This window comes from Notechis scutatus, chromosome 1 (genome assembly GCF_049901735.1).
Source record: "Notechis scutatus isolate UNSWTSFEM ecotype Mainland chromosome 1, rNotScu1.2, whole genome shotgun sequence".
Classification (NCBI taxonomy): domain Eukaryota; kingdom Metazoa; phylum Chordata; class Lepidosauria; order Squamata; family Elapidae; genus Notechis; species Notechis scutatus.
In genome coordinates, this window is record NC_142009.1 from 111,753,420 (window position 1) to 111,897,598 (window position 144,179).

At 37.7% G+C, this 144,179-nt stretch overlaps 2 protein-coding genes across 2 annotated transcripts; both read right to left on the minus strand.

Annotated features, from left to right (window-relative positions):
- Positions 1 to 11,054: 11,054 nt before the first annotated feature.
- On the minus strand, positions 11,055 to 32,542 carry FHL5 (four and a half LIM domains 5). The gene is made up of 6 exons (XM_087943160.1): positions 32,327 to 32,542; positions 22,197 to 22,375; positions 17,526 to 17,700; positions 14,835 to 15,004; positions 12,551 to 12,737; positions 11,055 to 11,536 (listed from the first exon to the last, which is right to left on the minus strand). Exons 2-6 carry the CDS (start codon positions 22,353 to 22,355, stop codon positions 11,385 to 11,387), a joined length of 843 nt encoding a protein of 280 aa, XP_087799286.1. The 5' UTR covers positions 22,356 to 22,375; positions 32,327 to 32,542; the 3' UTR covers positions 11,055 to 11,384.
- A 5,190-nt stretch (positions 32,543 to 37,732) lies between these two features.
- Positions 37,733 to 67,112, minus strand: UFL1 (UFM1 specific ligase 1). The gene is made up of 19 exons (XM_026666585.2): positions 67,003 to 67,112; positions 64,587 to 64,732; positions 62,721 to 62,749; positions 61,909 to 62,006; positions 60,716 to 60,830; positions 58,575 to 58,705; positions 56,847 to 56,905; positions 53,058 to 53,204; positions 51,841 to 52,016; positions 50,043 to 50,222; positions 48,816 to 48,936; positions 47,186 to 47,308; positions 46,017 to 46,137; positions 44,453 to 44,616; positions 43,456 to 43,586; positions 42,342 to 42,422; positions 41,399 to 41,484; positions 39,878 to 40,058; positions 37,733 to 37,981 (listed from the first exon to the last, which is right to left on the minus strand). The coding sequence occupies exons 1-19, from the start codon at positions 67,077 to 67,079 to the stop codon at positions 37,763 to 37,765; spliced, it is 2,385 nt and encodes a 794-aa protein (XP_026522370.2). The 5' UTR covers positions 67,080 to 67,112; the 3' UTR covers positions 37,733 to 37,762.
- Positions 67,113 to 144,179: the final 77,067 nt, after the last annotated feature.

Below are 144,179 nucleotides of genomic sequence, written 5' to 3' on the forward strand. Positions count from 1 at the left end.
CCTGAAATAGCACAGTTCAGACCAGATCCGTAATCACTTCTATTAGATGCTAGAGCCGCTCTGCTTATTTTTCTTACAGGAAATTTTTTTCACTTGCCCTGCACAAACTGAAAACTCCAGGGCAAAAAGAGTAAAGATATCAACCCCTTTCATGCATATTTCAGCATTTTTCACAGCCCAAGTTCAAGAGCTAAATTTATCCATTGTGCTATCGCTCTGAATTCATTGGCTTATAATCCACACATTAACAACTGCAAAGGTGAGACATTTTCTCAAAACCTGGCAACCAGTATGTGTTTTTAAGTTTTTTAAATTCTTTGACTAACATCCAGTCAGCAAAATCTGAAGGTGAGGAAAAACTTTTTGTACAGCGTTTCTTCCCAAGATCCCCTTACGCCAATGAGTTTAGATTATTGTTCCCAAATTGCCAATATGATTTTGATGGTAGGATTGTCATATTCCATTTAGAGAAAATGCAGCGAGAATGAGGTGTAGATTTAATAGGGTTGTTACCAACTGTACAAAATGAATTCAATTCTTACGTCACCTTTCTAAACTGTAGTCAGTTCACAAGGCAGATTGTATTAGTAAAAATCACATTATCAAAGAGAAACCATATCAGACCACCACATGGAAAAGCAAGCTTCCATATAATGTTATCTGTCTAGCAAGTCAAAAGCCTGCAGCAATGTTCAAGTCAATGAGAAAGGAGTCCACTTTGGCTTCAGAGGACAAGATGTTCCTTAAATGTCTATGGAGAGCCTCAATCATCCAGGTCACATCAAAGGACAATCACCCATCTCCTGTCTACAGCACAGTCCTTTCAGCAGTCCCAAGAAGGTTCCACACCCATTTGCCTCTGATTCAGGTGACCCGGAAGGTACAGATTAATCCCCAAGTGGCCTCAACAACCTTCAGGAAGCTAATGACAGACCTTCAGAGTGCTAATGACCAGTTGCCTGCAAAGAATATAAATCCTTCTATTCCCCATTATTCAGTCAGAACTGAAGAAGCTTCTTGGCTGAGAAGCAAAATGTTTCAAGAAAAAAAACACCAAGGAAGTCCAATTGCCTTTGAAGAACACCTTTGGGACAAGATGGGCCATAATGTTGGTTCAGCCATTAAAAAAGTCCTCCCTTTCATTTCAATCATTTTTTCTATTATAGGCAAGAAAAGAAAATAGTGATTTCTCATGTCTTTTTATTTATAACATATTGAGAAAATCACTTGTTTATTGTGGAGGAGATGTTAATGAAAAGGAAACAAAGGCTTAATAACAAAGGACTAACGATACAAGTCATTCTTAAATATGCACTGACCTGATTAAAAAAAAACTTGTGATTTTAAAAGTTAAGGGAGAGAATATAGAGCCTAACTACAAAAAAAAATGGTTCATGAGATTGTAATCTCTGCACTATTTTTTCCTCTCTTATTTATCTGTTGTTTTTTCCTCCTGTCTTAGATTAATGTATATGCACTGCTCAATTTAGATCTCCAATCATAAAGGTTTTCTCCCTCTGTGGGTATTGGGTCAAAGAGGCAACCTTTGCAAACAGACATTATGAATGTGCCAGAAAACCTAATATAGTCCTTCCATTTCAAGGTTGTGTTTGGATGGAGGGAAAGAAGGAAGGAAGGAAGGATGGATGGATGTTTGATTCTTCCTGTCAGATTGCCACAAGGAAACTCAATGGGGAATCCAACAGGAAATCAAAAATTGCCCCTGCTCCCATTGCTTTTTTGCTCACCTGTGATCATCCTATCTTCTGAGTGTAGCTGAGTACCTTTAGTACCTTTAGACTAGATACAGATTGGCACTGGAGGACTGGAATAATTGTTGCTATATGAAAAACTGGGTCCCCATGTTTCTGTAAATCACAATGTGGTTTGTCTGATTTGGTGTTAGCAGATTAGGTGAAGCCAGCCAATGAGATTTATAAACTATGCATTACAATTTTGTGTAGTCACAGACAATTGTGGTGTGTTCAGTGAGCCATGGCTAAATAATAGAGGTCTATGAATCCAAATCGATTCTCTATAGATAGTATCCTGATCGTTAACATTTCCCCGATAAACATATGTATTTGTTGCTTAGTAATTCTGTGTATTTAGCATAATGTGGAGTTTTGTCCTGATATTAGTATTTTTGCTTAAGCTTCTCAATTGGATGCTTTCAGATGTGTGGACTCCAATCCCCAAATTTCTCTCCAACATTGGCATTGCTCAGAATTGTGTTTGTTCAGCTGCATTGCCTAGATGCAAGTCTTGGGCTGTGACAGCACAAGGAAAAATACTAAACCTCCCCCATCCAATCAAGAATTCTTTGAGAGCAGGCACAGTTGGGCTGCTAATTTGCCTTTGACAGAATAAGAAAGAAGTGATATTTAGAAAATGTCTGTGAGGAGGAGTAAGTCTTCTTGAGTCATCGAATTCTCTTAACAATCTCAATTACTTGTAATTGTCTCAGGAGCCATCTTCCAATTTTAATACCCCCATCTGTTAAACTGGGACAAAGCTGCAGTCTCCTTCAGAAGGACATTTGGAGGATGGAGGTGATAGGATCATCAACAGTGAGGCACAAGGCAGAGGACATTATAACAAAGAAATAGTAGAGGAGAGAAAGGAGATTCACAGTGGTACTGAGTGTGATGCAGAAAGGATACTAAACAACAGTCTCTTCTCACTAAGCCTCTATCCAAATCACCCCAATTAGTGGCTGAGAATTAAGCAACAAGTGAACAAATATGTTGACAAATGATATAAATCATTTAGATAAGATACAGTACAATTCTAAAAGAATAAAAGACCAGCTACTTATTACTTATTAGTCTTCTCCAAAGTAGTATCCAAATACCTTGGGACTGCAAGTCAGAAAATTGAGACACGTGTCCCCCAATTTTGGGAGGTGAAATCCCAACACCTTAAGAATACTGTAGGTTGGAAAAGCTGAAGAATGGTGTACAGGTGACCACCAAATTATACTAAAGCTTTCTCCCTGCATTTTGTTTGTGTGTCTCCTACATTTATAAAAGGCAAACCATACCCATAAAACAGGGGTGTCAAACTCAAGGCCCATGGACTGAATCTGGCCCTTGGGATGCTTAGATCTGGCCCACAGGCCCACCCTGGAAATGGCAAAGGACAGAGCCCGGAAGGGCCACGTGCAGCCTCACTGGGCTCCGTTTGTGCAGGCAGAGGGCTGCAGGAGGCCGTCATGGCTGAAAATGGAGCCTTGGTGAGTGACATGGAGCTGGCCATGCCCCCCAGACCCCCGAGGTCAAACACAACCCTGATACGGCCCACAATGAAATCGGGTTTGACATCCTGCTGTAAAAGGTATAGATATAAAAATTGTTTTTGACTTACAACAGTTCATGTAGTGATTGTTCAAAGTACAACAGCCCTGAAAAAAGTTACTTATGATCATTTTTCACACTTATGACAGCAATCCCCATGGTTATGTGATCAAAATTCAGACACTTGACAACTGACTTAGATTTATGACAGTTGCTATGTTCTGGAGGACATGTGCTCACCTTTTGGAAAAAAAAGTCAACAGGGAAGCCAGATTCACTGTACACCCTTGTTAGTAACTTAATAACTGCAGTGATTCACTTTACAACGGTGTCAAGAAAGGTCATAAAATGGGGCAAATTTTGTTTAACAAATGTTTAAATTGTGGTTGTAAGCCGGGGACTACCTGGAAAAGTTTGCTCATACAGGATGGTAACAGGAGTGGAAGTCCAATGTATGATGAGACATTGGAAAGCTGTTACACAGGGTTCAAAATTCATCATTCATGATACTGTCCATTTAGTGTGGGAGGAAGAGGTTGGGTTTGTGTTGGTTTGGTTTTTCTTTTAAAGCTTTTTTTTTAATTCAAAATTTATGGTCCTCTTGTTCAAAAAACTTTTCAGGATTGACCAATTTGGTTATTTCTTGTTCTTTTACTGTTACATTTTCACCTTCTTTGGCGCCACTTTTGAAAGAATCCTTGTTTCCTTTCCTTTTCCTTATCGATGTTGCTTTCCTTTGATATAAGCCATACCGTCCTTATGCTCAGCACTTCATTCGGTTAATCAGTTGTGATAGTTAATGAAAGACTGCAGTCAATTTAAAAGGTGAAAATTAAGCTGCTGTTTAATTTATTTAGTGCGCTGCTCTCCTGCTTTTCCTCCATAGTGCTCAAGGCATTGTACATATTCTCCTCGATCATTAATCTTGTTTTTACAACAACTGATTGGCCCAAGATCACCCTACAAGCTTCTTGGTTAAAGACAGCACAGTGATCTTTATTTGAAAAATTGTATACTTTCTATTGCTTTCATGCCTACATATCAGATCAGATCTACATTAGCCCTAAATCAAATAATTTTTAAGGCATTATTATGGAAACAGGCTCAGGCAAAACTTACCATTCAAAGTTGCTTCATAAAACAACAGAGCTCTTCACTTCTAGCAGTGAATAGGTCATTCTCTTTCCAGGAGAGTCAGAAAAAGCCAGAGAAGAAAAGTAGAATATTTTATTAAACCAAGTAAATAAACTGGTTTTTAACAAATGTGGGGCAGAGAGCTGAGGAAACTTGAAGGGAAAGACAATTAGCAGTTGTGAGGGGTTGGTTGACAAATAAGAGAATAAAAAGAGAAGGGAGAAAAAAGGAAGAGAATATACTCCTTGTGCACATAGGTATGTTTTCTGCAAAAACAAACACTGGTAGATCTTATGAAAAAACAAAGTTTATTCTGTACATGACCATGAAGTTCTGTACTTTTCAAGAGAACCAACATTTTTTATAACATCTGTTTAGATAATTAGTTTTCAACACTGATAAATTGTCTCTCAGTAAGTGAGAGATAGACCATCCCTCTCCTCCACTTTCTGCAAGCCTTAGATAATGCATTATCAGAAGAGCCGATAGGGTAAAAAATAACTTGTTTGGTTGCAGTGGCAATAAAGAAATACACTTTAACTCTTCATTTTGCCCTGCCAATATCTGCCTTTTTGCAATGGCAGCTAGTGTGCCCCGCCTCCTTTTCTTATTGCTGTCATCTATATACCCAAATTGTCAAATACTCCCAAGGAGTAATTTGAAAGGCAAATCTTATGGCATTTCATAGTTTTATTTTCAGAAAGCAGGTTTCCTAAAACCAATTTTTAAAATCTTTGATAAGTTAGTTAAAGCTTTAATTCTCAACTGTCTGTTGCGTAATGCCATCTATTGTGTTTGACACAATGCCATTTTCATAGGTAATTAAGCCGAAAACTGAGTTTTGTGCTCCAAAGAATTGTATTACTGTCCAAAAAGTTTTGAATTTTATTTCAATCAATGAATCAGTTAGCCAATTAGTTAGCTACATCGCAAGAGCCATTTATTTATATATTCCCATCACTACATGCACAATAATCTGTTTATTTTTATTGTTATTATACTCCTTTTTTGTATCTGAGGATTATCATATCAACAGAAATAATCCTGTAATTCTTAATGATAATATAAAAAGAAATATATTGAATTTTAAAAGAAAAGTGCTGACATATTTTCTGTTTGCAGGATTTTGTAACAAAATCCAAAAGGTTTCCCTTGTTCTTTCATATCCAATTCTAGGGGGTGGTGCTCATGGCTGTTTGTTAGCTGAGGGAGCCGGTGTTATCCAAAGATATTTCCATGGCCATATGGCCAGCATGATTACATGCCAAGACAGACAAACCACTGTTACCTTCCCACTGAAGGGGTACCCATTTATCTACTTGCATTTGGTTGCTTTTGAACTGCTAGGTGGGCAAGAGCCAGGCAAGTAATGGGAGCTCACCCCATTGCATAGCACTCAGGTCTGGAACCTGGGTTGTTAGCTTTCCAACTAAAAGGCTTAGCATTTTAAAACTCTGAGTCATCATACTTCCCCCCTCCAAAAAAAAAACCCCAAACACTTTAAATTTCTTTAACTGCTGTATGAAATATTCAAATATCAAATAGTGTGTGATCACTTCCTAAGTATTTGATAGTACGTATACATGTATTATACTAAAATGATGGCAGAACTGGAAATAAATTATATCTCTTCTTTTTCTTGATCCATAGTTTCTTGACCCAGGACCAAGGACAGCTCCAAACAAAATAGGGTACTTTGCAGTACAATCATACATCTATTAAAAAGTCAGTTCATTTTTTTTTAAAAAAAAAAATGCTTTGAAATCCACTACATTGCTTGATTTTCCAGTCATAAAAATTTTTTCACTAAATTTTATTGTTTTTTGGTCACTTCTGACTCTCATGACCCAGTGCAGGTATTTTGCTACAATATCTGACAATCAGTTTGGTGTAGTGGTTAACATGTTGACCTGGAAACCAGGATATTGTGGAACTCTTTCCCCCTTTCTATTTGAACTGAAAATGACCATCATCCTTGGCTAGCATGGCCAATGTCATCAGCTTAGAGAATAATGCTGATTCTTTTTTCATAGATGGCCACAAGTAGAAACAGACTGCTGATCTAACTGATCTTGGGTTTTGATACAACCACAGTCATTTTGTTTCCATTGTTAATTGGTAATTCCACTTCATTGAGATAATTTGTAGAGCATATAGAATGCATCATATGTAACTCTTGACTTCAGAAAATGTTCTGCACAGAGACTGCAGATGCATAGCTTAACCAAGAGCTGATTCTTTCTAAGCAATTGGGAGCCTTGTATTTTTTGGAATTCTTATAATCTAAGAAAAAGGAATATTGTCTCTGTATACATGCTCACTGTAGCTCTTTGGTGATGTAGATGGAGACTGAGTGAGACTCCTCAAATCAACCAATGTCAACATACTTACCATGTCACTATCTCCTGGAATTGAAGTTGGTAGTAACATTGTAGGAAGAACTGATGAGATTTGGGCAGCAGCTCCACTTTGATTAGCTGCAGCCATTGTTGGAACAGTGAGCAAATCAGTTACTAATTCAAGAGTTTTGTGTATCAGTTTCCATGGTACCTGACCATGGAGCATAAACAATATATGAATCGTGAGAGATGCTCTTCAATGCATGTGATAAATGGCTTAATGTCAAGCCACACTGATTGGAATTGTTTAATAATGTCATTGGGCCTGGCCCAAAGTTGGCAACAAGCAATATTAGTATAGATGGAACCAACAGTGCCAATTGATTTCTTCCAAGAAGTCTATTTTCTCGTCACTTCTTTTTCCTACCTTTTCTATTTCCTTTTTTATTTATTTATGTAAAACAGAAGAGTTCAATTTTATGCTTATTAGTGGTCCTGAAAGCAGCATCTCTGCTCAATTTGCATACAGAAATCCATTTGTTTGGGATGGTTTTTATTACTGCTGCAGAGTATTAGCCATACAAGAGAATACTCTTCTTAGTGTTCCTCATTCAAAGTAACTTTTACAAAAATTGACAGCTATTATATGTTCTTATTTGCAATTCCTCCTAAAATAAGGAATGCAATCCACACTAAAATAAGTTGGGTATTTGTGTGGGGGGTGTGTGTTTGCAACCTTGAGAGAAGACTATGATGGGGCATTCCTTCTCATAAAAGGAACCAGAAATGGCAGAAAAAATAGAGGCCAGAAGAAGAGATAAGTAGCAACTTTCCCTTCTGTGCATAGGAAGCATTAATTCAACAGGGTTCACTAACGTTCAGTTAGTAATACAAGTCATTGTGAACATCAGTAATGATGTTCTCATTAAAACTACATAGGAATGAAATAAAAAAGGTGGAACCAAAAGGGATAAAACAGCCCGGTTTGTGAAATAACTCAGAAGAGATTTTGGCTGCTTGGTATCTCCTAATAATTATGGAAGGAGAGAGAGAGAGAAAAGCAGATTTTTTCAGTTTTGTCTCTAATTTTATCCTTAATTTCTTTGATATTTTTCTTCCTTTTAGTAAACCAGTACATTGTTTCCAATGATTTTCTGCATAAAGGAATCACTTGGCCATTGCATATTGGGTGATTTTATTTTATTTTAATTTTTCCTAGTTGTTGAGCAGATTGTATGGTATAGAAATGCCTCTGGCCACACAACTGGAGAAAAGATAAAATCAGCTAAATAAAGTGTCTGTAGTGTTTTCTTGAAAGACACGTTTAAATCCCAGCAATTATGGGTTTATGTATAATCTATTGTTATATGCAAAATAAGCAGTAAAGAATGAAAAGGCATTATTAAAAACATTTGGGATTCCTTTAAAGAGAAATCACTTTGAATAGATTTTCCCCAAATTAGTTTAAGATACTTTTTAATTTTATTGCTCAAGAAATCAACCCTATTCGATACACAATTACATTTATACCAGAAAGAACTAAATCTCAGAGAGAGGAAGAACTCCTACTGAATCCACAGATTAAATAGATAGGAAGCATCTGGCAGAAAACACATTTTTGTCTCAGTACTTGGAGACAAATCTGCAGACATCAGAGACTAGCGGAGTAAAATCCACAGGGACTCCTATAGCGTTACTTAAACTTGAATTTAGTTCAAAATTTGCTTTGGAAAGATAAGCATATGCTTTTAGAAGCTGATAATTCTGATGTAGAACCATTTTTATGATGATACCTATATATTTTATTATCTAGAAAGGTTTATCTAGAAAATGTGAGGTTTTTTTCAACTTAGGTTTTAAGGCAAGTTTCCATAAATACTATATTTGAATTAAACACTACATTTTTTTCAGTGTTCTTCCATGGGCCTTTTCTTTAAAAGAAATGTTAGCTAAAAAGGATACAAAGCAACCAATTAGATTGGTTCTGATTTTTGCTTTATGATCTCGCATTATAAGCCATCTGGCAAGTCCTGATATATCCAGTTCTTATAAATGATGGCACACATGTGCTTCGATCCGTGATTTTTATTTTTAGCTTTCACAACCTAGTTCTATTTTTTGCTAACTGAAGGGTTGTTAAGGGGAAATTGTGGGGGGACAGAAGAGCAAGCAGCTGGAGAAGGTAAGCAGGAGTTGTACAAAGTGGGGGGAGGGGCAGGTGATACATACAGGTGTAAAAAGGTGTGATACTATTTTGAGTATCACACCACATGAAATACAGCACTCAAACTATTATTTCTTTGTTCCCTTCCCTTTGGAAAACAACCATCAGCTCTGAAGCAAGCAGTGCTTTGCCTTCTCTCCAATAAACCAAACTTGATTGCAGGAAATACGACTTCAGCAACAGAGTGGTCAATGTCTGGAATACTTTACCTGAATCTGTGGTTTCTTCCCCAAACCCCAAAAACTTTAACCTTAGACTTTCTACTATTGACCTCACCCCTTTCCTAAGAGGTCTGTAGGGGGCGTGCATAAGTGCACCAACATGCCTACCGTCCTTGTCCTATTGTTTCTTTTATTTTTCTTATACGTATCCATGTATTCATAACTATATTTTTACTTATACCTATTATCTTGTAAGCAATTGACAAACCAAATAAATAAAAAATAAAAATAAAGATGGTGGGCTTATAGCTGTAGAAGACTTGGAAGAAGCCGACTATCAGAATCATTTTAAATTGGGTTTCAGGTTGAGAGATAGTACTGTGATAGCATTAATCACACTGATTGATGATCTTTAAGGGGTTTGAAGTGGAAGAAGTGCATTCATTCTGGCCCTTTTGATCTTTCGGTGTCTTTCTGGTTTTTCTGATCATGGTATCTGGGACAGTATGGAAGGAGCTTTAGTGATTCTCCTCTCTTCTTCAACTCTGGCTTCAGTCACTGGTGTGAGTAAGGTCCAACTCTAGATACTCTGCAAAGCAGGATGACTCAGAGCTCAACTTTTTCCCTATTCCTATTTAACATATATATAAAACTGTTGGGTGATCTATCCATAAGCACATGTTTAAATATCATCAGTATATGATACCCAGCTATATATCTCTATAATGAAGTGATACCATCAAAATATTTCCCTGTTTCTGAAAGCTGTAAGAATCTGGATTCTAAACTGGAACAAGACTGAATGGCTGTAGTTTTAGAAACTCCCCTGGATCTGATGGTTCTTCATTTTTAGTTCTGGATGACAGTACTTTTGCTTAGACAGAACATATTGCAATTTGGAGTACTTGGAACTCCTGCTTGAGAAAGCAGGAAGTAACTGTGGCCAGGAAGGTCTCTGCCTCAATCCATGTTGTACACCGATTGTGCCCATTCCTGGAATTCAGAGGTTCTGCTCCTGGTTGTTCATCCTGATTGAACTATTGTAATGATACTCTTTCTCTGCTTCTAAGGGGCCCAAGCTACTTATAAAACAACAGTTAAAGTAAAGACAACCAGGAATAATTTGTTTTGGATTTCAATTATGTGAACCAACTCTAGAATTTAAGATCTTGACATGCACATACAGCAGGCAAACTATCACAGCAGAATTTACACATTCAGGGATGATATTCATTGCTTTTCTTCATGTAAGTGTTTTTTCTCCCTCTTTTATCAAGCTAATTGATGTCTGCTAAATGCAATTGCCTTTCCATAGCCATCTAAGCTAAAGCCAATCGAACCATGTTATGTATATGCTTCCATATAGGCTACTTCTGCACTGCACATTTTTTTCCAGGACAAATGGCCTCGTTGGCTGTTAAATGAGATGATACAGCTGCGTATCCAACCAAATTAATTGACTTAAGGTGATTGCTCTTCAGTCATACATTTCCTAATTTTCTCTTTCAGATCCCCTAAAAATTGCTGTTTGGTGACAACTTTGGAAGAGAAGAGAGTTGGGGAGGTCACCTTTGAGGAACAACATATAGTCTAAAAACCTCTGATTTTGTTCCTCAGGGTAATAGCAGTTTTAGTTCTGTGCATATATTGGGGATCGAAGTGTGTTGGGCGGAGGAATAAAGATTTGAATGACTACATGACAGGCTGAATTTCTAATATTTTTATGGTTAGTTATGGGATGTAATCTTAGAATGATACCTTTGGTGGCAGCAGAATATAATTGATCCTCTCTTTTCAGTTTTTCTAAATTAAGCAAGCTGACCAACATAAACCATTGAATCTTACCTGCCTGCCAGGATATTCTTTTATAGGTATGTGTTACACAACAAAAAAACATTGTACTGTTGGAGAGTTTTAAGTTTGTTTTTTTTCCTGCAACACAGCTCTTGCATAAACTTATTTCACTGAGAATTTTAACAAGATCGTGTACAGACGCAGATTCCTAACAGCAGAGTGCACTCTACTACAAGAAAACACAGTGACGACAAACATTTTTCTGGCTCTTGTTATGTTCAGAATAATTTCTTTCAAACAAGAGTCCTGTTATGGAAAGTAGCTATATTGGATGCAGAGAGTCGTAAATTATGATTCTTGTTAGATTGCTTTCTGACTAGTGAGCAAATATGTGCATGGCTAAAATAATGCAGGGGAAGGGACAAGCATCCTTGAGTCATATAGAAGACCCACAATTGCAGCAGAGGACTTGATCTTGCTGGGTGAGGAAGTTCTTTCCCACCAGGGAGCAGGCACATCGGCTGCACTTGAAGCAGTCGCTGTGCCATTGGTGCTCTTCAAACGAGATGAACTTGCCTCCTCCAAGAGCTAAAAGGAGAAAGCAACAAGATGAGATGTTGGGATTGCATCAGAGGTGGTATTCAGCAGGTTCTGACCAGTTCTGGAGAACCGGTAGCAGAAATTTTGAGCAGTTCAGAAAAATGGCAAAAACGACCTCTGACTGGAGATATTACAGTATCCTTCCCCTGCCACGCCCACCAAGCCACACCCATAGAACTGGTAGTAAAAAAATTTGAGTCCCATCACTGGATTGCATGCGGCTTTCGGCAGATTTTGCTTACACTCTGATAAGCAGAGTTCTTTCTTCTGAAAAATCTGAGTTTAAAATGTAAGAGGAGCAATTTATAGCTAAGACAAATAGTCTAGGGTTTTATTTGTTTTTGTTTTGCTGTTTTGGTCTTCTGGCTTGCAAACATATGATCTAACCCTGAATTACTATGTTCTCAAGCACCTGGTTATTTCATTTTTTTTTCTCTTGAGGGGCACAGATTCTGAAAAAAGGAATGATTTTTAGGCATTTTGCCACAAACGCCCCACATTCACAGGCAAAAGCTCACTTGCTATCTCAGCAATGCCTCCCATGTACTGACATGATAAATGGCTGAAACTGGTTAAATGAAGCACAGCTAACCACAGCCACTCCCTCCCTCCTCCAATTAAAAACAGCGACATTTTTCTTCTTTCCCCTTTCTTTCTTTTCTGCTCTTCCTTCAGTGAGTAATTCAGTCAAATGTGCTCATCCCTTTCCACTCCAAATTCCAGCCTTTCGCCAATTAAACCTACAAAGTTGTGGTGTCAGATACAATGAAAAGATTAAAATTCTGTTTTCTAGTGCCACCACATGTTTCAGATCACTTTCTATCCAATATCGTAATGGTGGGAAATTGTCCACGATGGAAACTTGTGACACTGCTATTTGATCGTATATGCTTTCATGATGTAAGGAATGCAAATGCCAGCTATGCCTAGAACAAATGTATTTGTCCCAGGACTGTCAAAATTGAAGTTGCTTATGTAAGTAAGAAGATTGTGAACAGTCACCAGTAATGGGTTCGGTGCAGGCCACACACTTCTTTGCAAAATGTCCACTGAAGCACTCCAGGCAGAAAGGATGTTCATCTTTGGACATGAATCGGTGTTCTGCAAGTTGCTTCTTACATCCAGTACATAGAAAACATTCCTTATGCCATGGCTGGTCATGGTAAGTCACCCCACCATTGGTGACCACCTAGTACAAGAGAAAATATCATTCGTGTAAAATGATGGATTGACATATGGCTGTACCATATTAAAAAATAATTACTGCCCCTTAATTAAAGTTTTTCAAAAAGAGGTAATGAGAGTATTGAGGAAAGCACTACAGGCAGTCCTTGTACAATGACCGCCTTGTTTGGAATCCATTTGTAGTTACAAACAGAATGAAAATGTAACCTTGCAACATTTCTTGCATGTATGATTTCGCAGGTTTGTAAAGCAAAGAAAAGCTGAAGTAAGCTCATAAGGACAATTGTGGTTTCACTTAGCAACTGCTCTGCTTAATAACTAAGTTGCCAGTTGTTCACAACTGCTAATTGGGGTTGCTAAATAAGGACTATCTGTATCACAGTGTCTGAAGAACTAAGCATTTTTAAAATTAATATCTTCCTTTTCCTTCTCTTTAGGGCAGTGCTGAGGAAGCAACGATGCTCCCCAGGTGTTGATAAATTATACTGTAGCAGCTTCAACCAGTAATAGGCCATTGTGAGAGATGCTAGCACTATTATCACTTTATTATTACTTTTATTGTCAGAGTACAACATGTGTACAATGAGATTGCCTGAGCCTCCCTTCATTCACCCCCCAAGACAACTCACAGTGAGGACAGAGTCCCAATCTTATTACACTATGTGACCTTGTTGCACAATGTGCCGGCCCCACAAGTCTATCATACTATGTTGACATGAAGTTATTTTCTGTTCAGAAGTCTGACAGCCCATGGGTAGCAGCAGTTCAACAAGATCATGGGAGTCTCAGGTTCCCCTTTACTGCTTTAGTGAGATGGATACTTTATCATGAGGAATATCCTATGACTTTTATAGTGCTGTTAGTAGATTTGGATGCTGAAGCCCCTGCTATTTTAGCTCATATCTAATTATTTGAAAACATTTGGAACACATCTCAAGAGGCATGAGAACCCAACATACAAATCAAAATAATAGTAAGAATTTGGAACTTCTGCATAAAGCAACAATCTCTTTTAGTTACGTAGTTGCTGATAATGTAACCCACACCTGTGTTTTCTTATTAAAAGGACTTAGGAGGAAGTCTTGATAGACAAAGCAATGATGGGAGGATCAGCTCATTAGCTATGGCTATTTTTTACAAGAATGGGCCAACTCGTTGTGGGACAACTTGCTACAGCCAATCTGCTGCAGAACAACTTGCCATGGCCAACTGGCTGCAGGACAACTTGGGGGCAGGAGGGCTTTCTATATTCCCAGGCATTTCAGTTCATATCATGTCAAGACTTGGAATGATTGCATTATTTGTCAAGTTCAAATGGTGGTTTTCATTCATTTTATTTGATTTTATTGTGTGAGGTTGTATTCAGATTATCTCTTTGGGTTTCTTTCATTGTAAATCACTTATGGAAGAACATTTGTTAAACAAACATAAATATATTTTAAAAATGTGTGTGTGTGTGTGTGTGTGTGTGTGTGTGTATATATATATATATATATATATATATATATATATATATATATATATATATATATATATATATATGTATATGTATATATATATATATATATATATGTATGTATGTATGTATGTATGTATATGTATATGGTATTCAGCTTTGTTCAGGTATTTTCCCACGTCATTGCAGTTGTGCTTTTAAAGTTGTGCAAGCGTTTCGGCAGAATCTCATCTGCCATCATCAGGCTTCTGTATTGGGAATACAGAAGCCTGATGATGGCAGATGAGATTCTGCCAAACGCTATGCGACAACTTTAAAAGCACAACTATAATGACGGGAAAATACCTGAACAAAGCTGAAGCCATTCATGTAAGTATCCGCGAAAACTTAAGTGTAGTGTGTGTGTGTGTGTATATATATATATATATATATATATATATATATATATATATATATATATATATATATATATATATACACACATACATACATACATACATACAACTACAATGACGTGGGAAAATACCCGAACAAAGCTGAATACCATACATGTAAGTACCTGCGAAAACTTAAGAAAATATACATATATATGTGTGTGTGTGTGTGTGTGTGTGTGTGTGTTCTTATTTTCATTTCCCACACTACCTTTTTGCAGGAGTAGCAATACTCTGCAAATTGCTTCTCATAACAGGGTACACAGTAATTGTCATCATCCTTGGTAATCAAAGGTTTCATTCCTAGTGGTTGCTGGCAGTACCGGCAAACAAAGCAAGCTTCGTGCCAACAATTGCCTTTAAATTCCATTTTACGAGAACCTGCAAATTAAATTGTAATCCCAGTTACTTTCCTGGCAAACAGCTCTTACTTTTTTTCAAAATGCACTGAAACAAAGATACAGTACAGGTAGTCCTCAACTTATGACCACAATAGTTCCCAGCCTGGTATTTTAACTACACCACTCGAGTTTCCAAAGCACCACTATGGTGGTACTTTTTTTCAATTATAATTGTGTGGACACGTGGTCTAATTAATGCTGAGATTTATATGCTGCCAATTTAGATAGAATCATGGCAGCTAACAACACATCCATAGTAAAACAAAAATACAGTAATGACAATTGAAATGTCCCTGGTAGCAATTAAAACTTCCAAATTAATGATAATTTGAAAAGTCCATATGATTAGCCCTATTAACACTGTGTGCTAGGGCCATGCACCAGTGAATAATGTCATAATAACAGAATAGATAGTATTTTAAATATATATTTTATCATCAGATAATTGGAACTTTTTTTTGCAGTATCATTGCCTCAAGGAATTGAAAACTCATTGTTTGAAATTGCTATGTGAGGAAAGCAGAGGAAGACAATTAGAGAAAGATAATTAGAATAGTTTTCTTATACATGGAATAATTTGAATATAAGCATAGTGAAATCAATGTGTTCCTAACCAGTGAATGAATTAAGTACCTTTTTAGCATTGCAAATTGAGTCAGTACAGATTGACTTCATTTTAACTTCAGTACTGTATTACCTGTTTACTATTACCTGTGGCAATACACATTTCCATGAGTTCTTCTTCATTTTAATTATTTAATGAGAGGAAGAACTGTTGCAGATATGCTAGGAACTGAGAACAGCCTCTATGTTTTATATATCAGTATTCCTAATCTAAATCAACATAAGAAAAGTTAATAATGTGCTTATCACTGACCTGACGGATGGCTGGAACTAGTTAATTGAAGCATGAAGGAGATAAAGCAAAATAATCAAATTCAGCCAAAGAATTTGGCTAGAATAGATTTAGAGTGTTGCTACAGAAGATGAATTTGCAGATGTGCTAGATGGAATTGTGAGCCTACGCAAGCATCTCAATGAGAAAAGTGCAACTACGAAATACAATTATAAATATCAAAAAGCAGGATTTCATCAAGCTGAAGGTCCATTTGCCTCTCCTCTCTTAGTAATCAGAAGTTTCCACTCAAAACTATTCTTGACCAGCAAGTTTTTGATAAGGGTTGTTATAAGAGGGTTGTTTTTTTTTTTTTTTTTACAATTACTGGGTTCTTATCTCTGATTCTTTGGGAATCTATTGCTAAAAATAGAGTCAAAGTGAGCAAAATTGCCTTTTCTTTATGGACAGAAAGAATGGATTGTAACCAGGGGTGGGATTCAAATTTTTTAACAACTGGTTCTGTGGGCATGGCTTAAGTGGTGGGCGTGGCTTGGTGGTCATGTTATTGGCTGGTGTAGTCAACTCAATATCACTCACATCGAGGCACCCATCTCCTCGCCTGGCCTCTCATGACTGTGGGGATGCTGCAACAGTCATAAGTGTGAAAAATGGTCATAAGTCACTTTTTCCAGTGCCATTGTAACTTTAAATGGTCACTCCACACAAGCAAAGTACCAGCAAAGGAGGGGGAAAAAACTCTGGAGAAGTTCCTGAGACAGGAAGTCTAGTCCTGCCAAGAATTTAATAAGGGTTAACGGAGAGTCAGTTTCTGTAAGCAACAGCAGAATGTTTCCTTCCTGCCTTCCTTACAGGATTAGGCCAGTAATTTCTTCTAACAACCGGTTCTCCGAACTGCTTAGAATGTTAACAGCCGGTTCTAGCGAATAGGTGCGAACTGGTAGAATCCCACCCCTGATTGTAACCATTTGGATTAAACACACACACACACACACACACACACACATTTCAGCAAGTAGCGTTTAGTCTTCCAGAGTTCTTTTTATAAGGAAAGGACATCCCATTGACATCAATGGGACAACTCAACTCTCAAATGTGGTTAGTGTGTGAATGTATGTACAGTATATATGCACAGTACATGTGTATATACATACATATATACATACAGGCTTAAGAATGTGAGAGGGCATTGCAAGAAAGAAACAGTGATACCAGTGGAAAAGAAGACTGGGGAGTATTTACGTGCATGAAGAATAATTTTAATTACAGTTCTATAGGAAGAAAAGGTACTACAAAATTTGATGGTTCTGATGTAGTGGAGACTGTATCAACAGTGTCACATTTTACAGAGGCACCAGCAGTCATTTCCCATTATAGTTACCAGTCCCAAATGCTTGAAAGATGAAGAATTATTAATAGGTCATGGGATGGAAAAGAAATAGCTGATTTTTAGAGCAGCATATGGTCTGTGCAGGGCACGTACAATGAAGCATTCGCCTGAAAAGGTCCTTGGAAGAAACCTTCCCCCATCAGATTTTTTCCCCCTTACCAATTTCCATGAATCAATGCCTCCAGGTCATCCCCACCCTTTTCATTTATTTATCCCCATTAAGGAATGCCCATCTCCAGCTTCCTGTTATCTTACCAGGCATAATAGTCCTCTTGCAGTGAAAGCACTTAGATGAATATTCATTAGAATAACAAGTTGTACACAGCAGGCGCTCATCTTTAGCTGCAAAGGGCTTCTCAACCAGGGAGTGATGACATTGGGCACACTTGAAGCACGTTTCATGCCAGTGGCAGCCTTTATAAGCAAGATCCTTGGAGAGAGTGAATTCATGTTAGCAAAAAAAGAAAAAAGCATTGGCTACCCAGTTCCCAACTGAAACTATGACCTATTGGACTTCACACCAATTGTTCAACAAGGACCTGAAAGAAGATAAATTCCTTGCCCTTCAGTCCTCTTCCCTTTTTCCTCCTCCTTGTGATATTCTCAAGAAGATTACACTTTTACCACGGTCTGGAAAGGAATCAGCAGTTTACTGTACAGGTAGTCCTTGACTTACAACCACAACGGAGCCCAAAGTTTCATTTGTTAAGTGAGCTTTGCCCCATTTTCCTTCCTTGCCACAGGTGTTAAGTGAATCACTGCAATTGATAAGTCAGCAACCCGGTTGTTAAGTGGATCTGGCTTCCCTATTGACTTTGCTTGTCAGAAGGTCACAAAAGGGGATCACATGATCTTGGGACACAGCAATGGTCATAAATATGAAGCGGTTGCCAAGCCTCTGAATTTTGACCACATAGTCATGGGGATGCTGCAAAGATCGTAACTGTGAAAAATGGTCATAAGTCATTTTTTTTTCATTGCTGTTGTAACTTTGAATGGTGAACTGTTGTAAGTTGAGGATGACCTGTATATCTTGAGGTTTGTTATGATTTTATGTTTTAAATTAGTACTTTCCAGTGGTGGGATTCAATTTTTTTTTTACTACCAGTTCTGTGGGCATGGCTTGGCGGGCATGACTTGATGGGCATGGCAGGGGAAGTATACTGTAAAATCCCCATTCCCTCCCCACTCCTGGGGGAAGGTTACTACAAAATCCCATTCCCTCCCCACCCCACTAATCTGCTTTCCAGCTCCATTCTCCTGTGCAGGGCAACAAAAGAAGACCCAGCCTATCAGCTGGGACTCAAGAGGCAGAGAATAATAGATGGGGGGTGGGGCCAGTTAGAGGTGGTATTTGCCGGTTCTCTGAACTCAGTGGTGAGATTCAATTTTTTTTTTTTTACTACCGGTGCTGTGGGCGTGGCAGGGGAAGGATACTGTAAAATCTCCAGTCAGAGGTGGTATTTGTTGGTTCTCCAAACTACTCAAAATTTCTGCTATTGATTCTCCAGAACTGGTCAGAACCTGCTGAATACCACCTCTGGTACTTTCCCTGCAAAGGAGTCATGAAGAACATATGCCTCTGCAGCACAGCTAGAGCAGAACTAAAATATGTACAGTCAGCTGTTAGGCAGAGTGAGGCTTCTGTCTTGAGCAGAAGATGGTTGGTGGCTAAGAGAGGAAGGAAATGGGAGAACAGCCATGATGCAACCATTTAATCTAACCTTCTGCCCTCATTCTGATTCTTTTGTTGTTACACTGCTGGAATAGAGCTGGTCTGGTCAATTTTAATGCAGGAGCGTGATAAGACGGTTGTCCTTGCTTCAGAAAGTAAAGTGACCAAGTTCATTTGTTTTTTGAGGGAGTGCTAATCTGGAAAACACACACAGTTCTACCCTATAGATTCCAGTGGAATCTGCAAAATAATAGATATTATCATCTTCAACATCATTTGACAAATGTTTATGGAGACTCACAAGTCATCTAATCGTTGTCCCAAAAGTGCTTTTTGAAGAAGCAACTGGACTTTCTGGTTTTTCTTTGAAGACGTTCTTTGAAAATCGAAATGTCTTCAAAGAAAAACCAGAAAGTCCACTTGCCCCTTGAAAAAGCACTTTTGAGATCATCTGACAAAATTTGTATGAGGAACATTATTTTTTTAAAAAAAGAAATAGAGAAGATCAGGGTAGTTATCCAGGGTAGTTCTGATCCAATTTGGCCACTAAGGATTCACAGTAAATTAAGCAATTGCTTTTAGAAACTGGATCAAAATAGAATATAATTTGTGTTTCAGCTACTTTGCTCCTAATGGGCATGGAGTTTGAAAGGTTTCTTCTCCAAAACGTTCTGGAAATTCTAGGGGTTGAATGTCTGTCCTGCAAAATATCACCTAGATCTCTCTTCCTCGCTGTCTGATTTCACTCGATGGTTTTGCAATTGTGATTCATTATGATTTATTCAATTTAGATACCACCTTTTTACTTAGAGGGCTATCAAGGCAGCTGTTCATGGCTAGTGGCTGTCACCTATGTGCATAGGGGAGACAAAAGGTAAATGTATGTGTATGTGTGTACACATGTGCATTTATGTTTGGAGAGACTCAGTGAAGTTATTGAAGATGCCTCCCTTCCTTGGTGATTGCTAATAATTAACTATAGGAAGCACAAAGAAGGAAAGAAGGGAGGGAGGGAGAGAGGGAGGAAGAAAGGAAGGAATGAATTGTTGAAGAATACTTTGAGATGAAATTAAAAAAACCCTTCAAATATATGATTAGTGTATTTAGGCTTGCCCTATTCCTGGAACTGCAAAGTATAAGAGATATATCCAAAAATTAAATTATCATTTAGCAAATATGGTTTTTTTTTTTTACCAAAGACATTAATCTTTCTCCCTTTCTCTTGCTTTCTCTTGCTTAGATATCATGCTCACGCTGATGATGTTATAAACATAAAAATGATGAATGTCATTTTATTTTCTAGTGAAACTCCCTTTAAATCTCTGCAGTTAAATGGAAACCATTGGCAATACAGAGGAAAAGAAGTCATTTTTCACTAGCTATTTGTCAATGGAATTTATTTTAAAGGTTTGGTTGATCTTATCAATTGAATGAAACCACGCATAGAAAAGAAAATCAATGTCATTATCACTATGGAATAAATTGTGAGAATAAAACAAATACTTTTTTTTTTTTTAAAGGGATACTAAGGGAGCTAAAATGTTGCACTGAAGTTAATACAACTATTTAATATCTTTCTAAAGCTTCTGCAGTTAGATGATGGATGAAACCAATCCTATCTGATCTATAGGGAATCTACAAACCATTAAAATTCTCAGTATCTCTCTAGAAGCTTAATCACATACTTGCCTTTGAGTCTTTATGAAATCTATAGATCTTAATCTATGTTTGTGTATACAGTGGAAGTAATCTTTGCTTTTCTTTTAATTGAATTGTATAGTATTGTGTCAATGGATTATATATACTGAATATAAAAACATCTTTATCAGGTCACAATGAGGCCCTATCTCTGTGCCAGCAATATTAGATATAAATCTTTATTTTAAATTTTTATAATGGACACTGCTAGACTATCAGCAGCAGATGGTCTTCCGGACAGGGGTATGGACTCCATTTTTCATTATTCTCACTATGGGCCCCACTGGTTGGGGTTCACAAGAAGAGTTCACAAGAGTTCAATCATACCAGACAAGTGGTACAATACCTAGGGAATAAAAAGGTGAAATTTGCAGCTATCCAAATTCAACTTCATTTTGAGTAAGCAGACTTGTGCAGTCAGGGAACATTTTATGAATATCAAGAAAGTGCTGATATTCTGTACTCTGCCATAAAGATCCTGTCTATTCAAAATGTAGTGTTTTTTGTGATGTAGCCAATCAGAAGACACATTCCCCCAGAGATAACTGGTGAAATTGTTATCTGCAGGCTCCTGTCCCCTTCCAGGATTGTCCCTATCACTTCTGCTTAGCTTTCTGTTGCTTTGTTGACAGATTGAATGCTCCCAAAGAAAACATCCCATCCATATTTATTGTTTAGTTGTATTAACATCTACGTGTTATTCTGTGGTCCAGAGATACATTTGGAAGTAAAGCCGATATTAGAAGCATGACTCCCTAATAATTACCAGGTTGCTAGGAATTTTTGCTAACAAAACAAAAGTGGATGGTAAATTTACCAAGTGCTAAGGTAGATATCCAAGGTCACACTAATAGCAGATTGTCAACTTGTAGGTAATTTCATTTAGTACATCCACATCAGAGAGTACCAGTGGTGGGATTCAATTTTCTTACTACTGGTTCTGTGGGCGTGGCTTGGTGGGTGTGGCAGGGGAAGGATACTGTAAAATCCCCATTCCCTCCCCACCCTACTAATCTGCTTTCCAGATCCTTTCTCCTGTGCAGGGCAGCAAAAGAAGACCCAGCCAATCAGCTGGGACTCGGGAGGCAGACTATAGATGGGGGTGGGGCCAGTCAGAAGTGGTATTTGCTGGCTCTCCGAACTACTCAAAATTTCCACTACTGGTTCTCCAGAACTGGTCAGAACCTGCTGAATACCACGTCTGGATAGTACAGAAAAAATGATTGCATGCTACAATGCTAAATATTCACTATCCAAATTAAATCAAATATTTCTAAAGTTTTAAATAAGTGATAACACCCTTTTGCTTCCTACTGACTTAAAACATGCTGAAAACAAACCCATGAAGCTGGAAGATTCCACTGAGGAAATCTCAGCCAGATCAGTTTCTATAGCTGCATTAACATAAGAGTAGCATTAGGAAGAATATCCTAATTATTATAGAAGAAAAGATTCACATCACAAATAATAATTACATAGCTGAGCCTCTGGGTAATTTTTTTCCCCATTTTCCTGTTGGAGTATAGATGGTCATGAAACCAACTAGTGCTTACCTTGGAGTCACATTCAATGGCTTTATGACATTTTTCACAAAAGTTAGCAAAAAGGCTGTCATAGCATTTCACACAGAAAACATTTTCTTCTTTCATGATGTATCGTTTGCCACAAAGTGAATCCTTGCAGTGAAAGCAGTTTGACTGACCAGTGGCCATTTTAAAGCCTTTTGAGGCTGCTGCAGATGGAAAGACAAGGCACATGTTGATGAAATAATATGGCTGCAAGATCAAGATTCCCAATTTTGGAAGTTCTGCCCAGTCACAATGATTCAAAACAACAAACAAACAAACAAACCCCAAGTTCTAATACAGAGGAAGGGAACAATTTTAAATCTTCATTATTCTCATTGATGATTTTGACAGATTTAGTCTGTCTTTTTCAATCCCCCCTCCCCCCCGCTATCCTTTAAAATATAAAAATTAAACAACTTGTCAGTTTTTTAACATTAAGCAGAGGATTCTTTATGGGTGCTAAATGATCTTCAATAGGACCAACCAAGATCAATAGAAAACTGATTGGCAGATTGGTATTCGGAGAAGTAGCATGAGGCATCAGCCGCCCCCCGCTTTTTTGATATTTTTCAGAAATGCGTTTCTAGAAAGATACATTATCAGTCCACTGCAAATCTTCCTTAACCCAACACTCCCACACGTACATATTTTTGGCCTGTTCAAATTGAGAAAAACAAATTTTAGATAAACATTCAAACTTTATGACACAACAGAATCTTCAGAGGTTTGCAGGCAAGCTATTTTAGCCTCATTATTTGCCCATTGGACCAAAAGAACTTTGCTAAAATTAGGGCACGGTTCTTGAGAATGAAGAAGTAAACAGGATCCAAAAGAATTCCCAGTGAAGCTGATCACAAGCACATCTGCTGGATTCATTGAATTCTCTCTATTGTAATATCACTGTGCAATTCCCACCCATAGCATAGGGTCTATTATAGGCTTGAAGAAGAACTAACTAGAAAACAAAACAAGAAACTCCTTTCATATCTTTAGCATAGGTATGTAAACTGATTCAAAGGGATGTGCTCTGGAATAGGTCTTCGAAGAAAACCAAATGAAAACCTTTGTTCCTTCTTTGTAGTCTTCTACTGATACTTCTTTATTTCTATATTTTTCTCCATGCATTAAATCATGGGTCACATTCTAGTGCTGGTTAGATATTGTCTGAACTCACTTTTTTTGAAGTGCTACTTTATTTCAGTTTTAATAATTTTACTGAGCAATAAAACTGTGACAGTATATAACTCTTCTCATTTTGTGGGCTTCCACTTCTTTTGCAATGGCCTATTGCCGTGGTGGCTAACCTTTTTGGGCTCCCGTGCCGAAAATTGTGCTCGCTTGCCAGCACCCAGAAGGCAATGTGCATGCCCCCCATGCCCCCCTGTGCATGTGCTGTCCAATCTCATCTTAAAAACCTCCAGTTTTGGAGCACCCACCACTTCTGCAAGCAAGCCATTCCACTGGTCAATTGTTCTAACTGATACTTTTTGGGATGGGGGTACATCTGGCATGATGTTTACCATCTGCTTGAGAGAGAAAAAAATCTGCTTTAAATTTGATTCTCCCTGCCTGAAGTTCTGTGCTGAACTAGACTGGGAACAGGATTCAAACAACAGATATTATTGTCTAAATATATAAGTACATCCATGAGAGTTATTACTAATGCAGATTTCTCTGGTAAAAATGAACTGGTGATGGAGAGCTGAGTTTTTAATTCTATTCCTGGAGGATTTGTGGTATGACAGCGTGGGGGAGTAGAAGAGTATGACAAGGATGGAATGCTATCTCGGGCCCAAAATAGCAATAGCTTTATTTGGCATAAGCAGTGGAAAATTTCTTACCCAGTGCATTCAAAATCATTGCATTTAAGTGCTTTGCTGCATCTCCAATTGTGTCACAACTCTCCACTCTTCAAAATGACAGAGAACACAATCCATTAAAACAAGCCACAGAGTAAACATTTGTGAAAGCCTCATACTTTCACAAATATTGTCTGCTTGTTTGAGATCAAATAAGTGAGAAGAGCACCACAAATCCCAAGAACAAAGATAACTGTTGCAGTAGAAACCTTTCCAACACTGAAATCCAATTTGTGGGGGTGATCAGCAACTCTGGTGGAACAATTAAAGCAGGAATATTGAACTCCTATGTGAAATTTGTTTATAATGAACAAACATAAATAGGCATTGCTACCTACATTATGCTTTGCAAAGAAGTAGTATAGCCTACAGAGAGAGAGTTATTTAAAGAGTACTGATTTCAACAGCTTTATTTCCAGAAATGTACTGTATGCATAGATTACAGTGGCTTGTTTTATAAATATTTAAAAGAGAACATTGGGTAGAAAATGGATCATTTACCATCTATTTTTTAATTCATCTACTGGCTATCAGAACTGTTAAAATATTCTAAATGAAAAAAAAAGTTTGCTCCAACACATCACTCTGGTTATGAATTAAGAGTGCATAGCTCGAATCATTTAGCACAGATTTCTTGCCAGTTAATCATTTAAACAGTATCAACTTTATCCTCTACACATTTAAAGCATGCAGAGAGAATGACAGGATAATAAACCACGCAGAAATACCCAGATTCAATGAGCAGGGTTCACATATCACTCTTAATGTATTGGTTTTGGCTTAGAATATTAGGTGAAGCCACCCCCTGTGCAGTGGTGGGTTTCAAAAAAAATTCCCACTGGTTTGGTGTGAGCGTGTGCTTTGCACATGCACAGCATTTGTAACTCACCTTCTGCTGCAAACTCTGTGTATAAAACAGCAGATGAGGAGCAATCCGCTGTGCTGCGTGAAACAGCTGAGCTTGAAAACCAGGAAATATAGGTAAGAATAGAGCCGGGGCAGGTGGGTGGGCCCAGCAGCTGATCATTGGAGCGAACAGGTTCGCTCATAGATGATCTTTGGAGCTACTGGTTTGGCCAAACTGGGCTGAACCGGTAGAAAACCACCACTGCCCCTGTAGTTGGTAAGTCATGATTTATGCCTGAGCATAATGTATGAACCCAACAAATGAGGTCCTAGTGAACATGGAACTATATTAACAATATAGACCTAAAAAAATTAGGGATCCTAGCTAGACAAAGGAGGATCATAGTTCGTACTCAACCTGTGAGCCAAAAGTTCCATCCTTCCATCTGCTGTATGAGACTTAGAAGCATTGATTCATCATAACTGATAAGGATTACAGTTAGATAACCATGTGATGTAGTTTGAACACTTAAAAGCTATACAGATGCTAACTATGAAGCATTTTCTATTTTATATTAATTGATAGTGCCAGGTGTTCCATTGAAGGTGACTAAATCAGAGTTCTTTTTCCAAATGTAATATTGGTTTTGCAGAAAATAACCTTTCTTTTTGTTGCATCTTTATCAGATCCACGGTTAATAGGAGTGATGGCTCAGTGGTTAAAGACATTGAGTTTGTCAGTTGGAAAGCTGACAGGTTGGGTTTGAGACCTGACTACCACATGATGGGATGTGCTCCTATTGTTGCCCCAGCTCCTGCCCACCTAGAAGTTCGAAAGCATGCAAATGCAAGTAGATAAATAGGTACCACTTTGGTGGGAAGGCAGCAGCATTCCTTGCACCTTGGCATATAGTCATGCTGGCTACATGACTAAGGAAATGTCTTGGACAAAGCTGGCTCCTTCTGCTAAGAAATGGAAATGAACACCGCTCTCTAATGACTGGACAGGGGAAACCTTTGTCTTTACCTTTATCCACTAGGGATCATGAGCTGAATGACAACTACTATCTGTTAGATGTGCATATTCTGTTTGGTTAGCTTTGTTATAACTAACATAATCCCTTAAACATACACTGGGTTTTTTTCAGACATGGATATGAATATATTCCTCGTTTGAACTTTATTATATCATTTTCCCAGTCCTAAAATTTTGTCAATCTCCTTCCTGAAATTGGAAAAGGCAAGTTGGCATTGGGGTGCCAACAGTTCTTTAATGTATATAAAGATATCGGCATCCATTGAAAAGAGGCCTCTTTGAAATGTTTTGATCTAGACTCTGTATTAAAAGCAGCAAATGCCAGGTAAAACAAGGCAGAAATGACAAAAAAATGAAGAGGTGGGTGACTTAATCCAGGTTTGTTCATGGGTGCAAAACAACCCATCTGAGTGATTTAACTCCTGTTTCTTCTGTCGTCTGAAGATAAATATGAGAATGCACTACTTTGTTGAAGAGAAATTTTTTCTGCTGCATTGATTCTAACTTTTAGAAGAACATGCTGACTTTAATTTTACTAGAAGTTAAATTTTGTGTTCGAATACATCAGATAAAAAGACAGAGAACTGCTGCTGCCGACATTGCTGGACTAAAAGATTAAGCCCTATTTTCTTTGGGTCTTCAGTGTGCAGATTTATTAACTGGGTGACTGCATTCATGTAGAACCAGTGTTCACATATTAAACCTACATCAGAGTACAGTTTATCCTTGACTTACAACCATTCATTTAGTGACCAAAGTTACAATGGTAAGTGGAAAAAAAGTGACTTATGATTGGTTCTTGTATTTGCGACTGTTACAGCGCCCCCACAATCATGTGATAAAAATTTTGGCGCTTGGCAACCAGCATGTAGTTACAATGGTTGCAACCTTCCCAAGCAAAGTCAATGGGAAAATCTGGATTTGCTTAATGGCTTCATGATTCACTTAACAACTGTGAAAAAAGGTTGTAAAGTTGGACACGACTCACTTAATAATTGCTTTGCTTAGCAATACAAATTCTTGTCTCAACTGTGGTTGTAAGTTGAGGGCTACTTTTCACACTTTTTTGTTTCTGCTGTAAAAAGTTACATTTTAACATTATGTTTACTATGAAATAGTATAAAATATAAATGTGCCCACAGATATCATCTTGATGCCTGCCATACTTCCTGCCACAACTGATTTGAAATTAAATTAAAGGACAGATACAAAATATAGAATCAAAGATCAATTTTACTCAAACCATTCTGGCCTCCACACAGAATTACTTGGACTATATAAATGGCTGATGACCTCATGTAGAATACGCCCATTTCTCAGACAGACAGAAAGGTGGCAGGAACAGCATCCCATAGAGCCAGAAAGAAGTTTGTATTCTGATCAATGAAGGTACATTTAAAATATGTAATTAAGTGATGTTTTTTCCCGTCACAGAAAAACTTTGAGAAACATCTATATCAATACTGATCAAAACCCTTTTCAGTCACACTGTTATGCTGCCAATAATTTCTTTTGCTTCTATAGATTAGACCAGGAGTCTGCAACATGTGGCTCTGGAGCCACATGTGGCTCTTTCGGCCCCTTGCTGCGGCTCCCTGTTGGCTGATCCCACCAATGGCTGGCCCCTCCCCGCCCCTCCTTGTCTGGCCTGAGAAGGTAAGGGTGATGACGGGAGATGGGGACTCGCTCCATATTCCAGAGCAGGAGGTGACTGGGTGGGAGTGAGTGATGTTGTGTTGGCCACGCCCACCCAGTCACACCGGTTGTTAAATTATTGGCTTCCGGTGTTTTCTTTTCTGTGGAAAATGGATGTTTAAGATTGCAGACCCCTGGATTAGACCATCATAAAGTGACTTGCATGGAAATAGAATGAAATGAAATAACAGACAATATGATGTGATGGGGAAAAACCCCCAATGCCTGATACAGAACTATAAACCACAATAATTGAGATCTCAAAAACAGTTTTTTATGATATTTTAACAACAAAACTGGATCTCTGTGCTCCTAGCCACTCAGACCAGAATGAGCCCAGAGTAAGGAGAAGATTATAAAGATTATAAAGGAGAAAAAAAGTTATCTCTTATGAATAATCGATTACATTCATATAGGGCAAGAAAAACTCCTAACTTTATGTCAACAGAGAAATTATCAACCAAATTCAGACTTTGAAGCTAGTGCTGCATTCTTGCTTTCACTCCACTCTACATTCCTTTAATATTGCTTTAAAATGATTTACATACTACCCCAGGGGTGTCAAACTCACAGCTCGCAGGCCAGATGAGTCATGCACTGGCTATGCCCACTTGTTTTAGTGAAGGAGGAAAAAAATCATGATATGTCAGGTGATGACGTGACACCGCAATTTTGACACCATTGTATTACCCTGTGCCTGGCATTTTTACATAGATTCTAGCTTCTGCTCCCTTCTCCAGTATCTTATGAAATTAAACTACAATATTAAAGAGTACTTTTTAAATCATCCTTGGTTTTTAGCTTGTTGTGTTTTCTATTGCTAGCACAGAAATATGATTTTAAAGAGAAAAATCCATTCATAACTAAGAAAACGATGTTATCTGCCTTTGCAGATATTTTTTCAGCTTTCACACACCACAACGACAACAGACTTTGAGACAAATTATTTCTATCCATATTGAGAAAAATATTTTAAATGTCAAGGGTTTGTAATATCAATAAAAAAAAATTAGAACAAACATCACATGAGAACAAGTGACATGTCAGAATTTTTTTCCTCATAGTAATATATTAACATCTAGGTTTAGGTTTCCTAATTTTATCCCTTCTTTTTTGCGGAGGGTAGACGGGTAAAAACACCAATCCACCTGACTCTTAGTTCTGAGAAAATTCCATTTAGGCACGAAGTTTGTTGATTCAATACTTTTAAAATATTTATGGTAACCTTTGTTTGATCTTGAATCCTTTTAAAATTCTTTAAGTGATGTCAGATTACCCAGGAATTTATTTTAAAATAGTACCACATTAATCTGTTTCAGCTAACATGACAGAATCCTGGATATAAGCTTGGTTTTACATTTGTATGCAAAAATGTGCTTCATTAGAACACCAGATTTGTTCCACAAGACCAAATCAAGCAAATATAACATGATCCATACCTAAAATGGAAGACTTAGGTTCTTCCAATTTTTGTATTTTATTTTTATTGTAAATATTTGATTTCTAGTTTTACTGATCACAAGTTACTGCCTTTGGCTATCCTATTTATTTTCATTTTTCTTTTTACATAAGAAAAAAAAAACTATAAGGAGTGATGGGAATATGCAGTAGACTGAAAAGTCCTGAATTTGAAGCAGAGGGATTACATCCTAAAAGGCACATCCTGATAGCTCTCTGGAGGACTTTCAAGTTTGACAGAAGTAAAAAATAAATTTAAAAAGTTTTTTCAAAATGATGGGAATATGGGGGAAGGACTTATAAAGTTACTTCCTTTCTTTTTCCCCAAAGAATTTCAGGAGCACTAAGTACAGTGGTGGGATTCAATTTTTTTTACTACCGTTTCTGTGGGCGTGGCTTGGTGGGGGTGGCAGGGGAAGGATACCGTAAAATCTCCAGTATTTGCCAGTTGTCCAAACTACTCAAAATTTCCGCTACCGGTTCTCCAGAACTGGTCAGAACCTGCCAAATCCCACCTCTGACTAAGTATGCTACTCATGATTGAACTACTTCTTGGGAATCCCTTCTACAAAATGGTCCTTCTGTGCAGAAGTTGAATATCAAGGAGGGATTAGGAGCAGGAAATACAGGTAGTCCTCAACGTACAACCACAATTGATCCCCAAATTTCTGTTGCTAAGTGAGACATTTGTTAAGTGAGTTTTCCCCATTTTACAACCTTTCTTGTCACAATGGTGAAATCACTGCAGTTGTTAAGTTAGACACACAATGAACCTAGGTTCCCTATTGATATTACTTGTCACAGTTCGCAAAATGGGGACCACGTAACCCTGACACACTGCAACCGTCATAAATATCAGTCAATTGTCAAGAGCCTGAATTTTGATCGCGTGACCTTGGGGATGCCAATAGCCATAAGTGTAAAAAACAGTCCTAATGTCAGGGCTCTAACAAATCCACCCTCATTCAAAACAAAAGTCTCTAGCTGCATCTCAGGGAAAAGTAAATTGGTTTATTAGAATTTGCCATGTTGGTGTGTGGCTGGGTGCAGCCAATACTAAATCACACCATACATTTCCCCCTTTACCCTAGTCTTTCCCCCACCCCCTGGATGTGACTTCTCCAATGGGACACTTCCATCTCCAAGAGTCATCCATCATGCTCTCCAATAACCTTCTTATGCTCCGACAACTTTGGGCTGCCAAGGTGATTATCTAGGCATTTCAAGAATGCCTTGTTTCCCCCCACTCCCTTTTTCTGGCAGTTAAAAAGACCAAAGGAATATCTTTTTAGTTGACACCTAAGTGGCTTTTTCAGTGCCATTGTGACTTCAAACGGTCACTAGATGAATTGTTGTAAGTCAAAGACTACTTGTACTGCTGATTCTACCATTTGTAATGAAGTAGCCACTTACATTTCCAAACTCCAGTGCTTACTTGAACTTCAGTGCTTATTTGAACTCAAAAAAGAGCCCTGTTGTGATTCTAATTAGAAAAAATGAAGGTGGTAGTTTTAGCACAACAATGCAGTGCCACAAATGTACGGTATGGATGCAACCAGTATAATTACAGAATAGAAAACAGAAGGCATCTGCTGATGTCCAGGTAATTATTTTTTGTCCTAGCTGGTTCTTTTCGAGTCATTTTTAAATTTTAAATATTAACCTGTCTCTAATGTATGCAGTTTCTGAAGGTTGAAACATGGATTCTTTTTATTTTTGAAAAAGTTTGAAACTATTACATACGACTGACATAATTATTGACCATAACATAATTTGTAAAAATGATTTAAGTAATCTGATCCAAAGGCCAATGAAAATAATTATCTTTCGGAAGCTAAGGAGGTTTGCATGCTGTGAAATTCTACATACTATTTCAAGCTTAGGCAGTAGATGCATAGATGTTACTATGTCAAGAAGAGGAGCTTGCAACAACATGGGAAAAAATATTTTGTTTGACTAATTTGAAATAGATCCCTATTTCTGCTTCCGTTTGCTGCATGATGCAGAAGCAGATTCCTGTATTGGGAATGGACGTGGTTAATTGTTAACAGTTGGAATCAGATGTGAGAAATGCAAGTTGGTATCTTTGTTCCTCCCTAAACAACATACTGAAGAGCAAACCATGAGAACTTCTTGTGGTGCGATTACAGTCCATCAGGAAGTGGTTAGATTGATGGATTTGTTTATTTGGTAAATTTATAGACCCGCCTACTACATAGATGCCACTCTGACTGGATTTCAGGGAGTGGTGGACCTGTTCTGTGGCTCCTTGGAACTTGTGAAATTCCCAGGCACAGAAGATACCTATGGTCCAATTTAAGAGTTCATCTTTGAAGACACTTCATTAAAGTAGTATTTATTTGCTTAATCAGAAACTTTTAGAGGAACGTAGTAATGATCAGCTCTTCTAAGATACCCATATATTTCTTACTGTGAGAACAAGGTGCTTTGTAAAATATACTAATCTGCTTATTCTTTTTTCCTCATAAATAAATAATATCTCTCTCCTATACCTGCCTGAGCATTGCTCACCCTTTTATAGCCCTTATTTTACTTTATCTTTGCATATATGCCGTTTACTCCATCATACTGTAAGAATTATCTTATTTAGCAATGTGTCACACGAGGATGGTAGATTCCTTTTGGTAGCAGTAAATTATTTGTTAAGGATTTATTTATTTATTTAATGTATCAAGGGACTTACACACTTGTTAAAATGTATTTATAACTGCACAGAATATTGTTTTTATTGTAACAGTTGGTCAAAGACCATCATAAAGATATTTATCCCTAAATAAGCACATACATAACAGAATATGCCTTCTAACTGCTGATTAACACAAGATTTAACACACCATCAACATATAATTTGCTGCATTATTCCTTATTCAATTTTCAGATATGGTCTCCTTCCATAGTTTTTCTCAGAACAAATAAAACTTTTGAAGCAACTAACATTAATTAGTCCTTCCAGTGCATAATACGCATACTGCTTTAAAAGTATACTTTTTTGATATATTTTTCCACTATCCACATAATGAATATTAATTGACACATTTTGTCAATAGGATTACAGGAATAAAATGAATTAAAGTTATACATTGTATTTCATAATGACAGCTATGGGAGGAGATGCTTAGTATAGATTTGATTAATATTTTGAAATCATGACAGGCAAAAATAGATTAGAAAAGGAAAAAAAAACTTGTCACAATACTCACCTTTTTTTTTAACAGTTGCTTCTTGTCATCTTTGGACCTGAGAACAAAAAGAAATCTTGAAGAAACAAGCCCCAACTGCCAGCCCTGTTTTTCTTCTTCAAGATTCTTTTGGTTTTGGAAAAAGCAGCCAAGAAAGTCACTGTTTCCTTTAGATCTCAAACAGCTGACTCCCTTCCTATTTGTCATTACACACAGCTTGCAAATTGGAGTGCAAATGCATGTAGGAGGGTCTTAAACAGGCTTCAGAAGCAGGGAGGAGACATTTCAAAGATCTGGGCTTTTGAGAAACCACAACTGTCAAAAAATAAGTTGTCCCGTATTTCCCATGGAAAAGAACGGATCATGTGGAACAGTTGTTTACTAAGTCACAGTTGGCTGGTTCACATATGGTACTGAATTAAGGAAAAACCAAACCAACTGCATGGTGGCTTAGTAAAATGTTATGAAGTCAGTCCCTGACTTATAAGGTGCCACATTCTATGGGCCATCTTCCCATAAATTCCAGCAGTTCTAATAGAAACTGGGTGGCCATTGACTTCTTAGAATACCATGCTCCTTTGGAAGCATTTTGATCAAGGTCACTAAGTGCCATCTCTGTCTGAGTTGGATCCAGCAGCTCAAGTTACAGGTCCGCATTTCAAGCAAGGTGTTTGAAATGTATTGGGAGCACAAACCCATTTCTTTTTGTCTTTTAAAAAGATTGTGAGACTACCAGCAGCCTCCACTGCAAACCATAGTGATATCACAGGGTTGCCCTCTTCACACAAATGCTGCAATTAATTACATAATTGCTTCAGGAAGTCTAATGCAAATACGTCACAGCACTTTTGGTGATAACATCATCGCGCACAAAGTTTTGCTTTCCTTGGGTTGCCCATCCCATACATACATGTCCTGGCTGCCTTCATATTTTGAAGTAGCTACGCATGCACTCACCAGCACAACATTTGGAAGTTTCTAGAGGCAGCTGTGAGACTTTTCCCAGGGGAAAAGGTTCAGCTGCTTTCATGATTTGGTATCAGTCCTCCTGGGTAATCCAGACAGGAAACGCGACTAAATGAGATAAATCATGAAATGGTATATGGACTCTCGTGCTCGAGCAGAGGGTTGGAATAGAAGACTTCCAAGGTCCCTTGCAACTCTGTTATTCCATGATTCTGTGAAATCTACCTAATTGTAAGGCTACATTAACAGAGCAAGTCTGAAGGTACAAATTTCCCGCTGCCACTTTTAACCATTTGACAGTTGGGCAGGTCTTTCCCAAGTTTCGTTCCCTGTTAAAACAATTGTAGGCTCCCCGCTCTCGTCTCAGGCATCTTTTTCTCTTGTCTCCAAGGTTGCAGATTTGGGTTTGGCTACTCTAAAGGGACATCATAGCAGTATTCCAGTATTTGAAAGGCTGCCACAGAGAGGATGGGGGTCAACTTATTTTCCAAAGCACCAGAGGGCAGGACAAGAAACAGCGGAAGGACATTAATCAAGGAGGGAAGGAACCTGGAATTAAGGAGAAACTTCCTAACAGTGAGAACAATTAACCAGTGGAACAGCTTGCAGTCAGAAGCTGTGGGAGGTTTTTAAGAAGAGACTGGACAGTCACTAGGGTCTCCTGCTTGTGCAGGGAGTTGGACTCTAGCTCTATCCTGTTTGAAGTCATGTCATCCACACATTCCATTTCATTTGGAGAGACTTCTTTTGGACTTGTTTGAATACTGTGTGTGCTTCAAGCTCATCCAGGTTTGTCTTCAGTTTATGGGTATAATGGGAATGCTTAAATAGTATTCCTTAACTGGAATTGAACAAACTTTCAGCTTTCAAAGCACAACGACCAGTGTTAGTTCCATTTTAGTTGCAAATTGCTGTCCTCTGCAATCTGTAGAATAAATTACTTGTATACATGGGTAGAAATTATTGTATAAAATTGGAGCTTTCTTCTAGGCTTCTTCTACTCTTCTAAAACAAACAGTAAACTTCCAGAGTTCCCAATGCAAAAAGTTGAGTTTCACCCCAACTGCTTTTCCAATTTATTATATTGATGTCCTTTTTCAACTCACTTTTGCAGTTATTTTCTATATTACAAAATACACAAAAATTACCAGTATTTTTCCTTTATCTTTTGCACCAGACAAATTTGACATACAGATTCATGCAGGGACACAGAGGTATCTAATAAATGCTTATGGTAATCTGCTTTAAAGCCGGTACCAGAAGGTTGCAGTTTTGATACCTCAAGGTATTAAAAAGATAAATATCCCAACGTATTGAAGTTGGTTCTTTTTGCTTACAGAATAGAACAAAAGATCTGCAATCCTCTAGTTAGAATAAATATATGAAAATCTTATTTGATTTAATTAAAACATTTTAAAAATATAATTTTATTCAGAAGCCTTACAAAATGCATTATTGTATATATATTTATAGTTTAAAGTAGATAATTATATAAAGCTATACCCAGTAACAAGTTAAATATGCTGAACAGGCTTGTGTAAAATGAGAGTTGGAGTATTTAAGTAATTACCTTCTGTCATTTATGTTTTTATCATTGGCTTAATGCTATGTTGTTTGGATGCCACACATGCAGCACAGAACTGATTACAACACACCCCACAGATGCTAAAACTCATAGTTATGCTTAGAATTAAACAGAGAGACTACTAGCTAATGTACATGGAAAGCTGGCATGTGGTGATTTACTTGGCAAATTAGAAACTCATCCTTATCTGCAAATGATTGAGCGCTCCATGCAAATTTGGGCTGGAACCTGGGGGGGGATACAGCTGCGTCCCAGTTTTCAAATGATTTTAAATCACAACCCTGTCTTTTTAGTTCTCTGATCCTTTCCAGTATCTAAAGCAAGATCAGAACATGAATAAACTGGTACTATTTTCGTTAAAAGAAGACCCTGAAAATTAATGTTGGAATTTAATGAGAAACTCTGAAATATAAATATAAAGAGTGGGGTGGAGGGAGGGAAGAGATTCTGATCCTTTCACATTTGGACATAACTGGCAGTGGAGGGGGGATGTTTAAAAGAGTTGATTATTATGCATTCTTTTCAATCGGTAGATCAAAATTGATTTGCAATGTTTAATTTGTAAGAACAAATGAAGGAAGCACAGGTATACAGATTAAGGCACGACTGTTCTACAAAGGAAACTTGGAAGCATTGAGGAAAGCAGAATAATGAAGAACAGGGGTGTCAGACTCATGGCATCAGTGTCGTCACATGACATATCAGGACTCCCCCTCCCCTTCGTTAAACCAGGCATGGCAGTGGCCAGTGCGTGACTCGTCCGGCCTGCGGGCTGGGAGTTTGACAGCCCTGCTGAAGAATGAAAGAAAATGGAACTGATGTAAGTTGCAGAAGTCTGATCCAAAGTGAGGAACAGAGAGAGAAAATTGGAAGGACAGGCACAAAATATGTCACAAAGGAGAGGCTACGAGCATGGAGCAACTGGGTACATGATGGAGGTGTGGGAAAACCAGGAGGGTAAGACTTGGATAAGGCAGGGAGAAAAAAAATTCTGTCCAAGAGGAGGAAAGGAAAAAAGGAATCTCATTTTGAGACAGGTAATTCTGTTATGCTTTTATGACTAAACACTCTTTCAAGAAATCCAGTTTGGTAGAAGACAATTCTGCTTCCCTTTGAATCCAGCTGTCACAATCCTATTTCATGCCTTGATTTGAAGCCAGCAGATGCAAATTGCATTACAAATGCAGGCAAGATATGGAGAAACATTAATTACGGCATTATAAAACCTGCTAATATGGTAGTATCCAAAAAGCACTACCACATTACTGCATAAAACTGGGAAAAAAAACACCAGAAATTACATGTGTCAATAAACCAAATGCTTAATATAACATTAAAATCTGATGAAATTATACTGCTAACACAAATGGATAAAATGAAAGAAGATAGCAGCACTTTGTACAAAAATAAGGATAAAATCCTCCAAGAATAGCATTAGGACAAAATAACTCGCTCAACACTTGAGAAATACAGAAACCGATGAAAGTGCAAGTGATAAGCTGTAACTTGTTTTTCCTTCTGAAAGAAAATAAAATCCTATTATTATGGATACTACTGAAGAAGCATCTTGCAATAAGTAGCCATAGATCCTATTTAAGTTCATTTATTATAAAAATACTACATGCTAGCAAAAAACCAAGCTGGAATATACTCGGCGTCCGAGGAATTTTAAATTTTTTGGGTGTGCGCACTTTTCCTCCCCAAAAGATCAAAATAATATATATTTATAATTTATATTTATAATTAATATATATTTAATTTTATTTAATTTATAGTATTTAACTTTTTGAGTAAGAATACCAGACAACTTTGTCTACTTGTTTTTTTCATAGTAATATTGCATTGACTTTGCCACTGTCAGAGCTTATGCATTTTTGTATTTTATGCATATATGTATTTTTCACCAAAAATCCTGTGTGTTGAAAAAGGTTACAGTGATGGCCACTGAAAGACCAGTTTATTTTAAATCACAACTGTGTCATTTTATTTCTCTGATCCTTTCCAGAATCTAAAGCAAGATCAGAGCATGAATAAACTAGTGCTATTTTCATTAAACGAGACACTGAAAGTCAATGTTGGAATGTAATGAGAAAAATCTATCTATGTAGTTGCTGAGGGCTCATTGATTTGATGGCACACAATCAATTAATTTTTTTTGTGGGGACAGGAATCTAAAGATTGCTATTTTCCTCCTTCTCCAGTGGACAGTTCTGGAGGATAACATACTAGATACAAAACAGTCTTGTATGTTATTAAATGTTTCAGAATGGCTCCATGTTCCGGCAAGTCATGATTTTGCAAAAGTACTACATTTCCTAAGTGAAAAAAAAACCCTCTCTTGTACTGAATGTATGAAATTGTAGGTTGTCAAATTACAAAGAATTTCCTAGACAGTGTTGTATATAATCTGAAAGTTGGCATGACTGTTATATAAAGCACTTTAATAATACTATTACTGATATAACTAATATATTTTATATTTAGAGATAATTGCTGCAGGCAGCCAGTCTCCAAAACCGAGTATTAATTCTGTTTATAAACCTGCCTAATAATCACCTGATTCAAGAATTATTAGCTGTATAAAAATTCAGAAATCAACTGCCCGCTGACCAAAATGTAAATTATTTTTGTCAAAAAAAAAAAAAATCTTGTTTATTTAACTGCCCACCTCCTTCGTAGAGGAGCTTTAGTTGTTATTTTCCCTTTCTTCATAATTAATATTCAGTGAATATTTCTTGACTAGATGCACACAGAGCTACTACATTATCACCTTCTGGATTTCATAATACAGTACAGTTTTCCAAGCAAAGCTTTTAAAAGTCAAGGCTGTTTCAAGATCATCAGCAATGTTTTTCTCTAAGAAAATATTCTGACTCTTTGAGAAGCCTGAAGGAAGTTTATTATTTTTAACATTCCTCTGTTACAGAAGATTTTCTGGACCTTAGAATAAGATCTTTGACAGAGCCAGACAGCTCCTGGAGTTCTTTCCAGATTGCTTCTGTGTTTTCTTCTGTGTTCAAGGTGCTCTCAACTGAATCATCATCACCTTGCCCAATCTTCTTGTTTTGACTTATCAGTTGCTTCACTACTAATCCTTGGTACTTGACAAGAAGAGAATGCTGATCCTAGAAAGAAAGAAATTAAAATTCAAAGTGGCGTTTAAGAAGGCTAATTAGATGTCACAAATGAAATAGACAAAATTTAAACTCAAAAATCTAGAGAAACAAGATGGATCAAAGGAAGTGATAAGAGTTCCAATCTTGCCTTAAAGTATGGAAGCCAGCTGGAGGTCTTTGGGCCACTCCCTTTCTCTGAGTCAATCCACTTTAAGGGCTGTTTTTGTGGGGGGAAATGGGAGGTGGGAGAATTATGTATGCTTTCCCGAGATGCACAAAATGAAAGTGGAATAAAAAATCTAACAAATTAAATAATGCTTTCTGAACAGGATGATAACATTGGGATCAAGGCAACAATGTACAGTTCTGTACACTGTGTCATATTTTAGTTCTTTTATGAAGAATATGTCAGATCCAGAAATGTAAAGTAACAGCTGCATCAAAAGTCTAATTTGTTAACCCAGAGTTATTTAAGTTTCATTTCCTTGCAGACTTAAAATATTTTGCTAAAATATGGTAATAGAAATACAACCCATTACAAAACAATTCTATACATCCACATAAAATGAAGGCCCATCAAATTCAATGGATCTTTTCCAATAAATGAGCATAGCAGTGCCCACAAGTGGTACAATTTAAGGGCCAGACAGTATTGAATCCATTATCATATCCCAAACTCCATCATTTTCTACTGGTCAGGTAAGAAATCCTGCATGTTTGTGGGAAAGTTGTTGTTGTTTTATTATGCCAGGCTAACATAGCTTATGGTACAAAACCAGACTCTTTGAAAGGTCCATGAGATTTTTGATCCAGTGGATCCCAAAAAACTAACTTTCTATTTCTCAATCACTGGAACTCTTGTCACAGCAGTCTCCTTCCTAAGACTTCTCTACTTCATTTTAATTCTGCCAGTCCTTCAAAAATAGTGGTTTACCAATGTACTGTAAATCATTAAAAATGGTTTAATGAATGCCAGTATATGTCTTTCTTTTGCCCCCTCAACCCCTATTGCAAATGCAGAATGGACACTTGTGAGAAGGCCCAAGACTATAATAGTAATGTTGATTATCAAGAGGCCAGGTTCAATATGGAGATTCAATTGCAAACTGTAGATGAACTTAAGAGGAGAAGCAACCACAAAAATGTAGTAGAGTTGGAATGCAGAAACGAAGCATCAAAGCTGACGGAATGAAAAGGCACTGGCTCAACTGTACACCTATGTCTGAAAAGACATGAAGCCAGTCAGCTACAAAATAAGTTCAAAAAAAGAAAAAGGCCTTCAATCCTAGGATGTGAGTTTCAGCACTGCTTGTGAAAGGAAACTGACCAGGAAGGAAACAAGAAGTGTTGGAATCCGGACATGGCTTCTTCCAATACCCTAGACCAGGGGTGTCAAAGTCACATCATGGCGGCATCATGTGACGTATCGGGACTTTCCTCCCCTTTGCTAAATGGGCATGGGCGTGGCCAATCACATTATGCATCCGGTTCAAGGCCGGGAGTTTGACAGCCCTGCCCTAGATTCTGGCCAGAGTTGTACAGAGTTGTAGGGGCAGATTGTGAGTATGGTGTGTTTGGGGAGCTCTGCTTTAATAAGCAAACTCTCAATTACTGGAAGAACCATTTAACAGTCATTGGAAACTTTAACGACCGATTTGTGGTTGCATAAAACTCATGAGCCTGCTGAATTACATATGGGGTTTCCAACAAATTAACCCCCATACACCAGGACTGGGCGTAATTCTTTTCTTAACCCCCTGTACTCTTTGATTAGGCAAAACCAGAGTCAAAAACACAACCAGTAGAGTTTGGTGCTGAGTCCCTCTTGTCAGTGAATGAAGTATATTAGGTCTACAAGTGGGACATAGGAATATAAAATAATCTCCTGGTTTTCAGTGAAAATACCTCTGGGATCTTTGTACTTAAGAAAGTAATTATCTGCGGCACGCATCTTCCTGGTGCATGAAGCATGGAATGGGTTGAGAACTGAAACAGCAAGACTGATGTCAGATGGAGAATAAGAGCTGGATCTTCTGTGACTTTCAGATGTTCAATCAGAGCTTGTCTATGCTGAAACAGGATTTGTCTAAGAAATTAAACAGGAAGAAAGTTTTTTTTTTTAACCAACTAAATTATGTTTAGATTTATCATAATGTTCAACACATTTGCAAAATAATGTATTAAAAAACATAAAACTATGGGCTTGGAAGAGAATTCTCCTGGGAGCCCATATGCATATTAAATACTGCTCTATCTAACTATTCACCTACCAATAAGATTGAAAATATTTCAATTATATCTAATTTTGGACTCCTATACTATAACCTTTAAATACAATAGCATATAATAAACATTTAAGAATCTAACAGGTCTTCACTAGATCAATAATATAAAATAACTCAAATTCTCTATCCAGAAAACATTTACAGACAAATCTGGTGTCATGAGCAAAGCTGGAAATCATCATTAGATTAATTTCCACTTCTTTCTTTTCTTTTCTTTTTTTTCTTTTCTTTTTTTCTTTTCTTTTCTTTTTTTCTTTTCTTCTCTTCTTTTTTCTTTTCTTTTCTTTTTTTTTTTTCTTTCTTTTCTTTTCTTTTCTTTTCTTTTCTTTTCTTTTTTTTCTTTTCTTTTCTTTTTTTTTCTTTTCTTTTCTTTTCTTTTTCTTTTTTTTTCTTTCTTTTCTTTTCTTTCTTTCCTTTCCTTTCCTTTCCTTTCCTTTCCTTTTTCCTTTCCTTTCTTTCTTTCTTTCTTTTTCTTTTTTTTTTTCTTTCTTTCTTTCTTTCTTTCTTTCTTTCTTTCTTTCTTTCTTTCTTTCTTTCTTCTTTCTTTCCTTCCTTCCTTCCTTCCTTCCTTTTTCTTTTCTCTCTCCCTCTCCCTCTCTCTCTGATATTTTTAATTTCATTTCCCCCCACAATGTATGTTCTTAGTTAAAGAGCAAACAACAAACAACAAACAACCCTTGCTCTTCTCGTACTGGCAGCATCAGTAAGCAAAATCCTTGCAATTGGTCAGTCCATGTCCGAACCTCCTGATCTGCTTATGGGCTTTTTAAACTATTCCCTGGGAACTAGATGAATGCCTTTCAGAGTGGAAGTCTTTCCAGCTGGCATATAAACCTGTCCAAATGTCATAGCCTTGACTGTACGGTTTTATGGACAACAATACAGAAGGAAGTTGCTACTGCCTTCTTCCAGACTTGAATTTTAAGCTTTTTTTTCTGCGATATCAGTTGACTTTCTTCAGACAGAACGTGACCAACTAACCCCGTGCTATCGATTAGACTTAGTATTCATGCTCCCCTTTCTATTTTATTGGCAAGGGTGATTCTACACAGAACTTGAACTCTCAGACTCATATGAATTACTATAGTATCTTCACCACAACAAGATGGTAATCTTCCATCACCCCCAAATTAACAGTTACCTTTCTTTCTTCTTATCTCCCTTTTTCACCATAATATCACAAGCCTCTGCAGCAGCATCAAGACAACAAACAAATTCTTCCAAAGTCTTTTAAAAATATAGAAACAAACTTATTATTCATCAGTTCAAGTTCCAGCAATTTTTCTAACAAAAATATTATTTTCTAGACATATAAAAAGAGTAAAGCAATGAGTCGTCGGAAAGGGGAAAAGAGAGAGAAAGACCCTTCATCTATCGAAGCAAGGATGTTTACACAGCGGTATGTACCACAGATAAGGCTGTAGTATATCTAGATGAGATATAGGATAAACATTTGAGAGATCAGAAGTAATAGTCTGATAAATGAAATACAATTTAAATATAGGATATATTTGATAGGTTCAGTTAACTGAAAAGTGATTCCATTTCTGAATCTAATCACTGACTGTGAGGATATATCTTTTACAAGTGCTCCACCATTTTCTCTCTTTACCTATTACACTGTGTAAGAATAGTTCTAGCACAATGCGTCACTTAAGAAAAAAACTAAACACAATTCTTATATCAAGGTATGGCATAGATCAAATGAAAACTGTCCACAATTCATACAGATTTCATTCAAAAGCAAAACAGTACATTTTAAAACTAATCTGACATTTTAACTGATAAAAATGTAATTAATGTTTCCTATTCCTATTAGGAAATTTTATCATTTTATAACTTTCTTCCTCCAAATAGACATGAAAATTAAATTTTATAATGTTGATGTCCCTATCTTCATCTCCATTTTGATTTCTGTTCAGATAAAATGTCATTTCCCCGCCAATCTGACTGGTACTAACCATATAGTGGTTAATCAAGAGTGGTTCAGACTTAACATCTACATATTTCAAAATGTCATTAAGCTAATAAGTAATTAACAAAAATTAATTACAAAACAAATTTATAATTAACTTGGAACTTACCTTGCCATTCAGAGAAATATGGAGCTTTGTTAAAGGACCTCTCATCTCTTCAGATAATGTACTTAAAATTTTTTTCCTCATCTATTTAAGAAGAATATAACATGTTAAAGATAATGTGAGGTTTCAGGGTCTCATTTATTTCTGAAAATGCTTAAATATTTCACAATTATCAATATAGTCTAAAAACTGTCTTTTGTGTGTGTGTGCGCTCCTGTGTGTGTGTGTAATTTATTAGCCCTAATCTATCTCTTCCTTATTTTTACAAATAAGGAAAGAATTGGATGGTAATGTCCTAAATAATTTTGTTACTTACGTACTAGTCTGGGAAACAGACAGGAAATATTGAAAATTTTATCCATAGCTACTTATCTGAGGGGAAGGAAGATACCTAACTCACAGCTACTTAATTCTAAATGATACAATGCTTGGCTTAATTTTTTCTAGTTTAGATTATTTCTACATATTTAAGATACACTTGAAGAGTGTTTCAACTGCAATTAAAACACAATGTAACACAACTGATGCCTTTCAATGTGTCTCTTGTTGATCCTACTACACAGGTTTCATCATAATTGTACTGCTGCTAAGTTGTTTCTGTGCAGTGTTAAAGGTGATGGTTATTCCTACAAATTGCTAAATAGTTTAAGATCAGGATATCTGAAATATCACCCATTCTTCTATAAACTTGCCATTTTTTTTCTTCTTCAGTCACTAAGTCATATTCAATTCTTCACGACACCATGGACCATAGCATGCTAGGGGCCCCTGTCCACTACTGTCCTTACACTACTTGTGTGATGTTTTCAGCAGGCTGCTGGAAATATTCTTTTCATTTTAATTATTGTAAAATAATTTCAAATGCATTTGTTCTAATCTTCTGTCTTAAAGGGTTCAAGTTTCCCCATCCCCCTTTTTCTTATATTAGATTTTTTTGAAAATCAATTTAAGTAATAAGCTGGAGATGTTAAATTTTGGTGTGTTTTGGAAGATTCTGGAGGCCATAATCAAACACAGTAAAATGTGATACCCGTCAAGATTTTTAAATTAACTGTAAATGTGCAGATTTCTTGCACAGCTTGGGAACAAGACACTACAGAAAATTGCATTGTTGTACCTCAGTTGTAATGGTGGTATAGTCATCAGCTGCCATCATTACATCAGCAGCAAGGAAGTTGAAAATAAGATTAGTGATATCTGTACAAACTGTCTTCAGCATGTGTTTGGCAATGTTATTTTGTGCCTCATCTGTAAAATAACATTTCTATTATTAAAATGCTAGTTTAAAATCAGCACATTACATAAGAAATGTCCACAATCTAAGTTCAGCATAATATGTATATATGGGTTAAATGGCAAAATAGAAATCTCAAAATAAAAAAAGAACAGATTTCTTGCCATAGTTATCCCTTTGTACCCAGTAAACTTTCTTCGGGTCACACTGTGAAACTCTGTGTCCAGCTGCTTTTATTACTAAAATATAACATCAAAGAACATGAAAAGCTTGCTGGAAATGTCAAATATTTCAAATTAGATCATCCTGCTTCTAGCAGACAAAACAGTAATCCATACTATGTAAATCACAAATTATAGAATCAATAAAGATCAACACAAAAGTATTGTAGAGATGAAGCAGCAGAGAAGACCAGAAAAAACAATGAGCCAAAGTATAGCAGAAAATTGTCTAAGACAATTGAAGGAGCAGTATAATCAACCAGCTGGAAATTAAAACAGTCAGCAAACAATAAAAAAGGGTTCATGTGAAACAAAGAGATAAAAAAAAAACCTGGGAACAAAAAAAGGGAGGGAGGGAGAGAGAATTATGATACAATTTAACAACTTCTTAGTAAACCATGGGAACCCAACCACAAGTTTTTTTACTTCAAAATTATGTTTGAACCAAACCACTATAATTATCTTCAAAAAATTATTCTTAAAACAAACTGACTTATCAAGACCTGAGCCAGCCTCACTCACTGTAACTACCTAAGTTTTTCTGATCTATCTGTTGTTTAGCTCAATTGTTATTCTTCCAGTTCTCCATAATCAATAATTCTCTGCTCTAAGAACAAAATGCTTATTTATTATGTTGTTATGAGATCTCTTTATCTCACCTGTAAAATGTTTTGTTCCTTTTTCAAATAACCGGATATTGTTATACAAATTGGAAACTTCTTCCTGCAAATCCTTAATGGTCCTTTTTCTGCTAGCTCCGGAATAAGAAGTTGAGGAAAAGAATACTGAACGCAACACTTCCTGATAGTTCTTTGTTAAGGGCCTAAAGTATAGGGAGAAACAGAACACAGGGTGATAATTAGCAGAAACCAACCATTGGTCCAAAAATGATAGACTGTCAAAACAGAATAGCCTGGTCTTGAATCAGAGAACTGCTGATGTCAGGCTGACCTTCACATCTGTCAGTACAGAAGAGTGAATGGCTTCCAGTAAAGATAGAAAAGGGAAGGACCCCATATTAGATGGCAGAATGCCCAGGCATGAAAAAGAATTAGCCCTGCAGTACTTTGTGTTCTATTGGCCTTGTTAAAATTAATTTTCCCAGTGGGTTTAATAGGCAGACTGAATGAACTTGAGGGATAAGAGGAAGAGTGGCTATCAAGATAATGATCAGATTAAAAAAAACATTGAATCTGGGGGGAACAATGTAACCTGGAAAAAGAAAAAAACCTCAGACATGTTCTCACAAAGATAAAGGAAGGAGGGAACAATTTAACAATTTAAATTCAAACTATTTAAAAGTCAATAAAACAAGATTCAAGAAAGAAGTTTCCATTTCTTTAGGGGCATTAATGCCTCACAAAGCAGGAACATTTTCACTCATCTGCTGGAGCTGCTTGAAGGAATGAACACCTGGTTTGTGGAAGATTTCAGGTCATGAACCATAAGGGAATTTAAGAAAGCACAGACTCTCTCCATTCTTGCACTGTGAAATTGCAACCAAGCTACAAGTTACAAGCTCTAGATAAAGCTAATGATTACAAAACAATCAGAATACACTTGCAGATCAAACCAGAGACTATTTTTAGTCCATGGTGATTATATTTGTATTTCTATCCTTCTAACCACGATAAGCATCTTCTTAACTCTTATTATATTTACAAAGGTTTCACAAATATTAGTAACTGTGACTTAGAAAAAATTAGTAATACACAACTGCTGTCAGAGTGAGAACAGAATATTCTCTTTATTGGGAGTGATTCTATGCATCTATTGTACATCTATGTGCATGTATGAAAAATTATGAAAGATGCAGGGGTTTATCTCTTTGGAAAAAACAAACATTATAATGACCCATACCTGAGTAATATTACAACTACCTGCAGCTGTAGTTTCATTTGTTAAAATATTTTAAAATGTTTCTGCCCTTTCAAGTTCTATGTATTCCTTACAAAATGAAATGCCGGGTTTCTGTTTGGCCGGTTCTGAGCAATACAGGCGCAGGCATCCATTTCTAACTCCAGCAACGACAAAAATGCCACTGAGATTTCAGTATGCAAACTCTTGCCATTCTTGCACTGTGACATTGCCACCAAGCATGTAAGGAATGGAATGTGTGCCTCAATGCAGATTTTGTCACTTGACCTCTGGGTGCTCCTGTCGATATCTTTGTGTACAAGAGACGCAGTTTAATATTTTCTCAGGATAAATGATTGCAGCTACCTGATTAGATGACCAGCAAGTTCTGTGATGAGCTCTTGAGGACAGTCCCTTATGTGCTTTTTTAAAACATCCTCAATTTCTTCTTGCGACATAAAATGGATCTCAAGTTGCTTGCTCCTACCTGTCGTAATATGACAAACATTTCTAATTGACTTAACAGATCCTGACAGAAGAAACTACTAGATCTTTACAGTAAAAGCAAGTGCAAAATAAAGTCATCTTAATATCAAAGATTATTCCACAATGCAGGAAAATATCAGGCGCTGAGCACTGCTCCAAAATTATTCTAAATTATAGATGTATCCATATCACAAATCTAAGCTTTGTTTCTTATAAAGTTATGATAAATTGAATTCAAAACACAGATAGGTGCGTTACTTAACCAGCCTTGGCTGATCTTGAAAAGCTAAGCATTGCCAAGTCTACTAAATACTAATCTACAGAAAATTTAGGAACTATAGTTGTAGGCTGGACTAGGAAACTGAGAAACATCCCAGAAAATCCATAGCAAACCAGTTCTGAACAGCTGCCACAAAAACTACATGGATGTGAACGTAAAGTCACCAGGACATAGGTGTGACTCAAAATCTTTAATTATTTAATCCAGGAAAACAGTCTATGAGAGAGCCTTAATAAAATTGATTTTCTACCTCAAACTACTAGCTTAAATGATCCATCACTGTTATTTGGTGTAAATAATGTGCTCTGGTGTTGGGGTTGGGCAAAGCATTTGATTAAGTGCTTCACAACATACAAAGTGTAAACGATTCACCTCTCCTTGAGTTATTAAAGCTACGCTCTGCATAGCACGAGATGTTAACAATCTCATGTAATTCTTTAAGATAAAAAGTAATTAAAATTTAAAGTCGCTAAAGAGTTGTATTTGGGATTTCTTGTTCATGTTCATTTCATTACTATTTGAGATAGATCTATTCAAGAAGTATCATTTCCACATTGCCCTAATACTTCAAGCCACTTTTTAAAGAATTATCTATAAAAATCATCATCATACTAATATATTAAACTCTTTAATGAGGGTATATTAATATACAGACACATTTTTGTAGACGTGCATTTTATGATAAATTCAAGCATGTACAAATAAAATGAAACACAAAATAGACTTAACAAACTACAAGAGGTGGCAAATCAGAGCAAGCACTACTTACTTGTGCTACTTGCTTGTGCCTCGTCATCACTATCTGCATCTTTTCTTGCCTTCTTTTTTGTTTTTTTAGTTTTGATTTCTCTAGCATTTCCACCTCCACTATCTTTCACCCTTCCAGTGCCCTCTGGTGGAAAAACAATATAGTTACCATTGGCCATATGAATGTGTCAAGTCATATTCATAGAACACATTCATAGATCATCATCTATTTTCATAAACATCATGAAATGGAACTGATATCCTTGTAAAAACAAACAGGAAAAAAATAGTAGTCCTGAATTTATAAAAGTATGTACGGAGTCAGTAAAAAGCAACTGTGACATGATTAGCACAATAATGAATTAAAGAGCACTAGGAGCACAATAGTTAAATATTTATTCTAATTTTTCTCTTCATCCATATAATATATGTAGAACTGGTTGCAAAATGCAACTTCTATGTAAATCAAACAGTTATTAGGAAAAAGAAAGCAACATCTATAGCAAGACCTCAACTATACATTTGCTTAGCAATGAAAGAAAACACATTTAAATCTCCAATATTGGAATTAAAATAACACCGTTTTTCAAAAGAGGGGAAATGATTATTGTATGTAATTTAAACAGAACAATGTCTTGTAGTATTTTTCATATAAAATGGCTTCAATTAACCAGCCAAAACATTTTAGCTATAAGCTATATTCAAGTGCTTTAAATGTATGCCCCACTAAATAGTTGTAAGCTGAAAAATTAGAGCGGCATTGTTATTGAGGGCTTAAATTTTTTATATTAAAGCATTTTTACAAAGAAATGCCTGAATAAAGTGCCTTCTTCAAAAAAACGTTTTGTGTTTGTTCCTCCACAGTTATTGTTATTGGAGAACAAAACTGTCTTTTAGCTATCTATCCCATGATAAATATCACTTAACAGAAGGACCATCATACAATCACAAGTTTGACTGATTTTCATGCAATCCACACTAATAGAATTCTCGTAATTTGTTCAATGGGACTTTCTTCTCCTTCCTCCCATCATAAGTTTCCATTGCCTGTAATCCCTATTCCAGAAGACTCACAAATTTTATGAATGAGGGCTGAGAGAGGAATAAAATGCTTTTGAAGGCAGGTCCCAGAAAAGTCAGAGGGCTTTAACTCTGAGTAAACATGTACCATGCTACTATCTCCTCAGCAGCATAATGGACTACATGTAACACGGACTACAAGGGGTCCTTGGTGCTCTCTGACCTTGGTTGCTTTCTTGAAGACATTTCATTACTCAAACTATTACCTGACCTGCCTAAATTAGATCATCATCCCAAATTCTAGCTAAAACCCAGCCACCCTAGGCAACAGCAGAAGGGAAACCACTATTCCTCCCGTTGGTCAGCTTCAGGAAAAAGGAAATAGGAAAGATAACAAGTCAACTACAAAAGGCAAGATAGCTTCCAACCACCACACTGAAGAGCACAAAACACTTGGAACACTTCTCTTCAGAAAAAAAAAGGAGCTTGTCCATATCTAAAACAATACCATTCAATTTCTCACCATGTCCAGAACAGAGTATCTAAAACTCAAAATTTCAGTTGGAAGCCCAGATTGTCTGAGATGAGTACAAACTATTTTGGATACCCATGATTATGTCCCACTTGTTTACCTATGGCTTTCTTCCTTCTTTCATCCTTTTTGTCTTTTCTGCTCAAAAATGTGTTTTCTGTAAGAGCAGAGTGTTTCAAGTCCTCTTCTGTGATTAAATGAACCGGATCATTTTTCATTTCCTGAAATGAATATCATATCAAATTACGTAAGTAATATTAGGAATTCCTGTGGGTTGTCAAGATTTTCAATTTATTTTCCCATCAGCTTAGTATTAGCCTGAAACCCAAAGAAGTTTGGAGCAGTATGAGATCAATCATGGAAGGTCCCAATATTATCTCATTTAAATTCTAGACCCTGAACTAAATATAGAACCTGTGATTCAATTGAAGCTAAATCTAGAAAGTTATATAATGTGGAAACGGTTTGGATATGAGATCCTATGTGGGCAATCTGCAGTTCAAATATACCCTCCATGTCCTAAAAACTGAAAGCTAAGCCAGGCAGCAGTTCTAATTATAAGAATGTGTATCTCTAGTCTTGTTCAGAGATAGGGAAGTTAAAAAATGGTCAGGACAAGTCCTCCAGAAGATGTTTTCCAAATCATCTCTTTCTGAACAGCTGTTCATTTGTCCGTTTGCATGTGTATGATCAGCCATTTTGCTTTGTGTTTCTGATTTTTTTTTAAAAAAATCCTGCCTATATATTTCTGCAGACACAGAAATCATTGTTCCCTCTTTGTTGTACTTGGTTTATCTGTAACGTTGCCTCAAGTCCATCAGTTGAGACAACTGGGAAGAGACCCAGTGGTAAAGTATTGCATCTTTGCGTACCCAGTAAAGAATAAACAGGGAAAGGCCACAGCTTTATATCAATTATCTAATACATTTCCCAGGTTATCTGGCTATCTTCAGAAAGACGATACTGAACTAGATATTCTTTTCTCTAATGGGGAATGATTATTATATTTTGATGACTGATACAAGTTCAATAATCTCTATGAAAGTAACATATGTTTCAGATCCAAGTTCAGTACTATTATCTTGGACAGTATGTACTGCATTATGTCAGGTTTTTGTTAGGAAACATTTAATCTTACTATCTTTCGCTTTAGATGGCTATATTTCCTGCAGATAAATTTTACACTTTATACCCCAATGCTTCACAAAATTGCTTACAGTATGTATCTTGGTTGTAATTTTGCTTAGGCTATCCTCTTAGAAATTATAAATTAGGCAAGCAATCTTCTCCAAGGTTTGTTTTGAAATGTTACGCTCAGTAAACCAACCTTTTCAGCTTTCTGATGCATAAGATCACTAAACAAATCAGCACAGCTGCTGATAAATTTCTCACTGACTACATTAGTGTCACCAAAGACCAAGGCTGAAGGTTGCTTATTGAAGGATCTCATCACTTGCTGAAGCAACATGCTGGCATCTTCTACAGATAATGAACTTGGAAGAAGAGGCTACGATAATAAAACAAAAACGGTCACATTCAAGCTTACATTTATTGGTTAATGAACCATCTAAAATATTTTAAGAAATCAAGAAGGAAGTAAGCACTTCACAGTGTATGCAAAAGATATTTAAATTTCAAAACACTATAACAAAAGCTTCATACTTTCATAGTATTTTGAAATTTATTTTGAAATTTATTTCAAAATATCCTCCTTATGTTATTGTTATAATGTATACGCAGTCATTTGTAAATTTTATATATGACAGTAAACCTGGCACAGAATTTATCAATGTAAAGCTCAGTTTCATAAAAGAAACTAACCTTATTCAAAACTTTACATCTCCAACTATTGATATGAAAATATGAACATGATGCCTGATAGCATCATGGCATCATGGTTGTGAGAATATACATCTGGATAAATCAGGTTGGCAGAATTAAGCTAACTCTGATATTGATGTTCTTGTGTTATATCTATGGTAATTTGAATAGGTATATTTGTATAGAAGAATGCATAAAAAGAAACCACCAAGATTTTAACAGTGAGCACGCTTGTAATATAAATAAAGGTAAGGAAAGGAGCAGACAAACACAAATTGTATTAAAATATAAGTTAAGATATTATAACTCAAAGGTTACGTTCTGTAGAATTTGGTTGCAGGAAGTTGATTTCAAGCAATAATTCTATTAGGATGGGGATGCGTATTAATATATGTCTAGTAAGTCCTGCTACAGGGAAGTGAAGAAATGACTACTGCAGCTCCATTCTAATAGCTCCACACATAAAGTAAAATTCAACAGTCATCTATAGCAGCAAAATGGTGTTGTGTTTTTAAACAAACTCTTGCAATAAGCTGGATGAAGTAGTTCAAGCAGGCATTAAAAACTGTGTCAATTATAAGTTACTATTGAGCATAAGCAAGGTACATTATTAATTTAGGAATCCTAATCTCATTCAGGTCTCTGTGTAACAATGGACTTCAATTTTACCCCTAGATTCATTCAAAGACATTTAATATCAAGTGCTTTCTAAAGAGTTGATGAAACAGATATCAGATTTCAGCCTTCAAAGAAATCTGATAGAATTTCAAAATAAAGAATACATTCTTCTCCCCAACTGAATCATGGAGCAATAAAAGTATGTCATTGATATTATATAGATGGCCATATTAAGAAATAAATCTGTTCATTAAAAATTCGTAAGAAAATAGCACTTCAAACAGCACTATGTTTTGTTGCTCAGGTTAAATATTGTTTTGCTATAAGATAATCTTTGAAATTAAACCAGTAATACTTTTCAAATTAGAATAAATGTTTGTCGAAGGATTTTCAACAGTCTAAAACTGGGAGAGGCTGTACTTCTAGAATTCACACTATTTCAATCTGTCACAATTAGATATACATTGTTATATTACAGAATTACATACAAATACAGGTACAAGATATCATATCTCATATTATGATTGGAAGTACTCTGTAAGATTTAATTCAAGATTCCTTCTCAGCTCTTCCCGCATATATTTGGGATTGAATGTGGGATTTTCTACAGAAAACATATGTCACTGAAAGCTAGATCTTATTTCTCAACAATAAAAATTGAAAGTTAGAAAAAAGGAAAACCATACCATAATATCCACCCACAGACCAGAACTGATGGCTTCATCCACAGATGCCTCCACCTGATCTAAAATTTCACGACCAACACAAGATGCTTTCAGAAACAAAATTGGCAAAGACTTGTATCTTTTCTTTATGTAGCTCACAGGATCAGGGATGCCAAGTCTTGACAATGCATCGAATTCTACAAAATGATACAAGGTCTTTTACAATGATATACAAAGTATTTAGGATGGGGATGGGGTGGGGGCAGATATTTACTTCTCAGTGGATTCCAGACCCTTCTTTATATATTGATTGTGGGTTTTATTCTGAGCTTACCTAAAAGCCTGTTATCTTCAATTTATTTTATTTATTTCTGCAATGTATATGGCATTAAATTCCAAAAAGGCTCTGAGCCACTTTTATTAATACAAAAGGTAATAGAAAAATAAATTATCAAACCCTAAAAGCAATATCAATCAGCTTCCTAGTCATCAAAACATCAAGGAAAACGGTACTAAGAGCAAATAATATCTACTTGCAAACAGGGGACCCTGCTATACGGCCACCCCAATTTTTCCCCCCAGAACATCCCAGTCTTAGAAGCTTTCTTATGCCCAAAGGCTGTTTTGACCACTAAACTGTGGCCAAAGCAGTCTCAGCTCTATTCCAAAGATGAAGGGAAATTCTATCCATAGAGCCTTCTACAACTCAAGACTGCCACCAGCTTTCTCCCCCACAATAAACTCATTATTAGTTCCTATAGGGTAAATGAGGAGGTAAATAAGAAAGAAATGTATTATTTTTCTAAGCCAGAAACTGCTTTTAGAATGGGCTTTGATGGAACTGTAAAACATTTTTCCATTCTTTCTACTTGAAAAAGGAACGTACTGCTCCATTTCTGGGAATGTAATAATTGGTGATTATGACTCCTCATTCAGGAATCATAGGCACACTTCTAGTCCCAAGTATGCGCTTTCTTTCTTTTCCGTAACAATTAATGGTCAAAATCCCCTACAGGAGAATATAAAAGAGCAATTGTACAAACTCCTGTTTAGTGATGCTAACCTTTTAAGAATTCATGTTTTCCCTAGTTACTGCTGTTCTTTTCGTCATACAAATGCACGCAAGGATAATAAGAACTGACAAGTGTACACACATGTGTATAAACAATCTCTAGAATATACAATACTTCTCTTAAACATTTTTTTTAAAAAAGGGTTGATCAAAAGGATTTTGTTACCTAAATAACCATTTTGCTTGAAAAATGAATCTACCCAATTACTCTGAGTTCTGGCGTAAATGTCAGGGATAAACACAGCTTTATCTTGCCTTCCACCAACCACTGTGCCTTTTAGACATCCAGAATTAATAAGTTCTTCAAGCAAAGCTGAGGAAAGAAATGAAGTAGCCGCAGCATTAGAAAAGATTTACAAAGAAATAATGAAAGCAAATTTAGCTGCAATAATAAAGTATGTACCCTTACATTTCAGGAACAGAGCTGGCAGAACATAGTAAGTAGTTAAGGATATTTAATGGTCTACACCTGGTTTTTTTTTTTGTAAATTAAATAGTTTAAGATAGGATTCGCTTAGTTTCCAGTATGATTTGTAATTTGGAAGCATGAAAGTTTGGGTCAAAGTGATTTTTCATGTGTAAACATTGTTTTTGCTTTACAAATCCCATCTGTCTCTTATAACGGTGATCACAACTCAAATTCAAATGATTAAAAAGTGAAATGGAGAAGTGCTTCTAGGCATGTTCCTGGCCTTAGATTAGATGACAATGTATTTTTATATACCCTTACATCATCAGTGGGGCATTTTCTACGGGTTTAGTCCAGTTCTGCATCAGCAATAAATTCAGCCGTAAAAAAACAAACATGACAATTCATACACATTTGTGTGCACATTTTTGGGAATATTCTTTTCTAATATGTATAGATTTGCTAGCAGTAATTTGCTGATTTGCAAATTTATAGACAATTTATGTAAAAAAAAAAAAAGAGAACATCAGTAACAACCAGGTCTTAAAAAATGAGAAGCACAGAGAATATCAGCAAGATTTCTAAAGCAAGTAGTTGCAGATCTTTCTCACTATTGCAATACTTAAACTCCGAGAACAACTAAGACTGGAGTGAAGTGAAAGGTTATGATATGTGTTTTCTTGTGTTTTTGATCCCCTTGCTCAGAAAGATTCTGGATTCTGGGAAGCAGTTATTTGCACCAGACTTCAGCTTGTTTACATAAAATCCCTAGAAACTTTCATTGTAACATCTATTATTTTAATAAAAATAGCTTTCATAGCAACATGTTTTCTAACAGGGTTATTTTTAATTTAGACAATAATTTCTTTCTGAGAAAAGCACTCTCTGGTACTAAAAACATCAACCTGTTGAGTGGGCTAAGAAATTGGCTCCAAAACAAATTATGATTACATTTTATGGACTTCAATGGATCTATTTTAAATGGGTACACATCTGAATCCAGTTCACTGCATTACTGCAGTACACTATTGATAGCATGGCTGTTCTGTTTTTTGTCAAGGGCAAACTACAAAGGGGTTGAACGGCCAGAACATAATGCTTTGGGCTCTTTAGGGATAATAGAAAGTAACATGTGAATAAGGCTGAAATAGTTGAATGATGACCAAGGCTCCTTCCTAGAATAAGGGAAAAACAGCTACATACTTTTTCCCATCTCTGCACTGTAGCACAGGCAATTACAGGTAGTCCTCGACTTATGACCACAATTGAGCCCCAAATTACTGTTATTAAGTGAGACATTTGTTAAGTGAGTTTTCCCCCATTCTGAATCACTGCAATTGTTAAGTTAGTGACACGGTTGTTAAGGGAATCTGGCTTCCCCATTGATTTTGCTTATCAGGAACCTGCAAAAGATAATTACATGACCTTGTGATATGGCAACGGTCATAAGGATGAACCAGTTGCCAAGCATGTGAATTCTGATTACATGACCATGGGGCTCCTACAAAGGTCGTGAAGTGTGAAAAATGGTCATCAGTCACTTTTTTCATTGCTGTTATAACTTTGAGTGATCATTAAATGAACTGCTGTAAGTTGAGACTACCTATACCTTCACAGAGTTATAGCCTTCTTCTTTTCTGAGGCCTTTTTAGACGAATGAATGATTTTAGTTGGTTTTTAAACTGATTCTTTTATTGTTATTGTTGACCAGCAGTTGCTTTATTTTAATTGTGAGTACACAGGATATAAACTGATATAATAAGAAACTTTAATATGCTGCCATGTACGGTCAGATTCACAGAGTCAGATTCACTGGTCTTTCTAGCTTATGATCACTTAAATGACAGGTAGGGGATCTCCAGTTTCAGGCACCAATCTTTTCTAGATCTGCCTAGAAATGCCAGATATTGAACTATAGAGTGAAAACTACTGTTTGTATACGATCAGCTATCATGATGATGTCAACATGTATCAAACAAGCCACTTTCATAACAAGTTCTCTGCTATAGTCAATCTGGAAACCTAGAATAACTAGATCAGACCCAATTCTATGGTTTTTTTTAAAAAAAATCAACAGATCCCTGGCAAAACAAATCTGACACCGTGCTAAGAAAAATTCATACGTGGTTTCAGGCTTCCAAGTATTATCAAGTGGAAAGAATGATTTCAACAGGATTGCAAATTTAAGCATGGAGAAATTAAATGAAGGCAACCAAGAAGAACAACAAGATCGTTTACAGCAACCAATTTATTTATTTAATATGCCATTTTAGTCTTCTGATTCTAAGAGGCTTACAACACATGAGATAAAACATTAATAAAAGTACACCCACTTGTAAAACCAATAATAATAATAATAATAAACAAAAAGGTAAAAATCTATAAATACATGCATATCAAATTAGGTCAAATTCTCTCTTGAAGATAACTGTTTTCATTATCATTCAATGCCATTAGTAAGGGCACTTAACTTGGGGTAAGCTATTACAGAGGGAGTGAGTCATTCTGATATCACATACTTACTTCTGGCTAGTTATTTGGAACATCTTATTAGACTGCATGAATCGAACAAATTGTATATGATGACAGTCAAGATAACAAGGGCCCAAACCTACTGGCAACTAAATTGGATACAGAAGTGAACTGGCAGCCAGTTAAACAGATGTTATCTTTATGTAAGCTATTGCTTACTGTAGCAATTGTGGCCTCTTAATCATTTTCAAAGGTAGCCCCACCAAAAGTAACTTGTAGTAGTGTAACAAAGTTTGAGCTACCATTTTTTTAAAAAAAGAACAAAACTGGTAAATGTGCTGAAGCTAGTCTTGGCTTTAGCTTCCATCTGCTGATTCAGCATAACAACCTGGGAATGCACATCACCTCCTTCGGGGGCAATGCTATCCAATCAAAAGTTAAGGGATGAACTATTCCATCACACAAGCAAGTTTCACAAACGAGGTCTTGCTAGAATTGAGTCCTTGTCTGTTTTGTCTCTCACAGCCTCTCACAGCCTCTCATAGCCACTGAGTCAGGACTTAGATACATTTCCTATTCAGTGTGGGACTGACATCTAAAATTTGATATCACAGATGTATTGAGCAACAGCAACCCTGCAACCCTCTGCCAGCGAAAATAGAGCTCGGGAGGGCCGCAGAGGAACCACGGGCTAGTCCCTTGCTGTTTCCAGGGTCGCCCTATCGGCCAAATCTAAGCACCCCGAGGGCTGGATTTGGCCCATGGGCCTTGAGTTTGACACCCCTGATGTATATTTTTAGTAAGATCGGAGATAAAGTCAAACATTGATGCATTCCACACTGAAGTGCCCTACAGGTCCTTCCCTAACAGTACCAGCTGAGTACTGCCCACTGAAGAAAAAGGAGTACCAATCAAAAACCATGTCTCCAATTCCCAAGCTCTGCAGAGGCCTCAAAAAGTTAATATAGTTGCTTATAGAGATGTAGCAAGAAAATAGATAATGAGCTTGTTATCACTTTGAAATGCCACTTTTACTAAAATGGAAAATAAAGAAAGCATCTGAACAAAACTCACAGTAAAGCAGTTGTTCCTGAAATCCATGTCGAGTGATTAGGTTAATTATTGGTGTAGGTCTAAGAAAGAAGTGACATAAGCATCATGTCAAATACCATGTCACCATGTCCTGAATAACCAGATATGATCTTCAGTACAGATGAACTGTTTTCTAGAGTTTGCTGTGCTCAATAACTGTTTTTGTTTGTTAGCACTGTAATACAATGAAAATGTGTGGAAATTTGGGGAGGATGCATATCTTACTCCTAAATAACTATGCAGGGATCACCAATTAGCATCCCCCCTTTTGTTTCTGTTTTTAATGGCCTTCTTTGGCAAATAAATTAATGAATATGAAATGCATTTCCATCTTAGTTTTAAGGCTTTTATAAACTAGAATTTATGACAGAATTTAACTCCAAATTAAACATTTATTTACCACTTGAATTATTTTAAGTATACCATATCATAATGACAACTCTTGGTACAAATTTGCATGCTAAGGATGTTCTTCAATGTAACAATTCTAAATATTAAGGATCCAAAGTGAGTGGATCTCAATTAAATCAATTTTTAGATATTTTCCATCATATTGCCATTTCAAACTTTCCTTTTTCGGTTTTTGTGCAAGACCACTGTTTCACCTAGTGCTACATACTTAGAATTAGTAAATTTACTCAAAATGTTGCTACTTGTATAATCAATTGTATAAGTCAACAAACAAGTTTTAAGCCTCCAAATGAACTGTCAGGATACACATGGGAAGGTGGAAGCTACTGGGCTGTCTAGACCATGCATTTTTTGATGGGATTTTATGAATCACCAATGGTCTGGGGAACATGTTTCAAAAATCAATGAAATAAGAGCAAATTGGAATAGAGGTAAAAAAAAAAATGGATAGCAGCAAGAAGCTGTGATGTATGAATGTATCCTTTTTCCGGTCTCCTTTTTCCCCCTCTTTCTTCATGAAGAGTGTAAAAAACAATTCCAGATTTTTCCTATTGCTCTATTTAGATTTTTTGTGTATCTTTTATAACTTTTTGTAAGATTTTATTAAGAATGTAATTTGCCCAAAGCAACTAAAAAGCAGTATCTTGACAGCTTTGGGAACTCATGTAGTTTTGAATGTATTAGAGCAAATATTTTCAGAAACTAAACCAACATTTACTTTTATTGATAATTGAAATGTATACGAAAAGTTGTTATGAGATTAATGGTCTCAGATTTTTTAAAAAAATTAAATACATGTTTTATTGTTTTAAAAATGAGGTATAAAAGAAAAAAATACAGAATAATCTTTCATGCAACTGAATTTCACAATAGATACAGTGCTACCTCAGGATTCATCGTTATTTGGTTCCAGGAGATATGAATACCAAAAACAATGAGTACCAAACAATTTCCCCCCATAATGTAGTGAGTCACAAGGCAGCCGACATTGAAAATTTCTAGCTTGTGTGTTGAGTACCAAACAAATGATGAGGTATATAAGTAAGTGCCATTGCTAGTTTAAAAACTGAATGGCTGATGCTAAGCAAACAACAAACAACTCACTGTCAACTCATAAAATATTTCTATGGTCTTTTAGACCATAGCTTTTCACATTGCACAAATCTAAATTTCATGACAATCTGTGAAGAACAGAAGGCTAAATTATTTTACTTGTACCTTTAAAATACACATTTCATCAAAAACATTTATAAACATATTAAATTACTCATAGCCATCTTTGCATTTTCTTTGACTTACCGGGTAATAGCCCGGAAGAGACCACGAATACGGGCCCGATGTCTTGTGACAAATGTATTAGTGAAAATCACCCCATGGTTATCCTGATCGAATTGGCCATGAATAATTTTTCCCAAGCGAACAGAAAACACCTAGAATAAAAATATACCAATTAAGAGAAGAATCACATTACATGGTATTATGCAGGAGAAATTCTTGTGCAAGAAAATTCTAAGTTCAAAACATGAGTAATATCTAACTTGCACATTATCTTATTTTACTTGTACATTAATATAAGAAAATGATTCTTTGGCTGCACAATATTTTGTTCATTTTAGAGATTAATTGATCTTGCTAATATGTAATTCAAATGTTAAAGAATGGACCACTATCACTCATTGTCTATTTGTCTTCCTGTCAATTTGCCCTGCTCCTTTCCATTTACTTCTCTTATATGCCAATACACAATGTTTCGTATGCCATGAACATCAACAGGTAGGACAATAATTACTGACTGACAACACCCATCATGGCTTGGTTAATGAAAGTTTTTATATAATGTTTCTTATTAAGTTAGGAAAAATGCAACAATGGTATACTTCTAGATAGATTTAGGGGATTGAGAGCGGGCAGTACAGTGTTATGTGGGTACACACCTCCTTTCTCTGGGGTTGATTTCAGATAATGGAATTGAGGGAGGAGAGATCCTACCCCTGGCTCCTAGTGTGCAGGGGCCACAGGGATTGGTGCTCTCCCCTCTCCTGTTTTAACATCTAATAAGATTGTGAGGTGAGCTCATCCATATCTATGGGTGAAGTATCATCAGTATGGTGGCGATATCCAATGTATATTTCTGTTCCTGGTCAACTAAGCAATACTATGGACATCTTATCCTGATGTCTGGAGGCTGTGAAGGTCAGGATGGGAACAACAAACTTCAGCTGAAGTCTGGTAAGATTAAGTGGCACTGGGTTTTGGGAGGCTCCCGATTCTAGGACTACACCATCTCTGATGCTGGATGGTGCTGCAGTGCCCCAAACAGGCCTAGTGTGCAGTCTGGGAGTCTTCCTGGATTCTCAAGTCAGGGAAGTCATGGCAAGGAGTGCTTTTGCCTAATTTCATACTATGTATTAATTGTACTTGTTCCTGGATCAATGGGCCCTATTCATGCCCTGGTCACCTCCCGGTTTGATTATTGCAATGCACTTTACATGGGGCTGCGGCTGCCCATGAAGAGTATCGATAAATTTTAGCTGGTGCAAAATGCAGTGGCATAAGCAGTTATAAGTGTCTCCGGTAGAGCACTGCTGCATGAGCTGCATTGGTTACCAGTTTGCTTCTGAGTCCAATTCAAGGTGTTGGTAGGGATCTTTAAAACCCTAGATAGCATAGGACTGGTTACTTGAGGGACTGCCTTTCCCAATTTCATTTATCCACCCCACCAGATCTATCAGAATGGATACGTTATAGATTCTACTATCTAGGGAGATACATTTGCTGGGCCCTAGGGCAGAGGGCCTTTTCTGCTGTGGCCCCCATACTGTCAAATCTCCTCCTCCTTCTAAGCTTTCAAAAGTCTCTTAAGACCTGGTTATGCCAGGGGGGCCTGAAGCAAATGAACTAGTGAGGTGGCACTATCTATTGTTTTTAGCCGTTTTATGGTTTTTTAAAAAACTGTTTTTAATATTTGTTAATAATGATTTTATATTTTATTGTTTTGTTGCATGCCATCCAGAGCCACTTGCTTGTGAGATGGACAGTTATATAAAATGGATAAATTAATAACTCTACTGTTGCCTACATCCCACCAACCACACAATATAAGCAACACATTAACACAATCTCAGAATTCAAACTACTTTTGTTTTATAGAGAATTTCATCAAAACAATCATATAATTGGTACTTAGCTTCTTTTCATAATTTAAAAGCTACCTTACTTCCTGGTTATTAAGCAAGCAGTTGCCAAGGAATTGGATACAACCCTAACCCTAACAATGTGGCAGAAAGAACTTAATGAAAGCTGTGCATATGAGATCAGTTAAGATTTAAATCTCAAGAGAAAATAGTGTTATTACGTTACATTTAGGATATATCTGGCAATCAAAATAGATACCAAAGTGAAACAGTTTCAGTGAAAAAAGTAATTTTCAGATGAATTACCTGCTTCAAGAAGTCCCCTGGAAGGTCATACGTCTTGCACAAGTCAGATATTTTCACTTGGCCACATTCCTGCAACTTGTCATTTATTTCTTCTGCTATGTGATCTAAATAATTTCTGATATGACATGAAAAATCAGTATTGGTGTAATGTTTCAAATGTGCTATTAAATATACATCATATCAGTATTTGGTTTAGGAGCAGTACTTATAAAACAGAAAAGATATAGCTGTATAGTGCCTGACTATAAAACTTTCAAGGAACAGAGTCATTTTACTCAAATAAAAGCTTCTGTCAAGTCCATATTTTCAGGGAGCTGATGAAGCAACAATTTCACGGTTTATGGAACATTATGCTACCATACCTCTGGATCTCTGTTTCTTTGCTGGATTTTAAGAGAGCTTGAGAAAGGTTAGTTTGTGCCTGTCTCTAGTAGAGGCTATTGTTTTTAATGTTGTTTTTGCTTACTATTTTCAATCTATTGTCTTTTCTTGTAAGAAGTCCACAACCAGTGTGTAACAGAATACAAGTGCACACAAGTCTCTATAACTGAAAAATGGAAACAGATATATATATAGCTATTTCTTTGTTCTTGTTATTCTATGACTTCCATGTAGTTTATAAAATTTGGTACTTCTTTCTGCAAAAATCCCAAGTTCCAAATAGTATAATGTAACTTAAAAGGGAACTTTTGTATGTATTAAGATTTTTAAAAATTTCTTTGTCTCTTTTAGTAGTCCCCAAAGATAGACTACTTGTTACTGCTCTCATTCACCTTCATTTTAGATATTAGACATAAATGTCTCTGTTTTCACTGTGCTATCTCTTTTTAGCTCTCCTCATCCTAGTATTATTTAGTAATCTTATTTGAGTGAGATCTAAATTTGATATATTAAATAAATAAATAAATAAGCAACATAACGTAACATAACAACATAACATAATTCCAGAGTGCTGTTCTTTATTTTGGATTTTTTTTTAACCATCTAGACAGTGACACTATGAATTTCAAGACAGACCATTTGTCTCCAGTTTAACAAGAAAATACAATATATTGCAGTTTACAATAAAGTCTAGAATAGCATTTTGATTGGGTTTGAAACCTGAAAGGTTTATGTAAATACAGATGAAGTTATTCCTAAAAATTATGTCTCAATCATAATTAGGTTGCATTTAATTATCCTAAGGAACTCACTCATCTATAAGTTGTCCCAATACCAATCGAACTGTTCGATCTGATTTGACAATGTTGTTAGCTCGGTTCTCAATATGAAGCAGATCAACGTTTATTATCTGACAGAGCAAAGAAAGAAGGAATATGTTAGTAATTAGTATTTTATAACTGTCACTGACTGGAATTCAACAAATTAACAGCAGTTGAAACAGAACAAATGTAATAGTTTATAGCAATCATAACGTATCTGGTTTAACAAATACTGTAGTGTAGCAAAATAAATCTAATTTGTTACCTCCTGTTAAAACAATTTCCTACATAATTTAGCAGCTATTTCAATACACAAAATTTTAACTAAAATATGGATCTGAAAAAGATCAAGACTAGATAAAACACAAAGTAATATATCACTAAAAATGTTATAAACCAATTCAAAATACTTGAAGTTTTAGAAGAAAAAAGGTTAATTGAAATGAAATATTATATTTCTGCATGCATCGGTGTATATTTTTATTTATTTATACACTCACCAATATTCAACACTGGATGAATAAAAGGAAAGCTTTCCTCAAAAAGTTACAACAGCTTTAAGAGAAATTAAATTAAAACAATATGATAGAATATTTTAGTATGAATAAAGTATTTAACTACAAAATTATAAACATAATAGAAACTAAGTAGGTGATATATACAATGATTATAAAATCTACAGATATCAAATAGAGTTTATACCTCCTTTAAAAATTATTTAATGACAGAGCTATTAATAATACCTATAAACTTCAAACTGATTTAATAAAGGGAAAATAATGTTTATAATAAGATCCAATTACCTGTTGCAAATCCACAATGTTCACCCGACCTGTAGTAAGATAAAAAATCAATGCCTTGAAATATTAATATTTGTTCATTATGTTTTTCATTTTGACTTCAAATCTCCAAAGTAACTTGGGGCAACTTTAAGCATGAATTATATCTATAACTGCTGCCTATAATATTTTCTCCAGCACGGTTGCTCCCATCTGTACTCTACTTTCATCTGTATATACAAGTAATTCTCAACTTACGACCAACATTTATGTTGCTAAGTAAGACGTTTCTTAAGTGAGTTTTGCCCCATTTTACGACTTTTCTTGCCACATTTGTTAAGTGAATCACTGCAGTTGTTAAATTAATTACATGGTTGTTAAGTGAATCTGGCTTCCGCATTGACTTTGCTTGTCAGAAGGTTGCAAAAGGGGATCATGTGACCTCAGGACACTGTCATAAATGTGAGTCAGTTGTCAAGCATCTGTCAATCACATGACCCTGGGGATGCTGAAATTTTCATAAGTGTGAAAAATGGTCGAAAGTCAGTTTTTCAGTGCCATTATAACTTTGAATCGTCATTGAGTGAACTGTTATTAAGCCAAGGACTACCTGTATTCTCTTGCACTAAGGAAAACGTACCATTTATGATGCAGAACAGGACTTTAAAAGCAAAGACTGAATCAGCACCACCAAGAATAGTAAAGATGCTGACTACAAAATGCTGAGTACAAAGATTCAAAATAAGCTTTACATTGACATGGCATCCTATTTCGGTAAAGGGATTGATTCAATGATTTTTTTTTTAAAAAAATCAGGGCATAAAGATGCCTTCTTTCCCTGCGAAAGTAAAAATGAAATCAGCTCAATGCAAACATTAATCTGAGTAACGAAAGAACCAAGATTCCTAGGGATGAAGTCTTGACAGCGGGTTTTTTTTTACATTCTGCAATATAAACTGCAGTCGTTTTTTGTAGAAACATGATATAATCCTTACAATGAACTTCAAAAGTGCTAAACTCTTATCATCTCTGTTTCATGGGCTGTGAAGGCGTTGCTACAAGCATCACAAGGAACACATTCACAAGAATGAAAGCTGCCTTGGAAAGTATTTTAATATTACAGCAATACTGCCTTTACATCATGCAAGGAGGATGAAGGAAGTTATGCAAGATTTGTCAAATAAATGTCATTGGAGGGGGAAAATATTCAAAGCCATTGTAATCCTGAATCACACTAAGATACCACACAGCACTTCTTATAAAAATGCAAACAGATGAGATCTACTTTTTGTTTCTTATTCACTTCATGGATAAAATATCAGTGAACTAATGCAGTGATAAAAAATGTGTCCAATGAATTGTTTTAACAATTTTATTCAATACAGATATGTAATTTTCCACCAGAGACAAATTATGCGCATGGAATCCATATAAAAATATGTTTCTTGTCATTCGCTCTAAGAAATGACCATTGAGTATTATATTAGCCAAGCAATATATAACTTGACAAAAGGGATTTCATACACCTACTTACCTGATGGGAAATGTCATTAGTGAAATTTCTGAATAGAGATGTTTAGTGTTCAATATAAATTTAAACAAAATTATTATTAGCATTTTGGCTAATGCTTTTAGAAATGAAATGTCTAAAATGTTTCTCTTGCTAAATTCAACAATCTAATGGTAGGAAAATTCAACTGGAAATGTGGCTTGGTAGAATCTCAGTATCTACTATTAGGCACTGTACCATTATTTCAATTTTAAAATTATAATTATTCAATGCCTAAATAAGAAAGATACACATTTCAGTAACACTTTTTTTTAAAAAAATAAGTGATGTTTAACAACAAATTATGTCAATTTTTGAAAATTATATCAAGGCACACTTACCACCATGAATATGAAGTTCATCACGTATTTCTTTGCTAATCTGTGCAGGAGTAATATACTCTTTTCCATCAAGAGTATGCACTACATCCAACTGTTTTTCAGCAATTAACTTAGAAACAATCTCTATGCAATTACGTTCTGACAGCCTGTAAATTGAAAGAACAGGTAAAGAGAATTTGCATGTAATCTGACTTTAAATGTGTCATTTTTGCCACTACAGGTAGTCTTCATTTAGCAATTGCTTCAGAAAAGCAACTATTTAATTATGGTGATTAAAAAGTAACTTGGCGACCAATGCCTACATTTACAATGCTTGCAGTCTCCCTCTCTCTCTTAGTCATGTACAGTATTCAATATTACAATCAGTTAAGTTGTGTTGTCCTGTGTCAGAACTTCCTTCCCCTCTGCCCTTGCAGAACAAGCTCTCTTCCTCAGCTACTTTTCTCCACAGCACAGTGCATCTCTATTGCAAATTAACAAGCTCAGCTGTATGAGCTTAATTAGTTGATTAAATCTCTCCAGGACGGCTGCTGCTTGAAATTGACCAGACCTTAATCAGTTTCATATAAAGGCTTTTTAGTCTCTTACGCAGCTGGTGGCAGGAAGTGTGAGGCAACAGACTCTAATACATTCCTTTCAGTGTGTATACTCCCGTCTGCCTGCTTACTCTCTTGTAATCCCTTCCTCTACAATGAATTTAAATAGAAACATTAATTCTCTTCTTGCTAATTATTCCTGCGCTTGGTTGACTGATCCAAGTGATGGGGGAGTGAGGAAAAAGGACTATAACATTTGCCCTTTTATCCAGTTTCCTTGTGAGTTGAGCTCTGGAAACTTTCCCCACATTTAGGTTTAGCTGGCTGTTTGGGGTTGTATCCTTCTGATACTGTAAAGCAACAAAGAGCTGAAGTAAAATCATAAGCATAGTCACTGTCACATAATTTTAACGTAGCAAGTGCTATCTTTAATGACCAAATAATTGCTAGAAGCAATTGTGATTGCTACATAAGAACCTCCTGTAATATATTGTACAGATATATCAACAATCTATATTTTAGATATATTTGTTAGGATAATTTTTCTCTACATGTATAGAACCCAAATAGTACCCATTTATACCTGTGTAATTTTAAACATTTTCAGTAATTGATATTTGGAAATAATGTCCATCTCCCATGGTTTAGGTTAAATTAGGATTATGTCAATACTGGTGCTATCTGACAAAAACATACATACCAGCATTGTGATATGTGCTACCAGTCAAAATTAAAAGTTCAAAGCTGCCTATAATTCAGGCCTGGACCTTCTTGTCTATTTTCTATCAAACCACACCAAATTCCCAGTATCCAAAATATTTCATGAACATCTAAATACAAAGAGTAGTATGTTCAACACTTTATATTTTGTACCTATTTCAGACAATGACTTGAAACTTATCAGAAATTCAGCACCAAGTGCTTTTAAAATTGTATAGAACTACAATTATATGAAATACATTTTAAATATGAATCATGGAGACTACTATTTCAGAGTTAAACACGTTTAAAATCAGTAGGGTCAGATTGATATATTCATCCAAGCAAGGTTTTATGAAAGCTGATTTTCCCAATGTTTCTTATTATTGTAACTTCATTTCCCCAAAATTCTGTTTCAAGAATCCTGCTGAATTAAATAGCTTTATCACCATGTGTTTTTTTTTATAACACCACTTTCTTTGTCAATTTCCTGTTATACAAGCTATGCAATTGTTGAAAGGAATAGTATGAAAGTCTGCAAAGGAAACTGGTACTTCAAGTGTTGAACATTTGAAGATGTCACCAGGAAAGCTCTATAATAAACATGTTTGAGACAGGAAGCCCACAGTGGTAAATTTCATGTACTTTCCATGAAGAGCAGCAAGGAAACCCAGACATGTTGAATAGATAAATACAGATACATGTAGGCAGAATTTTTTTGTTTTTGTGGATCTGGGCTTTGCCCTTTGATAGTAGGCTTACAGGAAAATCTAAGCAAATCCCATGATTGTTTGTTTAGTTCATGGCATGAAGAAAACCACCATGTTTGTTTAGTTCCTGGCAAGGAAAAATCATAACAGTCAATCATCACTTCACGGCAGCAGTCAAATAGGGAATGCAAATGATACTTTTGAAAGGAAGGCAAAAAAGAGCAGCTCTAATTGAGAGATTACGGTAGACTTGTTCAGAAGCCTCCCCTTTTATTAAAAGCGGGAAGGACGCGCCGCTTTTTCCACAAACATTACGGTCCTGACATGGGGCAGAGAGTTAAGGGGCAACACAGCATTGGAAAAGCGTCGCTCGGGATGGGGGGGGGGACGTGTATTCGTGAGTGCAGCGAAAGGATGCGCGGGGGGGCTTTTTCCTCGCTCTGCCCACCTAGTACTTTCCCCTCCCCTCACCTCTGCGTCGCCTGGGCGAACTGAGCGGATTGAAACTGCTGGGACAACTTAAGGATTTCTTCCCACGTAGCGGCCATCGCAGCCCCGGGTTTGGTCGGGGGAAGGTGGAGAGGCGACGGAGCAGGGAAAAAGGGGCGTGTCCAAAAGAAGGCTTCGAAAGTCACACGTCAGCTCAACGAAGCCTTCCCAGCGACCGGCCGCGAGCAGGAACAATATTCCTCACGTCTTCGCATAAAAGGCGCTTCGGTCGGTGACAGCGCCACCTGCAGGAGAGATGGTCTGTTAGGGCCGGTAGAGCAGAGATGCGGGATAGTCGCGCGCTTCTGAGTGTCTTAAGACAATCGTGGCAAAGTTGTGGCTCTTTTGCAAAAGGTTCCTTCGCACGACGTTTTCTCTCCCCCAAATCTCTCCCCCCCCCAGAAAAGTCTAAGGTCTTGTTAGAATTGATCTTGACAGGTGGAAAACTCCACGGGAGCTCACCTGTACTCCTTCCACCCAGCTGACCGATAGCAGAAAGCTAATAAATGCAAAATACACACACACGCACACAAAGCCCCCAACAACAACCATACCCCAACAACAACAATAGCGGGAGCAGGAACCTTTCCCTCTCCACGCTGTGGTCGCGTTTGCAAAACATCAACGCAACTGAGGAGGACAATGACTAAAGGATGAAATGATAACCTACCAATTCATTGCCGCCTCAACTGAACTTCTTCTAAAGAGAGAGAAAGAGAGAGAAGAGCCCAGAAGCTGAAAAGCAGTTGACCCTAAGGGAGCTTGGTGATTTCTGATGTTATTGCATCTGAGTTGGAAATAAATAAGTGCTGCTCCACAACTATGACAACTATGACAACTGGGTTCGAGAGGGACATGGAAATGAGCCAGAACAAATGGTGTTTTTAGATGCCCGAAAGATGCAGAGGTACAGTCTCCTTCAAATCAAGTTTTATGCCTGGTCGACAGTCTATGTAGTTTTGCTTGACAGAAATGTAGAACTGATATCTCATGTTTTTTCCCTGGAGAATTATTATTACCTTTATTGTCAGAGTACAACATGTGTACAATGAGATTGGCTGAGCCTCCCTTCATGCACCCCACTCCCAACACAACTCACAGTGAGGACAGAAGTCCCTAACCCAGTCCCAATGTTATTACACTATGTGAGCTTGTTGCACAACACGCTGGCCCTGCAAGTCTATCATACTAAGTTGACATGAAGTTATTTTCCGTTCAGAAGTCTGACAGCCCACGGGTAGAAACTGTTCTTCAGCCTGTTGGTGCGGCTGGCTATGCTTCTATATCTCCTACCTGATGGTGCTGACCAAAATGTGAGTTGTCGCTGAGAATTTTCCTCACTCCTCTAAGGCATCAAGCCCTAGCGATGTCATCTAGTGGTATCAGGGAACAGCCCACGATGTTTTGTGCTGTGCTCACCATCCCCTGTAATTACCGCTCCCAACATGCAGTCCTGGATTTTCTAAGTGTTTCCCCATCTAATAGCTGTTCAGGCGTGATCATACTTAGTTTCTGATTCCAGGCAAGTTTAGCAAAGTACTTGCCACTTCCACCAAATGCAAGAAACATTCATTGTTGAGTGAATACATAAAGGATTGTGTTACGTTAAATGATGTATAATGCATGTCAGCGGACTGCAAACTTTTAAAAACAAAGTTAAACATTGCTGTTAAACTTGGTAAGTGATCACATTTTGGACATCCTTTCCTGTGCTAGTCCAGAGGTTGTCTAGTGTAACTCCTTGGATGAGGATGTTTGCTAGAGTGATCAATAATGGCTGGATAGTGTTCGAGGAATGAATATTTATTCATGCAATAAAATTTGGGAGATTTGGGATACTGAAGGACAGAATTTATATCAACACCTTCAGGGGAAACATCCTTTCAAATTGGTTGTTATAAATATTGAACTGGCTATTACAATCTATTGAAAGGTATCTGCTGGCAGGTAAACATCATATCCAATCAATATATTTCTACAATCAAAGTTCAAATTATCACCTCACCCCCCCAACATAAAATTACTGAAATTAGTGGTATGAGATTGACAAATATGTCAAATATGTCTGTAGAGATTCTCAGTCATCCAGGTCATGGTTGTCCCAAAGGTACTTTTCAGAAGGCAACTGGACTTTCTTGTTTTTTCTTTTGAAGATGTTTCGCTTCTCACACGAGAAGCTTCTTTAGCTCTGAGAGGATAGTGGGGAACGGAAGAGTTTATATTCTTTCAGGTATACAGTTTGGAATGAATACCCTTTGACCTGTGTGGGAGTAGGAATGGATTTTCAGAGAAGAAACAGCAGATTACAGGAACCAGGAGAACTCAGGTGACCCTGAGGGCACAGATAAACCTCCAAGTGCTTCAGTAACCCTAAAAGGATGCAAATGCTCTGCAAGGAATATAAATCCTTCCATTCCCCATTATCCTGTCAGAGCTGAAGAAGCTTCTTGGGTGAGAAGTGAAACATCTTCAAAGAAAAAAGAAAAAAAAAAGAAAGTCCAGTTGCTTTCTGAAAAAGCACCTTTGGGATATCTTCATTGTGGATAAGGGTGAGACAAGGGCAATGTCACTGAGGATGTATGACTGAAAAATGATTCATGGTTGTGACAATGAGCTCTCTCATTCGATAGTATCAGCTTAATGGGGCAGTGAAGTGAACATTTATTTTATTAATTTCTTAGATATCACTTAAAATTTATTTTGTAATTCAGCACTTTATATATTTCATGCAATCATTCTTCTGAATGCTCCTTACTCTTCTAAGCTTTGTATAAAATTAAAAAGGCATTATGGGAAACTAAATCTAGTTTAGAATACAAGGAATACCAAAGATATCTTACATAAGATCCTTTCAAGCCTGGGGAGAGTTACCAAAAAGGACAAATGGGGCACAAAAAGAGAACATATTATTTAAACTTCCTGGCACTCATAACAACTGATAACCTTCCTGGCACTCATAACAAAAATTACAGTGAAAAACTGTGAAAAAAAACTCTTAGATCTACATTTAGATGAAATAACCTTTTCTAACATCGGAAAGACTAGTTTTTCAATCACAATATTTTCCAAACCTTTATTTCCAAGAAGATATGCTGGCAATAGAATAGACAATGACATACTTTTCAAATTTTACCACAGAAACGTATGAATCATGCGATCAACACATTACAGTGACTGAAGATTTGAAGTGGCTGGATTGAAACGGATTGCTGGAATCAGGAAACAAATTGAATAATGGAAATCTAAGTTATTGAATCGAAAGACAACAGCAGATAATTTATAAGGTCACAAGATGTAAAAGTTTGAACGACTACTGTTGTGTAAAACAGTCTCTCTCCCCGCTCCCCCCAAAAAATCCTCAAAATCCTCAAAAAGCTGGACAGTATTTGATTTAATCAAGTTTAAACCAGATCTGAACTGCTATATTAGAATCTCATATAGAAAGTGGTGTCATTTTGTTAGGAGCTAATCTATGATTTATTAATTTAGTTCAGTTCTATGCTTCAATGGCTTTTGCCTTGGATGGCAATCTTAATTAATAAATTTACTACCAATTCTTTTAGCATATTCTAGCTAATTCATACCTAGGGGCAAACTTGATCTGTCCTTGGCAGAAAGCTCATTCAGCCAAATCGCAGCTCAGAGGGAAGTTAAAAACAAATTCAAGTATTCAAGTTCATATACACTCCATATACACTTCATATATATTACTCACTGAATGCAAAGAATGGATGCAGTTTGCTGGCAACATTACAAGAAAACAACATCAAACCAATCTTACAAACAAAATATGAAAAGGAATGATGTGAGATGAAATCATTACCAAGATGCAAAGCAAATTACAAGTAGTCCTTGACTTACATTTAGTTCATTTAGTGACCAAAGTTACAACTGCACTGAAAAAAAGTGACTTACGACCATTGCAGGATTCCCATGGTCATGTTCAGCACTTGGCAACTGACTCATATATATGACCGTTGCGGTGTCCTGGGGTCATGTGATCCCCTTTTGTGACTCTATCAAGCAAAGTCAATAGGGAAGCCAGATTCATGAAACAACCGTGTGACTGTGATGACCCGGGGCGTGGCACAAAGGCAACACAGTCACATAAGTAAGAAAAGTTCCTTTAATACCTCCATCTTTGCCCCCAATGTACAGTTACCTTCGGCTGGAGAAAAAAAAAACTCTCCCAAGAACAGTCTTTAAGTGGAGGAAATTCAGTCCGAAACAAAGTACATATAAACTGTAAATAAAAACCCACACAAACCATTCTGCAGCAATTAACTGGACAGGGCAGGATAAGGAATTGCAGGCTTCAAAGGCCAACAAAACACACACAGTTGGGAAGACGCCAGGAACCCAGATAAGCCTCGACAAAACAAGATAATACACAATTTGTTTCCAACAAGTTGCTGTGCACAAACTCCCTTTTTAAACACTGTTCCCAGCTGCAGCTAATGAAGGGAATCAGGGCCCTTTCCTCCCTGGTAAGCCATGCAACTCACCTTGCTCCCTTCTCCATTCCTTCCTGTGTGCCTAGGATGAAGAGGGGGATGGGCCTGGATCTTCCTCTGAATTCCCTCTCCCTTGCTCTACCTCTCCCCTCCTCTGCCCAGCTGGACTGTGCCCTTCCCCAGTTTCTTCCACAGTCAACAGAGCCATACTCCCACTCCCTGTCAGCTGCTCGGCCTCCCCCCTTGGAATCAGATTCTGATGGGCATGACAGTGACTAACGGAACAACTGCAGTGATTTGTTTAACCGCTGTAGCAAGAAATGTCATAAAATGGGGCAAAACTCACTTAACAAATGTCTCACTAAACAAAAGAAATTTTGGACTCAATTGTGGTGGTAGGTTGAGGACTACGTGTACTGAGTTTGGGCTTTAAAGTTTCTTTTTTTTAAAAAAAGTTTTTATTCAAGAAAAAAATATTTTAGAACGAGAATCACGTTCTCACATTTTACAGTGTTTTCATAACAGTGTACATCTCTATTAGTGTTAACTGAAATCATTTACTACACAGATATCTTAAATCTAATTCCTAATTTCTTACTTATCTATGTTATTAATAGGTCGTGATACATTGTTTGTTTTTCTATGTTACTACACTACTACACCTATATACATAGCTATACTATACATATATACATAGCTATACATTTATCCTTATTTCTGTTGTTCCATAATATTTCTTTAATCATTTTCACTATACATCTTTATTTCCTTTTCATTTAACCATTTGTACCATGTATTCCATGTTGTAAAAAATTCTCCCTCTTCCTTGTTTTTTAATATCATAGTTAATCTAATCATTTCTGCGCATTGGTAAATTTTGTTGATTACTGCTAAAACTGTGGGTACCATTGTTAATTTCCAATTTTGGGCAAAGGCTATTCTTGTTGCTGTGATGGTGTGTAGTATTAGATGCTATTGTTTTTTACTCCATGACAGTTCTGATATTCCTGATAAGAAGGTCTCTGGATTGAGTTTAATCTTTAATTTTGTCATCTCTTCCAGCCATCCCTGTATCTTAGACCAGTATTTTCAAGCTTTGGGGCATGTCCACCACATGTGAAAATACCTTCCCTGGCTATGATTGCACTTCCAGCATTTGGGTGACATATTGGGAAACATTTTTGCCAATCTTGCTGGTGAAAGGTGCCAGCAGTAGAACATTTCTTTTATGCTTCAGATTTAGCCTTCTTTTCTTTCTGACAGGTCCAAGGGCAAAATATCGGTGACAAGATGTGAGGAGGAGGGGATAGGTCTTAACTTTGAATTATCACTGACTCATCCTAAGTCGCGGACTACCTGTGAGTGTATAGTAGCATTTTAAGACTTGGATTTTTTTCAGGGCATAGATAATCTTTTTCTGAATATGTGGGGCAGGAGGATGAAAGCCCATAAATACCGAATCATTTGAAAAGAGATCAGCCCAGTTTATTTTGATCACTGTCAACAGTATTAACACAATCCTTTAATCCCATCTCTCAAAATAAATCATTCAGTACTATTGGGGTCCTTTGACATGCATTCATGTGTATATCCTAGATTAGATTAGTGATCACAAAGAAACATGTGGCATCTAAGCATTGCTTCAAGGTGTATTCTTTTTAATCAAGACCCTATTATTTAGCGCAGATCTCATTTTTTATGGAAAATATGATAGTCTGCATCTTATATGTAAGTATACCAAATCTCTTCCTTTTAGTGTCTTGCCATCTAAATTTTTGGCAGCTGTAAGTAAGCAAATAACATGTTTGTTATTTAAATTGGCTGTAACACTTTAAAAGAAAATGTTTGGGCAAAAATATTTTCACCTTGAAACGGTTACTTGCACCATTTTTGTGGCGTGATTTATTATGCCGCTATCCCGTACATCAATATTTTTATAGGTTCAAACGTTTACTCTATTCAGAGCTATGAATCTAGGAGTGCTCCCAGGTCACAAATACACTCTTTCAAGGGAATGAAGGCCCCACCAGACCCAGCTGGAGGGACCAAGAAACTATAAAAAGTTTTTTGAACAGCAACTACAATTGTATAGGCAGTCCTCAACTTATGACCACAATTAACCCCAAAATTTGTGTTGTTATGTGAGATATTGCCCCATTTTTCAACCTTTTTTTACCACAGTTGTTAAGTGAATCATTTCAGTTGATAAGTTAGTAAACTGGTTGTTAAGTGAATCTGGATTCCCTATTGACTTTGCTTGTCAGAAGGTTGCAAAAGGAGATCACATCTTTGGAACACAGCAACGGTCATAAGTATGAACCAGTTGCCAAGCATCTGAATTTTGATCACATGATCATGGGGATGCTTCAAGCTCGTAACTGTGAAAAATGGTCATGTCACTTTTTTCAGTGCCCTGAACAATCACTAAATGAACTGTTGTAAGTTCAGGACTACCTATATTTCAGTTTATTATGTTCCGTCTAATCCCTTTGGTTTCCAAATGTTGGGTAAGCTGCCTATTTCTCTGCTCCATTTCTGAGACACCTTAACCCATAATGATGGATCATTTCCTTCCTGTCCTGTTTTAATCAAAGGCCTTCTTGTCTGTTATTGAGTGAAATAGAACACCACTACTGCAATCCTGGGAGCCTATTGTGGTGATGCTCTTGGCTGGGATTTGAATAGTAGAGGAGCACCATATGGCATTTTTTCTCAGGAAGTGCTTTATGTCCACACAATCATATTATTTTCTCTTAGGTCACCAGTTTGTTAATATCCTGTTATTGGTTACGTTACTGAGATACATTATTGAGAATGCTGAATTGCATTCACTCAATAACTACAAAATGAACCTGGATTCTTTTCCTGCTCTAGGTGACTTTCATAATTCTCTTCAAAATAAAGTTCTGTTCCAGCCTTTGAATAAGTTTGAACTAGGGTGAAAGGCTGTTGTTGTGCTTATTAAGACAATAATTGATTGATAAATTGCTCTAGGCTTTTCAGTAAAGAAATAAAAAGATTTGCAGTAGTCAAAACAACTATAAATGGAGGAGGGGCCGAGGGGGGATGTTGCTTGTGGTTTTCTTTATCATGGTTTATGCTTTTGCCTTTACTTGCATTCCTCCAAAAGCAATATTACTGAACTCAGAAGAAAAGCGTAATAATTTTTTTAAAAAAAATTATATTTCAATCCTATATCAAGACAATATTGTTTGTTTGGGTTTAACTTAGGTGTTATTTGAATGCAGCTGTTGTACATTGTAAACCACAACAATCAGTAGTTGGCATATGTTATGAATAAAGTCAACTGTGGTTAATTCAACAACTAACAGGACTTAGTGAGAATTCAGTCTGTGGCATAACTTAGAGGAGGTATCTCTAGATTTTGGATTGGTATCTTCTATGAAGCAACTGGAGAGAGAGTTTCTATATAGAAGGTAGGTATGAAGTGCTTTACTGAGTATCAGTATTTTAAAAAAACTGAGCCAATTGGTTTAGGGATTAAAGCACCAAGCTACAAAGTGGAAGTTCATAAATTCTAGTCCCTTCTTAGCCACAAAAGACAGCTGGGTGACTTTAGGGCAGTCATTCTTTCTCACCCAACTCATCTCACAGGGTTGTTGTGGGGCAAATAGGAGGAGGAATGTGTGTTGGATGTGGTTGTCATCTTGAGTTATTTGTGAAAATAAAGGTGGGATATAAATAAACACACTTGCTCAGCTAAATGGATTTGGACAGCAGAAAAGACCTTAGTATTAATATATGAATAGTTTTGAATAAAACGAGTCCTTTGGAAACAGTGAAAATACTGCGAAACGACAAGTATGAGAAAATAACATCACAATGATATTACAGTAGATAATTTAGCTTAGCAACTAAATACTTAATGCAATGTATCCTTGATAGTGTTGATATATATTGCATACATACTGCATAAAACTGTTTTATATGCAACTTTTCCCTGTGTCTTTGTTTTTCTTTACTTTTCTCGTAGAAAAGGGATAGAAAGCATAATATATGTTCCACTGAACTGAAAGATTGTAAACTTTTAGGTCATTATTTTATTTTTGGTTTTTTTTAAATCAAACTTTCCTGCATGTTTCCAGATAAACTTTGGGTTTGTTTTTGTTATATTTTCTTGTAAAGCTGTATCAGAGTGATTTAGAAACAGGAAGAAAAACTGCTTGTTGCTATATGAAGATTAATTTGAAAATGTATATTTCTAACTTTCTATCTGGAACACATGCTGTGAGCTAAGCGATCTGAGATCAAGGGACTTGTGTTCATTTCAGTTACTTATTAATTCAAACTTGTTTGTCACATTTTAATGTTGTAAAAATAAGAATCATTTTTCTAAATTACAGTTTCGTGTAAAATGGGGACAAGGGAGGAAGCAAGATTTGTAATAGCTACCCCAGAATGGATAGTTTTGAGAATAAATTTGAGGTTTGGAAACACATGGGACGAATTGAAATTGGGGGCAGTGTGTGTGTGTATGTATGTGCGTGGGAATTTTTTCTTGTTTTTTTGTTTTGTAATTCGCTCCCTTGGATCATTTTCTTTTGTTTTTATTAATGCCACATTTATTTAAAGCCAATTACAGTGTTCCCTGCCCTTTGTAATATTCCTAGAATATACAGATCAGAACCTTATTTATTGAGTCCCTAGTTCGATCACTTCATGGCTGCCCTGTAGCTTTTGAAAGCACTTACAGAATTGCAGATAATTCAAGCGACTTTCCTCCTTTTTGCAATTGTAATGAGACCTGTATTTACATTTGTTTCCTATTTTAAGAAACCCGATTAGATGAAGTTGTACTGCTTTGAACTCTGAAAACAAACCCTGATTATGGAAAGGTTGCCCTGAAGACATCACAGATAAATAAAAGAGAAGAGAATATTATTTAGTAAGAAGAAATGACCATGTGAAATTGTTAATAGCCAGGTGCTGCTTATAATGGGATGAGTAAGGTGGCTATTTAGGTGACAACAGAAGCAGTTTGGGAAATGACATTTTAATTAATTTCTTTTTACAGCTGTCTTGGCCTTGTCTATGTAAACTGTTTTAACTTAGTTGATGTAATTATTTTACAATTGGTAAACACAGAGATCTTCTGTATGGCTGGGGTTTTGTGTGTGTGAGTGTGTGATTGGAATGTCCCATTTACTGACAATTTATTTAGTCCTTGATGATGCCAACAGAGTGCAGTTATGGTGAAATGTGCATCTGGAGAATTGAGGAAATCTTAGCAAGAGCACCACAGTTTCCTAGGGAGGAGGTTCTACATGTCAGAGAGAAGCCCAAAATAAGGGACTCTGCAATCCTGAACTGGACGGGGAAGATTTATTTTGTTTTGTTTTATTTTATTTTATTTTTATTCATTTATTTTTGTCAAGCATGTACTAGGTGACATGTATAAGTATAAACATAATTATGAATACATGAAATGGATACAAATAAAAAGGAACATTAAGACAGGGACAGTAGGCACATTGGTGCGCTTATGCACTCCCCCTACAAACCTCTTAGGAATGAGGTGAGGTCAACAGTAGACAGTCTAAGGTTAAAGTTTTGGGGGTTTGGGGAAGAAACCACAGAGTCAGGTAGTGTATTCCAGAGTAGCCACACCTTAGAATCTCTCAGAATATATCTATTAAGCTAGAAGGTTATAGCTTTAGTCTGGCAATATTCTGTCTCTGCTAGATGTAAACAAATAAAAAAAATAGTTGGATTTCACAGTGTTATCTTTGGGCTTGAGCCTGATAGCACTGCATAGTCCAATATTTGTATGTATAATTCTTCCCTGATTTGACATCATGCAATTTTTTTCCTTCAAAATCAATCATACCCAACATTATTCAAATATTTAAACATTTCTTGGTTCTTCTCTTTTCCTAGAGAAATGATTTTTTTTTTGGTAGTATCTCCCAGATTCGTGTAGTCACTTATTCAATCATACTGCTTGTCTTCTTTCAGTGCAAAGTAGTAAAGCTTATGTTGAGATTATAATAAACAAGTATAAGGATTATGAATAGAAGAAGTAAACTGCTGATATGTTCTTTTCTTGTCTTTTTATAGAAAGCTTTTTTTTTAAAAAAGAAAAGTCTGCTCCAGGAGCCATCTATTATCAGATGAAAACAGGCAAGGGCAATCACTGAATGTCAGAGACAATTGATGGTTGGTCATCTGAACCTTCTCTGCCAACTGAAGTGGACAAAACGTAGTGCCACCATCCAAAAAGTAAAGGTACATGCAGAATAAAGATAAAAGGAATAAAGGTACTTGCAGAGTACTGTATTTGATATTGAAAAAAGCAAAGCTGGGTAACAATAATTTTCTGAAAAGGCTTATAAGCTATGAACAGATTTCTCCATTTGAAAAAAATAGCTATGAGGTGGTAGGAATTTTACACTGGATAATGAGGAATCGTAAACATTTGAAAACTTTTTGTCTTTATGCCTAAGATTTATTTTTAAATTTCTAGCTTCCAAAATACAGTGTGAAAGAAGAAAACAAAACAAAAAGAAAGGAAATGTGGATAGACAAATGCTACTATTTTGGGGGGGGTGTGTGTGGAGTTTTGGGAAATATGGAGAGGCCTTCATGGCATGGGTCCAGAGTATCTAAGGAGCTGTCTCACCCCAATGGGATTGGCTTGTCCCATTTGCTCCAACGGAAGAGGTCTACCAAAGAATTTCAGCTGGCAGGATCTCGGAGAAGAGCCTTTTCTGTTGTTTCCCCCTGCTCTTTGGAATATTCTTATCCTGGAGGTGAGCTCAGCCCCCACACTTCTTAAAACCTGGCCTGCCAGCTGGCCTGGAGCCATAATAAGGGTGCATAATGGTGACGGTGACTTATGGAGTAGAGAAAGGGATCACTCTCCCTATTTGGCCTATCCTTTGCTTTTTACTTTTTATTTAATCTTTCTAAATTTTAATTTTTTGCTTATCTTTTAAAAATATTTTTTCTTTTGTAACCACCCAGAGTTGCTGCAAAAAGGAGATGGGTGGCATATAAATTTCATGCATACATACATACATACATATTTTTGCCCTTAATGTAGATTTCTGAATATAACATTAAAGAGTATCATTTTATTATGGTTGTTGCTTGTCCCTAACTGAAATCTGTAATTCCATTCCATCCTTAACAAGAAATTTTTAATCAAAAAATTAAGTTAAATCACACACCTGCTGTTCAAAATTGGGATCCAAATTCACAGCTTATTGCTAAACAAATTCAATGTGGCATGGGAGTCCAAGTTCTGAACTGAGGCTTTATAATTAACATTGCCATCTCCTTCAGGTTAACTGAGAAATTAGCTGTCACTGTTAGCAATTTCTAAAGATTGGCAGGGTAGCTCATTTTCCAAGTTGCGTTTTGGATATCAAAATTGGTTACCGCATATGGGTCCTTCTTTTTCATTTGTAGAATTTTCCTGAGGAAGAAAAAGTTAAGTATGCTTTGTCAAACTTTCACTGAGAGCCAGACAAACATTTTCTGTCAATTTTGAAAGACATTCAAAATGGCAAAATGTGACTCTCCTTGGAACAATTACCTGTGGTTTACTGTAACGCTATTCAATTTATCAACTCAATAAAACAACATATACCTTTGTGGAGTTCTGTCACTAAGCAAAGGGAAAATAACATATAACTGTTTTCTACACTGAATGCCATTCCAAACCAGGACCTTTTATCATTTCTGCAAAAAATATGATTTACATTTTAGTAACTACGGTATTATGTGAATATTATTTTTGCTTTCCTGGTTTCATTTCTTTCTTTTCTTATATTTGACAGTGAACTCTAGATGGCAGCATAGATGAGTGGATATTGAATGATGGAAAAAACACTTGCTCTAAGCAAGTATTCAGACATGATGATAAATATTTTCCCCTTTATCAATAGATCCATTGTGTGTGTGTGTGTGTGTGTGTTTGTGTGTGTATAAAATAATTTCTGTATTATTTTCATTATATGTGTGTGTGTATATATAAAAATATAATTTCTGTATTATTTTCATATATATATATATGTGTGTGTGTGTGTGTGTGTGTGTATACACGTGCGCGCGCACACACACCATTGAGTAAAAAATCCAGGGGAGATAAGAATAATACAGAAATATATATAAGGTCACAGGATAATTCTGTTAGCCATAGATTCAGGACAGGCTCAGAATGCAGTAAAATAGGAAAAAACATTTTGTTTGAACCAATATTGCTTTAAAAACTACCCATGTGTACTTTATTACATAAGATCTCAACAAAGTATTTGCCATGTAAGTCGATCCTTTAAGGGTGTCAAACTCGCTTTGTCACAGCAGCGTCACATGGCGTATCATAATTTCCCTCCCTTTAATTGTTATAAAGAGTATTCAATTAAATTAATGAACATGCCCTCAGGATTGAAGATGTATCTATTTTTTGTTTTTAGAATAGAAAGAAATTAGGGAAGAAAAAGTAAATTTAAATAATCTAGTACAGTGTGTGCCTTCTTCATGATGTTGATCAATCCTGTTCCAGCATGCTCTTGTATCTGTTCTGTTTGTGTGTGAGTGTGCTTTGTCTGAGAAATCTTTTCATTTCCGGGTAATTTATTGCATTCACAGTGTGGATATAACAGTTAAATTATTAGCTAGAAATATTCTTCTTTACCATATCATGTTTTTTTAGCAGAAGAGAATCTTCCACACTTTTTGTTTGTTTTAATTAATAAGATTGTATCAAAAAGTTACGTTACAATACAGTATAGATTGATAAAAGCATTCATTCTGAAGGGATAGCTAGATTCAGAGTTATGACTACGTAGCTTTTCTGTGAGAAATGAAATATATGGGGTCATTGTAAGAGATAGGCAGCCATGTTAAGTCTTCTAAATAAATAAATAAATAAAATTGGCAAAGCTGCTGAGATAAATTAACCATTTTAGATTACAGATGGTAACCTAAATGCTAAGTAAAGCAGAAATAGGAAATTTTGCTCATAGACAGAACTCTTCTGTAAGTGCACTTACCGATTCCCCAGCAGAAATGACAGTGTTGACAAAATATCCAGATGGTTACATTTTTGTTATGTCTGAGTCCAAGATCTTGACATGCTTGATTTCATTCTCATCTCTCTCTGTCTCTCTCCTACAGTAGAAATTGCAGAAGAACCATGATAGTCAATGGTAACCAAAAACTAGAAGTCTGATACTACCTTTTCCAAGTCACAGATTTTGCAGTCTGCAGTGTAGAAAGCATAGCATGAATGAAAACCCTTCTCTTTATGAAACAATCTCAACAGAGCAGAACGAACTGTCATTCAAGGCCTCAAGAATAACAGTAGGTTCCCATTTCTATTGTTTTCTTTAATAACACAAAAATAGAAATAGGAGCAGAACACACGATAAGAAGAGGAAAAAGGGACACAAAAAAGTGCTTTAACAAAGTGCAAAAATATGACAAAGAAAGAAATGATAAGTGAGTTATAACAATGTACAGTTTTAATTCAATATATACTTGTCTAATGGAAATATTATTCAATATTTGCATTAGACAAATTTCTAATCAGAAATATATATTTGATATATTTATATAAGTACTGTGTTCTACATGAATGAGTCCCATTTTCATTGCACTTGTCTATACAATGTCTATAGGTAATCTGCTCATAAGTGGCACATGCAAGCAGGTTTTCAATTCATTGACTAAATAGAACCATAATGATTTTTTCCAGTGCTAAAATATCAGCCTCTTAGCTATAGTAAGGACCTAGAGAATCCATTTATGCAGTCCAATTGTCAAATTCAATGTTTTAGGTATGTAGTTATCCTCTGAAAACTTTTATCTTTTGTCACACAAACATATTTATATAATAGACTACTTTCTCCCAAAAGCTTGTGAAGTATAGGACATTGTGGAAACATACGTTTTTAAGAAGTATTGTTCTTATTACATCTTCAGCAAAGTGTTAGTTTTGATAGTCCTTTTCTATACAAATGTAATAATTGTTTGGATTTATAGCTCAAAATTCTAAATATTATTTTTTGTTTTATGACCTAGTTAGAGTTCAATTGACACTCGTGCTGTAGATATTAAGTCACTCTCCCATTTTCTTGACAATATAGAAACTTCTAGTTATTTATTGCATTCATTTCTTAAAATCTGCATATCACATTGATTTATGGATAACAAATATTTATAAAGACTAACAGTAGGGTTTTTTTTAGTTTTAAAGAATTTAACAAGTTGTTCTAGTATATCACTTGTTTCAGAAGCTGAACATGCTGCTGGTTCAAACAAATGCTGTAATTTAAATATTGCCATCGCTTATATCTGATATATGAAATTTATCTCTTAACTCAGAGTATGTTAAAAATTCATTTTCATCATCTATCAGTGGGTCCAAAGTCAATAGCCTCACTTTCATCTAATTTTTCAGTATAACCATTTTTCTCCCAAATTCTCCCAAGAACATTGACTTAACAACATCTAATTAATCAAACTAGTGTGTGCAGACCCTAGATAGCCCCCCGTCCCTTTGTGGCCCATTAACCTTATTTCAAAATAAAAAGTACAGAACAATTCTAATCCATTTTTCTTTGAAGATATCTTGAAAGAATAAAAGCAAAGGTAAGTTGAAAGAGATTAAATGGAATATCCTAGGATGGCAGAGAGCCACCTCACTAGTTGTATCCATTTATAATCTCCATGCAGCCATTTTAAAAACATCTATAATATGTTCTCAGAATTCCAGAAATACCTTCTAGGTTCAAAGATTGTAGACTTCTATTTCACAAGCCTGAATATGTTTTCTTAAGATCTTTACTTACTTTCAAAATGCAAAGAGAACAATTTCCTATAAAGTTCACATTTGCAACAACAGTAACTGTAACATGAAAAAGAATGCTAAATAAGGATGAATTACATATGCAAAACCCAAGCCATCTATGGAACATTTATTAGAGAAGAGTAGCCACAACATGTAAAATGTAGTCATTAAAGAAATGTTAAAATAAGTTTGTGCAAAAGTCCCACCATTCAGTCATGTCATGTTTTGCAAGTATTTCTTTTCCAGAAAACAATAAACTACCCTTGGACTGTTTACATCAATATATTCTAGGGAAACAGGGCATTCTGTAACCGTGGAATTTTGCATAGAAATGCAATAAAAGTGTCAAATTCTTTCATTAATATTTGAGAGAGAGAAAAGAGAAACATTGAGATATCTTGTGATATCTGTTGATTTGATTTATCAATTATAACATATTTTTAAAAAAAGTCTTATTCAAAAAGAGTGGTTAATACAGAAAGCACTGAATTCAACCTCTAGTTATTATTGTTCTAAAATCATTCCTTGGTTCTTTCCAAATTTTATTTCCATCTTTGTGTTAACTTTAATGGACTGTGTTCAATATAACACTGAAGATTTCAGCTATATGATTTGTTCTTGTCACAAAGTCCACTGCTTTAATATAACATTTATTTTGCTTCTGATGCAGCTGGAAGACAGAACTGATCAACCTTAAATCCTTCTTATTATAGGAGATCAGAGAAGGATCGGATAACATCTCAAGAAACAACTGGACACAGAGCTGTTGCCTTGTTTCAAACCCAGAGTGAAAAATTTGCCTTTGTGGAACTATGTGTCAGTGTGCCAGACAGTGCTAAATCTAGCATGTTGGCAGAGATAAACTGGGTTATTTTTGAGTTGATCACATGTTTCAGAAAATGGAATAATTTGTTACAACTGTATTTGTTGTATATGAACATGCACAGTCAGCAGGTTTCACTCTGGTCCGTGCTATGTGCGGGAAAATACTTTGAATTCATTGGTTAATGGCTGACAGCCCTCTATAAACAGCACTGCCAGCTGGCATGCTCTCAGTTGATACTATGCAGCTGTTTGGACTAAATAAAGGAAACTGTTTCAACTGCTGGCTTCATTTCATTTAATCGCCCGCATCTAACACTGGCAACAAAGGTGGGATCAGATGGAAACGGTAGCTGCCTGAACTGATCGCTACCTCAGAATCGCTCAAGGATATGCATTGAACATTGGCCGTGACCTCGATCACATATATCTATTGGAGATGGCTGTGCCTCCGCAATTCACGCCATTCAACCCTGCATCGGAATCGTGGGACTCCTATATAGTCCATCTTGAATGCATCCTAGAAGTCAATGAGTTCACGAACATCACGGACAATCGGAAAAGGGCAGTGTTTCTGAGCTACTGCGGTACAGAGATATTTGAGATGGCTAGAGCTCTCATCGCTTCCCAACCATTGCAGATGGTATCATGGGACACTCTACAAGAAAAGCTGTGGGAGCATTACATACCCAGGCCATTCCGCATCGCCAGCAGAGACATGTTCTATTATTGGAACCAGGCTGATGGCGAATCTATTAATAGATATATGGCAGCACTCTGAAAGGCAGCCATATATTGTGAATTCCGTGACCTGGACAAGGCCCTCCTGGACTGGCTGGTCTGCAGAGTGAGGGATGTAAAACTCCAGCAGTGCCTGCTTGCGAGACCAACCCCCACGTTACAGATGGCATTGGAGGGAAGCCCAAGCCACAGAGTCATCAACCAGTTTGACGGAAGAGATACAAGATTGAACAGTATCATTAGTACACTGTGGATATCAATTATACATTTCCACTGCAAGATATTCAAGTGATATTGTTAAAGTTCTGATCCAGCATCCAGATATTGTATAGACCTAGCTCAATCCTATCCAGACTGAATGGCTGGGACTATCTAGATTCAGGAATTTTCCATGTTTATTCCTGGATGGGTTGTACTTTTACACTTAGAGCAGTGCACAACATGTGGGTTTCTTGGATTCCTAGATCCTGCTCAGAGAGAATCTGTCAGCTGTACTTAAGACAGCCTTTGCACAAGCCCAACTAGAACTCCAGTTGTGCTCTTACCCTAGATTGGTTGGCCATCCAGAGAGTCACTTATGCTCTAGTCACATGACAACTCAACTACTACAAAATGTCAGGATTCCAGCAATTGCTCTAATTAAATCAGGATTCTCAAGGCAAACTTCAAAAAATTTCAAAGGATTTATTAGAGGTGACATACTGGCACTGCCCTGTATGAAGCCAACTCTGGCATACATAATATACAGTCACCTGTAACCCTGTTTACCCCCTCCCCCCTGGGTGTCTCACAAATCAGATTATCCAATTGAGCATGTTCACAAGCTGGAGGTCATCATTCACATTCTCCAATTAAATATATTCGCGGGCAAAAGCTCTGGTATTTTACTTACAAACTTTTAAAGATAAGAATTGGAATGTACATTTGCTTTCAAACTGCTGCCAGATTTTCCAGATTCCCCCCCTTTTTTTTTCTATGGCAGGCATAGGAATGTTTCATGAGTTGACACAAAACACTCTTATGTTAAACTGCCTTTGAAGTCCACTAGGAAGCTATAACTGGTCCAGAATGCAATGGTGCAAGCGAGAAGTGATGGGTGTGCCTCAGCATATCTATGTGTCACTTATCTTCATAATCTACACTAGTTCTGGGTCTGATTCGAGATGCTGATTATTGCCTGTAAAGCCCTATATTGTATATGGCCTGATTATTTGAGAGATTGCCTAGCCCCCACAGTTTTTGCATGACCAGTATGATCCAATAGAACGGGTATGTGCCAGCTCCCTTCAATTAAACAGTGCTATCTTCTAGAACAGGGGTGGGCAAACTTTTTGGCTCGGGGGCCGCATTGACTTTTAAAATTTGACAGACGGGCCGGGTCAGCACAAGATTTTTTGGGAATCGCCCCCCCTTCCCCCCTTCTCCTCCTTCCCCTCCCCTCGGAGGCCCCCTGAGTCAGGAGTTGCTACCGCCGGCGCGGCTCCACGTGGCTCCAGTCCCGCGTTGCTTCAGGAAGGGAAAGGCAAAAAAGGAAGAGCCGCAGCGGTGCTTTGCAACGGCAGCAGCGGCACCGGAGGCTCAGGCTCAGCGGCTCCTGGTTTTGCCTTTTCCTTCCCAAGGCAACGCGGGACTGGAGCCGCGCGGAGCTGCGCCGGCGGTAGCAACTCCTGACAGCCCCAGCCGGACACCTGAGCGGAGCCCTGGTGGAACTGCCTGTTGCTGCTGCCGGAGCACCACCGGGTCGCCTCCTCCAAGCAGCCCGCCTGCCCGCCGGGCTTCCCCTCCGCCACGCGGCTCGGGGCCAGGCGTGAGCACCCGTGAGTTAAAAGGAAGCCGAAAGTTGCTGGGAAGTTGCTCGGGTTTCCGGGGCTTCCAGGCTTAAACTTTGCACAGGCAAAGTTTGCAGGTGGGAGCGTCTTCCCGCCGAGGAGCGGGAAGGGTTCTGCCCGGCAGGCGGGCGGGCGGGCTGCTTGGAGGAGGCGACCCGGCGGTGCTCTGGGTTTCCCCTCCGCCGCGCGGCTCGGGGCCAGGCGCGAGTGCCCGCGAGTTAAAAGGAAGCTGCAAGTTGCTGGGAAGTTGCTCGGGTGCTGGGAGCAGGTTTTTAAAGTGCCGCCCGAGCAGGACTGCTGAGCCGGGAAACGGGGCACCAAGGCAGGGCAAGGCTCCACCAGCAGCGGCCTAGCTTTAGGTGGCTCCAAGCAGCCCGCTCCAAGCAGCCCGCCCGCCCGCCGGGCAGAACCCTTCCCACTCCTCGGCCGGAAGACGCTCCCACCTGCAAACTTTGCCTTTGCAAAGTTTAAGCCTGGAAGCCCCGGAAAAAAAAGGGGGATCGGCGGGGACACACCTTCGGAGAGGTTGCACTCGAAGGCGATTTCAAACTCCCAGCCGAGGCCTTTGCAAAGTTCTTCTTTTCTTTCCTACCCCGAGAGCGCTCCACACTGTTTTGCAGCTTTGGGGGCCACGCGGCGCAGGGCAATACGCCACGCCCAGCTATTTTTTTTCAGGGGCGGGGCGGATTGGCCAGATGTGGCCCGCGGGCTGTAGTTTGCCCACCCCTGTTCTAGAACATAGGAAGTATGCTTTCTCTGTCTCCCACCCTAATGGTGATCCAGAAGGCCTTGAAAACTGGGCTATTCTCCTAGCCCTTGGGGTAAAATGGATGTGACAGCCCTGTTTGCATTGTTTTGTGTTCTGATATTTTGCCTGGATTGCCATCTTGTCATTATTTTGTAGTTATTTTGTAATTTGCCTATTTTATTGCATTGCACTGTTTTTGTGAGGGACCCAAAGTCAGTTTCAGTAGGGTGGCATCAACACTGAATAAATAATCAAGGAGAACGCTCTAAAAAAAATGGTAATCACATTTTTGTTTCCTTAAATAATTGCTTGTTTGCACCCTTTTTTCTATACAAAACCAAATTCAGGACTGCTATTTTTAAGGAGGCCAGACAAGCTTATTTTGCACAGCTGGTCCAGACTATTAGCTGATCACAGACCTACATCAGTTCCATCCTATTCATTTAAAAAGTGACCACATCAGCAAAAGCTACATAAAAAATGCCCTTATTTATATATTCAGCATTGGGGTATTTTTATGTACAATTTTTAAATGCAAATTTTACTTTCTGTGAAGACAAGTAAGATCAAGAAATTCTGTAGCATTTTTATCAGCAGAAATATCTTGATACAAGTTGGTAGCAGGTTGTTGTGAAACTGTTCTATTTAATAGACCATTACCTTCAGTGATGATATTAAAAAACGCTCAGCATGCAATTTCATTAACTTTCAGAATAATCTTTTTTCCAAAATTAAATTCTATTAGGAAACTCTACTTCTCACTGAACAATAATTGCTTATCAAAACAGCTCAACCTTTTTTGCTTGTGGTCGCTGGAGTAATGCATACTGAAAAACCTTGGTATCAAGTGAACAAAATGCCAGAGTGATATAGAATATTAATAAAAACAGTGAAGCCTGTAAAAACACAAAATGAAATTAAAAAAAACATATTAGCTTACTTCAATGAATAATGAGTCAATATTTTTTCAGATTTCCTTTGGGATAACATGATAGCAGCTATAGATAAGAAATAAATTCTATTTTATCCTAAAGCTTCAGTGCCTATCTTAAGCCTGAAGATAGAATGTAATTCACTATAGCATCTTTTTTTCTGTTCAAGATTGGACGTACTAAAATAATATACTTTGTATAAAGTTTTTCATGTGATATAACCATCAGTATATGAAATTGCTCCATGAAATAGATATAAGGCAAATGGCAGTGTCACTAAAATTTGTTTTAATTAAAGGTAGTAAAGATTTTTTTTTTACCTTCAGACAAAAAGGTAAAGAATTCTAGTGAATTGAAATTTATAATAGCCCAATGAATTGCTCTGAGCATGTGATTATTGGTGCGTCATTATGAGGCTGGAGGGCTCATGCAGCCTTCAGAAACAAACGGGTCAGGTTTGAGAAATATGTTTAAGAAATATATTCAATAAATCTGAAAGTCCCTTTTAGGACAAAGAACAAAAACCCAAAATGTAGTAGGCAGATAAAGGATTGCACAATTTTTACGTCTTGTAAAAATCTTGTATTGTCTTTCATTTTAATTAATAAGATCTAGCACAACATCTACCAAAAAGTATTGGTCAAAAGAGTGATGCTATTGCATTGATTAGTCATAAAATGATGATTGCAAGTAGCTTCACTATTACCTCCTGTAATGATTGATTAATGGTTTCTATGGTCAAAGGACTTGTGAAAATATGGAATGCCATTGTTGTGTCTCCCAGAGAATCTTATCAAAGAGTAAACCCCAATCCTTGGGTGTACTGCAAATTGTGCTGGTCTTAGTATTGGATAGGTTTGGCCCATTGGAAGAGGCTTGAATCAGGCAGAACCTTAGCTGTTAAGCCCAAGAGAATAAAGGTGTTTGAAGAATTAAATCTCACAAATGAAGTCTCATTGGGAGTAAGGGTTTACTCTGAAATAAAGGAGATTCATATGTCAAGAATGGAGAACTTTCTAAATATATGAGCCAAAAGTAACGTCTGAATTCCAGTTTCTGGTTTTGTTATACCTGCATTATGCTTTTTGCTGATATCTTGGGTTATTATCGGACTTTTGACTCCATTTTTGAAAGCTGAATTTGCCTGTTGTTTTTATATTATGACTGATTACAAGTAATCCTGGGTTAACAACCATTGGTGTTCAAAGTTACCATGGTGCTAAATAAGTGGTATTTATGACTGGTTCTCAATGTTCCTTCTGTCTCACCACTGCCAGAACCACCTGATTGTTATCTGGGCACTTGGCAGCTGGTTCTCATGACAGTTGCAGCATCTCATGGTCACCCAATCACTATCTGTAAATTTCCCTGCCAGGTTGCCACAAGTTAAGGCAACGGGGAAGCCGAAAGGAAGATTGCAAATTCCTTCCTTCCCGAACTTGCAGTAGCCTACCCCAGTCCTGCCACACTTGCACCACACCTCACCTTGTGGCCCTTTGTGCACTCTCATTCATCCTATAGTAGTCTTCCCAAGCCAGACCCTTATGCATCCTCATGAACCTGGCACCAGCCCCTTACTTGCCTGCCGGCTTGCTTGCAACCCCCCTGGAACTTGTAGTTTCTTTCAAAATTCCCCACTGGTCTTACTTGTTGGAAGCCAGTAGGAGTTGTAATGAGGTCCTCACATCGCAAACTGCAATTCTTGCTTTATGATGGCAATGGGACTGCAGGGATTGCCATCACTAAATGAAGTAATCACGTGATGTCACACTTTATGACTGCTTTGCATAGTGATGGAAAATCTAGCCCCAATTACTATCATTAACTGAAGACTACATATAGTGCTTGTTTTAATTTACTAACTTTCTCCATTCCTGGCCTATGTACTGACTTGGCCAATCAATCCAAAACAGAATATCAAAGAAGGAAGAACTTAGACCCACTGTTAGAGCCCCTTTTCTCTATCTTTCATAACACTTTCCTAACATATTGTTTCTCTGTAGAATATATCTGAGTTAAAGGTGCATCTAAAATAAGAAGGTTATTCTGTATAGTAATGTCCCTTTAATGACATTTTTGTAAAGCCTAAATGAATTGCTTCACTTTATGAAACTCTTAATGACCTAGGACTAATACATACTCAGGACTTATTCTTACTGTGATTTTTACCTATGTCTTATCAGACACGGAGAAAGTAGTATACCATATACCATAATAGATAAATGTTTATTTCTGTTTTTTCTCAATGGATATTTTATCACCCCCCGTCTCCTACAATTAATTCTGATTCAGAAAGGGGATTCTTATTATGAATTACTTTCTTCAAAATGGGGTTCTCATATCATCACTCATCATATTTTTAAATGTGCCATTGAACATCTAAACAACAGGATGTTTAGATCCCTAATGGCACATTTAAAAATATGATATGAAGCCCGAAAACCCTGCCTTGCACTAGTGAAATTTCATCAAAAATCCTACATGGAACCTTCCATCTTGGCATTTTAAAACAGACTTCGGAAGTTCAATATTAACAAGGTATTTTTTAAAAAATGCACACAGTGAAAATCCAAAGGCTCAGCAAAGTAATCTAAAATCAAGATAGACTTTGCATTTTAAAATGGACTCTAATGTGTAATCTAAAAAGACATTAAAAAAAGAGTCCACATGCAAACCAAGCCAAGTCTAAGATTTTGTGTGTGTGATGTATTCACTATCTCTAAATTCTGTAAATAAATATTTTTATATACATTGGCTTAAGCATCAGAGGCCACACAGCTGCTTTGCCATACTCACATTTTGGAGCATGCATGCCCTAAATTTTCTGCTGTATTGTGCTGCTTCCACAATACACCTTTACCCAGGTCCTTCCGACATTACACACACACACAACATTGTAAGGGTTTAGATTGGAGATCCTGCAACTAAAATTCCAGCCCTGCACAATGTCATCTGCTTTGTGGAAAGGCTTCTCCAATCGGCTTGTACAGTGCTTTAGAATCTAGATAGTCTGTAATTTTTGTCATTTTTTCCCCCTTGTCTCATTGACCAACTGAATTTTACTGTTATTCTTTAAAGCAATGTGTCCCCTGAGTGACTGGCTGGTTTGCCAATAGATGGCAGCATAAAGAATTTCTACCTCTTGGCTGCCCTCTAGTTATCATTTGAGTTTGTGAAGTGACTGGATAACTATTTTTGAAAACCTGGAGTTTGAGGAAACAGTTTTGCTGTGGGGATTGGTATGAGAGTTAAGAATGCTATGTTAGAGGAGGAAAGGAGGAACTGAGGCTTCTCTAGAAAGAGCATCCTTTATGAACGGAAGTCCAAGTTATGTAGGCTACAGAAATATAAGAGCTAACTCTTTTAGTTATATGACTTCATACTCTTTTCATCAACCTGTTGGCCCATCAATCAATCCGTTTTTTTAAAAAAAACAAAACATGACTGTGTTAGCAGGATTCTACTTGCTCCCACAGACACATCAGGACTGCAGAACAAATACCAAACCAGATAACAGATAGAATAAGGCAGCCCTACAATAGACTTCCCAGAATAACTGGTCTGGTCTGAGCAGATTGGCTTCCTGACCGTGTCACTCATGCATCGTCTTCTTTCATGTGCCATGAATTATCCAGATGGAGCTAGGTTAGGGAACATAATTCTTTCAAAACAAAGAATCTAAAGAATCATACCCAGTTTTGTATGAATCATGTTTCATTAAAATCCGAATTAAAATATTTTGCATGTGAATGGTTTTTCATCAGGGATAATCACAACAGAAAGGCTATTTTAAATCTTGGAAACCATGTAGACTTAAATTATATTTATCTTTACCAAAGTGTTACCAAATTGTCTTATTTTTATTTATTTATTTATTTATTTATTTGATTTGCCAATTGTTTACAAGATAATAAGTATAAGTGTATACATAGTTGTGAATACATGAAATGGGTACATATAAGAAAAATAAAAGAAGAATAAGAGAAACAATAGGACAGGGACGGTAGGCACGTTGGTGCGCTTATGCACGCCCCTACAGACCTCTTAGGAAAGGGGTGAGGTCAATAGTAGACAGTCTAAGGTTAAAGTTTTTGGGGTTTGGGGAAGAAACTACAGAGTCGGGTAGAGTATTCCAGACATTGACCACTCTATTGTTGAAGTCGTATTTCCTGCAATCAAGTTTGGTGCGGTTAACTTTGAGTTTGTATCTATTGTGTGCTCTTGTGTTGTTATGGTTGAAGCTGAAGTATTCATTGACAGGTAGGACATTGCAATGTATGATTTTATATACCATGCTTAAATCAGACCGAAGACGGCGTAATTCAAGGTTTTCTAGTTCTAGAATTGTGGAACGTATTTTCAGTATAGCTGATGAAGCTCAAAAGAAATTTCTGTGCATACAAAGATGACTTCCCCATAGTCAATTTTTAATCTTCAACCTAGTCTGGGTCTGAATTGCTCATTCTATTCAATCGGCATGTGAGTTATCAGTATGTAATTCAAAAATCACTAACGGTATGGTCAGCATCAGCATCCATTATTATTCTTGACTTGGAATGAAAATGACATGCTGCTTTCTCCATTGTGCTATATAATAGAGCACTAATTCTCCCAGATGCCATATACATTTTCATAAATCCCTTTTTTTCTCATTAGAGATACAATTTAAATTCTAACCTTATGTATGATTATTTAGCTTCTTGTTGCCATGCAAGATGGAGATGAAGGCAAAGAAAGGCTACAATACCCCCAAATTACTCATTTTCCATTCATATTTTACTATTGCCTGTTTAGACAGTGTTTTCATAACTATTCATGGGAAAATCCTATATGACAAAAAAATAAGCATATTTATTCTGAAACTACAATTCTAGTGACTGTATACTTTTAAGTCCATCTTGATTCCTAGCAACTGCCTGAAAAAGTTTTTGCAGTTTTCTTGGCAAGGCTTTTCGGAAGTATTTTGCCCTTTCTTGTTCCCTCCAACTGAGAGAGAGAGAGAGAGAGAGTGACTAGATCAAGGTCACTCAGCTGACTTTAAACTCAAGGCACAGTCTTCCACTTTTTAGCCTCATACCTCAGCCACTACATCAGGGGTATCAAATTCAATTTGGGTTGTATCAGGGTTGTATTTGACTTTGGGGGACCAGGGGTGTGTGGCCATTGGGACATGACCAACTTGACTTCACTCGTTGAGGCTCCATTTTCAGCCACAATGGCCTCCTGTCGCCCCCCTGTCCCCTGGCTCCATTTTCATTGGCAGAGGGTTGCAGGAGGCCATCATGGCCAAAAACGGAGCTCTGTTTTTGCTGGTAAAGGCACCATGGCCCTTCACTGTTTCCAGGGCAGGCCCGTAGGCCAGATCTCAGTACTGGATCCAGCCTGTGGGCCATGAATTTGACACCTCTGCACTACACCAAACTGGCTGTTAGAATATAACGTTAGAGAATTTCGAATGCATCATAACAACCCAAGGAAAAATAACAACAAATTATAAAGTTGAAGGAACCTTATTGCATATTTAGTATAATGGTGTAACTAATAATATGGATATTGTTTGATTTCATAGCTCCAAGGAAAGCAAGATGAGTTTATGTCTGTCATGCCCCTGTTGGAATCTGATTCTGAGAGGGAGGTTGAGCAGCTGACAGGGAGTGGGAGTGTGGCTCCGGTGGCTATGGTAGAAACTGGGGAAGGGCACAGTCCGGCTGGGCATTCAGATGAAGACTCTTCATCCTAGGGCATGCAGGGAGGAATGGAGAAGAGAACAATGTGAGTTATGTGGCTTACGGGGGAGGAAAGGGCCCTGATTCCCTTCACTAGCTGCAGCTGGGAAAACTGTTTAAAAAGGCAAACTACGCACAGCAAAGTTTTTGGAAGCAAAGAGTGCATTATCTTTGTCGAGGCTTATCTGGGTTCTGGCGTGGGTTCGGACTGAATTTCTTCCCTTTAAAGACTGTCCTTGGGAGAGTTTCTTCTTATTTTCTCCGAAGATAACTGGATACTGGGGGCCAAGTTGGAGGTATTAAAGGGACTTCACCTACTTTTGTAACTTTGTTGCTTTTGTGCCATGCCCTGGGTCATCACAATGTCAAACTTGTATAATTTCTTTTCTAACAATAGAAAACACACATAGGTATACTTGTATATTGACAAGACAGCCAGTGTAGTGTAGTGGTTAAGGCTCAGATTAGAAATTGGGAGACTTTGAGTTTTAGTCTCTCCTTAGGCATGAAGCCAGCCTGACTTTGGGCCAGTCACACTCTCTTAGCTTGAGGAAAGAGGCAGTGGCAACCACTTCTGAAAAACATCTATGGAAATTCTCAGTCATCCAGGTCATGGTTGTCCCAAAGGTGTTTTATTTCAAGAGGCACCTGGACTTTTCTTTGAAGATGTTTTGCTTCTCATCCAAGAAGGTTCTTCAGCTCTGAGAGGATAGTGGGAAATGGAAGGATTTATATTCCTTGCAGATAGCTGGTCATTTGCATCCTTTTAGTGGGTCTTTGAAGCACTTGGAGGTTTATCTGTGTCCTCAGGGTCACCTGAGTAGTACTCCTGGTTCCTGGGGTGTGCAATTTTTTTCTCTGGAAATCCATTCCTATTCCCACACCATTCAAAGGGTGTTCATCCCAAATTATATAGATAAAAGAATATAGTTCCTTTCATTGGATGAGAAGCGAAACATCTTCAAAGAAAAACCAGAAAATCAATTTGCTTCTTGAAAAAAAGCACCTTTGGGACACTTCTGAAAAACCTTGCCAAGAAAACTGCAGGACAGGCAGTCTCCAAGAATCAAACACAACTGTATGAAATTTTTTAAAATTATAAATAGATTAACTGGTTACAAGAGAGCATATGTTTCTGAAGTCTTCAATTACCATATATTATATATTAAATATATTACAATAGATCAGTTTCACTTGCATTATTTAGCCCAAAAGCCTATCTTGCATTATTTAGTTCCCTATATCAGCTTCACCACATCTGACACTTTGAACTGTCAACATAGCTCATTTTTCTTGCCATATATTGGTTGTACTGGATTGCTCATTTGAAGATTTAGAGCCTGGGCTTAATTTTTAAAACTTTTTACATGTTTGTATTTTTCTAATCAAAGACAAACAAACTCACAGGTGTTTTATTTAACACATGATTGATTACCAAGGCAAAAGCAGTTGCATTTCCATGTATGCTTATTTGATATAATAACTGCCATATTAATAAATTAACATAGTAGGAGGCTGTCTGGCCAGGGAGATATAAAAAAACCAATCTCTAGATTTCAGAATTATCATAATCCCAGTATTGTAATCCACATTTCCAATGTTGGCATCTGCTTTTAGAAAAACAAAAGAATATGTATTGAATATTTGAATTCTACTCTCAGTCAGTCTCACTAGAATAAAAGTAGCATCATAATATATACAAAATCAGCCCCTGTCAACTGTTTTTATTTAGTCAGAATAAATGATTAAATTCTTTTTCATTGTGACAAGCCAGTTTTATTTAACTATACATAGAATAAAACTGGCATGTCACAATGATGAAGAAATGGTCTAAACTAGGATAGGTTGGAGAAGCTGAGATCATGTGAGACTAAATAAATGAAATTGGTCCAGCTTGAAACAGATTTTCACGGTGCTCAATAACAAAGAGTATGTCCGGATCAAGGAGAACATTGTGACAATAACTTTAGGTAACATTTTATAATACAAGGAAAGGCAGGTTAAAACTAAACTGTACAGGAATGTATCATATCTAGTCAAAAAGTAAAAAAAAAAGAAATGCGGAGAACTTAAGGTAGTTCTACATATTAACAAATCACTCTTAGAAGCCTCTAATGGAAGAGCTGGTTTTTTAATGTATATAATAGTAAAATGGGAAAACCAATTGAAAACAGTCTTATCTGGATATAAGTTCTGTAGGAAGGATAGAAAAGAGCATAGCAGGCATAGCATTTCCTTTAAATATCAGAAAGGATATACGTAGAGTGAAATCAGCCAAGCCATAAAAGTAATTTATTAGTGGAACATTTTGTCAAAATGCTGAGAGATCAGTCAGGTACAGTAGAACCTCTGGTCATGACTATAATTTGTTCCATAACTTTGATGATTTCTTCGTCTTCTAATGTTTCATCTTCAGAATTTTTTGGGTCAGGGGTTGTGTTTGATCGCCACCTGAGGATGTATTTGTGACCAGATTCAAAAATTTTGTGTATTTTTTGGTCAGAGCCCAATTTGGTCATGGTCAGAAGCATTTGTGATCAGAGGTTCTACTGTACTTGAAGGAGAAAAAGTTGTCAGTACAAATGTGCTATCCCTATCAGTCAGTATATCCATTTTCATTGACTATTATTAGTCAAGAAGTTACAAATACTTTGTATTTTTGGCTAACAGAATAGTTTCATCAGCATAGCCCAGGTTATTGATGTTTATCCAGTTTTAAAACCATGCTTATCTTCTTCCAATCTTGCTTCCCTCAATATACATATTCAACATATGCATTGAATAAATAAGGAGAGACTATCCAGCCTTGTTGCACTCTTGGCAGCCTAGAGTTAGTATGCTTTGCCAGCATCTCCCATACTGTGCCTTCCTGACCTGCCTGTAGGTTTCACATGAGGACAATGAGGTGTTCTGGGATTCTCAATTTTCTAAGTACATTCCACAGTTTCATATGATCAACACAATCAAAAACCTTGTTGTGATCAATCAAGTACATTATGATTTCTTTTCATTTTCTTTGTCTTTCTCAATTATTCAGCATGCATCAGTAATAGTGTCTTGTGTTCATCTCTCTTTTCTAAAGCCAGATGGAACATCTGGCATCTTTATTTCTGTGTAGGGTTCTAATTGGCATTGGATGATTCTAAGCATTATTTTGCTATCATGTGAAATTAAGGATATTTTTCAATAGTTTGCACACTTTGTTCAGTGAATCTCCCTCCCTCCCCCCTCATGTAAATTGTCCTGTGGTACAATGTAGTCTGGAGTCACAGGAGAGAGGGGGAATTCTCCCAGAGAGTAAGGAAACAGCAGGGCATGAGATCTTTGGCATGCAGGAAAAAGGTGATGGCAGACTGGCAAGATTTCTGCCTATTTTTTAATTTTTTATTTATTATTAAATGTATATGCTGCACAAATCACTGTCAAGAGTAACTCTGGGCAGCTTACAAGTACTATTTGTCTATAAGTGAATACAGTAAAGAATCTACTCAGAAGTAACTCCATGTGTCATTCTTGGTTCCTTGGGCCTGACATTAATCTTGCCAGACTTGAACAACTACCAGCATTATCTTTAGATATCCTCTGTGAATTGCTGGCCGGGGAGGATCCACCTTAACATGCTTCTTGCATAACAAAGATTCCAATCTCTACTCTTTCTTTGCTCTCTGGGAAAGAGCCCCTCCCTCCTGTGACTCTGGACTACATCCCATCTCAGTCTTCTACCAATCAATTGGCAGAAGATTCTCCAGATTTGCTAGCATTGCTTGGTTAGAATTTTTACTGATTCCTTTTCTCTTGCTTGTCATATTTCTGTGGATTTCCATTCATTTTTACAGTCTTCTGATTTGGTGCAGATTGGAGTGCTTTATCTTCTAGTATTAGAGATTCTTGTAGATTGGGAATATCTTCTAAACTATCTTGGATGTCGACATCTCTACTGTATGATATAGTATTTCAGTGTACTTCATGTTTCCTTGATCTCCTTTGAATCAGGTGCTATCTGTCCATTGGCATCCTTTAGCGTATCAAACTAAAGTAGGAGCTTCCTTCTGAGTTCAGAGATCTTTTGGAAGACTTTTCATGCCTGTTTCTATCAGTTCTCTAAATTTCTTTATCAGTATCTTCCTGAGATGTTTGTTGTTATTGGCTTCCTTTCTCTTCTTGACAACACCATCTGTTCTGATGTCCAGTTTGATTTGGGGAGCAAAACAGTTTGGCAGTCAGCTTTCACATCCATCCTTTAATTACTTCTTTAAGTCTTCTGGCTATTTAGTTATTGAGATTCAGGGCAAGATGATTCCAGAAAATGATGGATACCACAAATTCTCATTGTCATATTATGGAAATTGGTTGGCTTCCCTCCCCTCCTCTCATCTCCCCTCCCTTCTTGGAGCTTGCACATGAGCAGTTTGTGATCTGTTCCACAGTAAGCATCTGGCTATGCATCTGATGCTACAATTTAGTTCCTCTAGACCTTTTAGTTTAATATAGTCAATTTGATTTCTACACACTCCATCTGGTGATGTCTGTATATGCAGACATCATTTTAGTTATTTGAAAACAGTGCTAGCTATGAAGGAATTTTTGGAGTGATGGAAATAACAGGTCATTCTTCTGCTTCATTTCAGCTTCCTAAGTCACACAATCAAATTACATAATCCTCCTTGATATTTCTAACTTTATCATTTCAGTCTTGAACCACAAGCAGCTCTTCTTGCTTGCGCGTGTTGTCAATTTCAAATTAAACATGATTATAAACTTCTTCTTCTTCTTCTGCATCAATGGTTCCATTATTGTCATGTTGAAGGGTTGTCCACAAAAGCTAATTTGTCATTGATTGCATTACAGCTAAAGTACTATTTTTTTTTTTTGCTATACTCTTCCTAATTATAAAAGAAATACTGTTCCTTCTTTGTTTTTATGTCTCAAATAATAAACAGGATGACATTATGTCTGAAAGCATCTAATTTCAAGACGTCAATTTTAAGTAATTTCTTCTTTCACTGTATTGAGTTTTCCCATTTTCATGCTTCTTATACTCTAATTCTGTCTTTGTAGCTATGTAGACTTTGTTTTCTTTTCCTATATGACAACATCAGCAACTAGACGTTCGGAACACTTTAATTTAGACACATCATAAATACTATTAGTACTTCAAAATATCCTCAGCTCCTCCTCAGTAGCATCTTGAGTGCCATTATATCTGAAAGGCCCAATGTGCAGCAAATATATCACCAATCATTTTATATTTTCTGTCCATGTAGTTTTCTTAATAAAATACACAAGTGATTTACCATTGCCTTTTCCCACTTATTGTGAAATGATACCTTCACCATTGTCACTAAAGTGATAATCTGTCTCCAGCATCTTTCTATATTACTGCCGCCCAACTTAGGTGCCTGCTGGCTTTAGCTGTGCAGCCAGGATGGCCTTCACTGTCTCTTCATCCCTTTGATCTTGTTAAAATATGGAATTCTGAAGTTCCTTATTCCAATCAGTAGCTGCTGTTAGGCTAAATATGCCCTGCTAAAACTGAAAGTGTGGAAAGTCAAATTGACTTTTCTCAATGGGTAATTGAAATCCACAAAGAAGATGAAAGCAGGTGGACTTGTGAGGTCTGCAAGTCCAGATGAGACCAAGTTGTCCAGGCAGAATGCCAAGATCAATCCTAAGGAAGACAATGAAAACCATTCCTGTAGCATTGAAGAAGAAAACTGTATGAATGGGCACAATATACTTTCAAAATTTAATACAGGAAAAGATCAAGATGGCTTTCATAGCAGGGAAACAGGATCAAAAAGGATCAAAAGAATAAAATGCCTATTTGTTTATTATTTTGATTTATATTGCTATCTATCTCATAGGTCACCCATCTCACAAAAACATGGGTAATAAGGATATATGATGATCAAACAGAGATTTCCTATATCAAAGAGGAAAAGTCAAGGATAAATATCTCAATCAATACTGTCAACAAATAGATGCAAACAGGGGAATAAGATATTTTAGGGACCATCATGAAAATAGCTAAAGTAGATTTTGAAGAGCAATCATAGAGGCAAATGAGATTAAGAAAAAAATGGAAAACTTGAAAACTTTTGCAAACATGATTGTTGAATGGCAGAAACATTTATAGAAAGAGGATATATTCTGAAACTGACTGCACTAGAAAGTGAGATAAGACAGGCAATAGGCCTGCTGTCAAAAAGAAACACCAGGCACAGATGAAATATTCAACAAACTACTTAAAGCTGCAGAAAAAAGCTGCTAAAATTCTAGCAGCTATATGTCAACAACTATGGAATAAGAATCTTTGGCTTGATGCCTAAAAATTGTGTAGATTTCTATACTGAAGAAGAATGATTCAAAAGATTGTCAAATTACATTGCATTATGTCCTTATGCAAGCACAGTTTTGCTTAAAACTTACAAAGATAATAGAAATGTAAACAGAAAATAGATGGAAACAGAAGTGACAAATGAATAGTTAGATTTCGGAAAAGGCAAAAGGGCACAAATTCAGATAACTAATATGAAATGGGCATTAGAGAGAACAACAAAATACAGAATAAGAAAAAGATTTGCACCAGAGGTGGTATTCAGCAGTTCTGGAGAACTGGTAGTTGAAATTTTGAATAGTTCGGAGAACTGGCAAATGCCACCTCTGACTGGCCCTGCCCCCATCTATTCTCTGCCTTCCCAGTCCCAGTCTTCTTTTGTTGCCCTGCAAAGGAGAATGGAGCTGGAAAGTAAGTTAGTGGGGGGGAAGGGAATGGGATTTTGCAGTAATCTTCCCCCAGGAGTGGGTTGGGAATGGAGATTTTACAGTATCCTTCCCCTGCCATGCCCATCAAGCCAGAATACCTGACTGCAGTAGTCTTCTGAGAAATCTGTATAATGAATATACAGCTAATGTAAGAAATTACAGAAGCAGAATGTTTCAGAATAGGAAATGAAATCCTACAAGGATGAATACTTTCTGCTATATTTACTATTCAGCTGATTATAAGAATGGCAGAATTGGAAGAGATGATAGAAAAAATCAAAATTGTAGGCTGAAACACTAAGAATTCAATAGCTGCAGGTGACAGTTAGATGGAAGTAAAGAAGATATGAAGAACATGTTATAAAACTGAAAATGTAAACTGAAAAATGTAGATTAATGTCAATTATTAAGATGACAAATGTAATGTCAACCTGCATTTTTAATGAAATAATTTAGAAGAGGTAATATGATTAATAGTTTTACTTTTTTGGCTGATAAATAAATGAAAATATAAATAAAGTTCTAGAGAAATAACCAGGGCACTCAACTTAGACAAATTCATAAAATATAAAGATACCCAAGAACAACAAAGGACAGAATAATTAAAGCAGTGGTTTTTTTTCATTGGTAATGTATCACTAGGGGAAAAGAAAGAGAAGATAGAAGCTTTCAAGTTATGAATGTAGATATCACAGATTCTGTAATCAGAGAAAATATAACCTTGGACAAAATCATAAATGCAATCAAGAGAGCTTAGGTAAAATGTGTTATTGCTGGAATTCAAAGCAGTGATAACAATGCAATTATAAAAGTTGCCGGTTAATTAGGAACATCAGATTTAATGTTAAAAAAGCAAATTTGATTCAGAAATGAAAGGGCCAAGTTTATGCTACATGAAATGGGTGACTACACATTTTTTGTAAAATATAAATAAATAAAAATCAGGGAAGCCACAAATGTTCACATGATAAGGAAGAAAAATGTGCTCTCTCTTAGGATGTCAATGGAGATTCTCAGTCATCCAGGTCATGATTGTCCCAAATATGTTTTTTCAAGAGGCAACTGGACTTTCTGGTTTTTCTTTGAAGATATTTTGCTTCTCATCCAAGAAGATTCTTTAGCTCAAGAAGCTTCTTGGATGAAAAGCAAAATGTCTTCAAAGAAAAACCAGAAAGTCCATTTGCCTGGGTCTCACTTTAGGCTCTATAAAGGAATCAGTGGTTTTTTTTTTTTTTTTTTAAATTTTTCATAATTGATATGATATAATTGATACGAGCAATACATGATAAAGTGGATTGTATTACATTTTTATGATGATAAAAATAATAAAGGACAACTAACAATTCCAAATGGATCTTTCAAAATTGGGGGAATTAGACTGAATTTGCCATTTGTGATTTGACACCTATAATTACAGATTTAAAGACACGAGAGCTATGATAACATTTTTGGCACTGAGTGCCCAAAGTGCATGTGCACGCGCTTGCATATGTGCGCCCTCAAACCTGCAAAATGCAATACACGCGTAGTCCCCGCGCAAGCACCCTGCCCCCGTGCATGCAAGACTAGCTGGCCGGTGGGAGGCAATTAATGACTTAATACTTAAAGATGGACAAGATTTAATTTTTTTAAAAAAAAAAACTATAGGCCTAATGAATTTGTTTGTTTGTTTGTTTATTTATTTATTTAATGGCATTACATGGTATATCAGGGAAATTTATACAATGCAGTCCTGAAAGTCTAGAATAATAGTTCATTCTGTTCCGCCCTTACACGCCTATCCTTGATGACTGTGGGGGATGAACTTTAGCTTCACACCAATTAAACAGTGTCACTTAGGTTGCTGGTTCTTCTGGGCTTCTCCGCTGGTCTTGCCTTGCCTCAACCTTATGTCACAATGCTTCCTGTCCAGCCAGGTCCAGCACCAACTTCTGTTCTCTGCACACACAAATGCAGATAGGTTTTCCCCACCAAAGTAGTATCTATTTATCTACTGACAATATTATATACATTTGAACTGCTGGGTGGGCTGAAACTAGGGATCAGGTGATGGCAACTCACTATGTTTCAGAGCTGGGCTCAAACTGGCGGAGTACAGACCATTTTTGGCTGGTCAGTCCAGCATCATTAAGCCTCTGTGCCATCTCATACCCTTATAGACAAGATATAATTAGTGAACAGTGATTATAAATTTTCCGCAATGATTTTAGCAGATAGTCTGAAAATATTTTTTTTACTTAAAATATAATTAAGATATAATTGTCAAGCACTGGGGAAATCAGGAGATTCAGGCAGTTCAAATGAGTATAAAGACTTATTGCAAGCTGAAGTTCTCTACAAAAATATGAGCTACTAATGGTCAAAGGAAATGAGTGGGATATGAAAGACATTCAAGGGGCGGCTGGACATAGATCACCTGTGGGCATGCAGGGACTCATGACTTATAATGCATTTGACTCCTCCCTTGGGCTCAACCTGGTCATCTCCTATAATAATGTCAGAATAATATTGAATATTATAGAATATTTGGTACAGCATATTGAAAAATAAGCAGCACTGTTTTTTTTTTACATACAAAGAAAGCCTTTGACACTTTAAATTGGACCTTTTTGTTTAAACTTTAGAAGATATGAGCTTTGAATAATAAAATGGGTAAAATACATTACAGAAAACACAAATTATTGTCAGTGGCGATTTAACGAAATCTTGTGAATTACCTTTTTGCTTATTTTGGTTCTTGACATTTTGAATACGGATATAAGGCAAAATGGGAGGATAGATATGTCAAGATGGGAAAAACTACAAATGTTATTTCTGGGAGAATTTGTAGTTAATATGAATGTTTTATTTAGAATATTATTTTTGTTTCAGATAATACCTGTTTTGACAACTGATGTACTATTTAAACAGTGGCAGAAAGACATATCTAAATTTGTGTGGCAAGACAAAAAAATGTGAGTTAAGTACCAGGTGTTATAAAATGCTAAAGAAAGAGTAGGCTTAGGTTTACCAGATTTGAAATGCTATTTTGCAGCTTGTTGCTTAGCTTGGATAAAATATTGGATGATCCTGAAAAACATAAAGTTATTGGAAGTAGAAGAACATAATTTGAGATTTTGGTGGCATGACTTTTTATGGAATAACAAAGTTAAATTTAATGTAGATTTTAAAAAATTATTTTATTAGAAGTGCCACAATGAGAGTATGGAACAGATATTAATTTAGGTTGTGTCCAAAATACCTTTATGGTTATCCCCTCAAGAGCTTATTATAGAAGAGAAATAATAACTAAGCATAAATGGTTACCTTATGGTGATATACTCTGATAGGGAAATTTTAAAATAAAATCAAGAGAGAATATCAGAAGGATATATATGTCATTATTTTTTCTACGTATAATTATTAGAAAGATTTAAAGTAGTCAGAAGTACTTTTGGCTTTGAACATAGTAAGACAGAACTAGAACTATAGAACTGAATATGTTATTGCTGAAATGTATAAACTCTTACTGAAATTTGAAACAGAAGATGAACAAGTAAAGGAATGTATGATAACATGGATTAAAAAACTATAATATAAAAATGAAACAATGGGAGACTATTTCGATAAAAGAATTGAAATTCACATTGTGTTGTAAGCTTAAAAAAATTTTTTTATAAAATTTTAAAATTTGCTTTTTACTGATTTTGCTATACAATAACTCATCCATCCCTAAAGCAATAGCAATAGCACTTAGACTGATATACAACTTCATAGTGCTTTACAGCCCTCTCTAAGTGGTTTACAGAGTTAGCCTATTGCCCCCAACAATCTCATTTTAATGACCTCAGAAGGATGGAAGGCTGAGTCAACCTTGAGCCGGTCAGAATTGAACTCCTGGAGTGACCAGTGAGACAGCCTGCTGTACTGTATTCTAAGTACTGCGCCACCTGTTATACTCCGAACAAAAATAATATCATTTCACTGAGTCATTTAAATTAGTTGCATGGCTTCTTGTATCTCCTTGTTCAATTTAAACACTTAATTATGCCCCATGCGGAGCTTTCTAATTTTGTTGATATATTTTTCTTCAGGTTTTTTTTCCGATTGAGTGTTTGGTGCATTACTGTAATGTTAAATTAACCCACTTTAAATAATTAGTGTTGTATAATTTAAGTCCATCTGGTATCCCATCCCAAAGCTTATTTGCTTCCATAAATTCTCCTGTTTTATCAATGAATTATCTTAATACTTTTTTTTAGCATTCTAAACATATTTCTCAAGACTCATACAAATTATTCAATGTATTTTATGTGTTGATGAGGTTAAATGTTAAAAGCTGAGAAACTACACTGCTAAGTATACCAAATTTCAGACACTGCATTGTTTAATATTACTGTGTGAATGAACTTTGGAAACAAATGGGAAAAAACTTGAGGGCAATAATAAAAGGAGATATATGTCCAGTGGTGGAATGAGATGACCCAATTGATTGCCACTGCATTTTCGGTGACTGTAAGTAAATCTCAATTTTCTCCTGTTTCAATTGAGTGATTTTGGACAAACAGGAAACTTTTCTTTCTCCAAAACTGAGTGACTGAAGAAGGAAGAAGGGACATGATGCGTTTGCCTGCCTGCCTGCCTGCCTGCCTGCACGTATGCCGGGGAGGGGTATCATTGCACTCCATTGATGGAGTGATATTTCTGTCTGAAAGAGTGAGTGAGTGAGGCCATTTGTCAAGAAGGGAAGGGAGAAGAATGCCTTTTATTTAGCAATACATCTGTATAGATTTTATGCAAGGGCATCATGAGCTTTCATCAGAAGAGAGTGCAAACATCTAGGAACAGCCTTTAAATTAGTATCTATTTTATGCATTCCACAAAAATATTAAACATTGTAATTTGATTACATTGATGATAATTTTCCCTTATTTCATCCAGAAGTGGTATTCAGCCGGTTCTGACCAGTTCTGGAAAACCGGTAGTGGAAATTTTGACTAGTTCAAAGAACCAGCAAATACCACCTCTAACTGGAGATTTTACAGTATTCTTCCCTTTCCACTACCGGTTTTCCAGAACCCACAAAGCCTCGCGCACAGAACTGGTAGTAAAAAATTTTGAACCACACCATTGATTTCATCTCTTATTTCTTTCATAAGACTACCTTTGGCAGGATTCCTTGAGCCAGGTAACCAATGTGGTCTAGTAGCATTAGAAGAATCTAATGGAGATGGTTCTAGAATCTTGTAATTACCATGAAATTCATTTGAAGCCTGTCATGGAACAGTACAAGTCAAAATTGTTATTTTTATAGTTTAAAACCAGAAGGAAGTAGGAGGGAATGTTTTATGATGATGATGATAACTGAAACCTCAACCCTTTGTAAGTTAAGGCATGGAAGCTTTTCTAACATTATACAGATACAGCATTTACCTAATCATTTTATGGTTGTACATAAAGGTTTCTCTAATAATCTATGAATTTTAGCCCAGAAATTTTCAGCACAGAATTAGTACACACAGTATACAGAGAACACAATGCAGATTCAGCTATTGCGAGTTGTAAATTATTGTTCATAGTTTAGAAAAGGAAGGAATTCAGGATATTGTGGATTAACTACAAGTTTGCAACATGGTTACGGTTAAGGTTAGGTAAACTTTTGGCTTGCCTGGGCTGCATTGAGTGAAGAGGAATTGTCTTCGGTTGCATAAAAATATTGAATTATGGTTCATCACACAGTCATACAGTTGCTCAGATTGGATTTGGCATTTTTATCCACCCACAGATGTAAGCTGTTCCAAATCAAGCTGCATTTTGCAATTGTCTGATGGTGAATTTGTCAGTGTTGATGGTGTTCAAGTGGTGTAGATAATGTAAATAAATAAGAAACTTCTTTTATTTTTTTACATATTTTTTATTATCTTGTGTGGCTACATAAGTAGCTATCTAGAGCCACATGAGGCCCATGGACCGTGGGTTGGACATGCTTAGTTTAGAAGGCTGCATGACTCTTATTATGCATTATCATCAAACACTGTAATAATATATTTTTGGGGATTAATAAGCAGAGTACTGTATAGAAGTTTACATAAATGAAATTGTTCCATGAAGTTCCAGAAAAACGGACACTAAATAATAGGTTTAAACTCCATTAAGTAGATTTTGGTGGGCCATCAGGAAAAACAATCCTAATGCTTATTGCTATTTAGCAATGAAATAGGCAACTTCAGGAAGTAGTGGACTCCTTTTTAGAAGACATTGGTCAGGGATGTTGCAGTGCAGATTCCTGCACAGAAGAGGGGATTATCTCCAAGATCCAGTCAAAGCCTCATATTCTACAACTCTATGTCTTTGAAGTGAAAGTGCTTACTGCAGGAGATGACCAGGCTGAGCCTGAGGGAGGTTTCAGATGCATCATAAGTCACAAGTCTCTGCCTGCAAGAGATCTAAGAGATCCACCTTGAATGCCTATCTTATCTCCCTCTCATGTTACTGATTGTGCTTTTTATATAATCTTAAAATTTTATTTAGGTCAAGGGTTTTTTCCCCTCTTTTTTATGATTGTGATCCAATTTGGTGCCATTAACTCCTTTCGATGTAACTCTTCTACTTTAATTTGACTTTAAAGAAGCAGGGTAAAAGGACTTTTTGGCTCCAGCCAATTTATTTCTCTTTAGTACTTTGGAAGGATAAGGGTTGCTAAGCAACCATCTTTCTCCTTCAGGGCCTACACTGGACCATAGAAAGTTGAGGGTTTTCATTTATAGAGCCAGTTGCATCAACAGAAAGCAAATGTATGTCAGTCTTTTTTCACTTGATTGTTCTTTTGGAATAGTTTAGAAATAGACAGATAATACAGATGAGGAGGAGGAGAAGGAGGAAGATGTTGGAGAGAGAGAGAGAGAGAGAGAGAGAGAGAGAGGAATTAGAAACATTTTTATAGTGAATAATAAGATCATTAATAAAATATAAAATTAATAAAATATAAATAACTAAAACTAATAAATTAAAAAGAAAACAAAAAAATAAATTCAAAGGGAAGACTCAATGGACCACTAGATCTTTTTTCTGCTATCTGTTTTCTACGTTTCTATGTTTATCTATATTACATATCCCTTACAAATTATGTTATTTATTGACCTGGCCTATAAGGAAACTACTTCTGCAAGGTGGAAAGGAGAAATGATTGTACTTTAAGACAAAAAGAAAATACTTGTTAATATAGAATAATTTATATGCCCAGAGCCAACAGCAAATCCTTCCCTTGTTGTGCTTTTGAATGGCTTTTTATTTTCTTTCCATCATGGTCCATGAAACAATGAGAATGCATTGAGTTGATACATCGTCTGAGGCATGGAGTTGATATACAGAGATAAATCCTTATCTAACCTTTCCACTGATGTGAAGAGCTACTTTATACAACTTGTGATCCTCCGCTTCAAGCCAATATAAAATGCCATAGTTTGTGAGGTTTCAGTATTCTTCCTAGTGTGCAGGTGGGCCTCCATCAAAGTATTTATGCTCCACATACCTTTGGTCTGAATGGCATCAAAAATACAAGAATCCTGGTAAAGCTGCAGCTAGAGCAAAAACACCTTGAGATGAGTCATTCTTTGAGGGACACTATCCATAAAAGGAAAAGGACTATACAATGCAATGTCTAGAGAAGCAGAGATGACTTTGTCTGCTTTCCCATTCTCTAAGAATTGGAGATTACCAAGGACAGCCAAATTAGCTTCCCACGCAGTATAACTTTTCTTATCCTATTTTTACTGATCCAGTCATCTGCCAATTCTGTATTGTACCATTGTTGGAAATGATGCAATATATCATTCTGTTATAGGGCACAACAAAATAAATTGAGCGATCAACCTGTAAATCTGTACAGATGTGTTTCTTATTAATCTGATTGAGAAACCAAGAGTTGGAAGCTTGAAATAAACCAGGTCCCTGTAGAGGTAGGTGAATGCTCCCATGCCAGCTAAGAGAAATATGATAGTATTCCTACCAGCTCCTAGTGATGTTTGCTAACCAAAGTACTTTTCTAAAAATATGTAATAAGATATCATTACTGGAGTATTCAGCGAAAGTTTTCACTCCGGCCCGCTCTTTGAGTGGGAGCCAGAATCAGCTGTTGCCTGTCAGCCAGCTGCCTGTGAATTAGTGGCAAGCTGCGGCAACCTTTACAATGTTTCAATAAAGCCTGTTAGCTTTCACTCTCGCCTCTGCCTCTTATTCCCGTGTGCCAAATACAAAACTCGAGACAAAGGTGGGATCAGCGCACGGAGGCATCTATTGAGGCAATGAGAGCTGAAGTTGCTGAGCTAAAGTCACTGTTTTGAAGTCACTGAGCAGAAGTCACTAAGCAATTCAAATGGCAGCACCACCAACATTTTCACCTTTTCACCCGGCGACTGAGACCTGGACTTCATACATCAACTAATTCAAATGCGTTATGGATGCTGCCAACCTCACAGAGATTCCCACTAACAGGAAGAAGGCATACTTCCTCAGCTTCTGTGGAGCGGCCATCTTTGATATCGCCACTGCTCTGCTAGCCCCACAAACTGTCAAAGCTATGATGTGGGAAGAACTACAAGAAGTTTTAAGCAACCACTATGCACCAAAACCATTCCGCATAGCCCGTCAACAAGCTTTCAGAAGAAGAAACCAGGCTGAGGGAGAAACCAGCAGTGGCTGCCCTCAGATCAGCTGCCCTTCACTGTGGTTTCTGGGACCTGGATGACATGTTTTTAGATCAGCTGGTCTGTGGCATTAGAGACCACCATTTAAGAGGCCAAAGCTGACCTTAATCTAAAAGCAGCCATCCAAGAGGCTCAAGCCATGGAAATGTCAATGATTTCTGTGGCAGAAATTCAAGGCTCCAGTAGCTACCTGTGTGGAAGAACCAGCGCGGCCATATACTACAAAGAAGCTGTCAATGCAGAGTTTTATGAAGAAGAAGAAAAAGAAGTCAACCATCTAAAAGGTCCACAGTTGGCCCAAAGAAGGAACAACATAGCCGAAAAAAGGTTCACCTCACCACAGATCATCTGTCTGAGCTGTGGAAGCAACCATGCAAGAGCAACCTGCCATTTCAGAAACGTCATCTGCCTCAAGTGTCAGAGGAAGGGCCACCTAGCCAGAATCTGCCAGGCTGGGAAAAAAATGAGTCAGCCAGCTCCCTACCAGCCTCATCCAAAAAACTTTAAACCAAAAGAGTACTGCTTTATTATCAATAAAGTATGTCCAAGAGCTGAAGCACTAACTAACCAAGCCTGTTACAATTCTATTAATAAAATACATGTTGATGTTCTTTTAGAAGGCAAGCCCTGCCAGATAGAGGTGGATACTGGATCTTCCCTTTCCATCCTCTCCTGGAGCACCCTGAGATGCCTCATTCCAGACATCACCAGAAAACAACTGACACCTTGCAAGCTGTCACTGCGAGACTACCAAGGCCAAGCCATCCCAGTCGTCAGAAAAGATCTATCCCTGGAAGAAGCCGAGGCTGAGGCAAGCGACCCGGACTCCTCAAAGACCAATGAATGAGAACCAGAGCCTTAGCCCAACAAGCACTGTCTCGAGGCAGGCCTACCTTTAGAAAACTTCCTGCCAGCTCCTGAATCGCTCCTGGGTGAAGTTCCAGCATCGCCCCTAGCAGAAACCTCCACTACTGCAGCAGGTCCTCTCCTTTCGACTGCTCCAGCCGAACTGAAAAGATCTGGGCAAATCAGGCAATGCCCCACCTATCTAAAGAACTACACATGCTCCTAACCAGGGGGAAGGAGTATAGCGTTCAGCTAAAGTTTTCACTCTGGTCCACTCTTTGAGCAGGAGCCGGAATCATTCCTGATTGGCCGATTCCATTTGACATCTGAGTATAAAAGGAGCCGTCAAATGGAATCAGCTGTTGCCTGTCAGCCGGCTGCCTGTGAGTTAGTGGCAAGCCGCAGCAACCTTTACAATGTTTCAATAAAGCCTGTTAGCTTTCATTCTCCCCTCTGCCTCTTATTCCCGTGTGCCAAATACAAAAATTATTATAGTGTTGTTCATTCATTTAACATCAAATCAGCAAGGAAAACATTCTGAATTAGTCATTAATTTAGAAAAAACCCTAAACTTTGTAGCTCTTTCCCGTACTGTTTAGCAGTACATCCTGGATATCATACATAAACTGGATTAGTCATAGGCTTGATAGAAGCAAGTAAGGAAATGTTAGGGTAATTTGAAAAACACAATGTCTACAAACATAACAAAAATGATAATAAGGAAAAAAGGGAAGAGAAGCTACAAAGGTTTGAAACAAGATGTAAAGAAACAGGATTTATTTAGAGATAATGGGTAAAAATATAACTAAAAAAAAGATTCTGCAAAAGTACATAAGACTATATTGTATTTATATTTGAAATAATGTTAGAAAATTGGAACAATATACGATTATAAAATGGGATAAAATATTTAATGTAATTTAGTGAAATTTTCTTTTTTTTTTGAATAAAATAAATGAAATATGAGAGAATTGCAGTAAGAAGTTATGGGAATATTTTAATTTCATAATACTTTAAAATATAAGTGAAATGGGGAGGAAGTAATTAAGCAAAATTTATAAGGGTGCCCATAGAAGCATGATATCTATTTGAAAAGGAATGTGTAAAATGTTTAAGACTTAAATGAATATTAATTTTAATGATAGAGTTTAATTGCTATGGATTATTGTTTTAATTATATTATAAACTTATAATTTTTTCTTATTTTAAAATATAGTATATAGCTTTAGAATGTACTACGCAGAATCCGAATGGAAATTATGTATTATTTTAAGTGTTAAATTTAGGGGAAAGATATAAAGGCGTCATACTCCAATCAGTGATTACAGGAGAAATTTTGTGTTAATGAGAAAAGATAATAGACAGCTGAAACAGAACAGACAAAGGATATAAGTATAATGATTTAAATTGAGATGAAATAAATAAAACAGAATTAAGAGAGTGAAAAGAGGGGAGAAGCTATATAGAAAATGTAGAATGGTAAATAAGATATGAAATGGTATATAAAAGTGAGCATGAATTTGAATTTATGTCTGTACAAAAAGATGTAACCCGGGACTAAGCCGCTTTCCAAAAAGATGTTTTATTTTTTCATGTTTTGTGTTTTGTTTGTGTATGTTTGTTTATTGAAAATTAATAAATTTCTTTTTAAAAAAAGTGATAATATGTCAATTGTTCAAAGATTAAACAGCTAGGTTTACAAATTCTTGACAGGAAGACCGAAAAAAGTTACTGTTAGTAAAAAAAAAAAAAAAGATCTTCTAAGTTCTAGCTCCAGCGAAGTTAGGTCCATTGTAGTTCATATAGCAAGAAACACAGCTGAAAATGAATGCTTTCAGTTAATTTATGCAAAAGAGGTATTAGATTCAGCCACAATAGAAAGCAGTCTAACATACCTCTGGGGAAACTTAGGTTATCTTCCAGCACAACTGATGAATATAGGAATCCAGTCTGAAAATCCTTACTGCTGAAAGAGTCATTAGGAAAAATTAGAAAGACCTTTTCAGTTATTTTTACTTGAATCTACATAAACACCCACTGGCCTGGTTGAAAAATACTGGAACATGAAGGTTAGATGGTGGCATTCACAAACATCAACATTTTACTTAACTGCAGTCATTTAGAGAAAAGTTTACCATCTGTCAGTGTTCTCATATGAAGTTAATCTAATGATTTTCTTAGAATGAGCATTAATGGCTGGACGTTAGGGCAAGAGGAAGAGAATCTGGCCATTTTAAGTTAGATTGAGTACAGATCTAAGAAATATTATTTTTCAATATTCCTTTAAGTCAGGGCTGTCAAACCCATGGGCCGCGAGCCGGATGTGTCACACACTGGCCACACCCATTCCAGTTTAGCAAAGGGGAAAAAAGTCACAATACATCATGTGACGCCACCATGGCAATGTGAGTTTGACCCTGCTTGACCCCACTAATTGAGCTCTATGGGTGAAAAACAACAAAATCGCATATCACTGTGAAATGGTTTAGATGGCACAATAATTACGAGGTTCACAAAATGTGTTCCTCTGTCAAAATGTATATAGGCATATATATCAAAGAAAGGATCAGTTCACTTTACCAGTTTTTTGGCCACTGTAACAGCCTCAGCTTTCCTGCAGGGTAAACCTCAGGGTATCTGCTAAACCTGCTAACAGTGACAGGAACTTCCTGAACTATCTTTGAGCAAGAGACAATTCACTAAAGATCATTTGAACTGGGCTTTAAAAAAGATCTTTGTGGACTTCCGGTTTGTTGGCTTCGGCAGCGGCAGGGATTCGCGATCCTGCGCGATCCCTGTTGCGCTAGCCGTCTTGGTGCCTCCGATCCGGACAGGTTTGGAGGCTAAGGTTGCCCCGTAGAGGCAGCCGAAGATAGGAGGGATCCGGACAGGGGGTTGGGGTTTTCGCAGACCCCTTCCCCACCCGGCTTAACCTCTTTTCTCAAGGCGGTGGAGCGGCGGTCAGCAATGGCCGCCACAAAGAAGCTGACAGCTGGACAAGATTGTGCTGGAGGAAGAAGGAGAAAGTTTTGAAGCGAAAGTTTTTGGCTGAACTGGGACTATAAGATACAAGTATTATCCTGAAAATCCTGATTTTTTGAAAGATACTTTGTTTCCAGAAGCGGCGAGTGAAAGTGCCTAAAGAGAAAGTTTACTCTCCTTCCACATGGATTTAACAAATGGATATTGAAAATCCTGCTATTTTACAGAAGGTAAAAATTTAAAGCTTTCTGTTATAAGTGGGAAGGGAGAGGACAAAAGGAAATTTTTTATTAAGATTTTGTTGGAGGAGATGCCTGGAAGATTTTGAGATTGGAAGTTAATTGCAATAAGACTTTAAAATACAGATTGGGGTTTTTTTTCCCTTGCCAATTGATATTACCCCAGGAAGAAAAAGTGTGAAGAACTTTGTGCTCTGTTTGGATTGTTTGATGACTTTGGGATTTTGAGGAATTGTTTCAAGCTTTGAATTATCTTGGTTGTTTTAAGAAGAAGAAGAAGAGAAAAAAGAAGAAGAAAAGGTTTATAATGGCTTTATCTGTTGATGAACTGAGAGAGGAATATGGTAAAATAAATAAAGAAGGTAAAGACGGTGTGAGAGAAATTTTTCGCTTTTTAGAAATGGCGCTTGCCACCTATCAACAAACACAGCAATTAATGGAGGAAGCAGAAGCAGAAGAAGAAGAGGAAGAAGAAGAAAAAGCCATCTTTAACGAGTTTACAAAGTTGATTAAAAAGGACATAAGATTTAAAAAAATATCCAAGAAAGAGAAAAATAAGATGCAAAATCAATACAATGTTAGAAAGCAAAAGAAAAGAGAAATACAACAGAGAGGGGAAGCGAAGGGGGGTAAAAAGACCAGATGGGATAAGATAGGAAGGAAGAAGGGGGAAAAAAGCCACAAAGGTATGAAACAAGATGTGGAAAAGAAATCTTTTTTTAGGGATAATGGGTAATGCATAATTTTGTTTCAAAATGTTTCTGCAAGGTACATGATAGTATTGTAGTATTTGTATTAGAAATAGTAAATTAGAATTTTATAAGATTTAAGTAAAGATTAAAACATTAAAGGTTTAATAATGATAGATTTTAAGATTTAATAAAATATTAAAAGGAATGTTTAAAATACTTAGTTTAAGTATAGAGTTTACTATTGTGTGGATGTGTGTATGAACTTATTATTATGGTATTTGTTTTTGAGGTAGATAATTGGAATGCTATGAGATTTAATGTTTAATTATATATTTAATTATTTTATGGATTTACTATTTTAGTAAGTAGAATGTACTAAGCAGAATTAGATAGGGAACTAGGTGTTACCTTAAATGTTAATTTAGGGGAGTGATGGAAAGGCATCATACTTCGATTAGTGATTTCAGGAGAATTTTTTTTTTTCTAATATGAATGAGATAAATGGATAATTGGAAAAGAATGGACAAAAGATACAAATATAATGATTTAAATTAAGATGAAATAAATAAAATAGAATTAAGAAGAGTGGAAAGCGGGGAGAAGTTATAATGAAGATATAGAAGGGTAATAAGATAGGTAATGGCATATAAGTTGAACATGAATTTAATTGAAGTCCATACAAAGAGAGGTAATCCAGGGCCAAGCTACTTTTTAAAAAGAAGTTTTATGTTTTTGTGTTTTGTGTGTGTATGTTTGATTGAGATTTAATAAAATCTTGGGAGAAAGCGAGAATATTTGTAAACAAGGCAGAGGGAAAGATGAATATGATGAGTATAAAATGGATAAATATAGAAGAAATGTAATTGAATAAGAGCAAAGAGAAATAATGAGAAATTTGCTAAAAAATATTTAAGTGGAAATGGGATATATTAGAATTATATTGTATAAAATAATGTTTTATCGGCCTTGTAAAAATTTATAATGGAAAAAGGTTTAATGTTTTTAATGTCTAATGATGCTTTGTTTGTCTTTAAAATTAATAAAATTTGTTTCAAAAAAAAAAAAAAAGATCTTTGTGACAAAAGAACCAAGGGAAAATGTTTCAAAGACTTCTCAACATTGTGCAGAAGTTATTCAAGGCAAGTCTGGGTCACTTCGTGCAATACTGGTGTGATCTTAGGTTCCCACCCATATTTGTTCATTTAATTTTGTATTTTTCCTCCCATTTTTTTGTTAATTTGAATGGACTAAGTGGGAACAGGAGAAAGGAAAGAAGGAGTAACTAAGCAACCTTCTAGAAATAGGGGTTTTCAACTTTGATAACTTTAAGACTTGTAGACTTCAACTCCCAAAATTCCTCAGCCCCCCACCTTGATTTAGAAACTACAGAGCTCCCAGGGGCCTGAGGAGGCAATGTACCTGAATCCACTGCTTCCAAAAGACAAAGGAAAGAGCATTCTGCAGTAACCTTTGTAACTGGAGTGCTACATGTTTAGCACAAGAATCAGCCAGTTCATTTCCAGGCAAATGAGAATGGGCTTTTATTTTAGTGACAGCAAAGGGCAGTTAAAATGGAATGTCTAACAGACCATGGGAATGCAGACTAGGCAACAAAACCATTATGGGCTGTTACACAAAAAGGTTCTTCAAGGGTAGAGGGAAGAGTGAGAAAGACTCAGAGTAATTCTGCTTTAATTACGCTAGATATAAGTTGTGTGGAGAATTACATGATAGTTACATTACCCTACAAGCAATAAAGACATTTTCAAATATCCAAGTAGTTCTTGCTTCCTGAATTTGTTAACTTGGTGGGGCCTGATAATGCAATCATGGGCTTCATTAATAGAGGGATAGAATAGATCACACTTCATTCAGTTCCGATCATCATAATACAAAAAAGGATGTTGAGACTCTAGAAAGAGTGCAGAAAAGAGCATCAAAAGTAATTAGGGGCCTAAAGGCTAAAATGTATGGAGAAGTATGTCTAGTCTAATAAAAAGAAAGACTAAGGGGGACATGATAGCACTGTTCCAATATTTGAGGGGCTCCTATAAAGATGAGGGGGCTCAAACTATTTTCCAAAGCTCCAAAAAGACAAGAAACACTGGTTGAAAACTAACCAAGGAGAGAAGCAACCTAGAACTAAGGAGAATTTTGTCAATAGTGAAAACAATTAGCCAATGGAATAGCTTGCCTTCAGAAATTGTGAGTGCTCCATTGCTGAAGGCTTAAAAAAAGTCTGAACAACCATTTGTCTGAAATGCTACAGGGTCTCCTATTTGAGCAGGTGGTTGGACTAGAGGAACACTGTAGTCCATTCCAACTCTATTATTCTACTTCTATTATTCTATTCATTTTGCAAACCTCATCAGGGAGCACTGGAATCTGCATTATGGACCTTGACATGGCATCTGATCCCTCAGGTACCCTGTTATCAGTAGAGCAAGGGACAGAGGTGTTATTCCAGTATATGTAGGATGTTGATACATAGAATTTGTACAATGCCATACATTCGTTAAGTTAATATTTGGGCCAGAATTAACCTCAACCTGGAGTGGCCCCAGCGACACTGTGCAGCCAAGTATACTCTATTTCGCTGGAAACCTGATAGAAAAAAAGGGGGTTGGGGTAAAATCAGTTCTTTACTACTCTGTGTGGATTGTTGAAGATAGCAGGCCAGCAGAGTTCTCAACAGATTAGACCAGGATGGTATTTATTTTCAGGCTTTTGGAAAAAAGGAGAAATCAGATAGGCAATACCATTCGTTGAAAGCAACAGTGCCCTACAGATAGTAGTTGAGATTTTAATGCCAAAGTTCATAGCTAATTTGATGAATCCACCAAGACAGCAACTACTAATCAGAAAATACAAAAATGGTGACAAGGAGGGTGTCAAATACATATGGAAGAATTTTCAGTTTTCATGTCATGGATATGCACTGGAATAATTTTGCCTTGATCAATCAATTTTGGGAAGGTCTCTCTGATGAATTGAGGGATGAATTAGTATGACATGACACACCAGAGGTTATGAAAGAGTCATTTCAACATTGCATGTAGGCTAAAGAAGATGAGGCATAGGAAGGAATAACAGGATTAGCAGCATAAGGATAGCTTCACAACTTTTCTTCCACCCTTTTACTCTATTTCTTTGTTGGGTGGTTGTGAGCCACCCAGGGTCATTAGAGTAGGAGAGCATACAAATTTAAATAACAACAATAACAACAATAATAACAATACTAATAACAATCATCATCACCACCACCACTCACTGATTTCTTAGATTCCAGTGGTATGAAACTCCTGCAAATGAGGAGTACAAAGAGATCCCTGTCTTTAGAATAGAATAGAATTCTTTATTGGCCAAGTGTAATTGGACACACAAGGAATTTGTCTTGGTGCAAATGCTTTCAGATAGAAAAGATATATTCATCAAGAGTCAAGAATCATAAGGTACAACACTTAATAATCGTCATAGAGTACAATAAGCAATCAAATCATACTAGGAAACAGTCAATATAAATCATAAGGATACAAGCAACAAAGTTACAGTCAATCAGTCACAAGTGGGAGGGGATGGGTGATAAGGAGTGATGAGAAGATTAATAGTAATAGTAATGCAGACTTTGTAAATAGTTGGACAGTGTTGAGGGAATTATTTGTTTAGCAGAGTGATGGCTTTTGGGGAAAAAACTGTTCTTGTGTCTAGTTGTTCTGGTGTGCAGTGCTCTATAGTGTCATTTTGAGGGTAGGAATTGAAACAGTTTATGTCTGGGATGTGAGGGGTCTATAAATATTTTCACAGCCCTTTTTTTGACTTGTGCAGTATACAGGTCCTCGATGGAAGGCAGGTTAGTAGTAATTGTTTTTTCTGCAGTTCTAATTACTCTCTGGAGTCTGTGTCTGTCTTGTTAGGTTGCAGAACCAAACCAGACAGTTATAGAGGTGCAGATGACAGACTCAATAATTCTTCTGTAGAACTGTATCAGCAGCTCCTTGGGCAGTTTGAGCTTTCTGAGTTGGCACAGAAAGAACATTCTTTGTTGTGCATTTTTTGATGATATTTTTGATGTTAGGTGTCCATTTTAGGTCTTGTGATATGATAGAACCTAGAAATTTGAAGGTCTCTGCTGTTGATATTCTGTTGTCTAGTATTGTAAGAGGTGGTAGTATTGGAGGGTTTCTCCGAAAGTCTACCACCATTTCCAACGGTTTTGAGTCTGTTCAGTTCAAGATTGTTCTGGTCACATCACGAGGCAAATTGTACAACCTCCTGTCTGTATGCGGATTCATCATTGTCTCGAATGAGACCAATCACTGTTGTATCATTTAATGGAGAAATGACAAAGACAAGATCATCCATGTATTTTGTCTGTTAATGTGGGCTTCTATATTATTTAAAATCCTAGGGTATTAAATAAATACAAGTTCTACCAAAGATAGCATATACAAGTGAAATTTGAAAAATTAGAATATCGTGCAAAAGTTCATTTATTCCAGTAATACAACTTAAAAGGTGAAACTAATATATAAGATAGACTCATTACATGCAAAGAAAGATAGTTCAAACCGTGATTTGTCATAATTGTGATGATTATGGCTTACAGCTCATGAAAACCCCAAATCCACAATCTCAGAAAATTAGAATATTACATGCAATCAATAAAACAAGGATTGTACATAGAACAATATCGGACCTCTGAAAAGTATAACCATGCATATGTACTCAGCACTTGATTTGGGCCCCTTTTGCAGCAATGAGTGCCTCAATGCGGCATGGCATGGAAGCTATCAGCCTGTGGCACTGCTGAGCTATTATGGAAGACCAGGATGCTTCAATAGAGGTCTTCAGCTCTTCTGCATTGTTTGGTCTCATGTCTCTCATCTTTCTCTTGGCAATGCCCCATAGATTCTCTATGGGGTTCAGGTCAGGCAAGTTTGCTGGCCAATCAAGCACAGTAATCCCACGGTCATTGAACCAGGTTTTGGTGCCTTTGGCAGTGTGGGCAGGTGCCAAGTCCTGCTGGAAAATGAAGTCAGCATCCCCATAAAGCTCATCTGTGGAAGGAAGCATGAAGTGTTCCAAAATCTCCTGGTAGACCCTGGACTGAATGAAGCACAGTGGACCAACACTAGCAGATGACATGGCTCCCCAAATCAACACAGATTGTGGAAACTTCACCCTGGACTTCAAGCATCTTGCAGTGTGTGCCTCTCCATTCTTCCTCCAGACTCTGGGTGCTTGGTTTCCAAATGAGATGCAAAAGTTGCTCTCATCAGAAAAGAGGACTTTGGACCACTGAGCAATAGACCAGTTCTGTTTTTCTTTAGCCCAGGTAAGACGCTTCTGACGTTGTTTGTTGTTCAGGAGCGGCTTGACAAGAGGAATACGACATTTGAAGCCCATGTCCAGGATCCGTCTGTGTGTGGTGGCTCTTGATGCCCTGACTCCAGCCTCAGTCCACTCCTTGTGAAAGTCCCCAACACTTTTGAATGGCCTTTTCCTGACAATCCTCTCCAGACTTGGTCATGCCTGCTGCTTGTGCATCTTTTTCTTCCACATTTTTCCCTTCCACATAACTTTCTATTAATGTGCTTTGATACAGCACTTTGGGAACACCCAACTTCGTTTGCAATTATCTTTTGAGGCTTTCCCTCCTTATGAAGGGTGTCAATGATGGTTTTCTGCACAACTGTCAGGTCAGCAGTCCTCCCCATGATTGTGATTCCTACTGAACCTGACTGAGAGACCATTTAAAGGCCCAGGAACCCTTTGCAGGTGTTATGGCTTAATTAGCTGATTAGAGTGGGACACGTTGAGCCTAGAATATTGAACCTTTTCACAATATTCTAATTTTCTGAGATTGTGGATTTGGGGTTTTCATGAGCTGTAAACCATATCTCAATTATGACACATCACAGCTTGAACTATCTTGCTTTGCATGTAATGAGTCTGTCTCATATATTAATTTCACCTTTTAAATTGCATTACTGAAATAAATGAACTTTTGCATGATATTCTAATTTTTCGAGTTTCACCTGTACAGTAAAGACATATAAAGGAAATCATTGTATTTTGTGATCCATGTTTTCATCCTAAAGCTAAAATGCAGCCAATTATTAAACAAAAATCTGAAACGTATAAATGGAAATCTTTCTTTGTGTGTATTGGAGAGAGAATGTGAAATTATTCAGACATCACTTCTCTTCCATGCAGAACATATTCATACATTTTTTTTACTCAAAGGCTCTATATGAAATGTTTATCTGATTTTAGATGGTCCATGATAAGTATGGCTTATTTAACAGATTTTATTTTGTTTTAGAAAGCTAGTAGCATTAATCATATTTATTACTTTGTTGATTCATATTGATTCAGCTGAAATTTATTGGTCTGTTCCAATGGGAAAAAAGAATAAGATAGATAGAATGTACAACAGACTAAAGGAAACCTGTTCACTTGGTTACAGAATGTTCTTTTAAAAAAAACATTTTGATTTGTATATGAATTAGTTTGTTCTCTATGTTCTCCTCTTGTTATATTTTAAAATGTAAAATCCTACCATATTGACCTTTGTGCCATAATACTATGTAAGTGCAATATCCTATGCACAGGCTCAACATTATCTACAATACACCTCAACCAGTACCAAATGACCAAAATTCAGAGTCAAAGAGGAAAACATAGAGAAAAATATTTTATTAAAACATAATATGACCGCAAACTAGGAAATAAGGTTGGTGTCTGACATGATGTGAACCAAACTTGGCCAGTTTAAGATTTCTGGACTTCAACTCCCAGAATTCCTGAGTTAACATGACTGGAGGAAGAATTCTGGGAGTTGAAGTCCACAAGTCTTAAAGCTGTCAAGTTTGAAGATCCCTGATGTAAACGTTCCATATTTTAAAGAAACACAGTGTCTTTCTTTTTCTTCTTCCCACTAACCCTAACCCTTGCTGCTTTCTGATGATCTAGTAGTTACCAGTAGGGCTGTACAAATATTTCTCTTTGAATTATTAAAATTGTGACATCCAGGGCTGGCTTTATTCGAAGGTTCAGTAGGTACTAGCCTGTAGCACCAAACCTTCGGATCAGTGGTGGGAATCAAATTTTTTTGCTACTGGTTCTGTGGGCGTGGCTTGGAGGGCGTGGCAGGAGAAGGATACTGTAAAATCCCATTCCCTCCCCACCCCACTAACCTGGCTTCCTGCTCCGTTCTCCTGTGCAGGGCAACAAAAGAAGACCCAGCCAATCAGCTGGGACTCAGGAGGCAGAGAATAGATGGGGGCGGGGCCAGTCAGAAGTGGTATTTGCCAATTCTCTGAACTACTCAAAATTTCTGCTACCGGTTCTCCAAACTTCTCAAAATTTCTGCTACTGGTTCTCCAGAACTGGTCAGAACCTGCTGAATACCACCTCTGCTTCAGATGTACCAAAGATGACATCCTTCTGAAAACAAAGGCTACAAGAAAAGTTTTCCACATTTTATGTGCCTTTAAATAATTAACCTTTTAATTGTTAATATAAGATTGTAGGTGCTTTTATATTGATGCTTAGCCATTTTCAGTTGACTATAGTTGGCAAATCTGCTCTGACACAGCGGCAGACCAGGCTATAGTTGTCAAGGTCACATCATGCAGAGCAACTGTTAGACTAATCTTTTCCAAAATGCAAACCTTTTTGTCAGTCGGAGGTGGCACCGTCAATCAACGTGGCCTGGGGGATACCATGTAGCCTTGAGCCAGCACTGGTCATATCTTTTTGCAGGCTAAAGCAGCTGGTACAGAAGCTGCAATGACTTTCTCTGCATGCATGCGGAAAAGACTGTCAGCTTCAAAAATGCGAACATTGCATTTTGTATGTAGCACTGTCTTTTGAAGCCTTTATATACCTCTAGGCATTTGAGTACATGATTTTAGATCTATATATCAAAGCTCAGTCAAGGGATCCTTGAGCAAAATAATGTTTTTCTGCCTCACATACACCTATAAAATAAAATTTAAAAAGAGACCAATTTCATTATATTTTTTTTTAAAGGTGTAAAGCAATAGATAAATTCACACCATGATTCCAAGATTTCCAGCAGTACTTCAGGCCATACACTTCGATAAGCTTAACAGTGATGAAAAATAGCAGGGACGTACATTTTTAACCTTTAGCCATAATAATTATTAGGTTAGACCAATAAGTCCTGAAAAAAACCTGAACCTTGTTCTGACTGACTTTTTTTTTTCTTTGAAAAATAAGATGAGACAAAAGTTGTTGTAGCTAAACAGGCCTGGAAGAGCAGCCACAGAACACCATTTATATAAATGTATGTTTGAAATGTAGCGCTCCATCCCAAAATGACAGTTTGGGAAATTATATTTGAAGATAAGTAACATCTCTGCAGAAATAAGAAGGGTGATGGTGGTGGGGTCAGTTTTATTAGTTAAAAGAGCAAAAAGACATTTGTGAGGCAAAAGCATAGGATATGAACATATTCAGGACTTGAATATTTGCTGAAGTATAAATCCGTTCCACCAGTGTCATTTTTTTGCGATGATGTATGACTCACAATGCTGCAATCATGGTCACAGACAAGTTATGATGATTTGCCATGAAAGTGATTTATGATTCAGACACTGGTGAAAATCATTTTCTCTTTACATCTTGCCTAAACTATATCCTTGGGCTTAAAGTTTCATCAAAAAGATGCCAGAATGGATTAGTTTTTCCTTACAGAATTTTTATATATAACTTTATATGACCTTGTGTTTAATCCTTTTTTAAAAATAGTTTCAGGATTAAAGTGAAACCTTTTACAAACAGCACATTACATTTTCCTGTGCTTTATTAGTCACTGTAAAATAATATGAATACTGATAATTAAGAGGTACAATATTTGATTTTGCACACTATTTGCATAAGAAAAACTCATGAAGGACAACAGGCGTTTCATTGAAATCATGCTCTAAAAGACTCTCAAGTCAATGGAGATGCTTGTCTTTCTGATTGGCAATTAATGTACCTCTACAGTAGTTAAGTAAAATAAATGGAAAGCTTAAAACTCTTCAAAATGCGATTGTCTGAGGATTTGCGGTTTGTCGGCCGCGAGAGCGGCAGGGATTTGCGAAGCTGCGCGATCCCTGCCGCGCTAGCCGTTTTTGGGGCTCCGACCCACACGGGTGCGGAGCTAGGCTGCCCTGCAGGGGCAGCTGAAGGTAGGGGATCCGGAGAAGGGACTGGGGGTGTTGCAGACCCCTCCTGGCCGGCAGAACCCCTTTTCCCAGGACGGTGCAGCGGCGGTCTGTAATGGCCGCCACAAAGAAGCTGGCAGCCGGGTAAGAATGCGCAGGAGGAAGTGGAGAAAGTGATTGAGAGGAGAAAGTTTTTCTTGGCTCCTAGGACTCTAAGACATATTTAATAAAATTCCTGAAAAGTATGACTTTCTGAATAATACCTGCCAGAAGAGGAAAAAAAGCGGCTGTTTGAAGGTGCTGAAAGGATAGCTTTCCCTCTTTTCCTACGGAATAAATAACTGGATATTAAGAAACCTATTTTTAGGTGGAAATTGGTTTTAAGCGATGAGTGGGAAGAGAGAGGATTAAAAAGAAAATATTTGTATGCTAAGACTTTGTTGGAGCAGATGCCTTAAGGATTTGAAGACTAGAATATATTGTAATAAGATTTTAAACAGATTTGGACTTTCTTTCTCTTTGATTGATATTACCCCAGAAGGAGAAAGTGAGAACTCTGCCTTGGTTTGGACTGATTGATAACTTTGGGACTGTTTTATCTTTTTTATTTTCTTTTGAATATTCTGGTTGTTGTAAGAAGAAAGAAGGAGAAAAGAAAAGAAAAGATTTATAATGGCTCTTTCTGTTGAGGAACTAAGAAAAGAATATGAACAAGCAAAAAAAAAATGGTAAAGATGGTGTGGAAGAAGCTTTCCTTTTCTTAGAAATGGCGCTTACTAATTATCAACAAACATTAGCAGAGGAACAAGAAAGAAAGGAAGGAGCCATCTTTAATGAATCTCAGAATTTGATCCAGAAAGAAGGAAGAGAGAAAGAAAAGAAAAGAAGAGAAAGAAAGAAAACTAAAGGACTTAAGGACTTAAGATCTAAAAAACATTTAAGAAAGGGAAAAATAAAGTGCAAAACCAATATGATGATAGTAAACAAAGGGGAAAAGGAATACGACAGAGAAGGGAAGCCGGTAAGGCAGAGGCTAGAAGAAGGGGGGTAGAAAGGTTTGTTGGGAGAAGAAAGAAAGGAAAAGGTGGAGAAAAGCTACAATGTTTTGAAATTAAATGGAAAAAGGAATTTTTATGGATAATGGATAAAGTATAATTTTTTTAAAAAAAAAAGATTTTGCAAGGTACATAAGATGAGATGGTAGTATTGCAATGGTTTAAGAGTTGATAAGAGATTAAAATGTTAAAATGTTTAAAAATGATTGGCTTTAAAACTTAATAATAGAGAGGTTTAGAATATTGTTTTAATTAAAGAGTTTAATAAAATTATGGTATTGATGTTATTATAAAATTTTTATTATAGTATTTTTTTTTAATATTTGGATTTATTGTCTAATTATGCACTTAATTGTGTTGGATGTATTAGTTAGATAGAATGTACCAAGCAAAATCTGATTGGGTATTAGATATTATTTTAAAGATTAATTTGATTAACTTAGGGGAGATAGAAAGGCATCATACTCTGATTAATGATTTCAGGAGAAACTGATTTGCTTTTTTTCAATAAGGAATGAGACAAAAGGATGATAAAAAATGGACAAAAGATACAAATATAATGATTCAAACTAAGATGATTAATTAAGGTAGAATTAAGAAGTGTGAAATATGTGGAGAAGTTAATATAGAAGGCTTAGAATGGTAAATAAAATAAGTAATGATATGTAAGATGAGCATGAATATAATTGAAGTCCATGAAGAGAGAGACACCTGGGTCCAAGTTACTTTCCAAAAGATTTTTTTATGTTTTGTGTGTTGTGTGTATATGTTTTTGGGGGAGAATTGGTAAAAACTTGTAGAAATATAGAATGAGAATAATGGTAACTAAGTCAGAAAGAAACAGATGAAATAATAATAATGATATTCAATAAGAGTAAAAGAGAAGTAAAGAGAAATTGAATAAGAGGTTTTGGTATATTATATGGAAATGGTTTAAAACAGAATCATAATTTATCTGACTTGTTAAATTTACAATGGAAAAAGGTTTAAACATGTAATGAATAATGATAATTTGTGTGTTTTAAAAATTAATAAAACTTGTTTTAAAAAAAAAAAATGCGATTGTCTCACACTTTTGTACTTCTATTTCCTCCATCTGTTGTTGTGTTTGCTGATAAATAGCAAGCGCCATTTCTAAAAAAAGGAAGGCTTCTTTCACAGCGTCCTTGCTTTCTTTCTTTATTTTCTCATATTCCTTTCTAAGTTCTTTCTTTATTGTATTTATTTAGCTACCCATTTCAAACAAAAGTGACTCCAGATGACACACACTAAAACCAAATGTAAAAACAAAATATGAAAACAAGTACAGTTAAAAGACATCAAGGGATACTATTAATAGCAAGACACAGGAGAAAAATGGATGTTGAAAACAGTTCAGCCATCTCAGAAGACCACCTCCGCCTTTTTAGCTTCCCCTCTCTGTTGTATTCCTTTTTCCTTTTGCTTAATAACATTGTGTTGATTTTGCATCTTATTTTTCTCTTTCTTGAATGTTTTTTTAAGTCTTAAGTCCTTCATTTTCCTTCCTCTCTTTCTCCTTTCTCTCTTAATTAAATTTTTAGATTCATTGAAGATGGCGTCTTCTTCTTCTTCTTCTTCTTCTTCTTCTTCTTCTTCTTCTTCTTCTTCTTCTTCTTCTTCTTCTTCTTCTTCTTCTTCTTCTTCTTCTTCTTCTTCTTCTTCTTCTTCTTCTTCTTCTTCTTCTTCTTCTTCTATTTCCTCCATCTGTTGTTGTGTTTGCTGATAAATAGCAAGCGCCATTTAAAAAAAGGAAGGCTTCTTTCACAGCGTCCTTGCTTTCTTTCTTTATTTTCTCATATTCCTTTCTAAGTTCATCAACAGGTAAAGCCATTATAAATCTTTTCTTTGTTCTTCTTCTTAAAGCAACCAAGACGTTTCAAAAGTTAAAACAATTCCCCAAAGTCCCAGAGACATCAATCAGTCCAGACAAAGCACAAAGTTCTCACTTTTCTTTGGGCGGTATCAGTAAAAAGGAAAAGAAAAAAGCCCAATCTGTATTTTAGAGCCTTGTTGCAATTAATTCTTAGTCTCAAAATCTTCAAGACATCTCCTCCAGCAAAATCTTAATATTTTTTTTGTCCTCTCCCTTCCCACTTATAACAAGAAGATAAGTTTTTACCTTTTATAAAAGACAACAGGTTTCTCAATAGCAATTTGTTGATTCCATAGGGAAGGAGAGTAAACTTTCCCTTTCAGCACCTCAGTTTTGCCGCTTGAAATTCTCCTCTGGAAACAAAGTATCATTCAAGGAGTCATAGTTTTCAGGATTAGACGTCTCTTAAAGTCCTGGGTCAGCCAAAAAAACTTTCTCTTGGAAACTTTCTCCCCTCTTCCTCCTGCTCAGTCTTACCCAGCTGCCGGCTTCTTTGTGACGGCCATTACAGACTGCCGCTCAACCGCCTTGAGAAAGGGGTTTTGCCGGCTGGGAGGGGGTCTGCAACACCCCAAACCCCTCACCAGCTCCCTGTCTTCGGCTGCCTCTGCGGGGCAGCCTTAGCCTCCAGATCCGTCAGGATCGGAGGCACCAAGACAGCTAGTGCCGCAGGGATCGCGCAGGATCGCGAATCCCTGCCGCTGGCGAAGCCGACAAACCAGAAGTCCCCAACGTTCCATATTTTAAAGAAACACAGTGTCTTTCTTTTCTTCTTCCCACTAACCCTAACCCTTGTGCTTTCTGATGATCTAGTAGTTACCAGTAGGGCTGTACAAATATTTCTCTTTGAATTATTAAAATTGTGACATCCAGGGCTGGCTTTATTCTAAGGTTCAGTAGGTACTAGCCTGTAGCACCAAACCTTCGGATCAGTGGTGGGATTAAAAATTTTTGCTACTGGTTCTGTGGGCATGGCTTGGAGGGCGTGGCAGGAGAAGGATACTGTAAAATCCCATTCCTCCCCACCCCACTAACCTGGCTTCCTGCTCCGTTCTCCTGTGCAGGGCAACAAAGAAGACCCAGCCAATCAGCTGGGACTCAGGAGGCAGAGAATAGATGGGGTGGGGCCAGTCAGAGGTGGTATTTGCCAATTCTCTGAACTACTCAAAATTTCTGCTACCGGTTCTCCAAACTTCTCAAAATTTCTGCTACTGGTTCTCCAGAACTGGTCAGAACCTGCTGAATACCACCTCTGCTTCAGATGTACCAAAGATGACATCCTTCTGAAAACAAAGGCTACAAGAAAAGTTTTCCACATTTTATGTGCCTTTAAATAATTAACCTTTTAATTGTTAATATAAGATTGTAGGTGCTTTTATATTGATGCTTAGCCATTTTCAGTTGACTATAGTTGGCAAATCTTCTCTGACACAGCGGCAGACCAGGCTATAGTTGTCAAGGTCACATCATGCAGAGCAACTGTTAGACTAATCTTTTCCAAAATGCAAACCTTTTTGTCAGTCGGAGGTGGCACCATCAATCAACGTGGCCTGGGGGATACCATGTAGCCTTGAGCCAGCACTGGTCATATCTTTTTGCAGGCTAAAGCAGCTGGTACAGAAGCTGCAATGACTTTCTGCATGCATGCGGAAAAGACTGTCAGCTTCAAAAATGCGAACATTGCATTTTGTATGTAGCACTGTCTTTTGAAGCCTTTATATACCTCTAGGCATTTGAGTACATGATTTTAGATCTATATATCAAAGCTCAGTCAAGGGATCCTTGAGCAAAATAATGTTTTTCTGCCTTACATACACCTATAAAATAAAATTTAAAAAGAGACCAATTTCATTATATATTTTTTAAAGTGTAAAGCAATAGATAAATTCACACCATGATTCCAAGATTTCCAGCAGTACTTCAGGCCATACACTTCGATAAGCTTAACAGTGATGAAAAATAGCAGGGACGTACATTTTTAACCTTTAGCCATAATAATTATTAGGTTAGACCAATAAGTCCTGAAAAAAACCTGAACCTTGTTCTGACTGACTTTTTTTTTTCTTTGAAAAATAAGATGAGACAAAAGTTGTTGTAGCTAAACAGGCCTGGAAGAGCAGCCACAGAACACCATTTATATAAATGTATGTTTGAAATGTAGCGCTCCATCCCAAAATGACAGTTTGGGAAATTATATTTGAAGATAAGTAACATCTCTGCAGAAATAAGAAGGGTGATGGTGGTGGGGTCAGTTTTATTAGTTAAAAGAGCAAAAAGACATTTGTGAGGCAAAAGCATAGGACATGAACATATTCAGGACTTGAATATTTGCTGAAGTATAAATCCGTTCCACCAGTGTCATTTTTTTGCGATGATGTATGACTCACAATGCTGCAATCATGGTCACAGACAAGTTATGATGATTTGCCATGAAAGTGATTTATGATTCAGACACTGGTGAAAATCATTTTCTCTTTACATCTTGCCTAAACTATATCCTTGGGCTTAAAGTTTCATCAAAAAAGATGCCAGAATGGATTAGTTTTTCCTTACAGAATTTTTATATATAACTTTATATGACCTTGTGTTTAATCCTTTTTTTAAAAATAGTTTCAGGATTAAAGTGAAACCTTTTTACAAACAGCACATTACATTTTCCTGTGCTTTATTAGTCACTGTAAAATAATATGAATACTGATAATTAAGAGGTACAATATTTGATTTTGCACACTATTTGCATAAGAAAAACTCATGAAGGACAACAGGCGTTTCATTGAAATCATGCTCTAAAAGACTCTCAAGTCAATGGAGATGCTTGTCTTTCTGATTGGCAATTAATGTACCTCTACAGTAGTTATGTAAAATAAATGGAAAGCTTAAAACTCTTCAAAATGCGATTGTCTCACACTTTTGTACAAACAGATGCTGCTTAAACAGATCTAAAATATACTAAACACTGCACAAATATCCCACAGGGATTTTGTTATGCCTGCCAAGATGAAGGAGAGGATGCAATTTAGCTCCAGTGGATGAGATTCTTTTTACTAATGGGGATGCTGAAATTGTATTAGAAAATGAACCGTAGCAGCCAAGTTCAGAAGCTGATTGCGACTTACGTGTTTTGCTCAGCTAGGGGAAAGAAAAAGCTCATCAGGGTTTCTTTAAGCATTTAAACATATGGAGAAAATGGATAACAGGGATACCTGAGTAGCTCTGCCCTCAGCGTTACAAACTTCAGGTACCCCTTTTCTATTGTACCTAAATGAGAACACCATGAAAAAGGAGCTTTATAGATAGAGAGGTTCTACATAAAACTTGATAGCAAAGGAATCCAGCTACATGAAGGCTTTGTATGCATATCCCAAAATCTTCTCTTTCAGTCTTTTATCACTATATTTTGGGAAAGATGGTTTGGTGCATGTAATATGGAGGCTGAGCCTTTTGACACAGTATTACTTGGAGTAAAATAACAACTGAAGTAGGCTAGAAGTGCATCTATCATTAGTTTTCTTTTGCTTTAAACCCTGATCACTTGTCAAGTGGTGTCTCATCTGTAGAAAGCTACCCTAAAAAGATACAATGGATAGTGCTTTTACAATTGATTTTGTTACTAGTACAGATGCCTGAAGTTGTTATGTTTTTCTTAGGTCATTTTATTTGAAAATTGCACTGTAACATTTTATCTTTAATTAACCCTTTGTATATTGCCTGGAATCTCTACATTTCATTTATTCTTCAATAATAAATAAACAATTTTCAAAACAAATCTGTGATGGAAGAACACATGGCATTTTCTGACAATACTATGTCAAGTTCATGCTTTCATTGTCTTGTACAGCAATGAAAAACATTTGAACAATGGAAAATTTCATCCTGAACGTTCTGTCGAGGTAGACAAATATGCTATGGATTCAGTGGAACAAAACAAAAACTGAACAGGGTAGCTGTATTTCTCTGAAACAAAACTGGAAACAGTTCTGAGTATTTCAATCATGGGAAACAGCAGGGGCTCAAAAAAAGCTTCTTAGATTTCAAAAGAAATGGGGAAAATGCTAACTCTTTGCTGCCTTATGAATTTATCTAAATTCATCTAAATTTTCACAGTTAAAAAAGGCAGCCCTAAATCTTGAATGTATTGACTTTCTCCCATCCCTCCTCTAAAGAAGGTAATCTTGTGTGCCAGGATAGAAAGGTGTACCAAAGTATTCAGGCAGAAGTATATTGAGTGCCATTAATCTTACCAGATGATACCTGGTCATAGAGCAATGACTGTCTTACACAATAATAGTAAGAGGCCTTTAGATTTAGAGATGTCAAGCCAAATCTCTCTCTTTCTCTTCCCCCCTCCCAATGTGATATGGGTGAGTGACTAAATAAATAAATAAATAAGCAAATAAATAAATTATGCTGAAGGTTCCTTGTTTAGCCCTTTTCTCTTTTAAAACAATTTATTTCCCTCAAACACCTTCTCTCATCCAAATGTTTTGTACAGTGGTGGAATTCAATTTTTTTTACTACCAATTCTGTGGGCGTGGCTTGGTGGTCATGGCAGGGAAAGGATACTGTACAATCTCCAGTCAGAGGTGGTATTTGCCGATTCTCTGAACCACTCAAAATTTCCATTACTGGTTCTCCAGAACTGGTCAGAACCTGCTGAATACCACCTCTGGTTTTGTACAGTAATTATCCTGTAAAATACTTTTTTCCCCATTTTTTTAATTTTTTATCATTTTATTGAGCATTGTGCTTCATACTATCTATTAGTATAACTCTGAACACTTATGTGACATTCTCTATAAATATTCTTTTCAATGTATTCTAAGCAGTTTCAATATCCCTTATTTGTTGGTGTTGTCCATTTATTCTGTTGTTTTAAATATGCAGAACTTCAGAAATTAATTTTCAGAAATTAATATGCAGAACTTCTACCTCTTCTATTTGCAGTTATATCTTCACTCTGATTCCTTTCCTTTCCTTTCCTTTCCTTTCCTTTCCTTTCCTTTCCTTTCCTTTCCTTTCCTTTCCTTTCCTTTCCTTTCCTTTCTCCCTTTTCAAGAAGAGATTGGATTGCCATTTGTCAGAAATGCTAGGGTCTCCTGCTTGGGTGGGGGGGGGTTGGACTAGGTGACGTACAACATCCCTTCCAACTCTGATTATCTGTTACCTGTTATTCCACTTCCTCCTTTCTTTGACTCATTTTGACTGCACAGAATCGAGAATTATATTCAGAACTTCTCATTACTTTTATATCTTTCACTAATTCTCTCACATTTCATCAGAAACAAATCAATTAGGATTTTCAATCCATTTTTTTCCTGCATGTATGCATGAATACATGAATAGTGTTATGTTTAAAATAGATCCAAAATAAAAAGATATTTTCTAAGCATATACTTAAAATTCTCAATCATTCTTGGATCTCTGTATGGAACATTTATTTATTCTATGCACTTTTCTTTTTCTCATTCATGCAATCAGGTTTTTTTACAGATTTCCCTTACCCCACCCTGCCCATGGATCACACATCCCCCACATGTCTGATTCTACTATTATCACCATTCACTGGAGTTTAACCTACAATAATACCAGCGTATTAATATTTCCTTTCATATTATACATATTACAACAGTTTAATGACACTGATTCAATATTTTCTGATATATATTTTAGCTTTGTCATTAATAATTAGTCTTACATCTTCACTGCTTGTAATACTAATCTCACTCCAGAAGATTAGATTACTTTAATTTGTATCTACTGCATCTTTGGTCTTTCTGGTTTCACAGAAACATTGCACATTTTTTTTTTTTTTACTTTCATAAAAAGTAAATTCTTAACCTTTACATTTTGAAGTTCCTACACTCTCCATTGTAGACTTTTACATGTTTTCGTCTCTGTACTTTTCATGGCTTTGGTTAATCAAGCTTTTATCTAATGTTTCTTGATAAAACAGAGAAGAGTTAACTCATGTTACCATCTTAGCTGTAACCCTACCACAGGCAATGCTCCTGCTAGTGGCAAGAATGATACCAGATTGTTTGAGCACCATTTGCCCAATATTCCACAAGAGCAAAAAATGTTCAATTTTACTTCAAGCATGGTCAAGCTATACTATGCAAGGTAGAATCTTTAATCTAGACAATAACATGCAAGCCAACATATCCCAGGCGAGTCAAGTGATGTTGCCAAGGTCCTGTTCCAGTGTGTGGAGGTTATGTAGGTCTGAATGAGATCCTGACAAGAGTGAGTAGCTATGAAGATTTGGGCCTCCTGGATACATGGATTTTCCATATATGGCCTTGAATGGGGCTGCGCATCAATCAACAATAGTGTGCAGTCAGCGGTTTGTCATGGACTGACAATTGTTGGTTCAAGAACAGGTGACAGCCACAGTAAAAAGGATCTTTGCCCATGCATATTTAATGTACAAGTTGCTTCCTATCCAGCACTGAGTGGGCCTTTAGGCGGTTGCTTTATTTATAACACAAATAAATGACTGTAATATGGTGAATATGAGGCTGTGCTTGAAAATCACTTGGAAACTGAAATTAGTCCAAAATGTGGGAGTGTGAGCAGTGACATGCATGCCATGTTGTGCTCATATAGCTTCACTGTTCTGTGAGTTTTATAGGTGATCATGGCTTGCACTTGTAATTCAGAAAAGTCCTCCATGGCATAGTCAGTGGTATTCAAGTATGCCTTTCTACAATTGCTCTGGTCCATCTAGTGAGACTGGGCATAGTAGGCATACTTTGTATCCTATAGATCAGTGATCCCCAACCTTTTCTACGCCGCAGCCCGGTACCGGCATCAGCTGGGCGCCGCGGCCCGATACCGCATCAGCTGGGCGCCGCCATCTTTTTTGATGAAAACGTGCTTCCGGTGAGCTTTCTCCCGGAAAAGCTCACCGAGCGCATGGCGCCTTATCTATTTTGATGAAAATGTGCTCCGGTGAGCTTTCTACCTGGAAAAGCTCACCGGAAGCACTTTTTCATCAAAAAGATGGCGGCGCCCAGCAAGCCAGCGGCCCGGTAGGAGTTGTTCCGCTGGACCGGTACGGTCCGTGGACCGGTGGTTGGGGACCCCTGCTATAGATAAAGCAGTGTTTTCTAGCAGGACCCAGGAATTGTGCTTTCTCTTTCACAATACCTGTTTTCTGGAATTATGTCCCCTCTCCTGCATAATTCCCACCCTGATGACATTTGGAAAGTACTTGAAGCTGTAGCTATTCTCCCAGGCTTTGCTGCAGAGTAATGGATAAAATGAGCCCCTGAAGGACAGGTTTTTCTGGTTTCTATGTTTGTCACTATCCATTCATGTTCTCTTTTTATTTTTCCAATAAAGGAGGTGTTCTTTGAGCTTAGTTGTTTTCTCACAAGTGTTTCATTACCCAAACTAGGTGAGAGCATCAGTACTACAATAATTTCTTTTTTATGTTTTAATTGTAAGACATCCAGATTTGTTGGGAGTCAGACAGCCTGTAAAATCTATAAATGAAAACAATGTCCATGGAGATTCAGGTCATGGTTGTCCCAAAGGTGCTTTTTCAAGAGGCAACTGGATTTTCTTGTTTTTCTTTGAAGATGTTTCACTTCTCATCTAAGAAGCTCCTTCAGGCTTTAAGAAGCTTCTTAAAAATAATATTTTTGTTTCTAAACACTTTTATTTGAATGCAACTCATATTAGTTTCAGTAAGTTTTGTACCAGAAGCATGAAATGTTCACATTACAGTTTCTGTATGTAAAAAAAATTGAAGATCATAGTGTGAAAGAACAATTTATTTATTTATTACCGTATTTGCCGGCGTATAAGACGACTTTTTTGCCCTGAAAAACATGCCTCCAAGTGGGGGGGTCATCTTATACGCTGGGTCGTCTTATACGCCGGCAAATAGTAATTGGGAAGCACTGCGGCTGCCTGCGGCCGAGGCACTTTTGCACACCGTGGAAACGAATCCCGTGAAGCCGAAAGGAGCAGCCAGCCTTCAGGCCGATGTAGGTGGGCCTCCTTCTCCCAGCTCCCAAGGAAACGAGGCACTCAGCGGCCTCCGCTCGCACCGCCCGGCCTCTGCACCGCCCGGCCTCCGCCCGGCCTCCGCTCGCACCGCCCGGCCTCCGCGCACCGCCCGGCCTCCGCCCGGCCTCCGCTCGCACCGCCCAGCCTCCGCTCGCACCGCCCAGCCTCCGCTCACACCACCCGGCCTCCGCACTGCCCAGCCTCCGCCCGGCCTCCGCTTGCACCGCCCGGCCTCTGCTTGCACCGCCCGGCCTCTGCTCAGGTATCCGGTTGGGGCTGTCAGGAGTTGTTACCGCTGGTGCGGCTCCACGCGGCTCCAGTCCCGCGTTGCCTCGGTAAGGGAAAGACAAAACCAGGAGCCGCTGCTGCCGTTGCAAAGCGCCACCGCAGCTCTTCCTTTTTGCCTTTCCCTTCCCGAGGCAACACGGGACTGGAGCCGCGCGGAGCCGCGCCAGCGGTAACAACTCCTGACAGCCCCAGCCGCATACCTGAGCGGAGCCCGGGCAGTGCGAGCGGAGCCCGGGCGGTGCAAGCAGAGGCCGCTGAGCACCTCGTTTCCTTGGGAGCTGGGAGAAGGAGGCCCGCCTACATCGGCCTGAAGGCTGGCTACTCCTTTCGGCTTCACAGGATTCATTTCCACGATGCACAAAAGTGCCTCAAAAAAAAAAAAGTGCAAAAGTGGAAGGTGTGCGGAAGAGGGGGTAGTCTTATACGGCGAGTATATAACAAACTCTATATTTTGAGTGGAAATGTTGTGGGGTTGTCTTATACACCCAGTCGTCTTATACGCCAGCAAATACGGTATATTTGTATTGCCGCCTATTCTCCATGGTGACTCAAGGCAGCTTACAACATATAAAACCACAATTTAAAAACAATAAAACTCACGCTTCAGTCAATGATCTTTCCCAATTGTCAATCATTAATTATAATTTATACTTACATTATAAGAATGGCAACTATGATCAATTGAGTGGGCAGAGTGAGTGGCTTCAAGTTACATGGTAAGGTACTTCAACCTGCATTTCTCCACAACTCATTGAAATCTAAATGAATACACCATACTGTCTGTGGATTAAGTTGCTCTTGTCCTTATTGTTGTCCTCCAGTGGGGCATTTTCCTTCTACCTCATAAAATCAATCAGGTGGCAGGTGGGGAGAGAGACGAAAGGTTATAGGCAACATTTCCTTTACATTTCCTTTGAGCAGCCCTGCACGCATGCATGCTGGGCACAGGCTCATTGGGGGCTTCTTCATCACTGCTGCCAGCCTCCACAATCTCCAAAGGCAGCATTCCACTCCCTGATGGTCCTGGCCCCATCCCCTCACTTGAGTCCTTGCTCTCTAAGACCTCAGCAGTCCGCACCTGCTGCCAGAGAACCACAACAACTGAGTGAAATAGATATGCCTAGTCTAACAAAGAGAAGGACAAGGGACAATATAATGATGACATTCTAGTATTTGAGGGGCTGTCACAGAGAAGAGGGATTTATTCAATTTATTCTCCAAAACAGGAGAAGGCAGGAGAAAAAGTAATGGGTGGAAGATCATTAAAAAGAGATTCAAACTAGGTTTAAAGGAGAAATTTCCTGTCAGAGAACAATTAATCTGTGGAAGGGCTTGCCTCAGGAACTTGTACTGTAGGTAATCCATCACTGGAGGTTTTCAAGAAGAAACTAGATAACCATAGACAACAGGTAACATACTAGTTTAAAATGAGTAGAAATCATTAAATATTGTGGAAGTTTAATTCATATGTTTAATTTAAACCTAAGATATACAGCAGGGGTGTCAAACTTGCAGCCTGCAGGCTGGATGCATCACACGCTGGCCATCCCCACCCCCATTTAACGAAGGGGGGGGGAAAAGTTGTGATATGTCACATGACGACAACATGCTGTTGTGAATTTGACACTCCTGATGTAAGGCATATATTCTGTTAGCATAACTATTTAAAAGGATGCCATTCAGCTTTGTACACCTGGACTTGGGACTGAAAACAGAAATCAGACACTGCCTGTCCTTTCTTCAAAATGTGAATAGAATGAACACAGATTCAATAAATCACATTGTTTATTTAACATGTTGGCAATATTTAATCCCATATAATCTCAATGGTATGAAAAGCCACAGGAGAATCAATTCAAAGCATTTCAGTGTAAAGGTAGCCTGTAATTTACTCTATTTTCTTTGCCTTTCTTTCTGTATTGTAACAAGCCAAATCTATATAATCTGTACCCATCCTTTAACTTCCTTGGGAGCCTGGGATCACTACAGTGCATTCCAATACAAATATTCTTTGTTGCCTTTATGTCCAGTCACTTTATTTTCTCATTTAAGAGAGCATTTTTCTCCCAATTGTGTTGATGAAAAATAAGTTCTGTCCCTTTTCCGGTGGAATTCAAGGGAAAGTGGGAAACTGGCAAGAGAACCAGGAAGAATGAGAGCAGGATCCCCTTGAAGTCATGCTGCAGGCTTTCCTCCAAAATAGGTGTTCCTATTTCACAAAATGGCAATCTACTAGTAATTGGTTCTTGAAGAAATTACTTATCATCTTCCTTGTTCTTTTTCACAGGAATCTTCCTAGCATCGTTTTTTACCTTGGTTCTGTTGTGGGGAGATAGCATGCTCTGTGACTGAGGTGAGGTGCAACTTTTATAAACAAGTTTATACAGGTTCCAGTGTTTGGCTCAGGGTTGAAATAAGGGATCCTTTGTGCTCACTGGGCTTGGTTGTTTTCTTGCAGTTTTTTTTTTTTTTTTTGCACTGCACTGATTATGTTATCTAGTTTGGGTAATGAAATGCCTGCAAGAAAACAATCAAGTTGAGAGGGCACCAAGAATCTCTCAAGAAGGCAGGTTTTCAACCCAACCCCTGAGCTCTAAATGCTTATGATGTTTCTAAGACTGTAGGGTCCAAAGGCATCCTTGCAAATACAAATGTTCCTGAAGGCTGGAACTTTGCCTTTTCTTTCCTCTGGTTTTTAAATTAAAATAATTTCTGAAAGATGTCAACAACAACAACAACAAAAAAGGGTGGGGGGACACAAGGATTTGAATAGATATCTAGGGGCATCCTGCTGCTGGAGGCCATGCTCCAGGCCTTAAGGATAACTTAACATGGGAACAGCCAGAGGTGAGAAAAGATTGACAAACATATGTTAGCTTGAATTTTCAGATGAATTTGAATATGCAGTTGATAAGATAAGGTTTTCAGCAGACGTTTTTCCAAAGAGGAAAGGACATCAAAGCAACTGTTCCAGTTTGTAGTAAGGCATATACTTTCTTTTGAAGGTTGGTGTGTATGAAATGCCTGGATTTGTCCACAGGGGTCCATTATCTAGGGATTGCCACATCAAATAAGGAAGAAAAGGACCAATTCCCTGCAAGGCCTGGGGGGATAAAAAGGTCCCTTCAAGCAGAATGCAAAGAATATGCATTCGAGCCTTGTTGCTGACCTTTCCTTTATGTTATGAACTAATAAAAACTATTTAATAAAACTTATCAACCTCATGATAAGCAGGCTTGTAATCCTGCACCTTTGATTGGCCCATGGATAGCGAACAGGGATTGGTCCTTACGGAGCAACCTGATTGGCTATTAGTTTAACATCTCTCATTGGGCAAAAGTTAAGCATTTGGACACAAGTCATTGGTTAACGGGTCAGCAGCCAGCTCTATAAAAGGGCTACTGCTGCCCCAGGGTTTTCACGCTCTGTTCTTAATCCTTAATAAAGAGTTGAAGTTCACTAGTTCTCTGACTCGTCTCCGTTCCTTGCACCCATGCCCAGAATATAACACTGGCGACGAAGGTGGGATGCAGAGGCGATAGAGCTGACTGAACACTAAAGAGTGCCAAACAGAGCACGTGGCTAAAACGCGCACCAACGACGGCAATATGGCCAGCGGTGCTATACCACCCGCTCCATTTGACCCGGCAAACGAAGACTGGGACTCATATATGGATCGGTTCCAGATGTTTCTGGAGACCAATAACTTAAAGCAGTGGTCCCCAACCTTTTTTGTACCAGGGACCGGTTTCAAGCAGAAACATTTTTTCAAGGACCGGGGGGGGGAAGAATCCGAGTTTGGTAGTTTGCTTGCAGACGTTTCATTACCTGACTAGGTAACATCTGATGTTGTTACCTAGTCGGGTAATAAAACGTCTGCCAGCAAACCACCAAGTTCAGGGAGCGCCTCGGCCCTGCCTCCCTCAGCCCCATCCCTCAGGTGTCTCCCTCCCTCCCTCCCTCAGGTGTCTGCCTCGTTCCTCTCTCAGTCACTCTATCGCTCCTCCAGCAGCCCAAGAAGCCGGGGTGGGGTGGCTTTTCCTGTCGCCACAGCTTCCCCGAAGCGCCCGTTTCACCCCCACCCCGCCCGCCCGCCCGCTCGCGGTTCAATCCACAGTGCTCCATTCTACCTGCCTGCCTGTCTGCCTTCTTCGTTTCGGAGCAGCTTCGGCTGATAAAAAGAGGCGAATAGTTATTATTCTCAGCCGAAGCTGCTCCCAAACAACCAGACAGGCAGGCAGGCAGAACGGAGCACTGTGGATTGAACCGCGAGCGAGCGGGCGGGCGGGGTGGGGGTGAAACGGGCGCTTCGGGGAAGCTGCGGCGACAGGAAAAGCCACCCCCCCCAGCTTCTTTGAAGCAGTTTCTTCCTGGAGGAAGAAGGAGGAGCGAGAAAGCGACTGAGAGAGCTGAGCCAGAGAGCAGGACAGGCTTCAGTTGCTTCCTCCCTCCCCTTCTTTCATTTGTGTCCTTGATCCCCGATCCCAGCAGCATTCACCGAAGGCGAAGAAAGCCGCCATTTTTTAAAAAAAAATTTTCTTTGCGGCCCGGTAAAGAGTGCTCCACGGCCCGGTACCGGTCCGCGGCCCGGTGGTTGGGGACCCCTGACTTAAAGGACGTGACAACCGGCAAGAAACGAGCAATATTCCTGACCCATTGCGGGCCGGCCATATTTAAGATGGCGAAATCACTTGCAAAACCGGCTGAGGTGAAATCAATGGACTGGGACGCCCTCGCTCCCCTCCTACGGGCCCACTATGCACCCGCAGTGCCCACACTTGTCCGAAGGCACGAATTTTACCAGAGGGACCAACGGAAAAGCGAAAGTCTTGCAGACTACATCGCTGACCTCCGGAACTTGGGAGGCCTCTGTAGGTTCTCCAACCTCGAAGAAGCTTTGCGAGACCGCATAGTTCTGGGATTAGATGACACGACGGTGTAGAGCAAGATCATGGCCGAAGGGGACATCGATCTTGCTGATGCCATCGCAGACGCTACCGCAGCAGAAGCAACCAGGAAGTCGGCCGCTCGAATGCGCCGCACCAATGCACCGCTCCGTCAACTCACGAATGACACCTCGCCTCGCCCCGAGAGGCACTCAACAACGGCGCACCATGAAGACCTAGAATCCCCATCAGAAAGTGATGAGGAAGAGGTCAACCGACTCCGGTCCGAACGAGATCAACAAAACCAACGATTCCCGCGACAATGCGCGGGTTGTGGGGCAAACCACTCACGATCCGATTGCAAATTCCTCGACGCACTCTGCCGTTCCTGTGGAAAAAGAGGCCACATTGCAAAGGTCTGCAGAAGCAAGTGAGGGTCCAGTCCAAAGCGCAGGGAGAATAACTGCAGCCAGTCTTCGGGATTCGCTCCTGCGAATCGAAACCACCAGAACCACCAATGGAACAACCACTCCTACAGAAGTAAAACACCTGCCACTTCAACGAGACGAGAAGAGGCACACCAAACCATTACCATCGGCCACGCTACATCCTTAGATGCAAGAAAGATCCGAGTGAAGGTCGCTATCGAGAACCAACCCTGCGTGATGGAAGTCAACTCGGGATCGTCTCTCTCGATGGTTTCCTGGAAGACCTTCAAACAACTGATCCCGGCCATCCGTCGTCAGGACCTCAGCCCCCAAAGGATCATACTCAAGGATTACCAGGGCAACAGAATCCCGGTCGTCGGTTCCAGCCAAGTCCAAGTCTTCTTCAAGAATCGTATCGTATCACTACCACTGAGCGTCGTCGACCGTGACCGGCCTAGCTTATTAGGCCTACAATGGTTCACCCCGCTCGGGATCGAGGTAGCCGGCATCCACCGAGCTGAGAGCAACGACTGGGAGGAGTCTCTCGTCCAAGAATTCCAGGACGTTTTTTCAGACGAGCTAGGCAAGTACAAGGGGACCCCAATATCGTTTAACCTCAACCCTGAAGTAGCTCCCATCCGCCTTAAGCCTCGTCGGGTGCCTTTTGCACTAAACCAAAGATCGACGTGCAACTCGATAAATTAATAGCCCAGGGCATTTTAGAACCAACCGACCACGCCGGTTGGGAAACCCCAATTGTAACACCCATTAAACCAGATGGATCGTTAAGAATTTGTGGGGATTATCGGGCCACTTTGAACCACGCACTTCAGCAAAGTGCTTACCCGGTGCCGGTGGTTCAACACCTTCTCCACTCCCTGGGTGGTGGGAAGATATTCGCTAAATTGGATTTAGCACAAGCGTACCAACAGTTGCCCGTAGATGCGGAAACTGCGGAAGCACAAACTATCGTTACGCATAGAGGCGCTTTTAAGTGCAATAGACTCCAATTCGGAGTGAGCGTAGCTCCGGGAATTTTTCAAAGTTTAATGGAGAGACTCTTACAAGGCATAAAAGGGGTCCTGCCATATTTTGATGATGTTTTAATCGCCGCCCCTAATAGAGACATCTTAGAAAAGCGTCTCAGAATGGTTCTAAGGAAATTTAAAGACGCCGGCCTGAAGGTTAAAAAAAATAAATGTCAACTGTGTACTGAGAGGGTGGAGTTCCTGGGATACCTTCTCGATAGTCAAGGAATCCATCCCACTGATAACAAGCTCAAAGCGATTAAAAACGCTCCAACGCCTAAAAATAGAACAGATCTCCAAGCCTTTCTGGGGCTCATTAACTTCTACAACATTTTCTTGCCCCAGAAGGCGACTGTAGCGGAGCCCTTACACAGACTTCTTGATAAAAAAGCAACCTGGGTCTGGGGACATCGAGAGGAACGCGCCTTCCAACAAGTGAAAGACTTACTAACCTCCGATGCTGTTTTGATGCAGTACAACGAGACTTTACCCTTAACTATTACTTGCTACGCTTCACCGTTTGGAGTGGGAGCAATCTTAAGCCATGTACTACCAAACGGAAATGAAGCACCTATTGCGTTCTTCTCACGAACATTATCAAAGGCCGAAAGGAACTATAGCCAACTCGATAAAGAGGCCCTTGCTGTTGTGTCTGCTGTGAAGTGCTTTCACGAATACGTGTATGGACGAGCATTAACGATAGTCACAGATCACAAACCATTGCTTGGTATTATAGCGGGAGACAAGCCAACCCCCTATATATTATCGCCAAGAATGACTCGTTGGTCTGAGTTCCTAGCTGCCTACAATTATTTGTTGCAACATCGCCCGGGGAAAGCCATTCCCCACGCTGATGCGTTAAGCCATTCCCCACTTCCGGAAACCGTCAACGACCCAGCTCCAACCCTCACGACGCTCCAAATCGAGACGCTGCACTCGCCGCCACTAACAGCGAGAGACATCGCAATCGAGACAAAACGGGATCCTGTCCTGGCGCGAGTCCTCAGCTGGGTTGAACGAGGATGGCCAGCCAACCAACTCCATGACGATTTCGCACCATTCAAGAATCGACAGACAGAGCTTTTCTCCCAGAGAGGTTGCGTTCTCTGGGGGGATAGAGTAGTCATCCCAGAGAGGCTACAACAGACTGTTTTAAAAGTATTACACGAGGGACATCCGGGCATCGTGCGCATGAAGGCGCTCGCACGAAGCTACGCATGGTGGCCAGGCATCGATAAGCAGATTGCAGCCTGGGTAACCACCTGCCAAAAGTGCCAAGACGTTAGCAACGCTCCACCTAAAGCGACGCCAACTGAGTGGGAAACCCCTCGGGGTCCGTGGTCCCGTATCCACGTTGATTTTGCGGGACCCACCAAAGGACACACGTTTTTATTAACAGTTGACGCCTATTCAAACTGGCTAGAAATCCAGAAGATGAAGACAACCACAACAGAGTCAGTCATTAATAAACTGAATAAATTATTCGCAATGCATGGGTTACCAGACGTTTTAGTTCTGATAAGGGGACCCAGTTCACGGCCCTAGCTTTTGAACAGTACCTAGCGGACCGGGGCATCCGCCACGCACTCACCTCACCAGCGCACCCTGCGGCTAATGGAAGGGCAAAGCGAATGGTACAATTCGTCAAAAAAACCCTACATAAAATGGACTATGTGGACATCGACGACAAACTCAACCGAATACTCCTGCTCCAACACATCACCCCACACAGCATCACGAATAAGATGCCTGCCAAACTGCTAATGGGGCAGAGACTTCGCTCTCACCTCGACCACCTCCATCCTTCTTATTCACCAGAAAAACCCTTCGGATCTAGCGGGAAATGCCGCGAATTCAAGGTAGGCGACTTGGTGTTTGCTAAAAACTTTTCTGGCGACCCATTATGGGTCCCTGCAACTATTACCCAACCCACCGGCCCCAGATCCTACCGCCTACAGACTAATGACGGGAGAGCATGGAAACGCCATATAGATCAACTTCGATCCAGATTGGCACCCACCTCCCGTGACTTCCCTAATTCACAAACTAAGGGGGGAGGGGATATCGAGGAGGCCGAAAACGGAATAGATGACGACATAATCACGGGACCCAGAAACCTAACCGAAGAAACGCGCAACCTGAAGAAGAATCAGGGAGCGGGGTGGTATCTCCGCCCAGAAATAGCATGAGGGAGGCAAGCCCACGGGACCCGGAAGTAAGCCTAGGAGACTGGGATAACAACAACGAGAGCCGCCCCGAGTCCTCCCGCGCAGAAACGGAACTAGCCGTACCAGAAAACCTTGAAAGCGATCCACCGGAATTGGACTGCAGACAAAAACCGGTGGAACTGCGAAAATCAAACAGGCAGGTGAAACGACCTGCATATCTACGCGAGTATGTTACCGCACCCCTCAAACGGAACCTAGGGGGGAGGGGTGTTATGAACTAATAAAAACTATTTAATAAAACTTATCAACCTCATGATAAGCAGGCTTGTAATCCTGCACCTTTGATTGGCCCATGGATAGCGAACAGGGATTGGTCCTTACGGACCAATTAGTTTAACATCTCTCATTGGGCAAAAGTTAAGCATTTGGACACAAGTCATTGGTTAACGGGTCAGCAGCCAGCTCTATAAAAGGGCTACTGCTGCCCAAGGGTTTTCACGCTCTGTTCTTAATCCTTAATAAAGAGTTGAAGTTCACTAGTTCTCTGACTCGTCTCCGTTCCTTGCACCCATGCCCAGAATATAACACTTTAAGTTACAGATATGCAGAGAGAGAATTGCTTAGTTGCCATTTATGGTTATGGCTGATTTCACAGATGTCAGAGAATTACAGCAATCAAGCCACCAAATTCCCCTCTACTCCATGTAAAAGTTCAAATGAAAGCACCCCAGGTTTATGGCATGATGGAGAACAGGTCTGAGATTTGTTTAGGTATCTTAAGGATTCTATTATGTGCTATTGTGACACTCTGGACACTCATAGTTCTTTCATAAGACTGAGTTTCTACATCCTCAATTGTCCTTGTTTCTTGCTTCACCTTCTTCCTATCAGAAAATATTTTTATATGTTTAGTCTAATATATATTTTCTTTTGTTTTAACTCATTTGTCTATTTCTGCTTTCTATTTCAACACAGAACTGGTTTGCCCTCCCTGGAACAGCGTATGCCTTTATTTGTAAACTGTTATTATATCTTGTTTTAGCCTTTTCTTTTGCAAATTTGCAAATTGCATGTGCTAAGTTTTAGTCATTCTTCCTCTGTCTTCATTATTAGACTACTTGTCCAATAATTAGACCCTGGTGATCTTCTACTGAACTCACACCTTTGCTTATTTATTCTCAGTCCATGACTGAACTGCACTTGTATTAACAAAGACACAGAATCAAAATCATGTGAAGTATTAAGTACCACTTTATTAGTACCACTTAGTAAGGCCACACCTAGAAATCTCCCTCCAGTTTTGGTTACCACATTACAAAAAGATGTTGGAAAAAGTGCAGAGAAGAACAACTAAGATGATTAAAGGGTTAGAGACAAAAACATATAAAGAAGGGCTGCAGGATTTGTATTTGGCTAGTCTAGAGAAAAGAAGGACTGGGGGAGGAGGGGACATGATAGCAGTATTCCAGTATTTGAGAGGTTGCCACAAAGAGGAGGAGATGAATTTATTCTAAAAAAGCATCAGAGGGCAGGACAACAAAGCATGGATGGAAACTCATCAAGGAAAGAAGCAACCTGGAATTAAGGAGAAACTTCCTAACGGTGAGAACAATTAACCAGTGAAATAGCTTGCCTCCAGAAGTTGTGGGTGCTTCATCGCTGAAGGTTTTTAAGAAGAGACTGGACAGTCACTTGTCTGAAATGATGTAGGGTCTCCTGCTTGAGCAGAGGATTGGACTAGAAGACCTTGAAGGTCCCTTCCAGCTCTATTCTGATTGATTGATTGATTGTCTTAGTTGCTGTCTCATATTTCTTGCTTGTGTCTAGCTGGTAATATGGTAGATCCTTCTCATATATCCTGTTGCCAAGCCAGCTCTCTCCAATGCTGTACCTATGCATTTGAGTTTGTATAGATGCTTTACAGCTAAACATCATTCCAAA

Excerpts from the sequence above, each read along its gene's own strand:
- FHL5 (XM_087943160.1), bottom strand. The coding sequence starts at position 22,355 with ATGGCCACTGGTCAGTCAAACTGCTTTCACTGCAAGGATTCACTTTGT. Across the intron at positions 17,701-22,196 it reads CCATTGAATGTGACTCCAAG|GATCTTGCTTATAAAGGCTG; the intron begins GTAAGCACTAGT and ends ACTCTCTCCAAG. Across the intron at positions 11,537-12,550 it reads CTGCACCGAACCCATTACTG|CTCTTGGAGGAGGCAAGTTC; the intron begins GTGACTGTTCAC and ends TTCTCCTTTTAG.
- UFL1 (XM_026666585.2), bottom strand. The coding sequence starts at position 67,079 with ATGGCCGCTACGTGGGAAGAAATCCTTAAGTTGTCCCAGCAGTTTCAA. Across the intron at positions 50,223-51,840 it reads GTCTGTGGGTGGATATTATG|CCTCTTCTTCCAAGTTCATT; the intron begins GTATGGTTTTCC and ends TTATTATCGTAG. Across the intron at positions 46,138-47,185 it reads GGCACAAGCAAGTAGCACAA|GTAGGAGCAAGCAACTTGAG; the intron begins GTAAGTAGTGCT and ends ATATTACGACAG.